Below are 144,179 nucleotides of genomic sequence, written 5' to 3' on the forward strand. Positions count from 1 at the left end.
AAATGTCATATGGCAGTTGGGCTAGTGGCCAGGTGTAAGGAGAAGACAGGAACCTCCTGAAACTTCTCTAAAGGAAGAGAAAGTTAAGAAGGACAGGTTTCTTTCAAGGAAAAGGTACTAGAGTAAGAAGGGAGGGTAACAATGCTTGATACTCAGAATATTCTACTGGCCACAGCCTCTGACTATAATGCAATTAAATTAAAAATTAACAAAATGATAATGTACATTTTATTTGTTAATGCAACCAAGCAGAAATCCTTATAGAAATTAAGAAATCCTAAACTGAATGATAATGAAAACACCAAGTATCAATACTTCTGGAATGCATCTGAAGCAGCATATACAGAAATTTTTTTAGTTTTAAATGTTTATATTAGGAAATAAGAAAGTCTGGAAATTAATAAGCTTAAGAGGTAAACAAAAAACAATTGAATAAACAAAATAAGAAAGTTAAAAAGGAAAGAGCAGAAAATAAGAAACTGGAAAGCAAAGATAAGAAGAAGGAGCTACAGAGCTGAAAGTTGGTTATTGAAAAGACTAATAAAACAAACTGCTGTTGGGGTGCCTGGGTGGCTCAGTCCTTAAGCATCTGCCTTCGGCTCAGGTCATGATCCCAGGACCCTGGGATCGAGCCCCACATCGAGCCCTGCATCAGGCTCCCTGCTCAGCAGGAAGCCTGCTTCTCCCTCTCCCACTCCCCCTGCTTGTGTTCCCTCTCTCGCCATGTCTCTCTCTGTCAAATAAATAAATAATAATAAAATCTTTATAAAAAAAACTTCTGTTGAGATTTAAAAAGAAGAGGAAGTCCGCATATAATTATATTAGGATCAGAAAAAAGGGAAATGTAATAGCGGATTCAGCAAATATTTTAATAATGCATAAACAGTAATTATACAAATAAATTTATGCCAATACATTTGAAACTTTAGATCAAAATTCAAATTTTTTGGAAAAATGTAACTTAGCAAGACTTACTCAAGAAGAAATAAAAAGCCTAAGTAGTTCTGTCACCAGTAAAGTACTTCCAAACATGAATTTGAAATATTCTCAAGAAAAAAAATTGGACCCTTAAGGTTTTAGGTGTGAGTTATATTAAACCTTTAAGGAAGAGATCATTGTAACATACAAACTCTTCCAAATAACAGAAAAAGAGGGAAAGCTCCCTGTGGTAAATCTGTCAAATGGACATTTAAAATAATTTACCCCCTAAAAAAAAAAAAAAAAAAGTGAGGCACCTGGCTGGTTGGCTCAGTGGAGCATGAAACTCTTGGTCTCAGGGTAATGAATTTGAGCCCCACATTGGGAATAGAGCCTATTTAAAAATACACACATACATAAGTACATACCTAAGTAAGCAAATTAAGCAAACAAGTAAATAAATAAAATCTTTCTCCCCTTTTTCAAGAGGAAGAAGGCATCTGGCGGCCTAGCAGAGACTATGTTTCTCCCTCTTTTGTAGTTAGATGTGGTTATTTGAATAAGTTCCCCCCAACCGAAGAGCAGGAAGTAGAAATGCAATGTCCTTCCCTTAACAGATCATGTGAGACCACTCCACTTTATTCTTACCTTTTCCTCCTGGTGGAAATATGACTGCAGCTGCAACATCACTTCAACCAAAAAATGATACAAAGTCCTAGGAAATGGCTTAGACTCAAATTGGAAGAAACCTGTATTCCTGAATGACTCTAAGGACTTAGAGCCACCTGGCAAGTTGGAGCATCCATCCTTGACTTTTACATATTAAATGGAAAACTGTATTAATATGAGAAACTTCTGTGCACTGAGTCACTTAAAAAAAAAAAAAGAAAAGACAAGCCATATAACTGAAAGAAGATACATGCTACACATGTAACCTGTAAAAGATTGTATTCAAAACATATTAAAATGTCTAACAAATCATTAAAAAAAGACAATTTTTAAAAATGTATCCTATATTTATACTGATGAGGTTTAGGACATGCTATCCCAAAATATGGCAATTTGGCATACTGAATATTTTAAGCTGAAGGAGTTTGAAAAACAGCAGAAGGAAGAAAGGCACTCTGACCTCCTCCTTCCCTTACCCTTTTTCCCGGAAACAGGTCATAAAGTTCTCATATGAGAGGTGCCCTCCCTACACCCAGAGGAAAGGAGCATACTTTTCTCCAAACGCAAAGGGACACCAAAAACAATGCTAACAAATAGGGCTTGCTAAGTGTCCCCCAGTTTATTGCGGTTACCTCATACTCCTTAACCTATCATATTCTTCCACAACATATCATATTCTTCCACAGCATATCATGTTCCTCCATTATCCAGTCTTCAGTCAAACCTAGCATGAAAGTACTCATTTATTTCTGCTCTAATTTTTATTATTTCCCCTCTTCTGCTGCCTTTGGGCTTCATTTGTTGTTCTTGTTCTAGCTTCTTTAGGTGTAAGATTAGGTTTTTTTTGTTTTTTTTTAAAGATTTTATTTATTTATTTGACAGAGAGAGAGATAGCGAGAGCAGGAGCACAAGCAGGGGGAGTGGGAGAGGGAGAAGCAGGCTTCCCGCTGAGCAGGGAGCCCGATGTGGGACTCAATCCCAGGACCCTGGGATCATGACCTGAGCCGAAGGCAGACGCTTAACGACTGAGCCACCCACGCGCCCAGATTAGGTTGTTTTTTTGAGATTGTTTTTGCCTCTTGAGGAAGTCCTGTATTGCTATATATTTCCCTCTTATGAGCACTTTTGCTGTATCCCAAAGGTTTTGGACCATTGTTTTCATTTTCATTTGTTTCCATGTATTTTTTAATTTCTTCCTTAATTTCCATGTATTTTTAAATTTCTTCCTTAATTTCCTGGTAATCCATTCATTCTTTAGTTAGGACATTCTTTAACCTCCATGTATTTGTGGTCTTTCCAAATTTTTTCTTGTGGTTGACTTCAAGTTTCATAGTGTTGTGGTCTGAAAATATGTGTGGTATGATCTCAATCTTTTTGTACTTGTAGAGGCCTGATTTGTGGCCCAGTATGTGATCTATTCTGGAGAATGTCCCATGTGCACTGGAGAATGTCCCATGTGCACTTTAATGTATTCTGTTGCTTTAGGATGAAATGTTCTGAATATATCTCTTAGTCCATCTGGTTCAGTGTGTCATTCAAACCCATTGTTTCCTTATTGATTTTCTGCTTAGATGATCTGTCCATTGCTATAAGTGGGGTGTTGAAGTCCCCTACTATTATTGTACTGTTATCAATGAGTTTCTTCATGTTTGTTATTAATTGATTTATATATTTGACTACTCCCAAGTTGGGGGCATAAATATTTACAGTTGAGGGGTGCCTGGGTGGCTCAGTTGGTTAAGCATCTGACTCTTGGTTTTAGCTCAGGTCATGGTCTCAAGGTTGTGAAATCCAGCCCTGTGTCTCGCTCCGTGCTTAGCAGGGAGTCTGCTTGAGGTTCTCTCCCTCTGCCCCTTTCTCCACTTGCATGCACTCTCTCTCTAGCATATATAAAAAATAAAAAATATATAAAATATTTTACAAAATATTTGCAGTTGTTAGATCTTCTTCTTGGATAGTCCCCTTTATTATGACATACTGCCCTTCATCTCTTGTTACAGTCTTTGGTTTAAAATCTAGTTTGTCTGAGAGTATGGCTATCACTGTGACTGATATGGCTACTGCAGCTTTCTTTTGATGTCCTTTAGCATGATAAATGGTCCTCCATTCCCTCACTTTCAGTCTGAAGGTGACTTCAGGTCTAAAGTGAGTCTCTTGTAGACAGCATATAGATGGATTTTGAATTTTTTTTATCCATTCTGATGCCCTATGTGTTTTGATTAGAGCATTTAGTCCATTTATGTTCAGAGTGATTATTGTTAGATATGAATTTAGTGCCCTTGTATTACCTGTAAAGTGGTTGCTTCTGGAGATTTTCTCTGTTCCTCTCTAGTCTTTGATGCTTTGGGTCTTTCTTTCCCACTCAGTGAGTCCCCTTTAATATTTCTTGCAGGGCTGGTCTAGTGGTCATGAACTCCTTTAGTTTTTATTTGTCTAGGAAACTCTTTTTCTCTCCTTCTATTCTGAATAACAGGCTTGCTGGATAATGTATTCTTGGCTGCACATTTTTCCCATTCAGCACTTTGAATATATCATGGCACTCTCTTCTGGCCTGCCAAATTTCTGTGGATAAGTCTGCTACCAACCTTATTTGTCTACCCTTGTAAATTTGGGATTTCTTTTCCCTTGTTGCTCTCAGGATTTTCCTTATCTCTGTATTTCATAAATTTTACTAAGATATGTCTTGGTGTTGGCCAGCTTTTGTTGTAGTTGATGGGAGTTCTCTGTGCCTCCTGGATTTGGAGTCTGTTTCCTTCCCCAGATTAAGAAACTTTTCAGCTGTAATTTGCTCAACAAAACTTCTGCCCCTTTTTCTCCCTCTTCTTCTGGGACTCCTATGATATGAATGCTATTATGCTTTATGGAGTCACTGAGTTCCCTAAGTCTACTCTCATGATCCAATATTTTTCTTTCTCTCTTCTTTTCAGCATCATTATTTTTTATAATTTTATCTTCTATATCACTTATTCATTCCTCTGTTTCTTCCATCCTTCTGGTCATTACATCCAGTTGGTTTCACATCTCAGTTATAGAATTTTTTATTTCAGCCTGACTAGTTTTTAGGTCTTTTATCTTTGTAGTAAGGGACTCCCTGGTGTCTTCTATGTTTTTCTTAAGTCCAGCTGGTATCCTAATAATTGTTGTTTTAAATTCTGGTTCAGGCATATTACTTATATCTGTTTCAATTAGATCCCTGGCCATGATCTTTTCTTGTTCCTTCTTTTGGTATGAATTCCTCCATCTTGGCATTTTTGTTTAGGTCTCTGTCTTCTTCTCTGTGTTAGGAAAGCCTATTATTTGTCCTGCTCCTGAGATTTATTAAGAAGAGGTCATATACTGTCCAGTGCCTATTGCTTCAGGAAGTGTTTCTGGTGTATGCTGTGTGCACTCTGCTCTTTCCCTCAGTAAGTCCTATGCAGAGTTTCTCCTTACCTGCAGTGGGTAGTGTTTTTTCCTCGCCCAATGTGTGGCAAGTTTTAATTAGTTTCTCTTTGGTCTGCTTGTTAAAATAAGCCTGATCCTATTTCCACTAGAGCTGAAACTTTGCAGCACTCTATGGTCAGTGGACTTGGTGTTGGGGGAGATTATGCTGGTCTTCTGGGAAGGGACCTGCTGCTGCTCTGGCTCTCAGGCACACTTGCTCTAGTAAAGAAGCCCCTGCAGAGTGCAGGGGGTGGGGCTTGTTATAAGCACCTCAAGCCTTCACTATGGACACTGCTGTTCACTGAAGTCCATCTGTACTGATAGGTGGGGAATAAAAATGGCATCAACCCACCTCTCATAGGGAATTCTCACCCACCAATGTCCAGGAAGCCCTCAGAGAGGAGCGAACAATCCCCTGTCATGTGTCCCAGGCATCCTTCAAATCCCTGCCTTCTCCCTGTCTGTGTCCAGGCCATCTGCAGTGGTGTAGTGGTGTAGTGCTCCTGTGTTTTCTCTCAGGCACACCAGCTGAGTTTCAAAACACCACATTTTAAGGACCCAGCACAGCATGAACCTGTGCTGATCCTCTTGCGGGGGGGGGCGGGGGGTGACTCACCATGCTGTGGCTGGTGCTGGTGTGTCCCAGAAGGCAGTCGCACAAGTATGCAGGGGCTTAGAGTTTAGAGTATAGTGCAGCAAAAAGCCAGTGTCCAGGTTAGCTGCCCTCAGCAGGTGTCTCTGCCCCTATGCTAATGAATGGGGCAGCACAGTGGTGCCCACCAGCTCTTTTGTCCCCTGAGAGGCTGGGCTACCTCCCAGATGCACTCCAAGAAGGGGAACTATCTCTCCCAGTGTGACCTCGGGGGATCTTCAGACCATGCTGTCCGCTTCCAGGCCTCTGCTCTCCTTCTCCATAGGAGCACCACTACGCCCACCAGCCTCCATACCTGCCACGGGGTGTGCTTCTAAAACTAATTAAAACTTGCCACACATTGGGCGAGGAAAAAACACTACCCACTGCAGGTAAGGAGAAACTCTGCATAGGACTTACTGAGGGAAAGAGCAGAGTGCACACAGCATACACCAGAAACACTTCCTGAAGCAATAGGCACTGGACAGTAAACAGACCTTTTTGTTTTCCTAGTCAATGGTTTGGGGGAAGTGTTTTTCTTGTGCAATCCCCTGTGCACTGCTCTCTTTCTCTCTCCCTTTCCTCTCCCTATGATCAGAGCTCCCTCCCCTCCAGAGCACCCATGATTCTTCTCCTCCAAATCATGTCTCTGCATCTCCCACCTTCCACAGTGTCGTCTCTTTTCTCCTTCTAGTTGTGCAGTTTGTTGTCTCAGTCCTCAGATCAATTTCTTCGGTGTTCAGAATGATTTGATATTTATCTAGCTGTGTTTGAAGGATGAGGCAACCTTAGGGTCCCCCTACTATTCTACCATCTTAACTCCTCCACCATTTTAATATCTAAACTAAGGACCAGACCATAGAATGGATGACCTTCCAAGATAGCATGAAAAGCCTGTGGACAGGCCAGTTTGCCCTTGAAGGGTGGCAGAATATAGCACCCTAAAATATGCCTTTTTGGCATATTATTATTTTGAGTATTATTATTTTGAGCTAAAGTTACTTGAAAAATAGCAAATGTAGGATAAGACTTTCTTTAAATTCCCTTTATCTATCTATAGACAAATCCTCCAAAAGGAACTCAGTTGTCACCGATATCTTCCTCTGGAGTTTCATCAACCAGAGAAAATTGGTTCTTATCACAGGAGAAACTAGATAACTATCACAAACTATTCTATCTCCTGTCTATTCTTCTAAGGACCCATTCCTCTTTCCTAAATATCACTTACTTTCCCCTCAGAAGCCTAATCCTCCCTTCTCTTCCCCTAGTAAGACTGTGTATATTAAAAAAAAAAAAAGACTGTACGTTAGCTCTTAAATCTCACTGCATTTTTGAGTATTCATTCATTTTCCTATAATTCCCCTGTGCATGTAACATTAAAAATTAATAAAGTTGTATACCTTTTCTCCTGGTAATCTGAGTGTTGTCAGTTTATTTCATAGATCCAACTATTGAACCTAGAATGATAGAGGGGATATCTTTCCTCTTCTAAACCCTCTAAAACACAATTCTTTCTCTCTCTTCCTCTCTTCCTTCTCCTTTTTCTCTCTTTCTCCTCCCTCTGTCTTCTTATCTTCCCACTACCTCGTACCCAGTACATTCTTTTTTTTTTCTTTAAGGATTTTATTTATTTATTTGACAGAGGGAGACACAGTGAGAGAGGGAACACAAGCAGGGGGAGTGGGAGAGGAAGAAGCAGGCTTCCTGCGGAGCAGGGAGCCCGATGTGGGGCTCGATCCCAGGACCCTGGGATCATGACCTGAGTAGAAGGCAGATGCTTAATGACTGAGCCACCCAGACACCCCACCCAGTACATTCTTAAACTACACCACTTTGACTTATGATTCACAGAATGCAAAAAGGGAAAATTTTGAAAGAGAAGTCTGCTGCATCCATTTCCTAAACCATTCATTGATTTAATTTTGCGCATGAAAAAATCTCAATGTTAAGTAGTCAAACCATTTCATTGATTAATCTTATGATATGTCTAAATGTTCCCAAAACAGTTTGGCTATTAGTGAATGAGCCCTTATAAAACTATTGACCGTACAGATGTGTTTCTGGTGAAATGCCAATGTAAGGCCACATGGCTAATGAAAAAAAGGATTAGATGCATTCTGGGTTAAGGTGGTACATAAAACATAGCAATCTGACTTTATTTCTCCTCTAAAACTACAATGGTGGTATTATTTAAAAAGACTTGAAAGCACAAAGATAGGGTGGACAAGAACAACAATAAACTTTTGGAAGCTGGAAAGCAAACCGATTGCAAAATAACTTAGAAGAACTGAGAAAACCGAGTTCTCTGGCAACAGTGGGAAAAAATGAAAATAGACATTACTATATTGCAGAAACACCCACAGACTCAAATCCTCTCCCCCTATTATCTCCCTAAATCCATGGTATTAGATGACTACTTCTCCATGACTCCGGTAGAGGCTGGGAATCTCTGAAGAAAATAAAACTGTGTCTCCATCCTGGGGAATAGTAGGCAAAATTGAGGTCATTGGTACCATGCAAAAATGGAGCTTTACATTATAGGAGCCAAGGGCAGGCTGCCCCAAGATGGGCCACTTTGGCATAAAGATTATTTCAAGTTAAAAGTAATCCAAACCCAGCAGATGCAGGAAAAGCTCTCTGCCTCCCTCTCAACTGCTTAAATCTACATTGGAAAGAAGAGCCTATACAAGGAAGAGAGCTATTTTTTTTTAATATTTTATTTATTTATTTGACAGAGAGACACACTGAGAGAGGGAACACAAGCAGGGGGAGTGGGAGAGGGAGAAGCAGGATTCTTGCAGAGCAGGTAGCCTGATGCGGGGCTTGATCCCAGGACCCTGGGATCATGACCTGAGCAGAAGGCAGACGCTTAACGACTGAGCCACCCAGGCACCCCAGGAAGAGAGCTATTAACAGAGACTTCCCTTTACCTAAGGAACTTATCTGCACGAACATCTCCTTTCACCTTCCTGCTAATGACCTCCCTCCCCTTTGTATCCTCTGATTCTACCCCTCTCCATAGCTTATATAAGCTTCATGTTGCCTCATTGTCTTTGGAATTTCATGTCTGTGTGGATTCCCCATATGTACACCTATTAAAGTTGATTTTCTCCTATTAATCGGTCCCATGTCAATTTGATTCTAAGTCCAACTAGGAGGATCACAGCGCAGAGGGAGGTCTTCCTCCCTGGCAACATAATCACATGCATTATGCATGCTAAGACTCTATCTTCTGCTCCATAATACTTACTAACTATTCAACCCTCAAACTATGGCAGCTGTATCTTTACCCTCTATGCAGGATATTGGCACACATTTCTCTGTGTGCAACTGAAGAGAGAAGAAATAGAGAAACTGGCATTTGGGATTACCCAATGAAAAGAATGGCCCTAGAGTAACTCAAAGTATACAAGAGCTCTCCATCGACTCAGAACTTCCAATCAACTCTTGTCTTTTGCTCTCAATCATGAGCAGAAAGCTAAAGATTTTCGGAATTCTAAAGAAAGTCTCTATCATGAAAGATAAAGACCAAGCAAACAGAAAAGCACCTGTTGAGGGAACAGAATATGTAGAAGAAAGAAAATGTTACATAATTTCTGTTCAAAGCTTCCCAGAAGAGACCACCAAAGAACTGTATTATGATTACAATAAATACCAAGCATAGTTTATTAGAAATGTGCCAGACAAGGGAGACACTGGCCAAATTAAATCAGTCAAATGGATTCTGAGAAGCTTTGGCACTTGAGTTTTATAAAGTTTTGTTGGGGAGGAGTTAGTCAAAGGATGGTTTTAGGCGGAAGTTAGCAAAGATGGGGGGGCAGGAAGGAAGGGAAGGGCTATGACAGGAAAGAATTGGTCAGAATTTGCAAGAGACTTGAATCTCTGACTGCTTCGATAGGCTAGTCAAGGCTGTTGTTGAAGAGTCTGTGGTTTTATCTTTCCTGAACACATGAGCTGTTGCTGAAATTACCTATCTTACAAATTGTGGTTTCTGTGCTTTTTTCTTTTGTTTTTCAAGTTGTGGTTTCAGTAGTTTTCCATTTCTCAGTCCTGAGAGAGGTAAGAGAAGGTATTTTATTCTTAAAACAAGAACAAGACAGTATTTTTAAAAAAGAGGAACATTCATAGAACAAAGAGAAGCTTTTGGAAGTTAAAAGTATGATCAGAAGTGAAAATAAAGAATTGAGACATAAAATTAAAGAAATCACATGGAAAGAACAGCAAAAAGACAAAGGGATATGAAATAGGAGGAAAAAGGTAAGAAAATTAAAGCAGTCTATGAATTTCAGCAGGCAAATAATGGGATTTCCAGGAAAGAAAAAAACAAAGGGGAAGAAATCAACAATGAAATAATTCAAGGAAAATTTCCAGAGCTGAAGGACACAAATTTCCAAATTGAAAGAGCCCATTTTAACAGACTAAAATTGTCCTACACCAAAGCATATAACTGTGAAACTTAAAACATTTAGGACAAAAGAAGAGATTCTCAAGCTTCCAGAAAAGGGACAGGAGGAGATAGGGGACAAAAAGGAGAAACAGGAATCAGAATCGCTTTGGGCTTCTCAGCAGCAATGTGGTATAGGGGAAGAAAAAATTTTATTTAACCCTTTTAGGGTTCCTGTCTGGGTCTGAATATTAAACTGACAAAGACAGATTAACAGTAGAAAGGCATACAAACTTTATAGAATTTTTACATGTACATAAGAGCCTTCACAAGAGGATGAAGACCAGAAGAAGTGACCAGAGAAGGAAGCTTTTATACCTTTTAGACAATGGGGCAATAGTTTTGTGAGGAATTGACAAGACAGAGGGATTTGGGTTATGGGTAGTAAATGGTAAATAGGTAACAAGGTTTGTTTATACAGGCTTCTGGGCCTTAAATTCCCTGTCTCTGAATATTAGAACACATCCCTTCCTACTGGTACAGGGAGGGTATCTTTCACATGGAAGATTTATCCCCTCCTTTGAGGGAAGAAGGGGGTACAGCAGGGAGGTCAGAGTGACCTTCCTGCTTCTGCTGTTTTCTCAAGCTCCAAATTAACATATGCAGTATGCCAAGGTACCATATGTTGAGGTTGTGTGTCTGGAGCCCCATCATTGAGATGCTAGAAGACAGTACAGCAATGCCTTAAAAATTCTGAAGGAAAACTTATTTGAAACAGAGAACTCTCTATTCAACCAAATTATGAAACAATTGCTGGTATATATAAAAATTTGCAGACTTTTAAAAAAAGGAAAAACTTGCAAAGATAATAAAAATACTCTCCATATACCCTTCCTTAAGAAACTACTGGAGGATATGTGCCACCAAAATGATAAAACTAAGAAAGAATAAGGTATGAAATATAGAAAATGGGAGAGAGGCAAAGGGAATACCTGACATGACAGTGAAAGGAAATCACAAATAAATAGCAGGCACCAAGGGTAGAAGGCAACTGGTCCAGATTGGGGGAGATGTAACTGTAGACACAGACATGCTAAGAATGTCATCCCCAAGATGCCTACTGCCATGTTTAACCTGAGGTCAGAATCTTGTCTGCACTTGGCTTGTTTGTATAGCTTAGCCCTTCTCCTTTGCTGCCTGGATCATCTGAGAATCTTCATTTTACCTCACAGAAGTGTTCTGCTTTGATCTACTCCTGAGACTTAAAATGTAGGCCACAGTTAGCTGAAAAAGAAAATACAGAACATTCCCCGCTGCTTGACCATATTCCTGCTGGATATCCATTCCTAGGCTTACACACTACAACCCTGTGTATGTTTTTCAGGACCCTGTCTTCAGATGAGATTCTTAGAAACTGTCAGAAGACACTCAGTTCTACCTTGTGAGCTTTCACTAAACAGTGGCGATATTGCATTTTTCTTATCTAGATAGTTTGTTCTTGCTGTACTCAGTGTTTCACAACGAAAAGCTACACAGTAAATTCTTTCTTAATGTATGACAAATGGTACCCCAAAATTGAATTGCATAAGATTTGGGGTCTTGTTATTGCCAGAATAATGAAATGACCAGGTGAAGCTGCAGTTAACTTGCTGAGAGTTCTGGGGAGCTGGGAACCAACTCCAATTACTTTATGGCATAATTCCCATTAAAAGTTTTTTTCCTTCTCTATTTGTTGAGAGATAAAAAAGTAAATTGTAAAAGTTATAAAGAAAGGCAGGGGCATGATTAACATGAAAATCAGGAGAGAAGGACCAGGAGAGTGTTTTCTTCAGGAGGAAATGAGGGAGATATAGGCAAATTACCTTGGTAAAATCAAGACTTTCCTCCTTAACTTGTAGTCTACTTCCTTAAAGACCAGCTAAAAGCCCCATTGATCAAGCAAAACTAAGTTTATCAGGCTTATTGCAATAAGGAAAGACAGCACATTGACAGAATCTTAATAGCATCTTGAAAGGGAAAAGTCAGGAGACAGTATTTATAAGGTGTTGGGCCAGGACAGAGTGATTTTACGGTGGATCTGACAAAGCAGAGAGTTGAAGGGGATTAGACAAAGTATGCCCTATTATAGTTTTGAATTGTTTAGAAGAACAAGATGAGGCTCTTGAGTAAGTACTGACCAGTAAGCTTGATGAATAAGCTATTTTAGTTGGTTCATAGTTTTATTTTCTATGAATAAGTATTTCTTGAAGAGAGTAGCTAAGTTATTTTTGCTTGATCCTAGTTGATAACACAAAAGCAGGAAAGAACGATTTCTTCCAGAATGATTTAACACAGAGACAGAGAAATATGTTGGTTTCAGTTATCATAACTACTAAGATCCAAATAAGATAGAAACTGGAGAGTGTTGAAATACTTTTATTGAAAGTATAAGTCCTACACTGGCATCATGGGAGGGGACTGTACCCAATCTCAAGTCTGAATCAGAGTTGGAAACATTCACAAATATTTTTCTAGATGAGTCTATGCATATATTACATTATTTTCTGTAATACCCTCAATTCCAGTTTAGGCAAACCTCTCCTTGATCTTTTTTTTTTTTTTTTTTTAAAGATTTTATTTATTTATTTGAGAGAGAGAGAATGAGAGACAGAGAGCATGAGAGGGAGGAGGGTCAGAGGGAGAAGCAGACTCCCTGCTGAGCAGGGAGCCTGATGCGGGACTCGATCTCGGGATTCCGGGATCATGACCTGAGCCGAAGGCAGTCGCTTAACCAACTGAGCCACCCAGGCGCCCCAAACCTCTCCTTGATCTTAATAGCAAACATATAATGATAAACACTTTGTCCAGGGTCGTAGAGTAAGACCCCAAGAATATAGGTGAGAAAAGAGAACACTGCATTTGCTGGCAACTAGAAGGTGAAGGGGTACAGAATAAGCCTCTTCAAAATGCACCACTTTGGCATGTAGATTACTTTGAGCTGAAATCAATCAAGGCCCAAAATACTCAGGCTTTTATCTTCCCCTTAACTGCTTAAAAGAATTTAGATAGAGAGCATGGTCCAGGAAGAGAACTATCACCAGAGGTAACTAAAGAATATGGGCTAGGTGTGGTAAACTGGGGAGAAGTTTGTCAGGGTCTGGAGATCAGATTCCTCTCTGTGTCCATTGTCTGCATGGCATGGCAAACATTTGTTTACCAAACATTTGTTTTTCCCATCTTTCTGTGAATTGTCTTCCTCCCTTTTGAAATTTCAGATCTCGACCCCCTTCTTCTTAGCTCAAGATGGCATATAAAGCTCAAATGCCTGACTGTCTGTGGATCTCACATTCTTATGGGGCCCCATAATACACAATTAAATTTGTTTCTCCTGTTAATCTGTGTTATGTTAATTTAATTAATAGACCGGCCAAAAGAATCTGGAAGGGTAGAGAAAAAAATGTATCCTCCCCTACAAAGGTCAGTCAGAAATTGAGATGGCTCACCTCCCTCCCCTTTCTGGTAGTTAGCAGAAAGTTAATGGGTTATAAAGGAACAAAAATATAATTTGTGAGGCAAGGCAAATGTTCTGTTTCTAGTTATCCAAGGTAGACGGGTAAGAGTTAAGTAGGTTCAAGTTTAGCACAGAACTTACAATTTAAGCTAGTCTGGGAGAATACATTCTTTGGTTTCCATCCTACCTAGAAAAATGTGCTTTAATCTCAGGCCTGCAATTCTGTTATATGAAAGCTGTAAGAGATTTTAACACAAGTAAAAGATTAGCAAGAATAGTAACAAAAATATATTTTGTTATTTATTCTGGGAGCCCATATTCTTGCCATTTGGTGATCTTCCACAGATAGTCAACCTTTTGAGTGTCCATTAGGACATTCTAGGACATGCAAGAGTCCTGCATTATTTATCCTGATTTGATACTAGAAAAAGATGTGGACATTAACTTCCTGAAGTTTAGCTTTTGATCTCAGGGTTAACCCTGGACTTTGAGACCAGTCTGCTCTCTTAAAATCCCAAATTGTGACCCAGAAGAATTGCAAATTGTTTAAAGGACATTTATGATGAATTTTGTCACACCAGGAATGTTAATCTAAAAATTTCAAGTGTCTACTATACTTTAAATAAATATTTTCCTAGACAGAATCCTAAAAGAGGAATTTATGAGCTAGTAAACTTGGAGTTACCCAGTCCTTTACATTGAAGATTGACCCCTTGAAGTCACTTAAAACACTAATGTTTAATTTCCTTTCTATTTTGAAATCTTCAAACCTTGACTACCTAAGAGTAGAACCCTTTTGGATAGGGCTTGATGAAAGAGTAAGTGAAACGCAAGAGTTAGATGGGATATTTACCATCTTTGACATTATCTTTAAAGGGTAGGATGGAAACAAATTTTGTAAAACATAATTTGCCCAGATTTAGCATTTGTGTTATTTCCGTATATGTTTCCTCAAGTAGATTCGATTCAAATGAAAAGGGTTTTGTGTGCTGTTTTCAAGGGGAGGGAGCATTGAGAATGACTCTTCAATGTCTAAGTTGAAAATCAAGGCAGAAAAAATAGATGACAGTTATTTGGGTGACTTTCCTTTAAAATATATGGGGTTGGCATTATTGCACAGTGTTTCTATTGAACGTGTCCTCTGGGGTTAGAGAGACTTTGGTTCAAATCCTTATTCTGCCATGCATTGCTCCCTGGTCTTGGAACAATTAACCACTCTGAGCCTTAGTTTTTGCATCTGACAAATAGGGGTAATAATGGTGTCAATTTATGCTGTCACTGAAAACATTAAATGACTTAAAGACTATAAAACAGTACCATGCTCAATAAATGTTAGTGGTAGTTTCAGTGACTCCCCAGCATATCCTAAAAATGTTAAAGGTGAAACCTTAATCTGGCTCATGCTCATCACCCCATTGTACCACACTGCATATACATTCCTCCACAAATGATAATGTTCTTTGGTCTCTACCTTGTTCATGCCTTCACCTCCTCTACTCCCAGGAGTCTTTATTTTCTCAGATTCACTATTCATTTCTTAAGGCTCAGCCCTGGCATTACTTCTCTGAAGTCTCCATTGTCTAGGTTAAGGTGCTCCTCATATGTCCTTGTCATAAGTCCTGTTCATACCTACCTATATCTTTGTATTTATAACTTGGTTTGTTTAAGTGTCATGAGCTCCCTGAGGGCAGAGATTATGTCTTATTCATATTTTGAATCCCAGAGGCCAGTGCAGTGATTTGTACATGGTAGATATTCAATGAGCATTGGATAAATGAATAATAAATAATGCTCAGACAAATTATTTTCCAGATTATAATCCTTTTGCAGGGCCAGGACCTCAAGTTTCTTTGAACATGCAGGAACAAGCAGGCTTAAGGGAACTGATTCGCACTAAACAGACTCTCGGTGTAGTGTATAAACCAGAATGCAGTTTATTGAAAAATAACTCATCAATGCATTGTCTCCCCTAGAGGTAAATCTTTAGTAATAAGCAATATAATTTCTTAGGAGACTGGTATGCTCTAGGTACTGCCCTGAGTTCACCAAGAGTGAGTCTATCTCCTGAAAATGAACCAGTGTTGGGCACCTGAGTGGCTCAGTTGGTTAAGCATCTGCCTTCGGCTCAGGTCATGATCCCAGGGTCCTGGGATCGATTCCTGCATCAGGCTCCCTACTCAGCGGGGAGTCTACTTCTCCCTCTGCCCCTCTCCCCACTTGTTCTCTCTCTCTCCCTTTCAAAAATAAATAAATTAAAAATTAAAAAAAAAAAAAGAAAGAAGATGAACCAGTGTTAAGTAGGCTATTGAAATGGCCTTGAAAAGCTGGAATGTTGGGACACCTGGGTGGCTCAGTTGTTAAGCGTCTGCCTTCGGCTCAGGTCATGATCCCAGGGTCCTGGGATTGAGCCCCGCATCGGGCTCCCTGCTTCGCAAGAAGCCTGCTTCTCCCTCTCCCACTCCCCCTGCTTGTGTTCCCTCTCTCGCTGTGTCTCTGTCAAATAAATAAATAAAATCTTTAGAAAAAGAAAAAGAAATGCTGGAAAGTCAATGTATTAATTTACAATTACATGGAAATCAGAATGCTCAATTCTATATGAGGAACACATTCTCTTCCAGCCTTCAAGCTATCCAGGAAGCCAATCACAATCAAGGGCCCAATCATTAATTTTTAAGGTAAAAATCACTGTGGCAGAGAGGGGAAATACTATAGTCAGGAACCTTATGATGTGAATGTTGTTTCTAAAGACTGACCTACCTTGAAGCCAAATCACAATTAGAATAAAAGAAGCTAGATGATCAAATATTTACTGGTATCAGGCTGAAATACAGAAGATTTGTTAAAGGGAACTGAACGCCTATAGTCTGTTATTTAAAGCCTCCTCACTGCCAGAGCACCAAAGAAAACTTGTAAATTTAGTTTTTATACCATTTACCTGGCTGAGCTACCACCTTCACACTGACTTTTCTATGGATGAGTTAATCTGGTTGGCAAATTTTTTTTTTCTTAAAGAACCGGAAAATAAATGTTTCCAGCTTTGTAAGCCATATAGTGTCTGCTGCAAGTACTCAACTATGCCACTGTAGCATAAAAGTAGCCACAGATAGTACATAAATGAATGAGCATGGCTATGTTCAAATAAAACCATTTATGGACACTAAAATGTGACTTTCATATAATTTTCATGGGTCATTAAATATTATTATTCTTTTGATGTTTTTTCAACCATTTAAAAAGCCACTCTTAGCCCACAGGTTATACAAAAATAGGTTGCAGGTAATTTGTTAACCCATTATCTGGTCAGTAAAAAAGAAGTAGGCTAGGAGGTGTGGCCTAATATTAGAAATAAGGGAGTTTCAAAAGGTAGTTCCCTAAATTATTCCTTAAATAATCCCAGGAAAGTGACAGGTTAATCCAATTATAGGGTTGGGTAATCTCATTATAGAGCCCCTATACAAATCTATGATGCCTAGTTATCCTGTTGTTTTTTAGGGCAGATTGCCAAAGCTCTCACTGATTTGGACCTCCCTCATGTTAGCCCCTCTCCCCAGGATTTCTACAGCAGCTGACTCATTCTCTAAGCTTTGACTCCAGCATCCTTCAGAATACAACACTTACCATTTTCCCTCTGCCTGGATGCTGTGCTACTCTAATGCTACTCCCCAACAAAGAGTTTCTTAAGATCAATATTTATTGGATATCTGTTGACAAACAAGTGTAAGAAAGAAAATGTTCCTGCCCTTAAAGAATTCCCAGTCTCAGTAGAAGGCAGATTTTCTTCATATAACAAGTGATTGCCAGTTAGCTTTAAAAGAGAGTAATTTGGCAGAGCCCTAATCTCTACTAGCCTCTCCAAAGAGCCACCTTAACTAAAATAGCCTTTGATAGAGTTAATCAATGTTAATGTCAATGGAAGCTAATTTAGAAGCTATCTTTATTGATATGCCCTGTCTTTTGTTTAGTTTAATTTATATTGTCATTGCATTATGTGACGCTTCAGGACATAATTCAATTAGATGATTAATAAAATATTTCACATTAATATAGACAGGTTTTAGAATATTAAACTGACAGTCATTTCATGTTTTCATACTTATATGCTTGAGTCACCATGTGTGCCTTACATGAATATGTACCTTATTGGTTCCACTGATATTCTTCTTTCATGGTGGATTACTTTGTATTTTAGCTGACTTAACTGTAAGATCCTACAGTAGAGTAACTAGGGTCATTTCAATTTTGTTTTTAGCCACTGTTATTGAATTACTATTTTAGAGTGAGATTTTAATAAATTGATTTTGAAGTTGAGGGGTGAATCAATGTGTGGGGTAGTGGGTGGGGGAGTGTGTCTCTATTGAGAACATCAGAGTGGTGCCTTTCAGCTGAGTAGTACAGCTGGGGTGTGTGTGAAGAGGATGCCTGGTGATGAGTTAAAACTTCATGCAGGATAAACACATCAGCATTCTATGATTTCAATTTTACATCTGTTTCATCTCATTCTGCATTCCAAAGTAGTATCAAATGGAAAATGACATTTGGATGTCTTCCATTTTCTTATAGAATTTAAATTTGTTCCTTAATATCAAGATTGCTCCCATTTCAGAAATCTCACTCTCACTGTTCCTTCAGTTAAAAAACAAAATTTAGGGTGCCTGGCTGGATCGGGCAGAAGAGCATATGACTCTTGATCTCAGGGTCATGAATTTGAGCTCCATATTGGGTGTAGAGATTACTTAATTGAATGAATAGATAAAACTTTAAAAAAATAAATAAAAAACAAAATTCAACTAAGTAAATTGGAAGATCCAATTGACTTTATTAAATGATTCATGAATCTGGCAGCCTCCAATCTAGCAAGTAGAAGGGAATTCCACTGAGCTAAACAAAGGAAGGTTTTTAAAAGCAGAGAGAAGGCATACAAAAAGAAGAAAGGAATTTATTAGCAAGAAATGCATTGTTTAGGCAAGGTTGCCTTCCTAAGGGGGAAATGTAGAGAATAAGATGGAGTCATTCATGTCAAGTAGTGATGTAAGCAGCCAATGGTGTTGAAGCTAAGACCAAATATCACCAAAACCAGCACAGACCAGCAGTACAAAGGACTGATAATCAGTAAGGCCACTCAAACCTGGAAAAACCAGGAGCTGATAATCACTAGAACCAGGAGGGGCCTACAAAGGCCTAACACTGATTAAACTCCTTTGAAAAGGGAGAACTACTGCATCAAAATGTCAGGCTCTCCAGACACTGACTCTTCCATCTCTGACCAAATTTGAAAAGCAACTGCCACTGAAGGTTATGCCCCGTGGATCTCTGAACATTATAGAACCCTCCACTGCTAGAACATAATAAGCAGTAAACGCCAAAAGCTGAGCTGGACTGGACAGAAGCTTCACCTCAACTGTGTACTCACACTGACTTCATTCTGTTTGGTTCCTTAACTTCTTACCCCTTGTTGTATCTTGTCTGTTGTGTGATTTTGATTGTGTTTTCCTTTGTGTGATGTGTATGAAGCCAAATTAAATGCATAGTGAAATGCCAGTGAATTTAGAATTCTGAACCTGCTTTACAATTATGTTAATCTTGCTTTATGATTGAATAAAGGTGACTTTGTGGAAAGACACAACTTGAGGGCGCCTGGGTGGCTCAGTTGGTTAAGCGACTGCCTTCGGCTCAGGTCATGATCCTGGAGTCCCGGGATCGAGTCCCACATCGGGCTCCCTGCTCGGCGGGAAGCCTGCTTCTCCCTCTCCCACTCCCACTGCTTGTGTTCCCTCTCTCGCTGTGTCTCTCTCTGTCAAATAAATAAATAAAATCTTTAAAAAAAAAAAAAAAAGACACAACTTGAGTGTGCATCATCATGGTGTAACTGAACTAACATGCGTTCACTCCTTAATGACTAACAGATAGAAACTACACCAGGTTGAGTGTTGCACAAAGTAAACTTCACTTGCAGCAAATAAGGAGATCACAGGAAATAACTTCCAAAGCTGTGACTCTACAAGCAAGGGTGGATGGTTTCCTTTTATTTAGAGTTAGGATGAATATTTAAAAAGGAGGATCCTCTCGCGAATGTAGACTTAGGGAACTCAGTGACTCCTTAAAGTGTAATAGCATTCATATCATAGGAGTCGCAGAAGAAGAGAAAGAAAAAGGAGCAGAAGGTTTATTTGAGCAAATTATAGCTGAAAACTTCCCTAATTTGGGGAAGGAAACAGATTTTGAAATCCAAGGACAGAGAACTCCCATTAAATCCAATAAAAGCAGGCCAACACCGAGACATATCATAGTCAAATTCACAAGATACAGGCAAAGAAACAATCCTGAAAGCAGCAAGGGAAAAAAATCTACAAGAGAAGCAGATCAGGTTTGTAGCAGATTTGTCCATAGAAACTTGGTAGGTCAGAAGGGAGTGCCATGATATATTCGACGTGCTGAATGGGAAAAATCTCGCAGCCGAGAATACTCTATCCAGCAAGGCTATCATTCAGAATAGGAGAGAAAAAGAGTTTCCTGGACAAACAAAAACTAAAGGAGTTCATGACCACTGAACCAGCCTGCAAGAAATATTAAAGGGGACTCTGAGTGGGGGAAAAAAAGACCAAAAGCGATAAAGACTAGAAAGGAGCAGAGAACATCACGAGAAACACAAACTTTACAGGTAACACAATGGCACTATCAATAATCACTCTGAATGTAAATGGAAAATGCTCTAATCAAAATGCATGGTGGGGGGCACCTGCGTAGCTTAGTCGGTTACGCATCTGACTTTGGGTTTTGGCTCAGGCTATGATCTTGAGTCATGAGATCGAGCCCCGCATTGGGCTCTGCACTGGATGTAGAGCCAGCTTGATATTCTTTCTCTCCTTCTCCCTCTGCCTCTATCCTCTCTTCATGCTCTCACTCTTTTTCACAGAACAAAACCAAAAAACCCACATAGGGTATCAGAATGGATTTAAAAAAAAAAAAACAAACAAGACCCTATCTATATGCTGCCTATAAGAGACTTGTTTTAGACCTAAAGACATCTGCAGATTGAAAGTGAGGGCTTGGAGAACCATGTATCATGTTAAGGAATGCCAAAAGAAAGCTGGAGTAGCCATACTTATATCAAACCAACTAGATTTTATTTTATTTTTTAATTTTTTAATTTTTTTTAAAGATTTTATTTATTTGACAGAGAGAGCACAAGCAGGGGGGAGCAGCAGGCAGGGAGATGGAGAAGCAGGCTCCCCATGGAGCAGGGGGCCTGATGGGGGGCTCGATTCCAGGACCTGGGATCATGACCTGAGCTGAAAGCAGACATTTAACCAACTGAGCCATCCAGGTGCTCCAGACAAACTAGATTTTAAACCAAAACTATAGCAAAAGATGAAGAAGGGCATTATATCATAATTAAGTGATCTAACATCAAGAAGATTTAACAATTGTAAATATTTATGCCCCCAACTTGGGAGGACCCAAACATATAATCATATATAAACATATAAATCAATTAATAACAAACATAAAGAAACTCACTGATAATAATACAATAATAGAAGGGGACTTTAACACCCCACTTACAGCAACGGACAGATCATCTAAGCAGAAAATCAATAAGAAAACAATGGTTTTGAATGACATACTGGACGGGATGGACTTAAGAGATATATTCAGAATATTTCATCCTAAAGCAACAGAATACACATTCTTTTTGAGTGCACATGGAACATTCTCCAGAATAGATCACATACTGGGTCACAAATCAGCCCTCAACAAGTACAAAAGGACTGAGATCATACCATGCATATTTTCAGACCACAACACTATGAAACTTGAAGTCAACCAGAAGAAAAAATTTGGAAAGACCACAAATGCATGGAGGTTAAAGAACATCCTACTAAAGAATGAATGGGTTACCAGAAAATTGAAGAAGGAATGAAAAAGGACATGGAAGTAAATGAAAATAAACACGATGGTCCAAAACCTTTGGATGCAGCAAAAGTGGGCATAAGAGGGAAGTACATAGCAAGGCCTACCTCAAGAAGGAAGAAAAGTCTCACATATACAACCTAACCTTACACCTGAAGGAACAGCAAATAAGGCCTAACGTCAGCAGGAGAAGGGAAATAATAAAGATTAGAGCAGAAATAAGTGATATACAAACAAAGAAACAAACAAAAACCAGTAGAACAGATCAATGAAACTAGGAGCTGGCTCTTTGAAAGAATTAACAAAATCGATAAACCTCTAGCCAGACTTAACAAAAAGAAAAAAGAAAGGACCCAAATAAACAAAATTATGAATGAAAAAGAGATCACAAGAAACACCACAGAAATACAAACAATTATAAGAGAATATTATGAAAAATTACGTGCCAACAAACTGGGCAATCTGGAAGAAATGGATAAATTCCTAGAAACATAAACTACCAAATTGAAAAGGAAGAAATAGAAAACTTGAACAAATGATAACCAGCAAAGAAATTAAATCAGTAATCAAAAATCTCCCAACAAACAAAAGTCCAGGGCCAGATGACTTCTCAGGGGAACTCTACCAGACATTTAAAAAAGAGTTAATACCTATTCTTCTCAAACTGTTCCAAAAAATAGAAATGGAAGGAAAACTTCCAAACTCATTCTATGAGGCTAGCATTACATTGATTCCAAAACCAGACAAAGACCCCACTAAAAAGAAGAATTACAGGCCAGTATCCCTGATGAACATGAATGCAAAGAAATTCTCAACAAGATACTAGCAAATCAAATCCAACAGTGTATTAAGGAATCATTTGCCACAATTAAGTGGGATTTATTCCTGGGCTGCACAGGTGGCTCAATATTCACAAATCAATCAATGTGATGATACACCACATTAATAAAAGAAAAGATAAGAACCATTTGGTCCTCTCAATAGATGCAGAAAAAGCATTTGACAAAGTACAGTGTCCATTCTTGATTAAAAAAAAAAATCCAAGAAAATAGGGATAGAGGGAGCATACCTCAACATCCTAAAGGTCATATATGAATGACCCACAGCTAAGATCATCCTCAATGGGGAAAAACTGAGAGCTTTTCCCCTAAGGTCAGGAACAAGACAGGGATGTTTACTCTCACCATTGCTATTTAACATAGTACTAGAAGTCCTAGCCTCAGCAATCAGACAACAAAAGGAAATAAAGGCCATCCAGATCAGCAAGGAAGAAATCAAACTTTTCACTATTCCCAGATGACATGATACTCTAGGTAGAAAACTTGAAAGACTCCACCAAAATATTACTAGAACTGATAAACAAATTCAGGAAAATCACAGGCTAGAAAATCAGTGTACAGAAATCTGTTGCATTTCTATACACCAATAATGAAGCAGCAGAAAGAGAAATCAAGGAATCAGTTCCATTTACAATTGCACCCAAAACCATAAGATACCTAGGAATAAACCTAACCAAAGAGGTAAAGGATCTGTACTCTGAAAACTAGAACACTTATGAAAGAAATTGAAGAGGACACAAAAAATAGGAAAACATTCCATGCTCATGGATTAGAAGAATAAATATTGTAAAATGTCTATACTACCGAAATCCATCTACACATTTATTGCAATCCCTATCAAAATACCACCAGCGTTTTTTACAGAGGTCAAAAAAAACAATCCTAAAATTTGTATAGAACCTCAAAAGACCCTGAGTAGCAAAACAATATTGAAAAAGAAAAGCAAAGCTGGAAGCATCATAATTCCAGACTTTAAGCTATATTACAAAGCTGTGGTCAGCAAGACAGTATGGTACTGGCACAAAAACAGACACATAGATCAATGGAACAAAATAGAAAATCCAGAATGGACCTACAACTCTATGGTCAGCTAATCTTTTACAAAGCAGGGACAAATATCTGATGGAAAAAAGACAGTCCCTTCAACAAATGGTGTTGGGAAAACTGGACAGCAACATGCAGAAAAATGAAACTGGATCAGTTTCTTACACCACAAACAAAAACAAATTCAAAATGGATGAAAGACCTAAATGTGAGACAGGAAACCATCAGAGTCCTAGAGGAGAACACAGGCAGCAACCCATTTGACCACAGCTGTAGCAACTTCTCACTAGACACGTCACTGGAGGCAAGGGAAACAAAAGCAAAAAGAAAACTATTGGAACTACATCAAAAGCTTCTGGGGCACCTGAGTGACTCAGTCGGCTAAGTGTCTGACTTCAGCTCAGGTCATGATCTCAAGGTCCTGGGATGGAGCCCTGCATCAGGGCTCCCAGCTTATCAGGGAGTCTGCTTGTCCCTCTGCCCTCCCCTGCTTGTGCTTTCAAGCTCTTCTGTTCTCCTGCTCTCATGCTCACATTCTCTCTCTCAAATAAATAAATCTTAAAAAAAAAAAGATAAAGCGCTTCTGCACAGTGAAGGAAACAATCAACAAAACTAAACGACAACCTTCAGAATGGAAAAGATATTTGCAAATGACATATCTGATAAAGGGTTAATATCCAAAATCTATAAAGAACTTATAAAACTCAACACCCAAAAAAGCAAATAATTCAGTTAAGAAATGGGTAGAAGGCATGAATAGACATTTTTCCAAAGAAGACATCCAGATGGCTAAGAGCCACATGAAAAGATGCTCAACATCACTCATCATCAGGGAAATACAAATCAAAACCACAATGAGATATCACTTCATACCTGTCAGAAGGGCTAAAATTAACAACTCAGGAAACAACAGGTGTTGGTGAGGATGTGGAGAAAGGGGAATGCTTTTGCACTCTTGGTGGGAATGCAAACTGGTGTAGCCACTCTGAAACAGTATGGAGGTTCCTCAAAAAGTTGCAAATAGAGCTACCCTATGACCCAGCAATTGCACTACTAGGTATTTACCCAAAGGATACAAAAATACTGAATTGAAGGGGCACCCTACAGTTTACAGCAGCATTATCAACAATAGCAAAACTATGGAAAGAGCCCAAATGCCCATTAACTGATGAATGGATAATTAAGTTGTACACACACACACACACACACACACACACACACACACACAGTGGAATATTACTCAGCCATCAAAAAGAATGAAATCTTGCCATTTGCAACAAGGGTGGAGCTAGAGTGTATTCTGCTAAGTGAAATAAGTCAGAGAAGGACAAATACCATATGGTTTTACGTATATGTGGAATTTAGGAAACAAAAGAGATGAACGTATGGGAAGGGAAAAAAAAAAGAGGGAAGCAAACCATAAGAGACTCTTTAAGGATACAGAACAAACTGGGTTGATGCAAGGAGGTGGGTGGGGGATGGGCTAGATGGGTGATGGGTATTTAGGAGGGCACTTTGTTGTGATGAGCATTGGGTGTTATATGTAAATGAGGAATCACTAAATTCTACTCCTGAAACCAGTATTACACTATATATTAACTAACTAGAATTTAAATAAAAATTTGGAGAAAAAAAAGCAGGACCCTCACTTGTTAATATGTCTTGTGTCAATTTAATTGTTAGACCAGCCACAAGAACCAAGTGGGCTGGGGGGTGGGTTGAGGAGAGGGGATATTTTCCCCCTTCCCTAAGTGTCCATCTTTTGCAAATGGTATTTCAAAATAAATCCCTTAAGCATTCAACCTATCCAGACAGACTGCCATGCTAAAGCTCCCCTAGGAAGAATTTCAGGCACCTCTGCCCTTAGCCTATCTTGGGACTCTGAGGAAGGCTTCTAGGAGAAGATAAGCTAAAATGAATTTTGGAGGATGGGTTAAAATGAATTTTTTAAGTTCCAAAAAGTTAGAAGAGTGTTCCAAAAGAGTATCAGCTACCTGAGAGGATTGCAAGTTTTGAAGAGCCTTCCTTTGTAAACGGTGCTATGGAGCTTCAAATCTTCAAAATATGAATCGAATCCTGTTTGTGATGAAAAGGTTTAAAGCTGTGTCTGGTTGTAAAGGAAAACTACAGTCTTCATATATATTACACACACTAATCTGAGTATTCAGAGCACTCTACAACACTTAAGACAGCAGACATGGGTTTTTCACACATCATGCAATTCTGGGACACAATTTAACTCAATTCTTTTTTTTTTTTAAGATTTATTTAATTATTTGAGTGAGAGATCGAGAGCACGTGTGAGCACAGGAGGGAGGGGCAGAGGGAGAGAGATAACCCCAAGCTGGCTCTGCTCCCAGCAGGAAGCCCAACCATGGGCTCAATCTCATGACCCTGAGATCATGACCTGAGCTGGGATCAAGAGTTGGAAGCTTAACTGACTGAGCCACCCAGGCTCCCCTGACTTAGTAGCATCAGGTCCCCCAGGTTAAGGGCTCAGTGCCATAAGACTGAACCCCCCCCCCCATCATTTCCACTTCATACTCTAATCTCAAGCCCAGGTTGTCACCTGTGCTTCTTACAACAGGCTATAAATTGGAGGTCCACCGCATCCTCCAATTAATCTGCTAGAACAGCTCATAGAACTCAGGAAAACAGCTAACTTATGTTGGTAAAGAAACAGTGGGCTCAAAATGGGGTCACTTGCCCCTACTACAGCAAACCAAGATTTAGCTTCCAGAAATGTGACCTTTAAAGGGTGGATCTGAAATTTCCTGATCAGCACTTGTGAGATAATCTCCATAATAAGTCTCCTGTATTCCCTTCCCCCCAAAAGGAGATGGCCTGGCCTGAAACACCTGTCTTTTCTTTTGCTAATAACTTCCTTGCCCCACTCTCCTTTTGCCTGTAAAAACCTTTTGTTTGGTACAATTCCTCAAAAAGCCTCTCTATTTGCTAGAAGGGCAGCTGTCCAATTCATGAATCGAATAAAGCCAATCAGATACTCAAATTTGCTCCGTTGAATTTTTGTTCTTTTTTTTTTTTAAAGATTTTATTTATTTATTTGAGAGAGAGAGAATGAGAGAGAGCACATGAGAGGGGGGAGGGTCAGAGGGAGAAGCAGACTCCCTGCCGAGCAGGGAGCCCGATGCGGGACTCGATCCCGAGACTCCAGGATCATGACCTGAGCCGAAGGCAGTCGCTTAACCAACTGAGCCACCCAGGCGCCCTGAATTTTTGTTCTTTAACATTTATAGATTACCAGTTTATTGCAAAGGCTTTAAAGGACATGGAGGAATAGCCAGATGCGGAGATACATAAGGCAAGGTATGTGGAAAGGTGGGAAAGTATGCAAAGCTTCTATGTCTTCTCTAGGAGTGCCCCTCTCTCAGCACCTCTACATATCCCAGCAGTTCAGGATTCATTACACAGGCATGACTGGTTAAATCATTGGCCATTGGTGATTGATTTGACCTTCAGCCCCTCTCCCCTCCCCCAAGATGGGGGTTAGTGAGGAGAGACTGAAATTTCCAGCCCTCTAATCACATGGTTTGTTCCCCTGGCAACGAGCCCCCATCCTTAGATGCATTCCAAAAGTCTCCTTATTAACATAAACTCAGATGTGGCTGAAAGGGGCTTATTACATGAATAACAAAAGACACCCATCATTGCCCTGGAGCTATTTCAGGAACTGGGAACAAAAATCAATATTGTAAACAAAAGATGCCCCTAAAACTCTTATATTGAAAATTATAAGGGTTTTGCCAGGAACAGTAGACAGAGACCACATATATATATATTTTTATAAATCACAATATCACACTGGCACAGTCAGATTTGTAGTTTAGAATCTAAACTAGATGAATCATCCTGATTATAACAAGAATAGGTTTAGTGGAGGCAGACAGTCAGGCAAGGCTGTGGTAATGAAGGCAGATACTCAGAGAGCCCTTCATAATTCACTGGTGATGATGAAACATTGTAGTTAGATGATCAGTTTTGACACTTACTCATTCTTCATAGTTAAAAATAGCTGAGTATGCAATTTTAAGTATATCCTCAATTGCCTGGCAAGATTCCAGTTTATACCTGTAGTCTTGGCTTCTGCTTTCACTCTCAGTGGTACCCTGGTTTGAATGATCATTCAGGAAGTCTTCCTATGGTTTAAGCAATGCCAGCATAGGACACCAATAATTGCTAATGATTTTGCAGTTTTATGTTTCATCCGAACTTTTCCTCTCATTGTTTGACTTACCTCTGTTATTGTTTCTTTTGTGAAATATACAGATGGATCATATCCTCAGTATATTCTTGTTCTTTTTAGGATCAATGTTGCCAAGACCCCTTCCTACATTGACCCCCTAAGTCAGTGTGGGGTTTTTGTTTTGTTTTTTAGTCAATATTTTTTGAACTTTGTTTGAAACTGTGTTAAAGTTCAGCTTTTTATCACCACACAATATAGACATAGGCATATACAATTGAAACAAAAGTTTCACAAGATAATTGAAAGGTAGTCTTGCAGTACACTCTGACATTACATATTCTACTCTTTTCTGTTGTATTCTAGCCCCTTTCATTCCACTTCGTTTTTTAATCCATGTGGTTTTATGAATTGACCAATGGGTTGTAACTTGAAAATTGAGAACCAATGCAGTAGATTATCCGATCATTGTGTCACCAGCTAGACCCCAAGACCTGAGTTTTACTGCCCACCTCATGTGAAAATGTTGGGGTTCAGGAGCAAACAGTCAAGAAAGAATTCTTGAGATGTCTTCAGTGCAAAAAGGTGGTTTTATTAAGCACTGGGACAGGACCCATGGGCAGAAAGAGCTGCACTGGGATCCTGAGCAGTGGCCCATTATATAGTTTCAAGCTGGGAGGGGTCAGAGATAGCGAAAGTCTCTAAGGAATTTGGAAGCAAGGTTTCTAGGACCTTGAGGGGCTAGCTATTGTTAGGAAAACGTCTAGTAAAACCCTAGTCATCAGACCCTTCAGATGTATATCAGTGGGCCATATGCTTAGAGGATGATTGCTAACATATATCTTGGGGGCTTAGAGATAAAGGAAGTTTCCAAAAGAATTTTTATATATTAAAGGAGACTTACAGGATCCTGGAGGTCAGGATAATGTTAAGGTGAGATTGCCTTTTACCCTTAGCAAAGGATCAACATCAAGGCAGTTGAAGGTCACTCTGCTTGTCTCAAGAACTTGTCAATGGGCTGTAAGTTGTAAGGAAATTTAACTTTTTTCTTTTGCCTTTGTTCCCCACATCACACCTACTTGTAATCACTAATCTTTGTCTCACATTTTTCCTTAAATTAAAAAAAAATTCTTTCCTCTTCCCCCTCCTTTTTTTTTTTTTTAGTAATCTCCACACCCAACATGGGCTCGAACTCACAACCCCAAGATCAAGAGCCACATGCTCTACTGATTGAGCCAGCCAGGCACCCCAGCTTATCTCTTTTTTTTTTTTTTAAGATTTTATTTATTTATTTGACAGAGAGAGACATAGCGAGAGCAGGAACACAAGCAAGGGGAGTGGGAGAGGGAGAAGCAGGCTTCCTGCCGAGCAGGGAGCCCGATGTGGGACTCGATCTCAGGACCCTGGGATCATGACCTGAGCCAAAGGCAGACACGTAATGACTGAGCCACACAGGCACCCCCCAGCTTATCTCTTAACTCAGGCAGATGGAAAGCAAATAGCAACTGCCCTGACAAAACCTCCAGTGGCTCAGACTACCCAGACCAGTTTGAGCATAACCTCTGACCTGCACCGGCATAGATGGACCATAGAGTGACCTCTAGAATGACTCACAATTACCTTTACCTCATTATAATACTAAATTTTACCCCCAAGAGGGGTACAAGTCTCATTTACATAACATACAATGTATGTCTAGGCATATTATGCCTGCCTCTACCTATGATGACAACAATCCCCCTTTTAAATTTTCATCCTCACCCTAAATAAAAGGAATCTATCCACCCTTGCTATAGAAGAGTCACAGCTTTGGAAGTGATTCCCTGTGATCTCCTTATCTGGTGCAAATAAAGTTTACTTTGTGCACCAACTCAACCTTGTGTAGTTTCTATCTGTGACTCACCAAGGAGTGAACTCAGGTTTTGGTTACAATTAGATAGGAAAGGACAGTTTTATTACCCCAAAATGTTCATCATGCCCCATTGCAGTCGGTCTGTCTTTTTTTTTTTTAAGATTTTATTTTTAAGTAATCTCTACACCCAACATGGGGCTTAAACTCACAACCCCAAGATCAAGAGTCACATGTTGCACTGACTGAGCCAGCCAGGCGTCCCTGCAGTCAATCTGTCTGACTCTGGCCTCCAGCAACTGCGGATCTGTTTTCTGTCACTATACAGCTTGCCTTTTCTGGAATTTTATATAAGTAGAATCATATAGTATAGTCTTTTGTGTCTGACTCTGTATCCAGCATAATACTTTTGAGATTCATATATGTTGTTGTACGTATTGTTCGTCATTTTTCTTGGTGAGTAGTATTGTACTGCAGTTTATTCATTTATCAGTCGGTTGTTTCCAGGTTTTGGATATTATGAATAAAACTACAACGAACAGTTGTATACAAGTCTTTGTGTTTTCACAAAGACATATATGTTGTATGTTTTCACTTCTTTTGGGTAAATATCTGAGACTTAAATTGTTGGGTCATGTGGTAAGTATATGTTCACTTAATAAAAAACTACAAATAAAAAAAAAAAGAGAGAGAGAATGACAAAGAAACTACCAAACTGAGAAAGGGGAACCCTCTTGCACTGTTGGTGGGAATGCAAACTGGTGCAGCCATTTAGGAAAACAGTGTGGAGATTCCTCAAAAAGTTAAAAATAGAACTACCCTACCCCATTACCCTAGTAATGCAATTGCATTACTAGGAATTTACCCAAAGGATACAAAAACACTAATTCAAAGGGATATATGTACCCCGATGTTTATAGCAGCATTACCTACAATAGCCTAATTAAGAAAACAACCCAATGTCCACTGACTAATGAAGATAAAGAAGAGGTGGTATATATATATAATGTAATATTACTCAACCATAAAAAAGAATGAACTCTTGCCATTTGCAACAACATGGAGGGAGTTAGAGAGTATTATACTAAGTGACTAAGTCAGTCAGAGAAAGACAAATACCATATGATTTCACTCATATGTGGAATTTAAGAAATAAAACAAACAAGCAAAGGGGAAAAAAAAGGAGGGGGGCAAACCAAGAAACAGACTCTTAACTAAAGAGAACAATTTGATGGTTACCACGGGGGAGCTGGGTGGGGGGATGGTGATGGGGATTAAGGAGGGCAATTGTGCACCAGGTGATGCATGGAAGTGTTGAATCACTATATTGTACGCCTGAAACTAATGTTACAACTGTATGTTAAGTGGAATTTAAATACAATATTAAAAAAAGAAAAGAAACTAACAAACTATTTTCAAAGTATTTGTGCCATTTTTTATTATTTTTACCAGTAAAGAATTAAAGTCCCAAATGCTCCACATTCTCACCAACACCTGGTATTCTTAGTCTTTTTAATTTGAATCACTCAAGTGGGTGTGATGTGGTATTTCATGGTTTTAATTTGCATTTCCCCAATGACTAAATGATATTATTTGCCATTCATATAGCTTCTTTGGTAAAGTGTGTTTTCACAGTTCTGTCTTGTTTTTTATCATTCTTGCCAGATTTGTGTGTTTTTTAAAAATAACTCTTGTTTTTAACTTGGATTTATTTTTGCTGTTTTTGTGATTATGGGGTTCAGGACATGCTACCCCTAAATATGACACCTTGGCATATTGAAAATTTTAAAATGAAGGGGTTTGAGTAAACAGAAGCAGGAAGGTCACTTTGACCTTTCCCCCGTCCTCTACCCCTGAAACAGGTCATAAAACCATCATATGAGAGGTGCCCTCCCTCTGCTGAAGGAAAGGAGTGTCCTTATCTCCAAGGACAAAGGAACATGGAGAAGAATCCAAACAAGCAAGCCTTGCTATGTTTCTCCCAATTTACTATCATATTTCTAAAGGACTGCACACTCTTCATCAAACCTAGCATAAAATACTCAAGTCTAACTGTTTCTTTGGGTCTTCATTTCCTTATGGAGGCTTCAGTGTCACACAAAAAGATATATTAAATAAATATGTATGCTTTTCTTCTGCTGATCTGTCTTTATTTAATTTTCAGACCCAACTGGGAACCCTAAGAGGATCAAGGAAAACTTTTCTCCCCTACATTGATTTATTATAGATGTTTATTTATTGATTTTTCTGTTTTATTTTTCAAATACAAGCTTTTTAAATTTATACATTTCTCTCTATTACTTATCTGCATCCTACTTTTGCCATCTGTAATATTTTTTAAAAGATTTTATTTATTTATTTGAGAGAGAGAGCACTAGAGAGAGAGAGCAAGCATGAGTGGGAGGCAGAGGGAGAGGGAGAAGCAGGCTCCCTGCTGAGCAAGGAGCCCAATGTGGGGCTTGATCCCAGGACCCTGGGATCATGACCTGAGCTGAAGGCTGATGCTTAACCGACTGAACCACCCAGGTGCCCCATCTGTAATATTTTTATAATCATTTGGTTCACTCTTATGCTGTTGGTGGGAATGCAAACTGGTGCAGCCACTCTGAAAATAGTATGGAGGTTCCTCAAAAAGTTACAAAGAGTACTATCCCATGACCCAGCAATTGTACTACTAGGTATTTACCCAAAGGATACAAAAATGCTGATTTGAAGGGGTACATGTACCCCGATGTTTGTATCAGCATTATTAACAATAGCCAAACTATGGAGAGAGCCCAAATGTCCTTTGACTGTTGAATGGAAAAAGAAGGTAGGCTGTGTGTGTGTGTATATATATATATATATATATATATATATACACAGTGGAATATTACTCAACCATCAAAAAGAATGAAATCTTGCCATTTGCAATGGCATGGATAGAGCTAGAGTGTATGCTGAGCAAAATAAGTCAGTCAGAGAAAGACAAATACCATAGGATTTCACTCATATGTGGAAACTAAGAAACAAAACAGATGAACACAGGGGAAGGAAAAAAAAGAGAGAGAGAGAGAGAGGGAAGCAAACCATAAGGGACTCTTAAGGATAGAGAACAAACTGTGGGTTGATGGAGGGAGGCGGGTGGGGGTGGGTTAAATGGGTGATGAGTATTAAGGAGGGCACTTGTTATGATGAGCACTGGGTGTTATATGTAAGTGATGAATCACTAAATTCTACTCCTGAAACCAATATTACACTATATATTAACTAACTAGAACTTAAATAAAAATTTGAAAAGAAAAAAATCGTTTAGCTCAACATATTATAATTTCCATTTTGAATTCTTAATTTGTGTCTTTCTTAATTTCCTAGCACGTGGAGATTTTCTAGTTACCATTTTATTGTCTACTTATAATTTAATAGCATTTTGTCAGAGAATGTCATCTATGTGATTTTAATCCTGGGAACTTTGTTGAGATTTGCTTTATGGCAAAATACATATTCAGTTCATAAATTTCATGTGTGCTGAAAGAAAATGTTTTTGTTTGTTTGTTTGTTTTTTTGTAGTTGTCAGTGCAGAGTTCCATGTTTCCATTATGTCAAATTTTGTAAGTTACATACATCAATTCTTCTAACTCGTCAAACATTTTCTGTTAGTTACTAGGGAGTTATGATAAATTCCTTCACTATAGTTATAGATTTATCTGTTTCTTCTGGTGATTCTATCAGTCTATGCTTTATGCATGTTTTTTCAGGCTTTGATGTCAGGTACCTATAAAAAAAATTCCTACCTATGTCCAAAATAGTGAAACTGCAGAACAACAATGGCAAAGAGGTTATCATTGGGAATAGGAGGGAAAAGAAATAATCCTCAAAGAAGCAAAGTTAGTCACACCTGGCTTAGGGGTATTGTAATCCACAAAACAATGAAATGTTCTCTTCAATGTGCTGAGAATAACTGACAACCTGGAATTCTAAACCCAGTGAAAGTATCTTTCAAGAATGAGGGCAAAATAAAATCATTTTCAGACAAATAAAACTGAGTCTCCAAGAGAGGGAAAGCTTAGCCAGAAGGAAAGTAATCCCAGATAAAAGGTCTAAAATATAAGAAGAAACAAAGGGCAAAACAAAGTAGTAAGTGTTTGAATAAATCTAAACACATATCAACTATAAAACAATGATGAGGTTTAATTTGTATATTGAAAAGAAAAAAAAAATCCAAAATAATATTGTATGTCAGTTTCATCTTCTGGAAGAGATAAGGATATTTATTAACTTCAGACATTGTAATTTAAATGATCACATGGCAACATATAGGGTAACCACTAACAAAAAACAAAAACAAAAACCACATCCCAAGACCAAATAAAACGCATAACTTCCAAAGTAGTAGAAAAAAAATAGTAAAATTAATCCATAAGGAGGCAAAAAAGAATAGGAAGTAAAAGATAGCATAAACTAGGATGGTAGATTTTTGTGAAACTAATTTCATAAAGTAAAGGTAGATGAACTTGATGCCTTAGTAGTTAAAAGAAGAAGATTCGATTGTAAAAATTCATTTATAGGCTGCATGCAAGACTTTAGAAAGGTTGAAAGTAAATGGTAATAGAAAAGAATAGAAGTGAATACATGGAAAAGGTATATAGGCAAAAAGAAAACCCAGCATAGCTACATCAAAATGAGAACAATAGAGTTCAATAGAAATAGCATTATTAGAAATAAACAAGGCCTCATGCCAACAGTAATCAAGATAAGGACATAAGGGGTACTTGGGTGGTTCAGTCAGTTAAGCATTCGACTCTTGATTTCAGCTCAGGTCATGATCTCAGGGTCATGGGATTGAGCCCTGTGTCAGGCTCCATGCTCAGCACGGAGTGTGCTTGGGATTCTCTCTCTCCCTCTGCCCCTCCCTGCTGCTCATCCTCTCTTTCTTTCTCTCTCTCAAATAAATAAATAAATCTTTAAAAAAAAAATAAGAATATAAGACTATTCATAGCTCACTCATCCTTGTGATTATATAATTTGACCATCAATACATGGTGGTATCTCTTATGTTTTCTATTATCACAGCAAAGATTTGTTCATAAAGCATCTTCTTTTCTCTCCTCCTTCAACTTTATTCTTCTTCCTCTCCTTTCTGTCCTCCCCATCACCACCCTTCTTCCTTCTCTCCTCCCATCCTCTTCCTCTCCCTTTCTTTTTCCCCTTTTCTCTTTCTTTCTCTGGAAGAGGGGGGGTTAAAAGTAAGACTCCTGAGTTAGGGTAAAATAAAGATTTTCAAGGTGTTAAATTTATTTCAGGGGCCCCTGGCTGGCTCAGTCAGGGGAACATCCCACTCTTGATCTCGGAGTCATGAGTTTGAGCCCCAGGTTGTGTGTAGAGATTACTTAAAAAATAAATAAATAAATTTGTTTATTTCAGTAAACCCTTACCAGCATTAATCTTTCAGGGGGGAGAAAGTATAATGTTTTATTTAGATTATCTATAAAGTTGAATTTTGTGTGTGGGGGGGCATTTGGATTTCCTCCTGTATGAATTATTGTCTCATACTCTTTGCACATTTAATAGCATTTTTGCATAGTTTATACCTGGCTCCATCAAAGGAGGGGATTACCACTCAATGTCTGTAACTTAAAAGAAATGGGATCTTATTACTTACTTAAGTAAGGGAAAATTATATGATCAGGCACAGTATCCTTAAAGACAGCAAACTCCTTGACTTATGAGGTTCTTGGGAAGCATTTGTCTAGTGGTTGTATTGATTATAGAGGCAAGAGTGGGTTTACATCAGCCTTAGAAATGTGACTTCTGCTAGTTACAGAGAAGAGAGTGGCTTATTCTGGTAAGCCTTTGTGGGGGCGCAGGGCAGACCACCCCAAAATATGCCACAATGACACAATGATTATTTTGAATTACTTGAAAAGCAGACAGTGCAAGAAGGGCATCTTGACCCTCTGTCTCCCTGAGTGCAGGAAATAATTCTCCCATGTGAAGGGCGCCCCCACCTTTACCTGGAGACTGAGAGAAGTATCGTTATCACCAGAGATGAGATTTCAGGGTTGAAGAAACCTATATAGACAAACCTTGTTACTTCTACTAATTTACTATCTCAGCCCAAATTCTCTTTAGAATTCCTTATTAATTAAAGGTCACAGTTTTCTTTGTCCTATCAATTCCTCACAGATTTCTGTTTCTGTGTCTAAAGCATATAAAAACTGCCTGTCTTGTTCATTTCTTTGGGTCTCAATTTTACCATTGGGCCTCCATGTGCACCTAATTAAGCTTTTTTTTTTCTTTTTAATTCTGTTAATCTGTCTCATGTTAATTTAATTCCTAGACCAGCCAGATGAATCTTGAAGGATAGAGAAAATTTTTCCTCCCCAACACCTTGCTGACTAGCTGGCTTTCAGGAATATTGGGCTGTCTCTGATTGGCTTTCAAAGGCATTTTCACAAAAGCAAATCAATTAACAGGGTTGCTTGTTATCATGGCTATAGAACTGTGAATCCTTCTTTGAGGAGCCTAAAAACTTTCTAATACTCGGTTTTTTATATTAAAGTTATTAAGCTTTTGTCATGTTATTTAAATTTTTGTTTTTGGTTTGTCTTTTAATTTGGAGATTCTTCAAATGTAAAAATCTATAGTTTGTCAGATTCCCTTGTCTTTATGCTGCCTATCCTTTCAGTTTAAAATCTTTCAGAGCTCCTGGCATATGATAGGAATTTTCCATTTTTTATCAATAATTTTCATTTTCAAAACAACTCTTTGTACTGATTTATAATAGCCTCATATCTGTATATTTTGCTTCCCCTAAAATTCCAAGCTCCATGAGGTCAGGGTTATATCATTTATTTTTTCTGCCACAGCACATATTACGGTATATGTGAGGTATGTGAGTTGGCAGTGTGAAGCCTGGATTGGAACAGGATTAAAGACTGTAGGCTATCTATTGGGGTAAGAGTAGTAAGAGTTGATGTAAACCAAGGACAAGTTGGATATAGGAAAAGATTCGAGAAGAGGTAAATGAGGATCCAAATTTGATAGAACTTAACTTGTTCACAAAACTAATTCTTTCAGGTAGCAAAAATTTCTATCATATTTTTTTTAATAATTCCACTCTTTTTTTTGTTTGTTATTAATTCAGTGGATTGGAAATAGTAGAGTTCTCTTGTGGGATCTTAGTAAAGTAAGATGGTTAAGCATAAAGACTTGTCTTGTAAAAAGAGTCCCTAACAACTGAACTTAATAAATCCCAGAGGATTAGAAGACTGAGGACTCAAGTGGCAGCTTTATTTAAATGGCTACTTCTAAACTTAGCGGACAAAAGTAACCATTATTAGTGTGTTTACCCTAGGGTAGTCCCCAAAGGTACCTAAATCCCCAAGCCATACTGAAGCCATCCTAAGGGTAATGAAGATCAAGTTTTCCTTTTCCCAAAAGAATCTCAAAAATTTTTGTACTTCTTGTATTAGGTTAAAAGACAGAATATTCTACATCTGGACTTCCCATTATGTGAGATAATGAATTTCCTCATGATGGTGAAAGAAAGGAGAGGAAAGGAAAAGAGAAGAAAAGAAAGGGAAGGAAGGAATGGAGGGAGGAAAGAAAGAGGCAGAGTGGAAGGAAGGAGTGAGGAAGGAAGGAAGGAAGAAAGAAAAGTAAACAAAAAAGGAGAAAGCAAGTAGCCTAGAAATGAAAAGTCATACTCAGTGACCTAACAGATGTGAAAGAGTAAAGCCTGGAGTCTAGGTTTCCTTGAAAAAAAGTGCTCTGCCAGTTATGGGCTAATTGTATAATGCTATAGTTTGGGGATGCAAAGAGATCTAGAAGCAACCTAGTTCAACTCCTTCACTTTTTAAAGAAAAAAATCAAATGTTTAAAGGTTAAATTACTTGCTAGTAAGTACTAGGATTGGAACTATAATTCAGATCTTCCGATTCATAAACTAGTGGTGTGTAGTTTATGAGATGCTTCATTACACACCCCAACCCCTGTCTCTTAGTTCAATAACTAATAGGTGAGAGAGCATACTCAGCTAAACAAAGAGTTTAGCTACCTTTTAATGACTCTGGATAAGATGATCACTCTGGATGAATTCCTGAGGATGTAATTAATATTTCCCAGGAGTACTAAAGTCAATTTTTCAATTCCTTATGCACCTCACATGATCAAGCTTTGTTAGGTTCTATGAGGAAGATAAATCATTTATGGTGGCTCTGGTAAATATATACTTTGCTTCCTACATCTGGCAAAATAATGAATGGGTATGGAAAACAAAGTTTTTAAGAAAAAATGGCTTTATCTTGGTTAAGTGTGACTTTTCCTGGTAGGACATACATACTATTCATTTGCAGTAGTCAAAGACAAAAACTACACAGGTAAGAAGAATGATTTTATTCAGATCAGAGTATCTCAGTAGGATGGTATTGCCTTAGACTTTTATGGGCAGGGATAAACAAGCTGGGGTGATTTACAGTGGAGGTTGTTTTGTAAGCAGGGGAAGTCTCAGTCAGTTATTGGAACAAATATTTTTCTCTCTAGTTGGCTAGTTTCAAGGAGACAAATAGTTCTAATCTTAGCTGAAAATCAGGAGACAAAGAATGGGAAGTTGGCGAGGTAGAAAGCAGGTTCAGGCAAAGGGGAAGAGTATATGTCTGGCCTTGTCACAGCCTTTACCCAATCAACAATTACTGAATCACTCATTCTTTCTTTCTTTTTTTTTTTTTTTAAAGGAATTTCTTTTCTCTCTTTTTTTTTAAGATTTTATTTATTTTAGAGAGAGACAGAACACAAGCGGCAGGGGGTGGGGGAGGTTGGCGGGGGTTGGGTGTGGGGAGCAGAGGAAGAGGGAGGAGGAGGAGAGAATTTCCAGCAGACTCTAAGCACAGAGCCCAACATGGGACTTAATCTCACGACCCTGAGATCATGACCTGAGCCAAAACCAAGAGTTGGACACTTAACCAACTGAGCCACCCAGGTGTCCCTGAATCACTCATTATTTCTTGATTAAACTAGAAGGTTATGTCTATATATCCACCAGAATGAGTGAGTTTAAGGTTAATAACACCACATATTGGTGAGAAAGTGAGCAATGGGAACCTTTGTGCCCTGTTGTTGGGAGTGTAAACTGGGACAACTTCTTTGAGAAACAGTTTGACATTAAACATACCCAACAACTCCAAAATTCCACTTCTATCAATCCAAAAGAATATAACTTATTAATAAAAAAGGACATCTGGAGGGCAGGCTCACATAAATATTTTGAATAGAAGAATAAACATAGGGGACATGTTCTCCTAGATATCCAAATATAAAGTTATTAAAACATCATATTGAAGCAGTTATAAACAAATTGACCACTGAAAGGGAAGAAAGTTCAGAAGCAGTTAAGGACATATGTTTATATTGTGTAACCTTAAAGACATATATTTATACTATGTAGTTATATTATACAATATATTTATATTGTATAGTTATCTGAAGTTTTATCTCAAATCAGTGGAGAAAAATGAACAATTCAGTAAGTGGTGTTTTGTCTGTTCTGATGAAAAAAAAGATTCATACATCACATCAAAAATAATAAATATTTTGAGGGGCACCTGGCTGGCTCAGTGGGAAGAGCATGTGACTCTTGATCTGCGAGTGGTGAGTTTGAGCCCCACGTTGGGTGCAGAGATTACTTAAATCAATGAAACTTAAAATAATAATAATAATAATAATAATAATAAATATTTGGGGAGGGAGAGACTTAAAAATCTAAAGATAAAGATATAAGGTTGTCAGAAAAAAATTTGTAGGAGAATACATTTATAATTTTGAAGTGACAGGGTGTGTGTGTGTGTGCACGTGCATGTGTGTACCTTAAATATACATTGTATATTTTTGTACATATATTTATTTGCATATTGTATATATATTTGTATATATATTTAAAGAAAATTTATCTCAAACGTGGAAAGAGGTAATATGATAATTAGTTGTTTTTTTAATACACACTAAGTCTGCTTGCCCTCACGTTGCCTGAAACTAGGTTCACCTCTTGTGGGTGTTGAGCCAAAAAGATACAACCACGACAAAGAATAGGAAAAGGAAGGGTTTTACTTGCAACAAGTAAAGGAGAACACCGGGGCTATTTCCCAAATGAACAAATCTAGGGAAGTTTTAAGCTGAGGATACATATATATTCATGAAAGGGCTTGTGCAATGGAGAATTTAACATGGAACTGGGGCAAAAGTCATCTTAAGGTGACAGAGTTTAGGTCTTAGTTGATCGAAATTATGAGGGCCAGTAAGGGTCAAAATCGTCAATTCTCTGGCTCCAGCAGGTCTGGTATTTGAGTGCTCAAAGGGGTTTAAATCCTGCAAAGATAACTCAAGAATGTGCATAAGGTCAATCTTTACTTTTGAACTAGCACTGGGAGTTTTACTACTGATTTATTGTCTCTGATATGATTAGGCTATCTCCTGGCCTGATAGTGGCAGTTTGTTCTTACATTCTTTTGTTCTCTTAAAATCATTAACTACTGAGGTCTATTCTTCTGCCATTTCAACATATCCCAGGAAATTCTGCAAGAAATGTGCTGTGGACAAGCAGTGCTGATCAAACAGAGATCACAAGATGGCCGGGCTCTAAAATGACTTTTCTTATGTCAAGAAAGCTATGTCTCATCTTTCTTTTTCTGGAGACGCCCCTAACTCTGCCTACACTAATGTGATACTCTTGGGAAATGACACTATATATTTGACAATAATCAATATCTGATGAAGGTGCAGAAAGACAACTACTCTATAAGATTAGAAGTTAACATGTAAACCTATAAGTTGTTAGGATACTACTTACTACCTGGTAGAGATGTTAACCCCAAATATGATAGGCCTTTATTGCTCTTTTTACAGCTAATTTTGCAGTCTTATTTGGCATTTCTTTCTCCTCTGACCATATAAATAAGACTGTTCTTCAAAAGCTTCTCAAGCCAGCTCTTTACTTAGCTGCTGGTTCCTTCACAATTCAATAACAGCTTGGTATGTGCTGGGGTGCCTGGGTGGCTCAGTTGGTTAAGCATCTGCCTTCCGCTCAGGTTCATGATCCCAGGTTCCTGGGATCCAGCCCTGTGTCGAGCTTCCTGCTCAGCAGGTAGTCTGCTTCTCCCTCTGCCCCTCTGCCCCTCTGCCTCCGTGCTTGTGCTCTCTCTCTCTCAAATAAATTAAAAAAACAACAAAAAAAAGCTTTGCATGTACGAACAGATTTATCTGAGAATTTTGCCTTTCAATATAATTGTATATTCACAGACAAGGTTCTGGAAGGAATGTACAAAAGAAAATTGGACAGTTGTTTTACTTTCTGAGGATGCAAGTAGGAAATTGAATTTTTACATTTCTTTATTATTTTTATATTTTATTACTTTTGTATTTTAAATGTCCCTTAATTTTTACATTTTTTTATTACTTTTGTATTTTAAACATTCCTTAATAACAAAAATGTTATTGTGTCGATAAAAAGGTAGTAAAAGCAAAGAAAATAGAATGTCTCCATGAACTCTGTGTTCACTAAAGAAATGATTTAGCAGGGCGCTTGGGTGGCTCAGTTGGTTGGGCGACTGCCTTCAGGTCAGGTCATGATCCTGGAGTCCTGGGATCGAGTCCCGCATCGGGCTCTCTGCTCAGCGGGGAGCCTGCTTCTCCCTCTGACCCTCCCCCCTCTCATGTACTCTCTCTCATTCTCGCTCTCTCAAATAAATAAATAAATAAATCTTAAAAAAAAAAAAGAAATGATTTAGCAAACTATGATTTTTTTTTCCCTTGGAAAAATATTCAATCATTAAAATTATGTTTGTGAAGATTCTATTTTATTTTAATGATTTTATTTTTAAAAATTTATTTTTTGTTTATTTTTTAAAGATTTTATTTATTTATTTGAGAGAGAGAGAGAGTGTGAGAGACAGCACGAGTGGGGAGGAGGGGCAGAGGGAGAGGGAGAAACAGAATCCCTGCTGCTAGCAGGGAGCCCGATGTGGGGCTCAATCCCAGGACCCCAGGATCATGAACTGAGTGGAAGGCAGATGCTTAACCGACTGAGCTACCCAGGTGACCCTAAAGATTTTATTTTTAAGTACTCTCTATACCCAATGTAGGGCTCAAAGTCACATGCTCTACCTACTAATCCAACCAGGCACCCCAAATATTACATTTTAACATGTAAAACTATTATTTAAAAAAAAAAAAACTATGAATAGAAAAGAAATCATGGGAGGGAAAAAATATATTCATGATAGTTATCTTTGGGTAATAGGCTATTAATATTTTATTTTATTTTTCAGTATTTTCCTCATTGTTTAATGAGCACATTACTTTAATAATGAGGAAAACATTGATACTAACAGAACATAGCATGTTTCAGCATGCTCTAACTCTTTTCTTTGAGGATGTGTGATGCAATAGTTTGGCCTTTGTGACTTTTACAAAAACTTAGAATTTGTGTTCCCTCCCACAACTAATAATTTTACCTCACATAATGGGTGACTTTTTTTTTTTTTTTGAAAGGAGTGCAGGTTAACACTTTAAACTGTGATTGAATTAAAGTCTTGCAAGTTTTGACTAAGAAGACAACATTTCTGTACTGTGTTGTTAATCAAAGGAACTTCTTCATATGGTTTGTTTATTCAGAAAATATTTTTTTAATAGACATGGGAAGGAAAAAAGTTCTTCCTTATTAGGTTTAATACCTGGGCGTATGCAAATTAAATAACAACAGGAGAAAAGGAACTCTTTTTTTTTTTTTTAATGTGTGTAGGAGATCACAGAAAAGAAGTGCAACTCAGAGAAGCAGAGCTTATATACTCTTTTAACAAAAGAAAGGGAGTTTGGGCTTCAAAAGACAATACACGGTGGGAAAGTGCAACTAGTGGAAGATAAGGGCTATTTTAATAAGGTTTTGTTTATGCAAACTCATCCTGGGGATGGTTCCTTGGCTTGGACAATAAAAGTCACTCTTGTCTCTCTGGTGGTGGTGGTGGTTGGGGGTGGGGGTGTGATTCTTAATGTCTTCAGCACAAAAATAATCCTTATGCTTGGGGTGCCTGGGTGGCTCAGTTGGTTAGGCATCTGCCTTTGGCTCCGGTCATGGTCCTGGGGTCCTGAGATGGAGCCCCACATGGGGCTCCCTGCTCAGCTGGGAGCCTGCTTCTCCCTCTCTCTCTGCACCCTATACTGACTTTCAGCATGAAAAAAATGACGACTGCTTCACTTAAGCCTTCTAAAACATGCTCCTATTTCTCCTGTGGCCAACTATAACTCAGAATCATGCAGAGAAGTCATGCAGGATAAGTTAGTTTGAAGTTGGGTGAGTTAGTATAGTGCAAAGTCATGGTACTCCTTGTATTGTTTGTAATCCTGCCTACTTCAGTCTGAAACTGAAAACATAGAGGAAAAAACAAACCGTACAATTCAGATATTTTAAGCCTAGCTCTTTTATTTTGAAACTTGGGGACTTCTAATAGCAAAAATTCACTTTCTATATTCTATCTGACGAATTTGTAGTTAAGAAAACAAGTATTATTTACTTCAGAACATGTAATTTCAAGTGAATCATGTATCACAGCATATAGAAATTTGTTTAGCAAAGGGCTATCAAACTCATGTGGAGAACTGGCCTCTGGAGAGTGTTGGGTCCAAGAAAATCTGAGAGGGTTGTAACAGCATGTCCAGCATGACAGTCTTCTTATTTGGTCCTCAACAAGGGATTTCTTATTTATTTATTTATTTTAAAGATTTTTATTTATTTATTAGAGTGAGAGATCACTAGCTGGGGGAGAGGCAGAGGCAGAGAGACACAGACTCCCCGCTGAGCATGGAGCCTGATGAAGGGCTCAATCCAGGACCCTGAGATCATGACCTGAGCTGAAGTCAAATGCTTAGCCAAGAGCCACACAGGCGCCCCTACAGAAGGCTTTAGATACGGATCATCTAAAGGAGTTTCAAAGAAATGAGAGTGAGGTAGGTACAATTCCCAAATAATCCCATAACAGTTAAGAGGTTTGCCTTCTTTTGAATGAGGAATAACAGCGGTGGGTTCTAGAGTGTCCCTGCAATGGATAAATAGGTACAGGGGAGAGGAGATGATTTTGATGCGGGAGATCGAGGTTTTTGTCTCACGGAGTCAAAGAATGAATCTCATGGACAAAGGAGAGTGAGTAAAGCAATAGAAGTTTATTTATTTATTTTTTTAAATATTTTTGTTTGTTTGTTTTTAAAGATTCTATTTATTTATTTGACAGAGAGAGACACAGTGAGAGACACAACAAGAGAGGGAACGCAAGCAGGGGGAGTGGGAGAGGGAGAAGCAGGCTTCTCGCCTAGCAGCAAGCCCGATGCGGGGCTCGATCCCAGGACCCTGGGATCATGACCTGAGCCGAAGGCAGACGCCCAATGACTGAGCCACCCAGGCACCCCAGCAGTAGAAGTTTATTAAACAAGGATACAGAAAAAAAGTTCTCAAGAGGAAGAGGGGTCTTAACAGGGTTGCCACTGAGGGCTTTTAGGGATGGTCTTTTGTAGAAAGCTAACCAGGGAACTTAAGTCTTTTTAACATCTCTATTGATAGCACCATTGAGTAAGAACTAGGGATAACACCTTCAAGGATTACTTCCTTTTCAGGGTCCAGTAATTCTTGTTATAACAGCTCCTTGTGACCAACCAAGACCCCACCTCTGACACCTAGGGCAGGGTGGTCTGGTTTGTTCCCTTATCTCTGGTTTCCTTTCATCTCCCACATTTTGAATTTTGGGAGCCTGATCCCATGGCCCCCTACCTATCTCTCCCTACCTAGCTCTGCCTGTCCCTTATTCAGTTTTTTAGGAAGCCAATCTAGAGGCAGAAAAATGCAGCTATTTTCAGTTAAGAATAAAGTCTGAGCAGCGTCAGGGACCATGAGGTTAAGTGCAGGTAATAAGGCTAAGTCACCAAACCGTGGCAACTGATGTCATCACACCCACGCTAGGGGAGTGACCTTTTGCAATGGAGTCAAATAAGGGGACATAATCAATGGGTCTCTGATGTCCATTATGCTGTTGTTAAGACCCCTAGAGTTTGTCCTGATTTTTTTATATACAAATAGAAAGAAAGGGTTGTGACAATTAGGGAACCCAAGGGTAGTGAGTCTACTCAGGGCAAAGACCCAGGTGTGTGTAGGAGCCAACGGCCGGCTATCCTTTGGCATGAAGATTACTTCAAGTTAAAAAGCAACCAAAACCCAATAGATTCAGGAAAAGCTCTTTACCTCCCTCTCAATTGTCTAAAAAGAATTTAGATAGGCAACCTGCTCCAGGAAGAGAGCTAATCAGCACCACATTTGGAGAGGAACTAGGTATGGTAGACAGGGCCTGTTTGAGCCAAGTCCTCTATATCTCATTATTTCTGAGTGATCCAGCAAACATTTGTTTACCATTTACTTTTTTTCATCTTCCCGTGGATTGCATGCATTTCTTCCCTCTGAAGTCCCAGACCCCAACCCCTTTTCCTTAGTTAAAAATGACATGTATACCTCATTTTTGCCTGACCATCTGTGGAATTTCCATGTCTATGTAGAGTCCCTGTACATACAAAAGTAAATTTGATTTTTTTCCCTGTTAATCTGTCTCATATCAATTTGATTCTTAGTCTGGCTAGAAGGACATTGGAAGGAATAGGAAATTCCTGATCCCTGACATGTGTCAACTAAAGATCATATAAAGGGACAACCAGTACCAAAAGTTAGGAATATGATATCTACAATATCCCAGGAGTCCAAGAACTCTTCTACATTATGCTTTGGTCATTAGCAAGGTAAAGTCATGAAGAGCTTCCACTGTGATGGGAAAGAAACCCTCCATTTTGTGCAATAATGTCATGACCAAGATATCATTTCCTGCCCTTACAGAAACAATGTTTATTGGAGAATGCCAGGTATGAGAAGTCTACAAATGAACAGTATCACTTGTGAAAGGATGGCATCTTAGCAGGAGGGGTCAGTTGAAGTTTGGCTAATTTGGGGAACAGAATGTCAAAGATGGATCCTTAAGAAAGAGAGGAAAAATTTTTGTGGATTGGTTATCATTGTTTGGTTGAGAGTGAAGCAGGCGATGAGGTTCTTCTCTTATGGAGTCGAAGAATGAATCTCGCGGACAAGGGAGAGTGAGCAAAGCAATAGAGTTTTATTAAGCAAAGATACAGAGAAAGCTCTTGGGAGTGAGAGGGGTCCTGACCAGGGGTTGCCAATGAGGGCTTTTATTGGCATTGTTTTATTTAACACTGACCAGGAAACTTGTAGCCTTGCAATTCCCATGACGTCTTTTGTTGAGCAAGGATTTATGAGAACATCTTTGATGGTTAACTTTTTCTTTGAGGACTGGTCATTTTTTGGTGTGTGGTCATTTTCTATTTTCTGTGGTCACAATGTAATTATCATCAAACATTTCAACCCTAGTGGCTAGGGCAGGGTGGTCTGATTTTTCTTCCTGATTTTTGTTTTTGTTCTGTCTCAGTGCCTACATACCTGAAATACCCTCAGAGCCTAATTGGGGCCCTTATTCTTTCCCTACCTAAAGTCCCATCCTTTCCCTATTCATTCCTCCCCTTGGAAGAGGATCCCTAACTGCCATTAGGGAGTAAGGATGATGACAGCTCTGACTTCTTCATGCTGGAAAGGGAGGGTGTGAGGGTATGGCAGTCAAAGTCTACCCAGGGGTTGGTCAGGAGGTCCATGGTGTATGGCTCTGGGGAGATGTTGAAAGGCAGGAGGCGACACAGCCATCGTAAAAAACAGAGAGAAAAACACAAACCAACGATTATTTCCACCAGCAAAATAGCATCCCTGAAATAATGACCCCATTCTCCAAGCCAGTGGAACGATCCAGAAGAGACCCTGATTTTGTCCAGTTCGGCTCGAATGTCGCTTATTAATTGTGAGACTTTATGAGAATTGTCAGCTACATTAAAACAGCACATGTGTGGAACCTCTTTACAACCTAAGTGATGAAGAAGTAGTAAGTAATCAAAGGTTGCCCGATTCTCCAGAAGTCCTGCCCTAACTTCACTCAGTTCTTGATTTAGAGCATCTAACTCTTAGGCCATGTCATTTAAGGTTCACTGAATAGGCAGTTTGTTTTATCTCATGGTATAAGACTTTTCCAAGTGCTGGGAGTCCCACCAGGGAGAGGGCCAATGCTGCTGTTTCCCTATCTGATATGAGAGCCACATTATCATTGCAATAGGGGCTAGGGTGGGGTGGGATGAAGCAACTCTTCTTGATAATGTGTCCCTGGGTGTGACATGATCAATAATCCTAGTTCGCCTATAGAACACAGCCCTGAGAATTGTTTAGGGATGATGTAATAGGCCATACAGACACAAAACAGATCCCATCCTCTAGGAAGGTATAAGTTACTAGTTGTGGGTGGGAAGTGTAAGGTAAAGTTGTATTGAGTAGTAGGCTCATTATTGGCTATGCATATGCAGTTGGCTCTGATTATGTTTTAGATATACTGGGGACCTGAATTGCAGGGAAGTATTCCAAACTGAGTGGCAAGACTCTTGTTGAGTTGTAAAACTTTGGCTTGGGTGGCCCCCACACCTACCAGGCTATTGAAAAGCAAGTTTTGGGGATGCCTGGATGGCTCAGTCGGTTGAGTGGCTGCCTTCGGTTCAGGTCATGGTCCCAGGGTCCTGGGATTGAGTCCCGCATCAGGCTCCTTGCTATGCGGGGAGCCTGCTTCTCCTTCTGCCTGCCGCTCCCCCTGCTTGTGCTTGCTCTCTTTCTCTCCCTCTCTCCCTGACAAATAAATAAATAAAATCTTAAAAAAAAAAAAAAAAGGAAAGAAAAGCAAGTTTTGTGGGGAGTTACCCTTGGCAACACAAAATTGAGATTGATTCATAATATCTAGAGCCATATGTATCCAAAAGTTGGATGGGGCCAACGGTCTTATGGGGTCTGGGTTTATAGTAACCATAATGGGAAGGGAACTTTTATAATAAGTATTGGGAGATCCTTTTTGTGTATTCTCCTGCATCTAATAATGTATTGGAGGCCAACTGCATGTGCATACCCTGTAATGAGCCTACTACTCAATGCAACTTTACTTTACATTTCCCATCCCCAACTGGTAACTTACACCTACCTAGAGGATGGGATCTGTTTTGTCAAGAAGAGTGGAAGGTGATAATAGGTAGGGGCTATGGTCATGTGCAAGAAGGTGTGATGAGGAACAGCTGTGGGGACAAGAACAGTAACGGGTGTGAAAAACTCTCAGAGCGTCAGTGTCTCTAACAACATTCAATGTCACTGGGATGTGACCACTGAGAATGAACTGACCTAACAAGACTGGGCTGAAATTCAGTCTTTAAAAACTAGTTCCCTACCGTGGTAGAATTTATCCTCCCTGACCATGAATCTGAACAGAATAGTAGTTTCAACAAAGAATGAATTGATTAACTGGGTGATGGACACTGGGGAGGGTATGTGCTCTGGTAAGCGCTGTGAATTGTGCAAGACTGTTGAATCTCAGATCTGTACCTCTGAAACAAATAATGCAATATATGTTAAGAAAGAAAAAAAGAAGAAGAAGAATGTAGCAGGAGGGGAAGAATGAAGGGGGGGAAATCGGAGGGGGAGAAGAACCATGAGAGACGATGGACTCTGAAAAACAAACTGAGGGTTCTAGAGGGGAGGGGGGTGGGGGGATGGGTTAGCCTGGTGATGGGTATTGGGGAGGGCACGTTCTGCATGGAGCACTGGGTGTTATGCACAAACAATGAATCATGGAACACTATATCTAAAACTAATGATGTAATGTATGGGGATTAACATAACAATAAAAAAATTAAAAAAAAAAAAGAATGAATTGATTAATTATTAGCATCTTACATTCAATCTCCCAAACTCAAAGCTCTTAGCATCTGAATTGCTGGGCTATTTTCCTTTTTGACTGCTGAACCCTATGGCCACCTCCTACCCTCCTTGCTTTTTGTTTTCCCAAATTGGCCTTGAATTTTGTTTTCCAGTTCGTAATTCAACTCACCTGATCCTTTTGACTGTTCAAATAAACACAACAAGGAGATCACTTTACATAAATTGAGAAGTAAATAGCCATTGTTAATGATGAGGAAAGGATAACTTTCAGGGTGTTAATGGAAATTGTTATAGCCTTAAAAGGAAATAATCTGGCAATACCTGTTATGTTAAAATTACAATTCAACCCAACAGTCTTCCTCCTGGGAATCCTTCCAATACTTATGGATTGTTCATAAGCGGCAAAAATTGGAAACAAAGTGAATTTCAATTGGATAATGATACATTTTAACTAGTTATTAAAAATGACTTATAGCAACTTCCATGACCTGGAGGCCAAATCAGAGAAGTGTGTACCATATGCTATTTAATAAAATGGTGACTAACATCTCTCTGTATGGACATATGTTTATTAATACTTGGTTGAGTGGGCATGGAGAAAAGTACTGAGTATACATGGATGAAGGGGAATTGGTGGTTCATCCCTGTACCCAAACCATGTGTATTATTATTGAATAAGTCTTGAAATCAAGTTGTGAAAGTCCTTTAAGTGTTTTTCAGGATGGTTTTTGCTGTTCTCGTTCCTTTCTATTTCCAGGCTCAAGTCTCCAATTATCCTCTTCTTGTCAAATCCCAAGGAGATTTTCCTATTTACTCTTCCTTGATATGTAACAAATGGAACATTTTTTACTCACCTAGCCCATTCTCTTTCTTCGCCTGTGTAACAACATTCTCCTGGTTTTCCTTCTTTCTTTCTGGCTATTCCTTTGTCTCTTTAAGGCTTACCCTTTTCTCTTGCCATTAAACTTTAGAGTTTTTTGAAGCTTGGTCTTCATCTCGTTTCTCATTTTTCATTTCACATAAGGTAATACTCCTTCATATCCAGAGTTTTAATAAACTTTTAAAAGATTGAAATTTACTTCTCTCTCAGTGAAATAATCTAGCTGTTCCAGGCTGGTGGAGAGTTCTTCTTTATAGATCTTTCAGTATCTATCTTCCTTCCACTTTGTTCCTTAAACATTGTCTTGGGTAGGGGTTATAACCTGGAGTCCGTTATATTACTTCTCTATTATGCCATAATAAATTACTACAAACTGAGCTGCTTAAACAACACCTACTTATTATCTCACAGAGTTCACTTCCATGCCCATTCAGGCTGTTGGCAGAATTTACTTCCTTTTCATGTTTTCCTTGTGGTCCCCTCCATTCAAGCCAGCAACAGTGAGTTGAGCTTCTCTTGTGCTTTCAATCTCAGATTTCCACCTCTGCCACATCTCCCTGGCCTCCTCCCCCATCTTCCTCTTCTGCTTTTAAGGGCTCATATGATTACATTGGGCTGAATCCACCCAGATAATCCAGACTCATTTGCTTATTTTAAGGTCAGCTGATTAGTAATCCTAGTTATCTCTGTAAAATCCCTTTTGTGTGTAAGTAACATAACCATGGAGTAACATCAGGAGGTAAAGATTACAGGGGCCAAAATTCTGACTACTACATTCATGGATAAAATTTAGTAATACCATGGATTTGGATGGTGAAGGAGTTTGGGACAGTGGGACAAACCCACGCCCCCCGCCCCCACTTTGGCATTTGGCATGTGGACTATTTTGAGCTGAAGGCAATCAAGACCTTGTGGGCTTAGGAGAAACTTTTGCCCCTCCCTTTACTATATAGAAGAATCTAAATTGGAGGGTCTTTCCAGAATAGTAAGGGTTATTAGCAAATATAAATTTTATCTGAGTGACCCATCTGTATGGCAGGGCAAACATCTAATTACCAAACATCTGCTCTTTTCTTATCACCCTGTGAATTACATTCCTTTCCTCTGAAGTCCCAGACCCCTACCCCATTCCCCTTAGTTCAGAATGACACAGAATACCTCATTTTGCCTATCTTTGGAATTTCCATGTCTATGTGGATTCCTCATACATATGCTGTTAAATTTGATTTTCTCCAGTTAATCTGTCTCATGTCAATTTGATTCTTAATCCAGTTAGAAGGACCCTTGAAGGGGACCTTGCTCCTTTGAAGGAATACTTGCTCCCTGATAATGGCAAAACAATTAACTCTATTTTCACTATTTTCATATCCTTTGTCGATCAATCAAGAAGAGGCTGTGAAGCAACCATAGTGTTTATTTGGGGTCTTAGGTGTTGCAATCTGGAAAACACAGAGTCCATCGAAATCCAAAGAATGCTTGAATTGGGAATTTGCAAATTATGAGTGGGAATTGCAGGCCTATAAAAGGCAAAAACCACAAGTTAACATAATTTGTTTTGGAAGAATTATAATTGGTGCTGGCAGAATTTCAACTATGTAATATATGATTGGCTATTTAGCCAACAAGTATTGGGTTATCTCTATTTCAGTCCAAAGTAGAAGGATGTGTCCCAGGAGGTGGTCCAGTTGCAATGGACAAAAGTCAAAAGTTCATGGTGTTCTGATAATTGAAATAGGAGATGTGCATAGGCCTTACTTCCTCAATATCCTTTTAACTCTATTTTGAGTGACTATCTTAGCAATAGTTACTTCATTTTGAATCTTCTTTCACATCTTCAATTATGAATATTGGCCAAAAAAAAAAAAAAAATCCACAGTAACATAGCAGTATTAACAGTTTTAACAGTAAATTTGTCACCATAAAAATCACAGATATTTTCATATTTTTAGAGTTAATGCAGATGATCTTGAAACATCATTTCAGTCCATCAGTTAAAAAAAATCAGGTGTTACTGGATCTGCTACTAGATCTTATTTGTTAATAAAGAAATACATATTACCATGTCACAATTAGCTTTTAAAATATTTTGAGAACTTTCATATTGAATTAATTTCCTTTGTAATCTTATGTATTTTCTTTTAAGCATTCCCAAACATTATTCTAAGTAAGAGTCTGTGGGTTCTACTAAGCTACCAAAGAGGTTTATGGCCCCAAAAAGGAAAAGAATTCCTGTCCTCAGGAATTATCTTCCTCTGTATGGTTGAAATTTGGTTATTGCCTTTTCTACATTGCAATCCAAACAAATGAGAATGATAGAGGAATTTTGGGTTAAGGCATTCCCTTAGGCAAAAGTTGCATACAACATTTCTGCTCATATGTCATTTTGAGAACTGAAATGTGGCAATACTTAGCTGCAAGAGAGGCTTGGGGAATGTAGTCTCCAGTTACGTGACCCTGTACCCAGCTAAGTATCACTAACAGGAAGGGGAAACGGAATATAGGGGACATTCAAGAAAAGAAAAAGAAAATCAATGACCTAATTTACAACTTAAATGAATAATAGTCACCTTTTGTACACCACTATAATTTCTTACTATAGACATGCTAATGATGTCATGCACTTTTCTTTTTTTTTTTTTTAAGATTTATTTATTTATTTGAGAGAGAGAGAGAGAGATTGTGTGTGTGTGTGTGCGCACGCAGGGGAAGAGGGGCAGAAGGAGAAAGAGAATTTCAAGCAGACTCCCCATTGAGCACAGAGCCTGACATGGGGCTCAATCTCATGACCCTGAGACCATGACCTGAGCCAGATGCTTAACCGACTGAGCCAACCAGGTGCCCCATGTCATGCACTTTTCTAAAACATGTTTTATAAGTTTAGGAGTTAATAAGCCTTGAGGCTAAGTATTATGCTTTTTGAAAGATTGAGATAGTATCTATAGTCAAATTAATTTTGAATTTTTGCTTTTGAATGTTGAAATTTTGCTTTTGAATGAATGAATGTTGCTTTTGAATAGGGAGAAGATGTGTAATTTATGATAGGAAAGATAGCATAGAGCAATCTAATCTTTTTGGGGAAATCTTTCCTCAGCCTGAACATCTGGATAACAAGATACTTTGGCACACTGTGTTGTAAGTACCTGAAAGAGAAGGCAATGTAGGGGTGCCTGGGTGGCTCAGTCAGTTAAGCATCTGCCTTCGGCTCAGGTCATGATCTCAGGGTCTGCTTCTCCCTCTACCCCTCCTCCCTGCTCGTGATCTCTCTCTCTCTCATGCTCGCTCTCTCAAATAAATAAATAAAATCTTAAAAAAAAAAAAAAAACTTTTAAAGAGAAGGCAGTGTAAGGTCTAGCCCTGGATTAAACATACTTTCAAGTGCTAGAGATTCTGTCTTCCCTTTGCAAGTCTCCTTGCTGGGGATCCTTCAGGGCTGCTATACTGATGAATGCCAGTTGTACTTTAGGATTTGTGGAAAGACCAAACACTTTTGGGAAGTCAGACAAGCTTTACTTATCTAAAGGAGAAAGTCAGCCTAAACACAGACAAGGATACCTGGCAGAGAGATCAGCAACTTCATCCCAAATACAGTTGTAGCTTCCTGGGCATTAAATCTTGCTGGGCATTAAGCCTTCCTTAGGTGGTATAGGAGTGGGGTCTGCGTCAGAATGTCTGGCAATAAAACTACCTCTCCCTTGGGTTGATTTCTCATAGCTGATGTGTGTGGCGTAGGTTCTGGAAAACCCCTTTTCTGAGCCAAGTGCACTTGCACTCCATGTTCCAGGAGAGGGTCTAAGTTATGTATTAGTTTATGTAATGATCTCAATAATCCTATAAAGTAAGTATAGGTATCCCCTGCTTTTCACTCTTTGAAAGGTCTCCTTATGCCACTTGGCTTTTATGAAAGACCTACATTAGTACCTGTTTTCACTAACCCAAAGAAATCTGAAGAGGATTTTTGCTTTCATGAAAAAAAAAGGTGTAAGTGAGAATAGCATTTAGCATTGATTTTACTGCATGTACCCTGAGCAGCCAGAGTGGCACCGGCAAGCTCCTTCCTTGGGAACTACACTGGGTATCTTAGCATTGAGCTGCTGTAGCTTTTAACTATGTCTCTGAGCATCTGTGCTTTATCCCAATTTATTTTGTGCATCTGTTAGCAAGATGTGTCCTAAGGAAAGCCTAAAAGGAGTTGTTTTTTGGGTCTGGGAATGCTCAAAAATGTTTCCATATAAATTAATGGTAATCGCTTCTTCACTTTACACCATTTTGGCTTAGGAAAGTTTTCACAGGAATTCTCTACGTTTGGATAGCAGGAGAAACCTGCATTCCTGTTAATTCTTTTAGAGGCAGGAAAACTGAGCAGAGACAGGTTAAGTGATTTTCCCAAAGTTGTATGTCTAGTGAATGGCAGAGCCAAGATCCAAACCTCAAGGGCAAAGGAATACCCTGCCCTCCCTACAGCAAGAACTAACCACCTCTGCCCTTTCTTATTCTTAACCACTCAGTCATATTCCCTTATTTACTTTTTCCTCTACAAGCCCTCATATAAAAAAGGTCTATTTTCTTTGAGAAGTTTCCCATGCATTAATGGATGTTCTCCCTATTCCAATGGCCTGAAAAAAAATTATCTCCTTCGCTTCACTTGTTGCGCTTTCTTTCACATGTTTTATAGAAAGTTTGCGGACCCCATTCTCTGTATCATTGATTCTGAGACCAGCAGCAACAGCCTATCCTGGGAACTTGTTAGAAATCCACCCTTTCAGCCCTACTTTAGCCCACTGAATTGGCAATTTTGCAGGTGGTGCTCTTTAATCCTTTTGTAACAAGCTCTCTGGACGATTCTGATGCAAGTGAAAGGCAGAGAATCACAGATAGAGACGGTTTCTCCATCAGACACGTGAATGTGCCTCTGCAAATCTCGCCGCCAGGGACTGGAAGGCCGGGCTGGCCACAACCTTATTTACACGGGTGGCACTAGGACCCGGGCGGCGCGGGCCTCACTCCTAACGCCCACGGCCGGGGCGGGGCCAAGCTGTGCGGGGAGCCGGGGCCTCGCTGCTCGACCCGCCCCTGGAGGCGGACCGAGCTGACTTAAACTCTGGGGCCCGGGAGGCCAGACTGTCCTCCCCGCTTGCCCGCGCTGGGCTGTGCGCCCGTCGGTAAGTGTGGCGCCGGGCGACCCTTCGCTCGCCCTCTCGGGTCCCCGGCGGGGCGCTGGGCGCCAGAAGGCCAGGCGCCCGCGGGCTGGGGCCCGGCGCGCAGCGGCGGGCGCTTTTGTTCTGAGTCGAGGACGGAGTCGCGGGGTCGCGAGCGCTCAGGCGGCTCCGGGCCTCGGCCCGGGAGCAGCTCGACCGGCCGCTCCGTTCGTGGCCCTGCGGGCCGCGCGGGGCTGGCCGTGGCCAGCCGCGGACGCCGAGCCCGAGCCGGAGGGCGGCGCCTCGCTGGGTGTTTTCTTTAAATTGCCTTACTCCTTGCGGTGGAGGTCGCGGGTGGAGAGAGCGAGTACGCATTTTGTTCAACTACAAGGCGGTTGTTTAGGCGGTGGGTGTGAGAAAAGCTTATGTTTTTAATTATTTCCTGTCGTCAGCGTGAAAAAAAAATCTTTGTTTTGCATTTACTGTTTCTCGAGCGTTCCTTTCCTCCCCACCTCCATTATGCTGACCCTCCCGAAACAGGATTGCTCGGCTTGTATCTCCAAGTGGCCCGCGAACGCCTCTGTTCCGCAGATGCTTTCTGTTCCTCAGCAGTAGTTACCTCGAGGCATTTTTAAATGCACAAATGCATATCGATTTTAGGTGTTCTCGAGGGATGCGAATGCCCTAAGCAAGTGTCCTTAGGGTCTTGAGTTCAGCAGCAACCTTAACGGGAATCGTTTCAGTGAAAACAATTTATTTGTAATACTTTAAAGAGCCTACTTTTTTTAAAATATAGAGAACAGCCGGTGATGTGATTCAACTTGGGGTGCGTTTGAATAGGCGGGTCGCAAAGCTTGTTAGGGGATTTTTCTGTTTAAGGTTGGCTGTAAACCGTATGTTTTATTCAGTGTTAACATGCACGAATAAGGTTTTAGTTACTTTTTTCCCCTCCGGTACAGTCGGATTCTCTTACTATTCCAGTCAGGAAAATTGCAAAGATAAAGTATTTTTGTCTTAGAATGGCAGGACAGTAGTGAACCTGGAGGACTGAACATGAATTCTAACTTAAACAGTGAATGGTATTTTAGGCCACACCTAGTTTCTATTTCTGTTACTTTGCACACCTAATAAGAATTTTGTAAACTTTGTATGTATTTGGTGCAACCTTAAAGGAGCACAGTTTTGCACAGCAGTGTCCTATCAAGTAAACAGATCAGCATGTGCTTTTATTGTAACTTTAAATTTCATATAAATAAAAATAAACTTTATATTATTATTAATTACAAAATGTTTCTTGCTCTTCCTAGGACCAAAGAAGTAAACACTGTGTGAAGGGGGAACACATGTTCGGAGGGGAAATGGGAACATAAACCATAATAAAAGAGTAAGATTGTACTTATAAGTAAGTATGTTACCTTCAAGTAACCTACTTTAATTTATCTGTTAGGGAATAAAATTATTAATTAAATGAATCAGCATTGGTTAAACATTAAATGGTAGGACACAATGGATTTGATGACAAAGCTTGAGGAGAAATAGTATGGTTGACAAAGCGTAGAGAATTCAGTTGTTAATCTTAGAAAGATAAGGGAGAGTAGATTATGGTGAGGTGACTGGTTCAGGTTACTCAGGCAGAGGTCTACTTAAGATTGCTCTGTTTCTTGATTTTTAAAATTTGTTTTTATTATTTCTGGCTAGGGGTTGGGGTAAGGCAGCGCAGAGCACAAGCCTAGAACCATTCTGTGAGATACGAACCTGGAAAGCTGAAGTGATCTTCCATTCTGTAAACACTTAAGTTGTGTCAGGAAATACTCTGTAGTGATTAAGACCATGGCCTTGCAGTCGATTGCTGAGCTTCAAATCTTGGCTCTACCATTTATTGACTATACAGCCTTGGGAAAATTATTTAACCTTTTGCCTCAGTTTTCTCATCTGTAAAATGGGGATGACAGAGCACCTACCTCATAGCATTGTTGGGATAAATTACATGATTTTTATTCATATAACACACTTGGAACAGCTGTCAGCTGTAAGTGGTAAGTGGTCAATAAATTTTAGCTGTTGTCCTGTTAGAGGAAAGGTATTTTATGGCCTAAGACAACATTATGTCTAATAGGAAATTCAGTTTGCTCATTTAAGCTCTAAGTTTATCAACTCCAAGTCAGTTTACCAGCTTTGTGTTGATTAAACCCTTCACTGTAGACTCTTCTGTAGGTTTAGTTTTTGTAGGGAAATACCAGACACAGCTCTAGTTTTTACCTGCAGACTTAATTTGAAATCAGGAATGCCTCCGTTAAATTCTTTATCTAGGGCAGATTTGCCCCAAAGCCTTGTTTTTCCACATTATTGTGTGATGTACAGGAATCTCTTCCTGTTTAGATTATCGATGTCTTGCACAAATAGGAGTGCAAATGTCAAGGGAATTGATCTTGCTTTTAAAAAGGTATTTATAGGAGCGCCTGGGTGGCTCAGTCAGTTAAGCATCTGACTTCCACTAAGGTCAAGGTCTCAGGGCCCTGGGATTGAGCCCCATGTCCATCTCTGCATCCAGGGCTTGCGTCCATCTCTGCTCTGTCCAGCTCTGCCCCATGCCTTCCTCTGCCCTCCCCCCTCTGATGCACGCACCCCTGCTCACTCTCTCAAATAAATAATAAATCTTAAAAAAATAAATAAAAAGGTATTTATAAAGGTGAATTTCCAGATTTTTTGTGTGTGTAACGAGGCCTTCTCCACCCTTCTGCTCCATCCCCCCTATGTAAGGCATACTCTGAAACAGATGTGGAAAACATTCAGTTTGAGATAAAGAGACAACAGTTTACCAACTCTGTCTCCAGAAATGCAAGTTAAAATTTACTTTGTAATAAGCCTTGTAAAGAAAGAAGTAATCTTGTGGACTTTGAGGAATTCTAAATGCTTTGTTGGGAGGCAGCGTTGTAGTGTGTATATTCTTGAGATCTTAAGTGTGCTTGTAAATTGAAGGGCAATGTTGGAGGCTGGCCTGTTGAGGTAAATGTCTCAAGTGAGACATTTGCTGATAGTTGTAATGACTGCAAAGATTTAATGACAATCACTAAGATTCTCTTGAGATGTATTAAATTTCAAGACTTCATTTGTAAGTAAAATCTTTATGGTTAAGGTTGCAAAGTGTTACAGGAAATATTGTCCACCTTAGGTTTAAAGAAACAAATCATAAGCAAATTATTTTTTTAAGCCCCAAAAGGTAATTTATTGGATCACATCATTTAGAAGTTCAAGTAGCTCCATCTTCGGCTGGATCTAAAATCTGAATCTAAGGAAAGAAGATTTTAAAGACTTTTGAGACACTCCATTTTGAGCTCTGCTGTTTTCAGCATTGACTTCATTCTCAGACACACCTCCCTTCATTGAGTGGCTGCAGCATCTCCAGGTATATATCCAAACAGCTTCAACTTGGACATGCCTTGTGTATGATTGCTTTACCAAAAGTCTGTAATTAATTTCATTGGCTTTCATTGGGTCATATGCCCGTCTGTGCTAATAACAGAGAAATGCTGCGTTTGGTTTTTTAAACTACAGTTCAGAGATATAATTCATATACCATATTCATTAATTCAGTTTGTCCATTTACAGAGTACAGCGATTTTCAGTATATTCACATGGTTTGCAACCATCACTGCAATCAATTTTAGAACAGTTTCTTGACCTCCCCCCCCCCCCAAAACAATCTCCATGCTCATTAATGGTGTTGACCCAGATGATGATGAGGCTGTAAAGCAACCAAAAGGGTTTCTTTGGCGTCTTCGGGACTGCAATCTGGGACACACAGAGTTGACTGAAATCCAAAGTGTGCTCCAACGAATGGGGAGTTCAGGCTTATATAGGCAGAAACCACAAGGTTACATAACTTGTTTTGGAAGAATAATGATTGATGCTAGCAGAGTTTAAACTAAACTGTAATACACGATTAACTGTCTGGCTAATAGGCATTAACATTCTCTCTATTCCAGTCCAAAGTAGAAGTATGTGTTCCAGGAGGTGGTCTAGTTGCAGTTGACAAAAGTCAAAAGTTAATGGTGTTCCAGAAATTGAAACAAGACAAGCACAGGCCCTATTTCCTCAATATCCTTCTGACTGTATTTAGAGTGACTCTTAGTAATGCTTACCCTATTTTGGAATCTTGTTTCACAGATCACTCCCCACTCACCCCCAATCCAAGCATTCCCAGGCAACTATTAATCTTGTTTCTATCTCTAGGTTTGTGTGTTCTGCACATTTCTTATAGATGAATTAATAATACGTGATCTTTTGTGACTTTTCTCTCGCCTCACGTGTTTTCTTCAAGGTTTATCCATGTTGAAGCATGTATGTACTACACTGCTTTTTATTGCCAAGTAATAGTCCATTGTATGGATATGCCATATTTTGTTTATCCTTTCATCAGCTAACAGACACTTGGCTATTGTAAATAATACTGCTGTGAGCATTCACGTACAAGTGTTTGTGTAGACATACATTTTTAATTCTCTTGGGTATATACCTAGGAGCAGAATTGCTCCATCATATGATAACTATATTTGATCTTTTGAGAAACTCCCAGAATGCTCTTCAAAGTAGTTGAACCATTTATATTCTCAACAGCAATGCCTAAGAATTCCAGTATGTCCACATCCATGGCAAACACTTGTCTTTTTGTGGTATGGCACTGTTTTTGATTGATGGTTTATGATGTTGAACATCCTTTTATGTGCATATTTGCTTTTTGTAGATCTTTGGAAAAATTGTCTATTCAGAATCTTTGTTGACTTTCAATTTGAGTTGTCCTTGTATTGAGTTGTAAGAGTTCTTTATTGAATTCTATTCCACTGATCATTTTCTGTCTTGTTCAGTACCACATGGTTTTGTTATTGTAGTTTTGTAGTAAGTTTTCAAGTTGGAAAGTGTGAGTCCTCCAAATTTACTCTTTTCAAAATGAATTTTAGGATCAGGTTCTCAGTTTCTGAAAAGACATCTGGGATTTTGGTAAGGATTGCACTGAATTTATAGATGAGTTTGGGGAGTATTGCCACCTTAACAGTATTAAATCCTTTAATTCACTGAATGTGGGATGTTTTTCCATTTTTTTAGGTCTTTAATTTCTTTTTTTTAATAAAAAAAATTTTTTTTTTTTAAGTAATCTCTACACTGAATGTGGGGCTTGAACTCACAACCCTGAGATTGAGTTGAATGCTCTTCGAACTGAGCCAGCCAGGTGCCCCAATGTTTTGATTGTTTTATCTTGTTATTTTTTTAGAATTATGACACCTTTTTTTTTTTTTTTTAAATAAACTCCACACCCAACATCGGGCTTGAATTCACCACTCCAAGATCAAGAATTTCATGTTCTACTGACCCAGCCAGCCAGGCACCCCTGGTCTTTAATTTCTTGTAGCAATGTTTTATAGAGTGTACATTTTTCAGTTTTGTTAAGTTTATTCCAAAGTGTTTGATTCTTTTTAATGATACTGTAATGGATTGTTTTCTAGAGTAAGTGTTGTTTAGAAATACATTTGGTTTTTGTATATTGAACTTGTACTAGGCAACCTAGCTAAACTAGTTTATTACTTATGTTAGTTTTTTAGTGGATTCCTTACAGTTTTCTATATACAAGATGATGTTCTCTGCAATTAGAGATAGTTTTACTTATTCATTTCTAATCGGATGTCTTTTTTTTTTTTAATTTTTTGCTTAACTGCCATTTTTTTTGCTTAACCCTCTAGTACATACTGAACAGAAGTAGCAAAAACACATCTCTGTTTTGTTCCTGATCTCTTAGAGTGTAAGCATTCAGTCTTTCAGTGTTAATTATGATGTAAGCTGTGGGTTTTTTGTAGATGCCTTTCATCAAATCAAAGAAATTCCCTTCTATTTCTAGTTTGACTGTTTTTATCATGAAAAGGTGTTTGATTTGAAGGTGCATTTCATTTCTACCCTATTAGATCCTTCTGCATCTACTGAGATGATCGTGTGGTTTTTGTCCTTTATTCTATTGATATGTTATATAACATTGATTTTTTTTTTTTTTTTAAATGTTGAACCAATTTTGCATTTCAGGGCTAAGTCCCACTTGGTTGTGGCATATAATTATTTTTATATGCTGCTGTATTTGATTTGCTAGTACTTTGTGGGGATTTTTTGCATCTGTATTCATGAGATTGGTCTGTAGTTTTATCGTGATCTCTTTTCTGGTTTTGCTATTAGGGAATATTGGCCTCATAGAATTAACTTGGGAAGTATTCCCTCCTCTTTTGTGTTTTAGAAAAGTTTGTAGAATTGGTTTTTCATATTTAAATTTTTGGTATGATTCACCAGAAAGCTATCTGGGATTAACCATTTCTTTTTGGGTAATTTTCTGGTTACTAATTCAGTCTCTTTACAGGCCTATTTAGTTTCCTGTATCTTCTTGAGTCCGTTTTGGTCAGTATGTCTTTTGGGGTCTTTTGGGGTTATGCACTCAATTCCACTGTGGGGGGGGGGACGTTCCCCCCACACCAACAACAAGCAATTCTCTGGGGATATGATGTGGGTATCCTACAATTGAGCACATTTCTGACACTATATACCTGGAAGTAGCATCAGATTCTATAGGTTGAGGGCTCAGTCCCACAAGACTGTCCTTACCCCCATTTAAGATACCAATCGCAAGCCCAGGTTATCCCTTGTGCTCCTGACCAATAGGCTACAGATTTGAGGTTTCTATGACCCTCCTTGGACTCAGATACCAGATACCAGTTGCAAGTCCAGATTGTTACCTGTACTTATGTCTAACTGGCTATAGATCAGAGGTTTCCACAAACCCTTCCATGGAGTCTATTAATTTGCTAGAGAGGCTCACAGAACTCAGAATCATTTTACTTATTAGGTTACTGGTTTAATGCAAGGGACTTTAAAGGATACGAATCAATGGTCATGGAAGAAATGCATAGGGTGAGGTATGTGGGAAGGAGAGTGGAATTTCTATGCCTCCTCTGAGCATGCCACTCTCCCCAAATCTTCATGTGTTCACAAACCTAGAAGCCCTCTGAATCCTGTCTTTTGGGTTTTTATAGAGGCTTCATTACATAGTCATGACTGATTAAAAACGTTGGCCATTGATTCAACCTCCCATCTCTCCTTCTCTCTAGAGGTGGGGAGGGGGTGGGACTGAAAGTTCCAACCCCCTAATCACATGGCTGGTTCTCTTGGCGAACCATCTTTTGGTGCAGTCTGAAAGTCACCTGATTAACATAACAAAAGGCACCTTCATCACATCACTTCAGAAAACCTAAGGGTTTTAGGAACTCTGTGCCAGAAATGGGGACAAAAATCAAATACCTATTTCTTACTATAAATTACAATATCACAGGGGGTTTGTTCTTTTCATCCAAATTATCAAATATATTGGCATACAGTTGCTCATAGCATTCTCTCTTTATTTTCTTTTTTTTTTTTAAAGATTTTATTTATTTGACAGAGCGAGAAAGCACAAGCAGGGGGAGCAGTAGAAGGAGAGGGAGAAGCAGGCTTCCCGTTGAGCAAGGAGCCCGATGCGGGGCTCGATCCCAGGACCCTGGGATCATGACCTGAGCCGAAGGCAGACGCTTAACCACCTGAGCCAACCAGGCGCCCCATTCTCTCTTTATTTTCAATGAAGGGTTGGTAGTAATGTCTCTGTTTCCTGATTTTAGTAATTTGAGACTTTTTTCTTAGTCAGGTTAGATAAAAATTTATCAGTTTTGTTGATCTTCTCAAAGACCCAAGTTTTGGTTTTGTTCATTTTCTCTATTTTTGTATTCTCGTGGCTAAAGGTTATGGCAACAAAGGACACAATATATGACCAACTGAGAGAAAAGAGAGAAGGCACAGGCAAAGTCCATGAGGTGAGGTACATGTTTCCAGTTCTCCTTCCATGAGTATTGCATGGGTGTGCCATCTCTACAGCTACAGATGGCAGGGACAGATGGTCTCCAGAAGCATTTATGTACATAAGAAATTCTTTAGGACCCCAAAGAATATTTGTTTATGTAAGTTATATCAAATCTGCTTCTGCCTTCAATTTTTTGCCTTGTGCTGTTTTAGGTGAAGTAGTTGAGGGTGTTTATTGGACGTCTCAAGTAGGTCACTGCTTCATTACAGTGCTGAAGGTTCACTGCCACAACTTCTGTTGGTTTTTACATTGTCCTTCCATGTGACAAAGTGTTGTGGCTAGGGTGGCTTAGAGCATAGTATTGATCAGTTCACAATTGGGTGATTGTCATGCCTTCTCACCTGCACAACTTGAATAGCTCCCCTATGCTAGTTGGAGAAGGAAGACAATAGACCCAGGGGATCAGAGTTGGGGGAGTAGGCAGAAACTAGTAATCTAATTTACCCCAGGCTGTTGATACCTACCACCCTCAGTCAACATACTGCTGGCCAGTGCAAGATCTTAATCGAAGGACTCTTACAAACTCTCAGCAGCTGCTGATTTTGGGAGTGAATGTCCTTGGGAGTGGTGGCCTTTAGGCCAAGGCTTGTATACCTTATCCTTTTAGTCATGATTTCCATTGGTTTCCTGATAAGGGAAAGCAGAGTTCTCTTGTATGTGTTTTCTTGACTGCAGTTACAGCTCTGGACTTAAATGGATATGTTATCCCCTGCCTGACCCTGCTAACAAGAAAGTAGATTCTGTCCTTCAGGTCTCTTCTGGTACTACAAGTCCCCTTGCATCATTAATTTCAACCTTTAGTTTTATAAAATCTGGATCTTAACTCCATGCCAACAAAATGCCTGTTAATGTTCTTGCAACCCTCTAAACTAACCTGGGACAACCAGAGTAGACAATAGAATGTGGCTTATAATGACAGAGGTAACTAACAGTGTGTAAAAGTTTTCAGATTTTTCTTCAAGGCAGTTCAGCCTACTTTTATGGCACCTGTTTAGTTCTGTTCAGAGACTTTGTCCACCTCAAGAGGCACAGAATTGGCTCACTCCTATTATAGCAATACTTACACTCCTAATACACTTTGTACTCCAACAGCATGTTGCATCTTAGGTAGCTTGTACTTGCCTGGCAAACTACTTTTGTACTTGAGGCACTTGTCAGGGATTTCTAGATATTTTAAGACCACTACCCCTCTAATGAATCCTGTTTCCTTAATGAATCCTGTTTCCTCCTTACCTGGAACACTCTAAAATGAGTTGCTAGGCAGAACTCCAAGGAAGGGTAACTGAATTTTGCATGTGTGCTCTGGGATCTTTAATTCCCACTTCAGGGTATAGTACAACTATAAAGGTAGTCCGAAATTGGTCTCTGACCTCTGCTCTAGAGACGCAAGAAAGTACCGTAAATTTTCTAGCCTGAATGAGACGCGTACCTCTCTACTTCTACTGGCCAGTTATGATGGGATATATGTGATTGCCAATACCCCATGCTGTACCTAGATTAATCAGTCAGCAAAAGTAGAGCAGTTTATTTCCCACTCCCTTGTTCTTCCAGGGAGAAAGCCACGTGGCTCTCGCTGGAGAACCTTGATGATACCTGGGACCGTACTTCGCTGGCTTGGCTCTGTGTGGGGAGCCTGGTTGTGGCTTGACCTCCACGAAAGACCTGATCATCTTGCCAGGGGTCAGGGTCAAGTCACTCTTTTCCAATGTTGCTTAAGAGAAAGTACAGTTAATTAGGGTATTTGATGGAGTGTCCTGTGCTTCTGAATAGAATTTGTAGCTGGACACATGAAAGGTGGAGGGTAGATATGTAGGAGGGCAGCTTCACCATGGTACTCTGATTACCTTTGTCTTCTCATGGGCCGAATAGGCAAAGCCTAATCTCTGTCTGACCCATACCTTGGCAGGACACCCAGCAGGTCCTCCTGGAACAAAGGTTGATAAGAACCCTTATGAGAAATGGCCACGGGGATGGTTCCCCCCCCCACCCCCGCTGCCCTCGTGTCAGGTGAGCACAGTTTACCACCTCCCTTACCCTTGAGATACAGCAGCAGGCTCTAAAATGACTACAGTTGAGTTGGCTTCTCAGTAGCCTGTGTTCTCAACCATGTTGGTATCACCCTCTTCGGGAATAGGGACACTGATGTTGGTTTTTCTGTTTGTGTAAGTAATAAATTGCACATGAAATTACAGTCTTGTCTCCTTTGTGTCTCTGACAGTGTGGAGACCTCCCAGCTGTGATAGCGGGACTTGTTAGCCCTGCTAGCTGCGGCACTACTGCGTGGCGTCATTCATTTGTTCTGTCCGGTCAGTGTGATCATGTAGTCAAAGCATTCAGCACAGTTCCTAACATGGTAAATTCTCAAATGTTAGCTGTTATTTTAGAGTTGTATTATAAATAACACAAAACTTAGAATATTCTTGAAAGCCTAATTCAAGGATTGATAGGCTAATTTCTCCCATGACTAAGGATACAAACAGAAAGAGGTAGAATAGGTTGAGTAAATCATGATACTTTTGGCATTCCTGAATAATGTTGGTAATTGTGGCTTTGTTGATGTTATAGAGGTAGCTGTAGCTTTTTTCTAATGCAAATTGGTTTTTCAGTGAAAAATACTGGCTTAATTTAACCATATCAGTGGACACTCCAAATAAACTTTGGTTTGTGGAACATGTTAGAAGTGGAACTTAAAAAGCCATAAGGGAGAGTTCCAATTTAAAATACCAGAATAGTTTTGTTTTTTTCAGGTGGGAGAAGAGTATTCTATATATTTCTTAGGAAGTTTCTATATTTTTGAAGTACTGAAAGGCTTGCAGATGAAATCATGTGATGTTTATGGTTGACACAGATCTGAAGGGAGGGGTCGGAACTTTTTCTCCATCTAGAAGTTTAAATAGGGACTTCTTTTTAACTTGGTGTTCAGCACTTACAGATAATGTTTATTCCTTACAGATAATGTTTATTCAAAGGAATAAACAATGCCTGCTGGACATTGTCTAGATCTGCCATCTTTTGTGTTGCTCTGAGACAGTCTTTTTTTATACCTTTCATCTTGGCTATTAATAACATTGTCTTTCACTTTAATAATGTTCCAGTTTCTTTGATAAATTAACACTTGATGTGGCTTAGTTTGTCCTATTCTTTCTTACTATTTCATCTGACCTGGCATGGCAAACCATATATATAACAGGTCCCTTTTCATAGAGTTCTGTTCATGGGTGTGTGTGCTTGTGTATTTGTGTTTAAGATAGATATTAATATGATTATTCCTCCAAGCTATGATTTTTAGGTTCTTTTTTGCTTTGTAAATTTCTGTAATAAGGCAAAATTACAAATAAAGGAAGCTGCTGGGTTGACAGTTTTTCATTTAAACTACATTCTTTGCATTAAATTGATATAGAATACTTGAAAAGACAATTCACAAATCTTTTCTTTATTTGAAAGAGAGAGGGAGGGAGAGAGAGCACAGAGGGAGAGGGAGGAGCAGACTCCCCGCTGAGCAGGGAGCCTGATGCGGGGCTTGATCCCAGGACCCTGGGATCATGACCTGAGCCGAAGGCAGACGCTTAACGACTGAGCCACCCGGGCGCCCCTCACAAATCTTTTCTTAACCTTGGTGAGGTCTTTATGAAATTTTTATATGAAAATCACGTGCATTGTTACATATAGTCTCCTGCAGCCATTTGATTCTTTTTTCCTGCTTCACAAATTAATTTTGCAATTCATAGCTTACTATTCACAACTTCTTATACTTTGAATTTTTAGTGACTTGCTTTCTTCCAGTTTTCTCACAGGATGTAATAGTAATAGTATCATAAAATTTAAAGCCCCAAACTGTCAAACCTACAGGTAGTTTGTCTAGGGGCGCCTGGGTGGCTCAGTCAGTTAAGTGGCTGGCTGACTCTTGATTTTGGCTCAGGTCATGATCTCAGGGCCCTAGGGTGGAGCCTGTGTCCTGCTGCATGCTCAGTAGGGAGTCTGCTTAAGGATTCTCTCTCTCCCTCCCTCTGCCCCTCCCCCTGCACGTGCACTCTCTCTCTCTCAAATACATAAATAAATCTTAAAAAAAAAAAGTTTGTTTCCAGGATATAAAAAAAATTTTTTTTTTTTAAGTTAAAACTTTTAGGACTCTTTTTATGATAAAATACAAGCAAGGAAACCTCCATGGATCCTCTCTTTAAGGTAGGGGTGTGTGAATTGACTCTGAGTTCCCTCAGTTTGGGTCATGGCATTTTATCAGTGTGAACATACAAGGGCTGCTTGCCTCCCAGTGAAGGCCACAACATCTTATCAGCATCAGCATACTGGTATTGCCTACTCTTCAGACTGCAAAACCTGCCACATGGGTGGGGTTAGTAGAGCCAGACTTTGTGCTAACTGTTTGTAGGAGTCGTCATTCAGGGCTTGCTAATTTACTTATAGCTAGTAATAGCAAGGATGTTCCCACAATTAAATATAAAAATCCAGTGTATTGGTGGCTTGATGACATCTGCTCCCATTACCGGGCTGCTTGCTGATCTTTTCACCACTTGACAAAAGTACTTGAACTGTTGTTTCCAAAGCGAAGAGAGCCTTAAACCTACAAGGCAACCAATGGACAATTATTTACTAACCCACACCTTAAGATAATCAATTTGTTTTAATCCCTACTAGAAGCAAATGTGGGTATATATAATGTGCTCTGTACTTCTCTTTCCTTGTTGATTTTTTTTTTTTTTTTGAAGATTTTATTTACTTATTTGTTTGACAGAGCGAGACACAGCGAGAGAGGGAACACAAGCAGGGGGAGAGGGAGAGGGAGAAGCAGGCTTCCTGCTGAGCAGGGAGCCTGATGCGGGGCTTGATCCCAGGACCCTGGGATCATGACCTGAGCTGAAGGCAGAGGCTTAATGACTGAGCCACCCAGGCACCCCTCCTTGTTGATTTTTCTGCCAGTTCTGTTCATTATTGAAAATGTGGAATTGAAGTTTTCAACTCTTGGTGAATTGCCTGTTTCTCCCTTGTTTGTGTTTTTACTTTTTTAATTTTAATGCTCTTTTAGGTGTTTTTACTTGTTTTATCTTTTTGTTGGATTGACCTTTTTATGGTTGTAAAATATCTCTATCTCTAGTAAGATGTGTTTGTTTTGTCTGGTAATTAGCATAGACCTTCCACGGTTCTCTTAGCTGCTGTGTTTGCCTGATATGATACCTTTTTTATTCTTTCACTTTCACTCTGTTTGTATCTTTGGATCTAAAGTGTGTCTGTTGGAGACAGCATTTAGTTAGATAGGTTGTTTTTTTTTTTGTTTTTTTTTGTTTTTAAATCTAGTCTGACATTCTCTGTCTCTTGGATTAGTTTCATCCATTCACATTTAATGTTACTAATATAGTGGGATTTACATCTGCTGTTTATACTTTTTTTTTTAGATCCTGTGTCTTTTTTCCATCCCTTAATATTTTCTTTTGCATTAAGTGAATATTTTCTAGTGTACATTTTAATTTCAATGTTTTTTTTCACTGTATATTTTGTGGAAGCACAAATTACTTTTAAAAATCATTTTTATCTATACCTTTAAAGGTGTTAAGCATTTAAAATCTGAGTTATTATGCTTGTGATTTTAAACCAAACTAAAAGACTATCACTGGTACGGAGGTAGAGAAGAGGTGAAGAATATGGGGCCCAGTGAGATTTATTTGTTGTTTTTGAATTCTGCCAACCTTAGAGAATGTGTGTACCTGTGTGGAAGACCTAATCCCATAGAGACAGGTTGATAACCAGGAATAAAGTGAAGGGGAGTAGGATTTTATTTATTTTTATTTTTTATTTTTTTAGATTTTATTTACTTATTAGCATGAGCAGGGGGAGAAGCAGACTCCCTGCTGAACAAGGAGCCCGATGTGGTGCTCGATCCCAGAACCCTGAGATCATGACCTGAGCCGAAGGCAGATGCTTAACCAACTGAGCCCCCCACATGCCCTGGGAGTAGGATTTTAAATGTAGAGATTTGGTAGGAGGAAAGTCAACTCTGTTACTGGAGATGCATGTTACATTTACAAGGGTGGGCTTTATAGATTTGATGATGGGAGGATGGCAGATGATGCTGTTTTTTTCTCTCTGAAATATAAGCAGCTGAGTTAGGGCAGGGGAGCATGTGTGTGGGTTGGAGTGGCTGGGGACCCGGTAGGAGAAAAGAGGTCTTAGAGAATAGGGGGAAATTCAGTAAAATGAAGTAGAGTTGCTGAGCAGTGTTAAGTTTGATGTTTGTGTTCATGAAATAAAATCAGTCTGCTGGCTTGTGTAATTTTTATTTTCCCCCCAGAAAACTTCAGCTACTGCTGTGCAGAGAAGGATATTCTTAAGTTCAGCCATACTTGGGGTTTGTCAGGTGAGTGCCATGGCTGTCAGAGGTGAAGGGTGATGATGGAGTGGGATGGAGATTTTGGCAAAAAGTTAATTTTTTCAAGAGAAATTAAAATGATAGACCATGCCAGTCTTGTCTCTGGTAATCTCCATTACAATATATTCTCAAAAGGTTTAATACTTGGGATTCAAAAGTAGAGACTATAGTCAGAAAAAAAGTCAGACAACTTTTGACTCCTTCCCTCTAAACAGGTAGTTCAGGGATGATTTTCCAGGCTTCAGTTTTCTTCTGTGCCAGCAAAGAAGAGAGAAGAAAAAAGTTACCCCAAATTACTCAAAGGTCATTTGTCTTCCTACCCATAGGCTCTCTATTGGTCCTCCAGGGGTGCCCTAATGTAACAGACTGGGTGGCTTAAACAACAAATTTGTTTCTCACAGTTTTAGTCTGGAAGTCCAAGGTCAAGGTGTTTGGTTTCTCCTGAAGCCTCTCAGCTTGTAGTCACCCTCCTTCTCTATGTGACCTCACATGGTCTTTCCTCTGTGTGCATATGCCTGATGTCTCTCTTATAAGGACACCAGTCCTATTGGATTAGGGCCCTATCCTTATCACCTCACTTAAATGTAATTACCTCCCCGAAGGGCCTTCACCAAATACAGTCACATTGGAGGTTAGGGCTTCATCATAGCTTCAACATAATGAATTTGGCAGTGGAACGACAGAATTCACTCCATAACAGCCTTCTACCCCAAGTACGCATAAGAACTAAGGGGAATTTATTAGGCATCATTAACTCTAGTAGAAGTGCTACTTTGTATTATGCATCTGCCTGATCAGTCCGTGGTATTATAATTTTTTTCTTTTTTAAGTAAACTCTACCCCCAACATGGAACTCCCAACTCACGACCCTAAGATCAGGAGTCTCATGCTCTACTGACTGAAGCAGCCAGGTGCCCCCAGTCAGTTGTATTATTAAGGAGCTTTCTTGGGAGAGGGCACGGGAGGAATACACAGATCTGTCTCTCTGGGATCTGTTTTCTTTCTCCCTCCCTTTCCCCCTCCCTTTCCCCCTCCCTTCCCAATTCAGTTAGCCAACATATAGTACATCATTAGTTTCAGATGTGGAGTCAGTTATTCATCAGTTGCATATAACACCCAGTGCTCATCACATCACGTGCCCTCCTTAATGGCCATCACCTAGTTACCCCATCCACCCACCCATCTCCCCTCCAGTAACCCTCAGTTTGCTTCCTAGAGTTAAGAGTCTCTCATGATTTGTCTCCCTCTCTGATTTCTTCCCATTCAGTTTTTCTGGGATCTGTTTTTAATCCAAAAGCATACGTGCCTTCTTCAGTCTTGTTTTTCTTCTTCGTGAGAACACTATGACCCATAATTTAATAGATCTCAAAGATCTGTAGATTGTTTTGGATTTTCTACATAACCTCTGTGAATAATCAGTTTTATGTTTTCCTTCCTAATTCTTATACTTTCCAGGATCTCCAGTACAGTGATGAATAGAAGGGGCAATAGTGGTGTGTTTGTTCTATTGTCAGTCTAAATGTTTAAAGCTACCATGTATCAAATTTAAGGCAATTTCTATTATTGGTTTGACACAGTTTTCTTCAGATGAACGAATGTTGAATTTTATCAAAAGTTCTTGCATGTGTTGAAATAAACTTAGGATTTTAAAAATTATTGTGTTACTACTTTAATTTTCAAATGACAGACCTTGTATTTCTGAACTAATCCCAGTTTGATCATGATAGGTTATCCTTTTCATATGTCACCCCTTTTGGTTTGCTGACATTTTGTTTAGGAGTTTTGCATTTACGTTTCTGAGAGAGATGGGCTTCTTAATTTTCCTTTTCAGCTTTTGGATGACAGCATCAGTGAATGAGCTCTGAAGTGTTCTCTCTTTTATCCATTGTTATATTGGATTATTTCTTTCATAAATGATTGTTAGAATACTCCAGCAAAGCCATGTGGGTCTGGCATTTTCTTTGTGAAAAGATACTTAATTATCCATGGCAGTTCTTTAAAGAGATAGGGTGTTCTTCCTGGTTAGGTATATTTTTCGAAGAATTTCTCTAGTCCACCTAAATTTGAAATGTGTTGGAATAAAATTCAAAATAATAATGTTATTTTAACGTCTATAGGATCTAGTGGTAACCTCTATTCCCAATATTACACTTTTTTAAAAAAAGATTGATTTTATAGAGTGAGAGAGTGCCTGCAAGCTGGGCGAGAGGGAGAGAGAGAATCCACAAGCAGACTCCCCAGCTGAGCATGGAGCCCAGCGTGGGGCTTGATACCAGGACCCTGAGATCATGACCTGAGCTGAAACCAAGAGTTGACCACTTAACCAACTGAAACACCCAAATGCCCCCCCGCCCCACTACTGCCAATATTGCACTTTGAAAATGTCATGATCAGTATTGTCAGAGGCTTATTGATTTTTATTCTTTTTAAAAAATCACCTTGTGACTTGTTGAATCTCTACATTTGTGTTCATTATTTTGCTTATTTCACTCTGTCATCACTTCTTTCCTTTGGTTAACTTATTACTCTTGTGATAAATGTGGGGATTATTTCCCAGTCTTTTATTTTATTTTATTTTATTTTATTTTTTAAAAGATTTTAAGTAATCTCTACACCCAACGTGGGGCTCAGACTCACAACCCTGAGATCAAGAGTCACATGCTCTAACAACTGAGCCAACCAGGCACCCCTCCCAGTCTTCTTTTTAAAGTACATTTATTTATGCTATGAATATGCTATGAATTATCCTCAAGTGTTAACGTGAACATGAGTATAAGAGCATGTTATGGACTGAATTGTGGTCCCTCTTTCCCTATTCATAAGTTGAAGCCTTAACCCCTAATGTAACTATTTGGAGATAAGGCCTTTAGGGAGGTAATTAAGGTTAAATGACATCATAAGGGTGGGGCTCTGGTCCAGTAGGACTGGTATCATAAGTAGAGGAAGAGGCACCAGAGAGCACTTTTTCTCTCTGTGTAAGTATAAAGTGCATTCCTTATTTCTCAGTTATTTGGCAATTTCCTACTTACTTTTTTCCCTATAATTTCTAGATTGATTCTACTGTAAATTAATCTGAATTACTGTAATACTTTGAAAATTGAGATTTGTTTATGGCTCAGCTAGATGGTCATATTGGTAAAAATTCCATGTGTGCGTGGAAGGAATGTTTATTCTGCATTTGGGGTGTACTATTATGTTTAAGTTAAGTTTGTTTAATTTTGTGTTTTTAATTTGTCTTCATTTATTATGGTTATGGATTTGACCATTTTTAGATTTATCAATATACTGTTGGTGAGTGTAAATTATTTTAACCTTTTTGGAAGGCCAATTTGTCACTGCTTATGTAAATAATTTTAATGTCCTTTGACACATTGATTTCATTTCTAGGAATTTCCAGAAACATTAGGCAACAAATATAAAAGCATAAATACAAGAATGCTTAGGGTAGGATAGTTGATAAATGCAAAAACTTAAGAAAACCAAATAGAGGACTGTTTAAAAGCCAATAGAGGACTGGTTAAATGGGGATATACCCAGAAACTTTAATGTTATACAGACAATGAAGTTAATATATTTGTAGTGAAATGATAAAGGTGTCCCAGGTATAGTAATGAAAATCAGAAAAAAAGATAAGGTTTTCTTTATGTGTTTGTTTTTTATGTATAAAATCTTCTGAAAGGAAAGGTAACAGTGGACACCCCAGGGAGTTTGATAATGGGGATAGACAATAAGGACTTCTTACCATGTGTTTGAACTTTTGAACCCATGTGAGCATGGGTTACTTAGAATAAAGAGCCTATTAAATAATAGCAGAAAGTAATTGCCACTTCATGTAACAAACAAAATACTATGTAGAATGAATTCCTGTAAAACACCCCAGGAATTTTATTAATCTTTACCATATTTATTGTTGTATTCTCCTTTGCTCTTTTCTTTGTTCCTCTTCCCCGAATTAAAGTTGAATCTTTGGTCTGAGGTGTCTGGAATTAGGATAGACATAGCATTGGTGTTAAGGTAAACTAATTTTCTTGGAAGTGTTACATAAACAAATTTTTAATAAAAGATCTTTATTTCCTTTAGATTCCTGACATTCAAAACAACTGACTTTTAATACACTGCTACTACATCAAATCAACAATGAATTGGAATGCAAAACCAGAGAATGTCACCTTACCACCACAGTATCCTAAAAAGCAGTCATCTTTTTTGGAGCAGGCTTTAATAAATACACTTAACACAACATCTCAGAGTTCTTTAAACTATCCTGGAAGTAACCAAGAAGCATGTATGTTTCTTGGTAATTCAAATCCAGTTTCACAGCCACTGCTAAACATCAGAAATTATACAACTCCTCAGCAAATCCCTATTCCTGATATGCATAATGGGACACTTGTGGCCTCACAAACTTCAGTGGAAAGAATCACATATGCAAATGTTAAAGGATCCAAACAACTAAATCACAATTTGCAAATGTCTTCAGGAGTAACACAAAACATATGGTTGAACTCACCAATGAGGAATTCTATGCTTTCTCCTACAGGGGCAACTGTGTCCCATCAAACTGGTTTTGGAACTAATACACCTAATATACATGCACTACAGAATCCGTTTGTAACATCAGATTCCTATTCTATGCAACTACAAATGATCCCTTCTAATTCTGCAAGAGTTCCTGTAACTTACCCAGGAGCCCCGAGACTTAACCCATCTTTATCAGAACGACAGGTTGATTGGGCACCACAGTATACATCCAGTGGACTGACTTACCCAGATTATAGACCACTTCCAAAGCAATACAGTTACTTACCACGAAGCTTTTTGCAAGATCCTGCTCTTCAGAAACAAAACCCTGTGCCATCTACATCATTGCATATTAAAAATAGTCACCCTCCAGATTCTCCACGGACTTTACAGTCAAAGCAGACTGCAACCATACAGTCCTATCAATATGCAGTTACTCAAACTGACAAAAGACCTCCGCCGCCTCCTTATGACTGTAGATATGCAAGCCAGCCTTTGCAGAGTACTCAGCATGTTATTAAACAGGCTGCTGTGGACGTTCCTCAAATGCACTTACCTGAAATGAGGAAAGACTTCTCTAGAAGCTTTCAACAGCATTGGCAAAACCTTAATGAAACTGTCAGCACCGTTGGCAATTCCTGTAACTTGAAGGTAAATACCAATGTCACTCAGCCTTTTAATGAACCTGTTAGATCTTCTGTGGATGGTGTTCAGACCCTTGCTCAAAGTAATCAAGAGAGAAGAATAGACTCTTGTGATCTTTCAAATCAAGTACTGGACACAAGCGCCACAAAAGAAAAGTTAGTGAGGGATATTAAAACATTAGTAGAAATAAAAAAGAAGTTTTCGGAACTTGCAAGGAAAATTAAAATTAATAAAAATCTTTTGATGGCAGCAGGTTGTATTAAAACAACTGATACCTCTTACAGTGAATTAGCTGCAAATTCTGAAATGTCTCTGAAACAAACTGCCCAAATCCAGTCTGGACCACAGGAGACCCTAGTGACTCCAGAGGATAAACCACCAACCATAATAGAATCTGGAAAAGAAACAAATAGAACACACAGTACAATAAATTCCAACATTCAGGACCCGAAGTGGGGAAATTGTAACCAAGTGAATTCTGTTTTACTAAACTCTGTCTATTCAGAAAAGTTGCCAATGCCAGACCAGTTACATGATTTGAAAGTTAGGACTTCTTTAAAGGCATCAACTGTTGACATTACCCAGGCAACATTAAGTAAGGCCCAGATTTCATCAGGAAATGTCAACGTTGAACTAAACGTGCCAACAAATTCTGAAACAACTTCTGTTCCTCAGTCTACATCCTTTGAGGAATATGTTTCAAAATATCCAAATAAAAATACGCTAATTCTCAGTTTACTTACATGTAGAGATAAACCTCAGGAGAAATTATTAAAAAATGCTAGTGAAACTATTCAGGGTTCTAAACCACATAGTTTTGAAATTAACTCAAATAACCAAATCACTGGTAACCAACCAACTTTGAAAACCATGGAAACTCCAAGTACATGTAATATAAATGCCAAGGTTTTAGACAACTCATTTTGCCTTGAGCATAAATCCTCAGCAAGTGGGGTGTCTTCTAAAAGTGACAATCACTTTCCCATGGAATTGCTAGCAACATGTCTTTCTCTCTGGAAAAAGCAGCCTTCAGAACCTACAGAGGAAAAACAGTATAATGAGTCAAAAAACAGAACAGCAGTTGGAGTTTCAAAACCTGTGGAAACCTGTGATAAGAGTCCATTTTCAGTTGTAGGAAATGCTCAGAATAAGATGATAAACACCTCACAAGAAACAACTTTGTCAATAGTAGTACAGAATTATGAATCTTCCAGTGCAACTGTTACAAAGGGAACAGAACTTCAGGTTGCTATAGTCTCACCCTTAATTCTTTCAGATGTCAAAACATTGTCTGCCAAAGGAATAACACCTGAAGCTGTATCTGAAACACTGTATCCAGTTATTAAGGAAGGCAGTGTTTGTAGCTTACAAAATCAGTTGGCAGAAGATAAAAGTGTTACTGCTGCTCTGAAAGCTAATCTTAAAGAACCGGTAGCAGGTACCACAACAGACACAAAGATGTTCTCACCAATTCAGAAGGAAGAGCAAAGTGAGTCAACTAATTCAGAAGACATACCTAATAGCAATCAAGGAAAGCCTATCAAGTCAGAACCAGATACCCACTGTTCTGTGAGTGAACAGCAAGCCTCATATAAGTCAAGAAACAGTGATCTTGTTAGTGGTGATATGTTACATATTGACAATATTTGTTCTCTTGTTGAAGGTGATACATCTTACAATTCCCAAATAGCAAAGATATTCAACTTGCCTCCTTTGAAAAGGGTTGAGCCACAGAAATCTCTACCCAATCACAAAGTGATTACTAAGGGACAACAAAAAGAGCAAACAGACAGCCTCACTGAATATAAAGACTTTGGTTTTCAAAATGATAATTTTTTACAGTGCACAGATATTTCACGTAAAATAACTGATCAGGTAGAATCTCTGCAACCTCCAGAATCATCATCTTTGAAGTATGTTAAAGCAGATAGTGGAATTCTAGAGGAGAGCAACTTGGACCATATCACTAAAAAAGAAAGCATGGCTAATGATAGGTGTTCATCACCTGCTATTGAGCAGGATAGTTGTCCTCGGGAAGTTGATTCATCCTGCAATTACACTGCCCAAGATCCTGCAAGAAGTGAGATTCTCAGTGATAAGGCATCTGTCTTATACCTACACGATCAGCTGTCAGAACTTTTAAAAGAATTTCCCTATGGTATTGAAGCTGTGAACACACATGAAGGTTCTGTGGCCCAACAGAAAACAAACCAGATCTCAAAAGATCAAACTTGTGATAAAACTGGTTGCGACTCCAAGGGCTCAACAGACCAAATACAAATTACAATATTAAACTCGGAGCAAATGAAAGAATTATTTCCTGAACATGATAATCAACTCTGTGAGGTAGACAAGTTAACAGAACATCAGAAAGAAGAACCTGTAAAAAAAGAAGGGCACAGCCAGTGTGACCCACAAGCAGACACGGATGGAAAGACTGATGATAACTTAATGGATTCAGAGAAAGACGATGTTGGTTGCTGTGCATTGGGGTGGCTGTCTATGGTTTATGAAGGGGTACCCCAGTGTCAGTGTAATTCCATCAACAACTCAACTTCAAAGGAAGAAAAAGGGGAAAATCCGTGTTCTTCGAAGATCAATAGTTGTAATCAAGGAGAAAGAACTTCTGATAGAAATGACCCTGTTGGGTGTAATAGTCCTCTAAATAACAATCTGAAGATTCCTTTGACTTTGCCAGATATGAAAAACCATTTTCCTGAAATAGAGCAAGGCAAAAATAGAAATGATATGCCCAAAACAAAACAAAGGTCACTGAGGACAGAACAAGAATTATTAGGTCCGTTTTTATCTAAAGGTGATAAAAAACTAGATTCCATGCAAAGTCACAAAAGAAAAGGAAAACTGCAGTTTCATGAGATAACTTTTCACACCAGTAATAAAATGACAAAATTTTCTCAAGAGAGCCTGCACCAGAAGTTCATGGCACAAAACTCACGTCCACTAAAAACAAAGGTGGGTTTTTTGACAAATAGAAAAGATCCACGTATGAAGAATGGTTCTTTGGTACAGTCAGTATCCCCAGAGAAAATAAAATTGAAAGCAGGTGGCTTGAGACAAAAAGTTTTGGAAAAAAGGAAGTTAGATGATGGGGGCATACTTGATTCAAAGATAAAGAGGAAGAAATACGATAAGCAAGAGCAGAATAAAAGTGTGGCAGATGGTACCTTTAAATTATGTAATTTTTTGTCAATTCCAAATGAAAGATGTAGGGTTAAAGAAAAGACAGTATCAAATGTTAAGTCCTCAGTCTCCAAGGATAGTTCATCTAAAATTAATAGAGTTCTGACACCAAAGGAGTATTTGCAAAGGCAGAAGCACAAAGAAGCAATGGGTAGCAACGCATCAAAGAAAAGCTATGTGAGGAATGTACCGTGTGATTCTCAATACATGAAGTCCAGTAAACTTTCCATGCAAGTAGGGAGTTGTGAGAAATCAGATGAGAGCCCTAACAGCAGCGTACAGACTTCTAAAGAATCCTTAAATATTTGTTCAAGCCATGGTAAAAACCTCAAGATCCACCATTCTGAGGAGTCCAAAGCATACATTTCAAGGAATGTTAAGGGAATAGTTGGTGGAAAGCAACCTGATAAAATGTGGATTGATAAAACCAAATTAGACAAAAATTTAAGCAGCATAAACAATGAAGTGGAATTCAGTCAAGTGTCTCACCAGTCAAAGGATCAAAGGAAACTGTATCTGAACAGAGTTGCATTTAAGTGCACTGAGCGTGAGAGCATTTGTCTCACAAAATTAGACAGTTCACCCAGGAAGCTTAACAAAGAAGGGAGACCGGAAAATAAACCTCAGAGCCTCTTACCTGTGAAAGATGCCACAGAAAAACCAAGCATGCTGGAATTTAAATTATGTCCAGATGGACTGATTAAGAATACAAATTATGTTGATGACTGGAAGGATCTGCAGCCTCATCCTAGGAAGGAGCAAGCTCCTGTGCAAGGTTTAGTATAATTTTTTTCATGGTGTCTGGAACATTGTCAGGCGTTGTAGGTGAACAAGTGGGTTAGCACTACTTAAGCCATCTGGGTAGCTAGCAAAGACTTAAATGCATTTGCCATTCATTGGTATTTGTTTTTCTAAGTCGATGGTTTGGGCAGTATTTGTTTTAAGTTTATCTCCCCTTTACTGTAAATTGTCCTCAATTTGTACTGATGACGAGGTATAAAAAATTGTAAGGTTTGCCAAATACAGATTTCCTTTTGCACCAAGAAGCCTATATTATGAAAAATGTTCTTTGTGCTAAGTTTGAAAAGTGTTATATGTTACTTCAAGTGTTTTGTTGATTCTCATTTGGACTTGTAATTTCAAAGCCCTGTGAATTTGAAGTTTTGGTCTAAATATGAGGAGATAATCGTTACATATTAGTGAAAACTTTTTATACATATGGAAATGGTTCGACTCATTGTCATCTTTAAAGTAGTTGGTGACTGTGTTACCACAAAAGTTAAAGCGCTACCATGTAATCTACTCTTGAAATGGGAGGACTGTGGAAGTAGTCTTGTCCAGTATTGTTACCAAAGCCAGAGCATAAACATAACTGTCAGCTGCTGAATGATAGAATTTTCAGTGTAGTTTCAGGAAGGAAGGAGAAAATAGAGGACTAATTTTTTGTGATAGTAAGGAAACATTTAGGGGTTGTGGATAATACATATAAAACATTGCGTTGAGAAATTCAGATTGGAGAACTAAAAGATTTGAATGGCAATCTTAATTTCTTCTGTGATGTTGAGATGGTATCTGTTGGGGCACAAAGTTACGATATAAATATAAGGTACCTTTTCTTGAAAGGAGATAGGGATATATAATAGAGTATAAAATTCAGTTTGTAAAGTATCGGTGGTTTCACTTGGCTATGTAAGTAGATCTTTGGAAACTGAGGCATGGGTGTAACAAGAACATTAGAAGTGGGTGGGGGCAATGGGAATGACTTTCTCTGTCTCATGTGCCCTTCAGTACCTTGGGATTGGTTGATGTTCAGCCTAAGTGGGAGAAACATAATTCCATAGTGAAGGTAAACTTTTAAAGCAACTCCTTTATCATTTATGAGATATTCAGGCACTTGAAATGGAAGAAAGCATTTTTTCAGATTTCTTTTAGACTTGCGTTATATGTGAATATATTAATACCTTTTAAAGTCTGTTTTATGCTTAGATGATTTTCCTTCATTATAGTACTAAAAGAGAGATGAATAGCCATTTCTAGAGATCTGAAAATGAATATTTAAATAGTTTCAGGAATAAAAAGTACAAAAGAAGACTGGTTAAGAGGTGTAACTGAGGAGAAAAGGATGCCAGAAGCCAGCCAAGAAATAGGTAAAACATCATCTATTTAAATTTTTATTTTATTAATTGGGCACTTGGTCATGTAGGAAGCTGGATTATAGTTATGAAACTTGTGAAATTTTATTTTTATCCATATTTTTAGTGATTCAATATTTGTGTGTATGAGTGGTAGGAAGATATTTTTTGGTATTTTCTGTCATACTTTGGAGAGGGAAACCATTCGTCTTAACAAAATATTTCTTATCATGAGTTAGGTAAGGGGTTGGCATACTTTTTTTCTATAGGACTAGATAGTAAATATTAGGTTTTGCAGATCATAAGGTCTCCTAAACACTCGTCTGTGACACTGTACTGAGAAAATGGCAGTAGAATAATAAATGAATGAGTATGGACTATGTTTCAATTAAGCTTTACCATATCGGGCTAGAGGCTGGGCTGGGGGGCCTGCAGGCCATGTCCTATTTGCCAGCCTTTGGGTTGGGTGATTTACAAGTAAATCCATTTAAGTCTCAAAACCAGGAAGACAGGGATGTCCCCATTTTATCAGTGGGAGGTTAGATCATTTGACTGAAATTCCATGACTAGTAACTGAATAGGCACTTGAACTGGGTCCCTTCTTTTCAAAGTTAATTAAGTGTGGAATTTGAATTATTTTGATAAGAGACCGAGCCTCCTAGTTAAAATTTATTTCTTTTTGCAGGGAAGGGATTTGGGCTGAGGGCCAACCAGAAAGTATCTGATCTAATTAGTGGAATGATGTACTTGATTTTTAGGGTTTTGCACTGAGAACTACAAGCTAGGGTTCAGGAGTTTTGTCTTCATTTCGGTTAATTGAATATGCAAAGACCAGGGTTTAGAATTCCTTGAAAATGGAGGGAAGCAGAATTTCACCATAAGCAACAATAAAGAATCACATTTCTTTTTTTAATTTATTTTTTATTTTTTTATTAAGTACCATACATTACATCATTAGTTTTTGATGTAGTGTTACATGATTCATTGTTTGTGTATAACACCCAGTGCTCCATGCAGAACGTGCCCTCCTTAATACCCATCACCAGGCTAACCCATCCCCCCACCCCCCTCTAAAACCCTGTTTGTTTCTCAGAGTCCATAGTCTCTCATGGTTCATCTCCCCCTCCAATGTCTCCCCCCCTTCATTCTTCCCCTCTTGCTATCTTTTTTTTTTTTTTTAAGAATCACAATTCTTAGAGGAAGTGTGACAAAGTTGAGAAGAGAGCTTAAATACATAAGCTGTATTCTACAGTGCCTGTAGAAACTGAGTCTACACATTAAAGGTGCATATAGGAAAACACTAAGTTGAATCGAAGACTCAAAGAAGGAAGAAATGCACTCTTAATCAGAAAAGGAAAACAGGTAAAAGAGGGGAAAATGAATTTTAAGAGTCCTGAGAGTAGAAAACACTTCTAAAGTTGGAACACAGGAATTTAAAAATGAGAAAGATGGAAATGGGCATGGAGATTGGGCAAGAAAGGTCCTTGGAAATAGAGACATTACCTCCTAGAGAAGGTGAGAGGCATGATTGCAATCTGAATCTGAAAATACAGATGCCTGCACAGATTGACTAGAAAAGATAGCCACAAATAGGATGAACAATAAACTGAAGTTGAATGAACATCAATGCTCAGAATCATGATGAAAAAAATACAAGTTGGGGCACAAGCTCAAGGAGATCTGAAGCAGGGTAGAGAAAAGCCAAGATACAAGTCACAACTCTGTCAGAAGTGTAAGATCAAATCACTAGGTTGTACCTGAAACTAATATAATATTGTATGTCAATTTTATTTCAATTAAAAAGTAAAGGCAAATAAAATGTACCTGTAATGCAGAAAAGCCTGATGAGATTCAGGGAAAGTATGAAAGACAGAACAAATACCAAGATGAAGAGGTGGACAATGTGAGCCAGCGTGAAGAGAGAGGAAAAAAACAAATGTCATGAACTCCCAAACAGTTGAAAAGAAACTTACTTGATAGCAAAGATTGGAGTGCAGATGGAGCGAGTTGTGAAACTCTATCAAGTCAGGATAAGGTACAGAGAAGAGGAAGTAACAGAATCCATTGGAAAATGACTTAGGGACTCATCTCAGGTATCAGTATTACTGACATCATAAAAGAAAGCTAATGAGGACGTACAAGAATTTGAATCATGTAAAGAACCAAGAGGACAGAATCCTTGCCAGAGCAGCAGAGAAAGGTAAAACAAGACTATTCTCTAGAAAGGAATGGCTAGAGCAGGAAAGGAAACCATGGGAATTCTGAATGGGGAAATGGCTACTGAGAAATAGAAGCACATCTAGAAATGCAAGAAGTAGGAAAAACTGAACCCATCAAAAAGTTAATGAGGCTAATGCAATGCTGAGATGGTCTAACAAAACAGAAAAACTACAGACATGTCTTAGAATACCTAATGTGTAGCAAGGCCAGAATATTAAAAGTCTTTTCCATTCACTGGTTGGAACTGGCTGGTGTTTATGCTTTTTATATTGCTAGTTTAGATAGCTGTTAAAAAGGTCACATTTATAATAGTGTGCAAATGATAGTAGAACAGAATAGGCCAGTGAAGATGGGATGAGATTAGAAAATAATCCCCAAAAGAGAGGCAAGATATCCTGTGTGTATAATTTACCATTCTATAGGTAAAAAGCCATAGTTTTTTGGGGTTTTTTGTTGTTTTTTGTGGGCAGCAAAGCAATGTTTATTGAGTGATAGTACAGGGCTCCAGAAGAGGGAGGGGACCTGAGAGGGTTGCCCAAAAAGCCATAGTTTATCAAACTCCTTGTTCTGATATTTTATCCCAAAGAAGAATGCAGGTTTTCCCTCTCCATTTACATTGATTGTATATTGGTCACTAATACTGAGTAATAAAGTAAATAAAATTTCTGTTTCCTTAGATAATAATGTTTTGGCTAATTCAAGACTCTCCAAGAGAAGCTTCAGTGCAGATGGATTTGAGACACTACAAAATCCAGTAAAAGATTCAAAAGCAATGTTTCAAACCTACAAAAAGATGTATATGGAAAAGAGAAGCAGAAGCCTTGGTAGCAGTCCTTTAAAATAATTTTGAGGCTAATTTTTTTGATGGTTCTGTAATTGGCACCAGAAAATTTCTGCTATTTTCTGTTCAGAATATTTTGCTGGAAATGCTCAGAATTAACCATGATAAAATCTCAAGAGAGTTTGGTTACCACTTAGGTTGTGTATATCATTGAAATTACTTAATTAAAATGGCTTGAGGACCTTACCCATGGGTACCAGACATACGAAATAGATGGTATTTGTCAGGGAAACCACAAGGTATTGAATTTTGACATTATTGAACAAAGTTTACCATTGTTTATTTTGAAATGCTAACTATCCATCCTGAGGGAGGGCTGTTCTCAGTTAAGTACTTGTTTATTTTAGCTGGGACTGTAAATATGTTTTTATTTCTAAAGCTTATTAGCAAAACTTATTTTTTAAAAATTCTCACTGTGAATGTCAAAGTATATTCTTAAGTATTTTATACCTAATTGTAAACATTGTCAGAAGTCTTGTTTTGTACTTGTTAAGCTGGACATAATTTTTGGATAATGTTTAAACATTCATTACTTTTCATACTTGAAATAAACATTTATTTTTAAAATATATATATATGAAATCATAATGGTTTATATTTGATTTTCTACCTCACAACAGGGCACATTTTAGAAGAGTTTTAAAAAGGAGCAGTTTTAGTTAAGCTGTTAGAAGTAAATATTTTCAGGTTGCATTCAGAAGAAGAGCAAACATTTTCCTAGAGTCAGGAAATCGCAAGAAAGCATGGAAGGCAAAATGTTTCTGGGTTTTACTTTATGGCTACTAGAAAAGTGTTAGTTATTTTCATAAAATCTCAATGCTATATGTACAGTTCATATTCATTTTAAAAAATACATTTCTGGGAGTAGGAAGAAATGGGAGTTTAATGAGAGTATAGTTTCAGTTTTGCTATTGTGTGGATATTCTTAATACTACTGACCTGTACACTTAAAAATCCTTAAGATAGTAACTTTTATGTGTACTCTATTACAAGTTTAAAAACTACATTCTGAAGACTTCAGACTTCAGACTTCAGAAGAGCGGGCTTCTCATAAAACACTAAGTAGCTGTGCTCATTTGACTGTTTGATGGTTTCGTGTCAATAAAAGATTCAGTTAGAAAAGCAATGGTTAGGAAAACTGCTAGCACCATAACGCCAGTCAAGGCAATGGCTTCAAACTGTGATAGTCATTATATTGATCATTGTATTCTTTACTGCTGGAAACTCTCAGAATATTTTTTTAAAAGTCTTAATGTCTTTGATAAAATAATGAGACTTGTTAATATTATTAAATCTCAACCCTTGAGTATACATCTTTTAAATATCCTAAGTGATGAATAAGTACACAAATTTTGCATTTCAGAAGAATTTGAAGCAGAGATATACAAGCAATGATGGTACAATGGCCATTGAGGAAAAATGTAATTTTTTGACTTGTAAATTGAACTGGTCCCTTGGGACATCATTTTTACTTGAAGAAATCATTGACATTTTTCTCAACTATGTCATCCTGACTTTTCAAGGAAAATAAAAATATTTGTTGTCAATGCTAAAACTTGAGCTTCCCCAAGATGTTAGGAAAACTTGTATCTGAGACCAAGTTTGATAGCATCCTACTACTAGCTCTCTGATGAGTTCATCAGGAATACTGATGAATGTAATTATTTAAAAAAGAATTTTTAAAGTAGGCTCCACACCAAACATGGGGCTGGAAGTCACAACCCTGAGATCAAGAGTCACATGCTAGTCTACCAGCAGCCAGCCAGGTGCCTCTGAATGTAATTATTTTTGATGTATGCTAAAGTATGTCAATATTTGGAAGATCTGCATAACTTAGTGAACCAATATTTTCTGATGACCAGTGCAAGTTGATAAGAGATCTACTCAGAATGCCAGGTAGACCAATGGATTTTAATAGAAGAATGCAAAAAGATACCTGCCATATCAAGCTTCCCTGTTGGAACTAACCTTTTAGGAAACAATTGTCAGCTTTTGGTGCAGTAACAAAGAAGAATATATGTGATCTCAAAGAGCTGGAGGAACACTCTTATCCATGTAAAAAGCCATCTGTGTGTGTGAGATGGGATTTTCTTGATATACTTGAACCAAGACATAGCTCAACAACAGACTGAATGCACAAGTAGATAAGAGAGTCAACTGAGTTCTATGAAGTAGGACCTTAAAGAGATTTGCAAAAAAGGAAGAAAATGCTAGACTTTTCATGGATTTTTTTTTTGATATATATTTTTCATTAAAATGCTATTTATAAACATGTAATGGAAACACTTGTAAAATGTTTGAATTTTTCCATGGAATAAATACTGATAAATATCTCAATCCCACAGTTTTTAAAATGGTTAAATGCCTCTTAGAGTGGTTATAGTGGTGTGATTCAGGAGCAAGCACAATTAGATGGATATGTTCAGTCTTGCATTGTTGCAAGTACTTTTCCTAAATAATATAAAGCATTTGGTGTTGAATGCAAGTAGTTAAATGTTGAATTGGCTGTTATCATACTTTATAAATGTTTTCATGTTAGGTGTGGCTTTTACATGTTAAGGCTAGAACCTTATAGGTACCAATGAATATTATTTTATGACCTTGAATTTCAAAGGGTTATTTTCAGGACAAGATGAGAGAAGCCTGCATAGACTACGAAAATTATTTTTAAAAAAGGGAAACCTGACTGATTCAGTCCATTAAGGGCTCACCTCTTTAATCTCAGTTCAGGTCTTTATGTCAAGGTTGTCAGTTCAGGCCCCGTGTTGGACTCCACGTTGGTCATGGAGTCTTCTTAAAAAGTAATAATAAGGGGCGCCTGGGTGGCTCAGTCATTACGTGTCTGCCTTCAGCTCAGGTCATGATCCCAGGGTCCTGGGATCGAGCCCCACATCTCCCTAAAAGACTTTTTTTTTTTTTTTACTAATATTATTTTTACTTTTTTTTTAAAGATTTTATTTATTTGACAGAGAGATAGTAAGAGCAGGGGCTCGATCCCACATCAGGGGCCTGAACTGCTCAGCAGGAAGCCTGCTTCTCCCTCTCCCACTCCCCCTGCTTGTGTTCCTGCTCTCACTATCTCTCTCTCTGTCAAATAAATAAAATCTTTTAAAAAAAAGTAAAAATAAAATTAGTAAAATGGGGAGATGAAATGAGAGATAAAAAACAATTACTATAGGGGTGCCTGGGTGGCTCAGTTGTTAAGCGTCTGCCTTCGGCTCAGGTCATGATCCCAGGGTCCTGGGATTGAGCCCCACATCAGGCTCCCTGCTCGGTGGGAAGCCTGCTTCTCCCTCTCCCACTGCCCCTGCTTGGGTTCCCTCTCTTGCTGTGTCTCTGTCAAATAAATAAAATCTTAAAAAAAAAAAAAATTACTATAGAAGTTTTCTTACTGACTTTAGAATGCCTTTTATTATCTCACCACAGCCAGGTTAATGCCTTCTCTTGCCCATTTGTATCTAGATGAAAGTGGCCAAAACCAACTACTGGTCTTACCAACTCATTTTCATTTGAGTTTCTCTTCAAGAGAAGGGTCCAGAGAAAGAAGCACAAATAATGTGTTGTTATTATAATAGAAGCATAAATAATGTTGATTTGTTGTTAACTATTTCCATGTTTAAAGGAATGCATTCAAGGTTCATTTTCTTCTAACTCTAGATATTTAAAAATAGAATTTGGAAAAGTATTTGAAACTCTTACTATATTAAGTTTAGATTGCAGAGCAGAGATTATGGAGTATGAATCAGGATTGCAGTGATCCTTTAGACGTAAATTGAGACTATCACATCAAAACAGCCATCAGGCCATCAGGACTCAAAAAGCCTCTGAAATACTGAAGAAAGCTTGAGATTGACCATCAGATTATTATGCTTCAAGATTGGGAAGGTGCCCTGAGAAGGGTGTGAATAACCTTTAAGAAAGCATTTTGAGGGAAGGTTAAGAATGATACAAGTTGGTAGCATTTTGATAGGCCTGTAATCCTAGTAAACATGCAGTAAATACAGGTAACCAGAAAATAATCAACAAGCCTCGCTGTCCAATATGGTAACTGTTAGCCTTATGTATATGTGTTGAGCACTAGAATATAAAATGTACTAGACAGTTTGGATCTATGGTCTGGAGGAAGAGCCAATAAAACTTGATGGATTGGATAAGGGAGAACAAGAGGGGGGAATCTTCTTTCTGGATTGTGCCACTGAGGGGGTAGAGAGGTGGAAGTCTTTAGGCTGACCAGGAATTGATTTCTTTAAGCATGGGCCAGTTTCCATGGAGCTTTTACCTGGAGGTCAGCCTACAAGGCAACAGTCTTGAGTAAATTAACCCACACCTTTTAGTGGTTGAGTCAACCCAGCATAGTTTCTAGAGAGGAATGGACTCGTACTCAGGACACCATTTTCCCAGACATCATTATTTTCAGAGCTGATATTTCAAGGTAAATTGTTTGTTGGGAGATTTTTTATTACTGATTCAATTTCTTTGCGGGTTATGGGTCTGTTCAGATTTTCTAGTTCTTCCTGTTTCAGTTTTGGTAGAGTATATGTTTCTAGGAATGTATCCATTTCTTTCAGTTTGCCTAATTTGTTGGCATATAATTGTTCATATTCTCTTATAATTGAATTTCTGTGGTGTGTGTTGTGATCTTTCCTCTTTCATGATTTTATTTATTTGGATCCTTTTTTTTTTTTTTTTTAAGTCTGGCCAGGGTTTTATCAATTTTGTTAATTCTTTCAAAGAGCCAGCTCCTAGTTTCATTGATCTGTTCTACTGTTTAATTTCTGTATCATTTATTTCTCTATCATCTAATCTTCTCCTGCTGGATTTAGGCTTTATTTGCTGTTCTTTTTCCAGCTTCTTTAGGTATAAGGTTAGGTTGTTTATTTGACTTTTCTTGCTTCTTGAGGAAGGCCCTGTATTGCTATATACTTCCCTCTTAGGACCGCCTTTGCTGCATCCCAAAGTTTTGGACTGTTGTGTTTTCATTTTCATTTGCTTCCATGTATATTTTATTTCTTCTTTAATTTAATTCTTTAATTCTTCTTTAATTTCCTGGTTGCCCATTTATTCTTTAGTAGCATGTTCTTTAACCTGCATGTATTTGTTGTCTTCCCAAATTTTTTCTTGTGATTCAAGTTTCATAGCACTGTGGTCTGAAACTATTCATGGTATGATCTCAGTCTTTTTGTGCTGGTTGAGGCCTGTTTTGTGACCCAGTATGTGATCTATTCTGGAAAATGTCCCATGTGTACTTGAAAAGAATGTGTATTCTGCTGCTTTAGGATGAAGTGTTCTGAATATACCTGGTAGGTCCATCTGTTCTGGTGTGTCATTCAAAGCCTTGTTGATCTTCTGCTTAGATGATCTGTCCATTGCTGTGAGTGGGTTGTTAAAGTCCCCTACTACTATTGTATTATTATCAATGAGTTTCCTTAAGTTTGTTATTAATTGATTTATATATTTGGCTGCTCCCAAGTTAGGGGCATAAATATATACAATTGTTAAATCTTCTTCTTGGGTAGACTCCTTTGTTATGATACAGGGTCTGTCTTTATCTCTTATTACAGACTTTGTTTATAATCTAGTTTGATATAAGGATGGCTACTCCAGCTTTCTTTTGATGTTTACTAGCATGATAAATTGTTCTCCACCCCCTCACTTTCAATCTGGAGGTGTTTTGGGGTCTAAAATGAGTCTCTTGTAAGCAACATATAGATGGGTCTTGTTTTTTATCCAATCTGATACCCTGTGTCTTTTGATTGGAGCATTTAGTCCATTTACTTTCAGAGTAAGTATTGAAAGATATGAATTTAGTGCCATTGTATTATCTGTAAAGTCACTGTTGCTATAGCCTGTCCCTGTTCTTTCTAGTTTTTGTTGCTTTTGGTCTCTCTCTCCCGTTCAATATGTCCCCTTTAATATTTCTTGCAGAGCTGGTTTAGTGTTCACGAACTCCTTTAGTTTTTATTTGTCTTGGAAACTGTCTCTCCTTCTATTCTGAATGACAGCCTTGCTAGATAAAGTATTCTTGGCTGCATGTTTTTCCCATTTAGCACGTTGAATATTTCTTTCCACACCTTTCTGGCTTGCCAAGTTTCAGTGGACAGCCCTGCTGCTAGCTTCATGTGTCTAGCCTAGTAGATTAAAGACCTTTTGTCTGTATCTGCTTTTAGACTTCTCTTTTAATCTTTGTATTTTGCATGTTTCACTATGATATGTCATGGTGTTGACCTATTTTTGTTGATTTTGAGGGGAGTTCTCTGTGCCTCTTGGACTTGAATGCCTGTTTCCTTCCCCAGATTAGGGAAGTTCTCAGCTGTAATTTGTTCAAATAAACCATCTGTGCCTTTTTGCGCCTCTCTTCTTCTGGGACTCCTATGATATGGAGATTATTTGATTATTTTGCTTTTTGAAATCGCTGAGTTCCCTAAGTCTACCTTTGTGATCTAATAGTTTTCTTTCTTTCTTCTTTCAGCTTCATTATTTTCCATAATTTTACCTATTATCTTCTCTGCTTCTTCAATCCTTGTGATTACATCCAATTGGTTTTGCATCTCAGTTATAGCATTTTTTATTTTAGCCTGACTAGTTTTTAGGTCCTTTATCTCTGCAGCAAGGGTTTCTCTGGTGTCTTCTATACTTTTCTCAAGCCCAGTTAGTGTTCTCATGACTACTAATTATTGTTCTAAATTCTTGTTCATATATATTGCTTATATCTGTTTTGAGCTTGTCCATGGCTGTGATTTCTTCTTGACCTTTCTTTTGGGGAGAGTTCCTCCATCTTGTCATTTTGGGTAAGTTCCTGTCTTTTGCGTGTTATGAAAACTTGTTAGGTTTCCTGCACCTGGGAGTAATGCTATGTTAAAAAGGGGTCATTCACTGTCCAGGGCCTGGCACTTCAGGAAGTGTTTCTGGTGTATGCTGTGTGCACTCTGCTGTTGTATTTTGGCTGCTCTTTCCCTCTGGTCAGGCCTCTGCAGAGTTCCTCCTTGCTTGCAGTGGGAGTATTTGGACCTTTAACTAGGTGTGCTTTGATTTGTTTGTTAAAATAAGCCTGGAAAAAAAGAAAAGGAAAGAAAAAGAAAAACCCTGATCCAAAAAAAAAAGAGAAAAGGAAAAGGAACAACAACAAAAAACCAAATAGACAATCAAAACCTAAAAGTCTGATTCCAAAGAAAAAGAAAGGAAAAAAAGAAAAAGAAAAATAGAATCTTGATCCAAAAAATAGACAAGGAAATGGAAAAAACTAAGAAACAAAAACTATAAGCCTGATTCCCAAGGAAAAGAAAGGAAGAAACAAAAAAGAAAAAAAGAAGTCTGGTCCAAATAAAAGAAAAGGAAATGGAAAAAAACAAACTAACAAACCAAAAACTATGAGCCTGATTCTAAAGGAAAAAAAGAAGAAAATATATAGCCTGGTCCTATTTCCAGCAGAACTGAAGGTGACACTTTGAAGCAGTCTATGATCAGTAGACTTGGTGCATGCAGGGTGCTGCCTATGCTGGTCTTCCAGGGGTTAGGCCCGCCATGCTGGCTCAAAGTCAGTCCTGCCCCAATAAATATGCCCTTGCCAGGCACAGGGGAACGGGGTTTGGTGTAAGTGGCTCCCGCCTTCACTGGGGGATGCTCTGTTATTCTGTGAAGTCTGACCGTGTTGGTGGCGAGGGTAAAATGGTGCCACCGCACTCTCTCCTCCCTGGACAGGGGATCTCACAGCCCCTGCTGTTCAGGAAGCCCTCACAGAAAATCCCGGGCCATCAGTGCTCCCAGCGCCACAGCTCTCCTGAGTTTTATCTTTGGCGTACAGCTGGGATTCAAACTCCACATCTTAAAGGACCTGGCACCACGCAGATCTGCTCTCTCCTCTTGGTAGAGCCTCCCCATCGTGCTGTGACTAGTGTCCTTTGTCCCAGAAAAACTGTCCACGCCTGTGTAGGGCGTGGAATCTATGTTGTAGCACCACAAAAAGCAGCGACCAGGTTACACCCTTGGCGTGCACTTCTGTCCCCTGCCAATGAAAGGCCGTTTGCTGGTGCCTGCAGGGTTTTGTCCTGGAAGAGGCAGTACACCTTCTTCCAAATGTACTCCAGGAAGGGGAACGTTCCTTCCCAGTGCGACCCAGGAGATCCCTACACCACTTTGTGCATTCTCTGACCTGTGCTCTCCTTCTCCCCAGGAGTGCGTGCCACAGCTCCACTCAGGCAAAAGTTGTGCACTTCCAAAACCTCAAAGTTTGAGCAACACACACTTTTTGCAGAACACCTGTGATCCTCACTTCCCGTTCCTCCCCAGTCCCTGGTCCAGAGAGGTTTTCTTCTTGTGTGAACCCAACATTGTACCTCTCTCAATCCCTCTCTGTTTCCCCACGGAAAGGGCTCCCTCCCCTCTATGGCACGGCAGGTTTTCTCTCCCCCAGTTCATTTCCACATACCTTACTCCTGTCATGCTGTCTCCCTCCAACTGTGGAGATCCTTCTTACAATCCTCCAATCAATTTCCTGGATGTTCCGAGTGGGCTGCACTCAATACAGCTGTGTTTGAGGAGCGAGGAAAGCCCAGGGGCCGCTACTTCTCTGCCATCTTAACTCCTGATGATTGTTTAAGTTCTTTATATATTTTGGATATTAATCTTTTATCAGATATATCATTTGCAAATACCATCTCCCATTCAATAGGTTGCCTTTTAGTTTTGTTGATGGTTTGCTTTGCTGGGCAAAAGTATTATATTTTGGTGTAGTTCCAATAGTTTATTTTTGCTTTTATTTCACTTGCCTGACAAGACATATCTAGAAAAATATTGCTAAGGCTGATGTCAAAGAAATTACTGCCTATGTTTTCTTCTAGAAGTTTTATGGTTTCAGCTCTCACTTTCAGATCTTTAATCCATTTTGAGTTTATTTTTGTGTATGGTATAAGAAAGTGGTCTGGTTTCATTCTTCTGCAGGCAGCTGTCCAGTCTTCCTAGCAGCATTTAATGAAGAGACTGTCTTTTCCCTAAGAATAACTCTTTTTTTTTTTTTTTTTTTAAGTAGACTTCATGCCCAGCATGGAACCCAATGCGGGGCTTGAAGTCATGATCCTGAGATTAAGACCCGAGCTGAGGTCAAGAGTTGGATGCCTAACCAACCAAACCACCCAGGTGCCCCCTCCCCAAGAATAACTCTTTTATATAGCCTTTGAGTTAGTATACTCCAACATCCTATAGACTGTTCTTTTATGAAAAAATTCTTGGATATGATTAAATGTGAAGCAGAGAGAGAGCACTGATTCATTCACCTGTGTAGCAGCTACAACCTGGTGTAGTCCAGACAGGGCAAAACCAGCACTAAGTAACTAGCCAAATCTGTGTAGAGATTGTCCTATTTGGTTTGATAGACCTTCAGGAACCTTGTCTGTTGGCTAGTTAAGAGAAGATCACCGGCTACTCCTACTTTGGAATAGAAGCACTTCGATAGTGGCATCGTCCAATAGTTCTGTATCTATAAGGTCTAGCACTGTAGCTGCTAGCCACCTGTGTCTATTAAGGAACTGAATTTTTAATTTTATTTAATTTTAATTAATTTAAAGTTAAATAGCTACATGTGGCTATTTGACCACAGTCCCTTCTTGGATAGTACAGTGTTAACAGAGTGGGTGGCAAATTTCCACAAGTGTATTTCTCTGTCACTGGGATCTGCATAGGCTTGTGCAGGTTATCAGTGGGACCCTGGTAGGGCCTGTCTGAGGCCTTGTCTGAGATTCCATGTGGGCTGACTCAGCACATGGCTGCTCTCTGGCCTCTGGATTATAATTCTTTCAGCCTCTAGGACATGGACATATAACAATGAATATACCTGCTTGTAGCTTAGACATCTGCCTTCGAACATTTTCCTTTCTTTTATAGAGTGAAATTTGTCATCTTGATACCCTGTAGAACATTGGTCCATTTCTGTGATGATATTATGCTAACTGGACCTGACAGAAAAGAATAAGCATTCTATAAGATTTAATAAAACATGCATGCCAGAGGATGGAAATAAATGTTATAAAAAATTCAAGGACTTCCACATTAATGAGATTTTGGGGATCTGACTATAGCCTGGCACAAGTCATACCACCCACTACAAAGAAAGAGGCACAGTGTTTGAAGAACCTCTGTGGGGTTTGTGGGCAACATACACTATATATGGATATGCTGCCCTAAGTAATTTATAATGTAATTCACATAACTCCAGATTTATAGTGGCCTCACACAAGAGAGGGCCCTATAGCATATGCAGGCTATGGTGCAAGCTGCCCTGCCCCTCAGGCCTGATGGCCCAGAGGGCCAAATGGTACAGGGAATTTCTGTGGTATATGAAGCCTCTCAAAAACCGTTTTGTTTTTGTTTTTGTTTTTTTTTAGGAGAATCCTAGCATCATGCCCTGTTTTGCTGACAAGTATTCTCCATTTGAAAAGAAGTTCCTATGTCGCTACTTAGGACATAACGACTATGCAGCCTGAACTGTCCATCATGATGGGGTGCTCTCTGATTCACAAAACTATATAACTGGGGTGGGGGCGCTGGGTGGCTCAGTTGGTTAAGCATCTGACTCTTGATTTCAACTCAGGTCATGATCCTCAGGTCCTGGGATCGAGCCCCATGTCAGGCTCTACACTCAGGGGAATCTGCTGGAGATTCTCTCTCTCTCTCTGCCCCTCCCCCCCCCTTGCACATGTGTGCTCACTCTCTCTCTCAAATAAATCTTTTTTATATATATATATATATATATAATATATATAATTGGATTGGTGCTGCAGCATTTCATTATTAAATGAAAATAGTGTATTCGTTACAATCCAAGCAGATCTTAAGGCATAATTAAAACATACAGTCAAGTCATCCCAGTGTTCTGTCATACCTGGGGCTTTCTGCTTCTCTGGCTTTCCTCTGTCCACACATTCGGCTGCATGAGGAGTGAACCAAAGGAAAGTAAGGTCCTGGTTTATGAATTGGTTTGTACAGTATGTTGACTCCAGCCAGAACTATCTGATAGTCCTATGTAGAGATGATACTAAAAGACAGTGATAAAGCCAGTCTCACTATGGTCTGCCATAGTGGAGGAACATATGTTTCATAGTTTCAGGAACAGATGAAAATAATTCTTTTAAGCTTTTGAGTTACTTATACTGAAAACCCCACAGCCTTTATAAGAGCAAATTCTTGGGTGTGATTAAATGTGAAGTTGAGACAAAGCACTAGTTCATTCACCTTCATAGCATCTACAGACTGACTAAATAGGCAAAAAAAAAAACATTAAATAACTGTCCGAACATATATACACAATTCCCTATCTGGTTTGATAAACTATTAAGCAAGAACCAAAGTAACTGAGGAGCCAGTGCATCTGGTTATCAACTTTGGACTTAGGTGGATAGACATTCTGATGTATGAGTCAATATTAATTCATGGACAGTGGCTAATGGGTTGACCTGCTGGTCAGAAACTTAGAACAAGATTGACACATTGGTGTTAAGGAAGTCTGGGGGGAAAATCATGTGGAAGACCTCTCAGAATGTGCATGGTATGACAAATCTGCAACCCATATCAGTGCCCATCAGAGGGCATCCACTGCAGAGTAGGCTCTCAATAATCAGATGGATAGTTTATCCAGTCCCTTGGGTCATTCAACCTCTTTCACCAGCCATCCTGCTGTTTGCTTAATAGGCCCATTTATAAAGTGAGATGGCAACAGGGAAGGAGGCTCTGCATGGACTTCTCACTTCTGCCTCTGCTAGGTACCCACGTGCTTTGAGTCAGAGACATGCTGAGTCCCTGACAGAGCACACCATTCTCCAAGGAACTGATGAGCTACTTGGAGGCAGATTGATGCATTGGACATTTTCCATAATGGAGGGAGGAGCAATTTGTCCTCTTGGGCATAGAAACATATTTCAGATATGGCTTACCTTTCCTGCCCCAAATGCTTCTACCAGCACTAAACAGAAGGCCTTATTCATTGCTATTCATGTTCCATACAAGTCATCTCAGACCAAGGAACATATTTACAGAGAAGGATGGAATGCAGTGGAATTATACTCACAAGATTCACCAACATTACCACAAGCCCCAAGCCAGCATCTCGCTTGACAAAATGGTAGAATGGCCTGCTAAAAACTCAGTTACTATACGAATAAAAGAAAATTACCTTACAGGATTGGGGTGCTGTTGTACAGGATGAATAACTGACTTAAATCAGCAGACAGTATATGGTGACATCTCCCTCATAGCCAAATACATGAGCCCAGGAACCAAGGGGTGGAAGTCCAGAATGGTTCTATTCAGTTTTTTCCTTGTTTTTAAAAAAATTGAGATGTAATTCACATATACATCTAAAGTGTACAATGCAGTGATTTTTTTAAAGTATATTCACAAAGTGCAACCATCACCACTATCTGATTCCAGAACACTGTCATTATCTCTAAAAGATGCTGGTACCCTTAGTGGTGTCCCTCAATTTCCCCTCCCCCCTAGCCCCAGGTAATCACTCATCTATTTTCTGCCTCTGTGGATTTGCCTGTTCTGGGTATTTCTTATGAATGAAATGATATAATATGTGGCCTTTATATATATGTGGCTCCTTTCATTTAGTAAGATGTTTTCAAAAGTTCATCCATGTTGTAGAATGTATCAATACTTCATTCCTTTTTATGGCTGAATAATATTCCATTGTATGGCCTTTTACTTTTATTTTATTATTATAATTATTATTTTTAAGTAATCTCTACACCCAAAATGGGGCTTTAACTTACAACCCTGATATCAAGAGTTGCATGCTCCACCAATGAGCCAGCCAAGCACCCCCATGGCCTTTTACCTTTATTTTATTTTTAATTTTAATTTTTTTTTCAAATTTTTGTTTAAATTCTAGCTAATTAACGTATAGTGTAATATTGTCTTCAGGAGTAGAATTTAGTGATTTATCACTTATGTATAATACCCAGTACTCATTATAACAAGTGCCCTCCTTAATACCCATCACTCATTTAGCCCACCCCCCACCTACCTCTCCTCAGCAACCCTCAGTTTGTTCTCTATTGTACAGAGTCTCTTATGGTTTGTTTCCCTCTCTCTCTTTTTTTTACCCCCTTCCCATATGTTCATCTGTTTTGTTTCTTAAATTCCACATATGAGTGAAATCATATGGTATTTGTCTTTCTCTGACTTTATTTGCTTAGCATAATACACTCTAGCTCCATCCACGTCACTGCAAATGACAAGATTTCATTCCTTTTGATGGCTGGTTAATATTCCATTGTATATATATACCATACCTTTATCCATTCATCAGTCAGTGGACATTTGGGCTCTTTCCATAGTTTGGCTCTTGTTGATAGGCCTTTTGTTTTTAAGCATAATAATCCACTTAAGGAAGATTTTCTTCCCAATCTGTAATCATTGGGTTCAGTGGGTTTGAAGGTTCCAATGTCCAGTGAAAGAATATTCCACTAGTGAACACTGACATAGTTCTAGTATTTTGGTAGCTGGTACTCCCTCCTACCATTTTGGGTTCCTCATGCCACTTAAATGCTAAGCAGTGAAAAAGGGGTCACTGGTGGGTGATTGATCCTGGTTACCAAGGGGAAATTGGGTTGCTGCTGGCTAATGAAGGAAGGCGGTCAGTCCAAGTCTGCAACCCATGGAAATGGGGATGAGGGAACAGATTTAAGAAATGCAGAGGAGGTTATATTGTCAAGACTTTGTGATTGATGAGGTGTAGGGATTGAGGACAAGGAAGGACTGCTGATTTAGTGGCTCTTTAAGTTTCTGTATCTTTTTTTTTTCTATCCATTTTTGTATTAGTTACTAGGAGAAAAGTGACAAAATAACCAACAATAATTATGAAATACTCAAATCCTCTCTGTTTTGTCACTTTTGTTTTCTTTTTTTCTTTAAAGATTTTTATTTATTTGGGAGAGAGAGAGAGAGCAGGAACTGGGTGGGGGGAGGGGCAGTGGGAGAGGGAGAAGCAGACTCTCTGCTGAGCAGGGAGCCTGATGTGGGGCTCGATCCCAAGACCCCGGAATCATGACCTGAGCTGAAAGCAGAAGCTTGACCAGCTGAGCCACCCAGGCACCCATCACTTTTGTTTTCATGTAACAGTCTGTTTTGAGACTGTTATTAGGTGCATATATGTTTGTATTGTTATGTCTTCTTGATGAATTGATTCTCTTTTTGTTGTGAACTATATCTCTATCTCTGCTAATATTCCTCATCCTTAGGTCTACTTATCTGATATACACAGCCAGTCCAGCTTTCTTATGACTAGCGTTTGCATGGTGTAACTTTTTACACTTTTTTAACTTATTTGAGTCTTCATTATTTAAAGACTTTCTAGCATATGAACAACATACAGCAGCATATATATTTAATATTACTTTTGTTCTTCATATATTGAGATAGTAATCCTTTGCCATACTTGCTGCAGTTATTTTTCTGAACTATATTTCATTGATCTCTTGTATTAGTGAATTTTTTAAAAAGTTTTATTTAAGTAATCTCTACATGCCCTATGTGGGGTTCAAATTCATGACCCCGAAATCAAGAGTCTCATGCTCTTCCTACTGAGCCAACGAGGTGCCCCTTAGTGGATTTTAAAAGGAGAATTCTTTAAAAGAAAAGTGGAAATTGAGACTACCTGCCTAATTCTTTCTTCCAGTATAATCTTGCCCAGGAATATAAAACTGTAAAGAATACGTAACTTCACTATTTACCTTAGGATATGCTTGCCAGTCAGTGTATCTGGGAAGATCATCTGTAGGAACAGCTCTCCTATTAAGATAACCCCTTGCTCACCTGGAAAAGAGCTTGCTTCTCTGACAACAGTTTGCTATCAAAAATTACTTTAAAATCCTCACTTTGCTGTCATAAACTTTTCCCAGTTCCAACCAGGTCTGCACCTGGAAGGACCTTCTTCAAACCACTAGAATCTAGACCTTCAAAGCCTTAATCCGTAACCCTTCCTTAATCCACCCACCTCCCCTCCTGAGTCACAATTGAGTCAAGGTGGCACTGCCCTCTGCTGCAGTAAATTTAATAAACCCAACTTTGAGTAGATTTCTCTGGTGGTCTGGTGGGAAGTTGACAAAATTTTGAAAACAAAATGGGCATTTTTGTACAATTTGTAGGCAAATAAAATTCTCTGTCAAACACTGAATTTTATGATCCAATCCTACTTCATTTTTTCTTACTGCTCACTTATCTAAACCAGATTAAAATGACAATACTTGTTTGGAGCCAACCAAAATAATAAAAATCTATGAACATTGTTAAGATCAGAGTTTTATTTTGCCAAATAATTATTAGTAGGCTGTCAATATAAAGCATAAATATTTGTAATCAAGATTAAGACTGTATCTTTTCTTTTTTTTTTTTTTTTAATTTATTTATTTGGCAGAGAGAGACACAGCGAGAGAGGGAACACAAGCAGGGGGAGGGGGAGAGGGAGAAGCAGGCTTCCCGCTGAGCAGGGAGCCCGATGCGGGGCTCGATCCCAGGACCCTGGGACCATGACCTGAGCTGAAGGCAGACGCTTAACGACTGAGCCACCCAGGCGCCTCCAAGACTGTATCTTTTCAATGAAGAAGCTACACAGTTACTTTTACCTCTGCTTTTGCATCTACAGTATTCCTAGTTCCTTTAGCTGAATGTGGTCATTTATGGAAAATAGACTATGGTTGGGTTTGTTACACTTTGAATCTCAGAGCAACGTCTTTAGAGTACAAATCTTGCCAGCCCTCTGTGTAAGATCTTCATTGACCTGGCATTGCTCCGAAGGTAATTTCAACGTCCTTCATACAGGGAAAAGGCACTGCATCCTCTGGCTCTTGCCTACCTGTCAATTTTCAGGTCTCACCAATTCGATCTCTCTCACTGTTTCCCAATGCCCAAGCTTCCCTCCTTTCTTTGAACCGCCCAGATGCCTCTGACATTGAAGGCCTTCACATTTGCAGTTCTGTTTCCTGGAACATTCCCCTTCTCTTCAGGGTTTCTTTCTCCTCCTCTAAGTCTAATCCTTTAGCTTTCAGCTTAGATAGCACTTCCTAGGACTCATCCCCAGGCACCCCAGTCTAGATTAAGTCTTCCTTTCATAGTTTTCTTTGCACTCTGCCTTTTCCTTCCTGGCACAAACCTCAGTTGTAAATACATAATTATTTGCATACTTTTTCCATGTTGTCTCTCCCACTGGGCTCTAAGTTCTCTGAGGCACTTTCTTTACTGCACAGCACAGTGCCTTTCTCCATAGATATTTGTAGAACAGATGAATCAATTTTTAAAACTCACTTTTCTTCATCATTGTCCTCTCAATATAAGAAAGTATGCTAAGTAAAATAACATTTTTTTTTGCTAAGTTTTAGACAAATTAGTTTCAGTTACAGCTTAGTTATGACTATATCTAGGTGGACTGACTTGAAGGAGTTCCACTTTTCTGGACCTTTCATATAAGATCAAATTCCGAAAGCCCCTTTGAGTGAGGAGATTCTTGGGTGGCTTCTTGCTTTCTTAGCTTATCACTTCTGATGAACTGCTCCCCTAACCCATGTCCTCTAGTCCCTGCATGCCTGTTCATGATAAGAGAGTCCTCGTACTTCATCAGTTAGCAACTTCATGAAACGAGGGAGGCCTATCAGTCTCAGCATGCTGGTGCCAGGACTCCCAGAAGTAGGAAAAAACCAACCAAGATTTAAGTTTCTGCAACATCTGGAAATATAAGTTCTCATTCTTCAATTCTTCAACTATTAAAAAAAAAAGTAGTTGTGGGGTTTTTTAAATCCCCTAATTCTAAAGAGATTAAGTCTATAGGAGAAAATTGGGATAATTCAAAAGAAATTTAAAATGACCCCAAATCCCACTATCTATAGGTGACAATGATTAATTCTTACGTTATTTCAAATAGCTTGTGTTTAGGGCCACTTTCAGAGCCCTAAGAGCTGTTTTGGGTTCAGAGAACAGCTATAGAAGTTTACTTCACTCCAGTCTCAATGGCTTTTTTGTAGCTCTTTGAATGTTTGAAATACTGTACCCCAGGGCCTTTGTACTCACTGTTCTTTCTGGCCGGAACAGTATCTGCTCAGATAGCTACATGGTGCACTTCCCCCGACCCCCTTTATACAGGCACTCCCAAATGTCACTGTGATAGTTAAAATTTATGTGTCAGTTGGACTCGATCATGGAATGTCCAGATATCTGGTTAAACATTGTTTTTGGTCATGTCTGTGAAGGTGTTTCCAGGAGAGATTAGCATCCGAATTGGTAAACTGAGTACAGTGGTTTGCCCTCCTCAATGTGGGTAGGTAGTATCTGATCTGTTGAGAACTGCTCCCAGGTCTCAGGCCCTCAGAGTTGGAATGGACTCTCCCGTTGGCTGCTGGCTCTCGGGCTTTTGAACTGTACCACCAGCTTTTGTGCATCTGCAGATTATAGGTGTCGGATCTTGGGAGTTCTCAACCTCCATAATCACAAGAGCTAATATCTTATAATAAATCTCTCCCTCATTCTCTCTTTTCCTATCTACCTAGCTAGCTAGCTATATTGCTTCTGTTTCTCTGGAGAACCCTAATACTATCACTTTTCAGAGACACCTTCCCAGGCCACACTATCCAAACTACACCCTCATCCTTGGGGCTGATTTATTTTTCCTCTTAGTATCTATCACAATATTTTATTATATAATATGTTTACTAGTTTATTATTTCTCTCCCTGCTAGAATTTAAATCTCTGAGAACAGGACTTTGCTTTGTTTCTTGGTCCCTATTTTTATTTATTTAACAAAATGTATATACCATTTCCTATGTGCTAGGCACTACCCGTGTTTTAAAAATAGGAACTCATTGGGCGCCTGGGTGGCTCAGATGGTTAAGCGTCTGCCTTCGGCTCAGGTCATGATCTCAGGGTCCTGGGATCGAGTCCCGCATCGGGCTCCCTGCTCCTTGGGAGCCTGCTTCTCCCTCTGCTTCTCTCTCTCTGTCTCTAATGAATAAATAAATAAAATCTTTAAAAAAAAAAAAAAATAGGAACTCATTTTGTCCTCATAATAATATTCTGGGGTAGGTACTATTTATTGTCCTCCTTTTATAGATGAAGAAACGGAAGCACAGAGTAGTGAAGTACATTGTCTAAGGTCACACAACTAGTCAGTGGCAGAACTGGGATTTGTACTCAATAAGTCTGATTCCAGAGTCTGTACTTTTGACCATGATTCTGCTGCATAGAATAGCGCCAGGCATTGTAGTAGGTGCTCAATAGATGCTATTTGGATAAAAAGTGTTTTCCTATGATCTTTCTTTGCCCAGGTTTGAGCTAGTATTTTTAAGATCTTTTTTTTCTTTTGCCAGAGAGAGAGAGAAAGAGAGCATAAGCAGGGGGAGCAGCAGGCAGAGAGAGAAGCAGGCTCCCCGCCGAGTAAGGAGCCCAATGTGGGGCTCGATCCCGGGACCCTGGATCATGACCTGAGCCGAAGACAGACGCTTAACCGACTGAGCCACCCAGGCGTCCCATCCATTTAATTTTTCTTTGGTGGAAAGCAGATACTGTATATTATTACAGAACAATGTAGTTTTTAATGGCATTCTGTTTTATTTTTTTAAAGATTTTATTTATTTATTTGACAGAGAGAGAGAGAGAGACAGCGAGAGAGGGAACACAAGCAAGGGGAGTGGGAGAGGGAGAAGCAGGCTTCCCGCTGAGCAGGGAGCCCGATGCAGGGCTTGATCCCAGGACCCTGGGACCATGACCTGAGCCGAAGGCAGACGCTTAACCAGCTGAGCCACCCAGGCATTGCTCGAGCTAGTATTTTATTTCAAGGCAAAAACTGCATCTTTGAATTCTGTATCCCAGGGCCTACATTATCTATCTCAGATAGTCACAACCTGACCATCAGACTGGTTGGAAGGTCAAGATGAAGTCACTGCTCTCTGACCCCAAATCCCTATGTATTCTTTGACTCCTACTAAAGTTTGGGATCACAGACCGTTCATTGGTGGCATCTTTCTAGTGTATAAATCAGATCAAAAGATTTGAAAAAAAAAGTTTAAATTTTTTTTCCTGAAGGTAAATAAATGTAAAAGGAAAACAAGCAGGAGTGAATGTTGGCACAAAACACAAATTGACACAAAAATTTAAGTTAAAACTGGAGCACGTAAGACAACGTTTTGCCTGGGGCGCACCCCATTAGCACTACTCCCACCAGTTAAGAGAAGCCCATTCACTCTCCTAGAAGTAAGTCCCTAAGGAGAAGCTACTTCACTGGGAATGCTGGAAGGTGGAGGACCTATAGAGGATGGGCAGAAAGGAAGCAAGAGGGCGCCTGGGTGGCTCAGTTGGTTAAGCGACTGCCTTCGGCTCAGGTCATGATCCTGGAGTCCCGGGATCGAGTCCCGCATCGGGCTCCCTGCTCGGCAGGGAGTCTGCTTCTCCTTCTGACCCTCCCCCCTCTCATGCTCTCTCTATCTCATTCTCTCTCAAATGAATAAATAAAATCTTTAAAAAAAAAAAAAAAAAAAAGAAAGGAAGCAAGAAAGAGTAAATAACCTGAGCCACAAAACCACCTGTTTGGGCTGTTACACTTCACAATGTGAGTCTTAGCTTGTTCCTGCTTCCATAGTAGTGGCAATGGAGAGGACCATGTAAACACTTGAGCAAATGGTTGCCCCGTTGTGGATGATTTCACACTTCTGGAAAGTGAAAAACACATGACTGTTTCCTTTCCCTGTCCTGCCCTATTCCCTTCTTTAATTTTCTGCCAAATCAGTGGGAATCATTTGCTAGAGAGCTGTGCTCACTTCATAGCTTGATTTTGTTTACCCTGAGGCCAAGGACAATTCCATCTATGTTTAAAGAGGCAGAAGATAGGAAAGAAAATGTAAGTGACCCCTTGTCCTTGAGCCTGGCATGAAGTCTAGGCAGTAGAGCAAAATTCAGGGTTAAGGGCCTTCAGGAGGGTGGCATTAATAATTAGTTTATTCAAATTACTAAATGCTAAAGCCAACAACATTTTAAAATTTTAGTTAGATAACTACCTGCTCTTCCCATCTTGCAAATGTTTTAGAGAGGTGTTGAAGAAGAACCCTACTGGCACAAACCAAGACTCTTCTTGATTTAATTGCATGAAGTTGAAGAAAATTGAAAGATACTTCTCACAATGTGATTTCTTGCTTTTTTCCCCCTCATATTTATACCCCTATTTTGTGAAACATTCCATTGTACAATAAGATTGTAGCAAGCTAGTATTATAATCCTAACTTCTAGATGAGGACTCTTGAGATGAAGAGGGTTTGTCCAAAAAACACATGGATGACAAATGGTGGAAGCAGAACATAAACCCAGGCATCAGGACAAACACTGCCCTACTCTGCTATGTGTTCATCAACTGGTGAATAGACAAAACAGAACAGACTGTGGTAAATTTGTACTATGGAATGTTACTCAGCAGTAAAAAGAAATGAACTGCTCATATGACCTGAAACTACCTTGAAAACATTATGCTATGGGGCGCCTGGGTGGCTCAGTTGGTTAAATGTCTGCCTTCAGCTGGGGTATTGATCCCGGGGTCTTGGGATCAAGCCCTCCTTCAGGCTCTCTGCTTGGTGGGGAGCCTGCTTCTCCCTCTCCCTCTGCCTGCCTCTCCCCCTGCTTGTGCTCGCTCTCTCTCTATCAAATAAATATATAAAATCTTAAAAAAAAAAAAAAAGAAAGAAAGAAAACATTATGCTAAATGAACAAAGACAGTCACAAGGTACGCCACAAAGTGTGGCGGGATTGGGAGGGTCACAGTAAAGACTACATGGTTTCCATTTGAAATGATGGAAATGTTCTACAATTGATTATGATATGGATGCACAACTGAATATGCTAAAACCATTGAATTGCACACTTTAAGTGGGTAAATTCAATGATGTTTAAAATGTTATTCACTATTTATTTTTCTTAATCCCCTTTATCTCTTTCGTCCTGCCCTCCACCCACCACTGCTTTGGCAACCACAAGTTTGTTCTCTGTATTTAAGAGTTTGTCTCTTTTTTTGTTTGTTCATTTGTTTCTTAAATTCCACATATGAGTGAAATCATACAGCATTTGTCTTTCTCTGACTAAATTATTTCATTTAGCATGTACCCTCTAGGTCCTTCTGTCAGGGCTGCATTTAGGCAACAGGCTTGAGCAGTGGAAACCTGAGCAAGGCAAAAGGGCCCACTGTGACCACCAAGTTGAATACAAACAGGCTCATTAAGCGACCCACCTCAAATAGCCATAGGCCCTAACTGACCAATGGGCTGCATACAACCAGGCATAGTTCCTAAGATTACCAAAAAAGGGAAAATTCCATATGTCCCCATATATCCCTACTCCGCTCTATAACTATGGCCCCTCCCCACCTCCTCATGGCAGTCTCTCCTTTGCTGTCCCGCCCACTGCTCTCTTGCAGTGTATTCAATAAACTTTTATCTCTTTTGTTCTGCCTAGGATGAATTCTTTTACCACTGGCGCTGCCAGCCCCCCACCCCATCTGAGCACCCCACATTTGGCTGGCCTGGGACTCTCCCCAGATTCTCCAGGAATTTCTTGGGACTTTCCCTTCGTGGACTGACTCTAGTACTCCTTGGGGAACTGATGACCTCTGGCCAAGGTTACTCGTCAGTGACGATCCAAACCCAGGGGGACTCCGCCAGACCACCCTTGTCTGAAAGGGTGAGGGAGTTCTCCCCTTGCCTTTCAGAGGGACCCTTCCCTCCCTCTCCTTTCTTTTTTTGGCTTTTCTGTGGCTTAACCCTAGTACTCCTCAGACAGCTGACGGTCTCTGGCCAGGGCAGCTCCCCGATGTGGTCTAAAGGTCTAAGGGAACAGGTTGGACTACCCATGCCTGTGAGGACAAAAGACCACTTTCCCTCCCTCTCTCCCTCCCTCTGCAGTTCATCCAGGGCAGATCTGCACACATTATAGACTCAGTTGGGACCCTTTCTTGACACTGGCTGACTCTCAGCCACCTCACTTTTTATGGCCCCCTTTTTCCTTTGTTCCTGTGGATCCAGCCGCCATTTTGATCTATAGGCAAAAAACACGTTCCCACATGTCTGGTGGTGAGTCCTCCCCCTCCTTTTTCCAACCCAATTTGGCCACTGGGTGTCCAGCCTTCCCTCTGCAGGGGACGCCCCAGCAGGGATTACTATTGACATTTGCCATGACCCTCTCCTTGCTGGGACACCCCAGTAGAGTCAGTTGCCCTGTATAAGGTCCAGTCCTTTTTCAGGTCAGTGGAATGCCCTGACTGAAATCACAACCATGAGTCAGAGCTCCATTCTTTTTGGTGGGATACCCCTTTGGAAATCAGCAGCCAGTCTCTCCTCTATGTGACAAACCCCCTGTATTCCTTTGAACTCACCCTTGGGCTGTTTTCTTAAAAACTGCAACAAATTTGACCCCCAAGGCCTGAGATGTCTCATCTTTTTATGTAATGTTTCCTGGCCTCAGTACAAACTCCCAGATCAAGAGGTATGGCCCCTTCATGGAACCTTTCTTATAATATTACTTTCCAGCTTGACCTCTTTTGTTGGAACTCCTCCAGATGGTCAGAGTTCCCATATATGCAGGCCTTTATGGCATTGTCCCCCCAATTCCCAATCTCCACAAAAACTGTAGAATGTGTCTTGCTCGGTTTCCTTGCCCATCTGACTCTGCGGCCATACTAGATGACCTCTCTTTTATATCACCCCATTATCTTTCCCCTTCCCCTGAAGGCCCAGGGACTCCCCTGGACTTAAACTGCCTACATGAGATTTCCCCACAGGTAGCCCAGGTAAAAATTGACAATAGGGAACAAACTGATTGACTTTTAGTAGACACAGATGCAACAGTTGATATTAAAGCTAACTTAAGTTTGTTGGTTTAACTAAATAGATAGGTCTTTAGAGTTACCAACATTAAATATAAAACCTTTATTCTACCAAGGTTTATTAAAGGTCAAATAAGCTCAGGTTATCTCTGTTGTAATTTGTCAGCAAAAAGATGGCTTAAAATGATGGTTAATTTTGTCTGTCTCATAAATTCTCACAGGTAATTGTTAAGATAGCTCTCAAAATCTTTGGTAACCTGAAACTTTGAAGTTTTGCAAAGGTAAATGATAAATTGGGTTGAATTCATTGGATATATTAAGTCTTTTCCAAATAAGATAAAATACCAAAACATTAATTACTAAACATAAGGTTTATCTGCCTTTGACTTTGTATTTTAGAGAAACTAAAGATACTTGGGTCTGTTGGGAAACATGCTTTGTGCCTTATTGAAAGATTATACTATGAAAAATGCATGTTCCTAAAAATTATGAAATGTATTAAAAAATTTACCAGTCTATAGAATCCTAGTGTAATAGTTCACAATTGGTTACTACTTAGTTTTTCACTGGAAACTAAGGTTTCTAAGAGTTAAAATTCTGCTAAATGTGATTAAGACTGATGGAAATGATAAGGAAAGCAGCTCTGTATGTAGGAAAGTAGGAGATGTGTAAGAAAGATATAAGAAATGAGAGTACATTTTTGTTGAAGGAAAAGAAGGTAATTTTTTCCTAAAATGAGACTAGTTATTTAGAGAAGAAAAAGAAAAAAGGCTTAGGACAAAATCTAAAGGCAAAAGAAAGTTGCAGAAGGCTTGTGAAGGGAAATCTTTAGAAGAGAATTTTATATGTCGTCAGGACAGACTAAGATTAAAATTAATGGATTTTAAAAGTACATTGGTATAAGATTGAAACTCTGCTTTACTCTCTGTCAAAAAGACAAAGTTTTCTTGGATTGTTGGTCTGCTCACAATAAGAAAATGTAAACAAAGGGTTTTTTTTCTTTATCTGCCCAGAAAAACCAAAGCTTCTTTGTTTTGTCCTTATCGGGTCTTTGATTACTTAAGAAATTAGAACTTCTCAGTATTAAAGGAGCTAAGTTTTGGTGACAACTGTGTAGCTTGATGTATAGATGAGACCTTTTCCTGTCGAACCCCTTATTGCCACCTTGGTTAAGTGTAAATAATCCTATTTAGGCATGTGCTTTAAAATTTTCTAAGGTTTTTAACAAAATTCCCTGAGATTTGAATTGTAAATGAAGTCTTTTGGTGGGGGGAGGGGGACCAATTAGCCTGGTTTATTTTGTATGTTATGATCTGGTATAAGGTTATCACTTGATATTCTGATATTCCCGTGTGTCACAGAAAAAAAAATGGATTTCCTTGTCAGCTACACTATAATGAACTCTCATATCAGATCTTTAACCATGTCCATTTCTGAATTTTTTCTGTCATTTATAGTTATTCTGATGCTCTTGCAAAATGAGTTTTGTCTTCAAGGAGATTCATGAAAAGGACTTGTTTTTTTTTTTTTTTTGAAAAATAGCGGTATTTGATGTCTTTACGATTATAAATAATTGAACTAGGTAAGGATTTCCAGAATTGACAAAAAAGCTGCATCCAAACAACTAGAATTGGTAATATGGGACTGAACGAATTGAGAAAGATGATTATAATTCTTGTGACTCTTGTTTGAAACATTGCTGGTTCTCTACTGCTTGCTCTTCCAGATTGAGAGTTTTCTCTTAAAATATCTATGACTTACAGAAATGTGATGAAGTATTCCTTTGTGAACAAATTGAAACATTTAACTTTTCCCCCACCCAAACCTTCTGAATCAGAAACTCTGAGTATTCTTTCTTCCATGACAAGTGTAATTATTTGCAAAAGTTCAATGAGAATCTGTTCTCCTTATAACAGGATACCATTGGAAACATTGGTTATATTACCAAGGCCTTGACTGAAATGTCATATTTGAGAGAGACATGCCTAGATTCAGATATTACCAGATAGCTGTAAGGAATTAAGGTTGACTTTATGGAGCTCCTTGGAAATGTTGGCCTGATACCTTGCTTACAGAGCTCCCAGCAGCGTCACCAGATGAGTAAAGAATGTCACTTCCTGGCAGGTGCAGGAATCTCAGGATATTTTGTGGACCTCAAGAAGAGGAATTCACCCAAATCTCCAGGTGTCACAGGCATGTCTGATGGCAAATATTTGGCTTGCTTCTGGCCTTGAGATCCTATGAAAAGTTCAGTCTAGAGATTCCTTTTGAAAATTCCAGCAAAGCAAGTTTTAAAGAGTCTATATGGTTAATCACTATTCTTGCTGAGCTTATGTAAATAATTAGGCCAAGTTTGTTAAAAATGGAATTGTTTTTCAAATAAATTAGTCTTGATTTGGCTATCTTTGGAAAAGAGGGTGATTTTAGAGAGAAAAATTATGTTTTGATAACACACCTTTGTGGATGTTAAATTCTAGTTCTGATTGTCTTTGCATATTTGTTGTTTGCCTAAGCTGGACAACTTGAGGTAGCCTTCAAAGAATTTGCCACAATAGCTTATATATAGACAGTCTTTGTGCTTGTTATTCTGTGGGGATAATAACGGGACCCATGGGCATATGATTATTTGAACAAAAGCTAGAAAACGGGTTGGACTCCCCAACAATTGTATAACTCAGCTATCACCTTGACCAATCCTGTGTGGCTGGGATGACAAAATCACTCCTTAAAAGCTGGAGCGTGACCCACCCCATGGGGTTAAGTATGAGCTTGTGATGGAAATAGTGGATGGCCCCACTTTCCTTATGATTACATAGAGCATACACTTGGGGATGCCCATATTCCCAGGCAAGTCTTCTCCCACTTGCCAGTGATTCCTCATAATTAGGATATTTGTTAAAGCTAGGACATCAAAGAAGGCTTCTTGATGGTTTTGTCCCTTAGCCATATTTGTTCTAGGAGCTGCCTCTATTGATGTAAAATTGCAAATAGAGGCTTTAGCCAAGCATAGTAGTGGCCACCTTTAACCAAACCCAGCATGTAGTTACCCACAAATTCAAAAGGTTGCCCTCTAAAACTGAATGGCCCTTGATATCCTGACTGCAGCTCAAGAAGGAACCTATGCTTTATTAAGTGCTATATATATATACTCTAGATTACCACAAAAATGTGACAGGATTACTGAAAGACACGAATACTCAAATTGGTGCTTTAAACAATCTCTCTCTCCTTTAATTGGTTAAACTCTTGGACTGAAGAAAGATTTTGGTCAACTATCGAAGGTCTTATATTCAGGCTTCTCTTTCTCATAATAGTAGTAATCTTATTTTGTTGTCTTTTCTGATGTCTCTCTGCCTGGTGCTGAGACTCTTTGACTGCCATATCTTCAAGCTGACAGATGATCCTTTCTATTCAGGAAGATTCATACACGCTGTCTACCTTGGATTGGGCTGTCTCTGCCTTTTGTAATTCCTGCATATAAACTCTCAACTGACCAATGTTGACCCATAGGTAGGGACATCTCTATGCCCCTTGTTCAGCAGCAAGAAGTTACTGAAGATGAGACCTCTTCCCAAATGCCAAAGATTTGTCATTGTTGATCTGTTGGGGAAATGTGAGGGCTGCTTTTAGGCACCAGGCTTGAGCAATGGAAACCTGAGCAAGGCAAAAAGGCCCACCGCTACCACCAAGCTGAATACAAACAGGCCCATCAGGTGATCTACCTCAAAATAGCCATAGGCCCTAACTGACCAATAGGCTACTTACAACCAGGCATATTTCCTAAGATTACCAAAAAAGGGAAAATTCCATATGTCCTCATACTTCTTACTCTTTGCATATTTGCTCTATACCTGTGGACCCTCCCCACCTCCTCGTAGCAGATAGCCCCTCCTTTGCTGTCCTACCCACTGCCCTCTTACAGTGTGTTCAATAAACTTTTATCTCTTATTCCTTGGGTGAATTTTTTCACTGCCCACTGGCCCCCACCAGATTGGAGTGCCCCACACTATCCATGTTGTTGTAAATGGCAAGATCTTAATCATATATATATATATCACATCTTTACCCATTAATCTATTGATGGACACTGATGCTTCCATATTTTGGTTATTGTAAATAAAGCTGCAATTACCAAAGGGGTTCATATATATTTTTTTTTAATTAGTATTTTTGTTTTCTTTGGGTAAATACCTAGTAGTGGAATTACTGGATCAAATGGTTTCTTTTCTTTTCTTTTCTTTTTTAAGATTTTATTTATTTATTTGACAGAGAGACACAGCCAGAGAGGGAACACAAGCAGGGGGAGTGGAGAGGGAGAAGCAGGCTTCCCGCGGAGCAGGGAGCCAGCCTGACATGGGGCTCGATCCCAGGACCCTGGGATCATGACCTGAGCTGAAGGCAGACGCTTAACGACTGAGCCACCCAGGCGCCCCAAGGATCAAATGGTTTCCTTTTGTAAGTTTGTGAGGAACCTCCATACTGCTTTCCATAGTGTCCGCACCAATTCACTTTCCCACTAACAGTGTACAAGGGTTCCTTTTTCTCTACCTCCTCACCAACACTTGTTTCTTGTGTTTTTGATTTTAGCCAGTCTGACAGGTGTGACGTGGTATCTCCTGGTAGTTTTGATTTGTATTTCCTGATGATGATTGATGTTAAACATCTTTTCATGTGTCTGTTGGCCATCTCTATGACTTCTTTGGAGAAATATCTATTCAGGTCCTCTGCCCATTTTTTAATCAGATTGTTTGGGGTTTTTTTGATGTTGAGTTGTGTAAGTTCTTTACATATTTTGGGTATTAATCCCTTATTGGATATATCATTTGCAAATATCTTCTCCTATTCAATAGATTGCCTGTTTGTTTTGTTTGTGGTTTCCTTTGCTCTGCAAAAGCTTTTTTATTTTGGTGCAGTCCCAGTAGTTTATTTTTGCTTTTATTGCCCTTGCCTTAGGAGACATATCTGGAAAAATGTTTCTATGGACAATGTTAAAGAAATTACTGCCTATATTTTCTTCTAAGAGTTTTATGATTATAGCTCTCACATGTAGCCCCTTAATCCATTTTGAGTTTGTGTGTGTGTGTGTGTGTGTGTGTGTGTGTGTTGTAAGAAAGTGGTCCAGTTTCATTCTTTTGCATGTAGCCATCCAGTTTTCCCAACACCATTTGTTGAAGAGACTGTCTTATTCCCATTGCAAATTCTTGCCTCTTTTGTCACAGATTGACGATATTAAGTGTGGGTTTATTTGTGAACTCTCTATTCCATTGACATATGTATCTATTTTCATGCCAGTACCATATTGCCTTGATTACTACAGCTTTGTAGTATATCTTGAAATCTGGGAATGTGATACCTCCAGATTTGTTCTTCTTTCTCAAGATAACTTTGGCTATTCGGGGTCTTTTGTGGTTCCATACACATTTTAGCATTATTTGTTCTAGTTTTGCGAAAAATGCTATTGATACTCTGATAGGGATTGCATTAAATCTGTAGATTGCTTTGAGTAGTATGAACATTTTAACAATATTGGTTCTCCCAATCCATGAGCATGATATATCTTTCCATTTCTTTTTTTGTGTCATCTTCAATTTCTTTCATCAGTGTTTTATAGTTTTTGGAGTACAGGTCTTTCACTTCCTTGATTAAGTTTATTCCTAGAGAGTTTATTCTTTTTGATGCAGTTGTAAGTGGGATTGTTTTCTTAATTTCTCTTTCTGCTACTTCAGTATTAAAGTATAGAAATGCAACAGATTTCTGCATATCAATTTTGTATCCTGAGGTTTTACTGAACTCATTTATCAGCTCTAATAGTTTTATGTTGGAGTCTTTAGGGTTTTCGGTATATAGTATCTTGTCATCTGCAAATAGAATCATAGTTATTTTAAATTCCAGTCTGATAGGGGCGCCTGGGTGGCTCAGTCGTTAAGCGTCTGCCTTCGGCTCAGGTCATGATCCCAGGGTCCTGGGATGGAGCCCCACATTGGGCTCCCTGCTCAGCAGGAAGCCTGCTTCTCCCTCTCCCACTCCCCCTGCTTGTGTTCCCCCTCTCTCTGTGTCTCTCTCCGTCAAATAAATAAATCTTTAAAAAAAAAAAAAAATTCCAGTCTGATAATTTCAACATACCTGCCATGTCTGATTCTGATGCTTGCTCTGTCTCTTCAAATTGTGTTTTTTGCCTTTTAGTATGCCTTATAATTCTTTCTTGATAGCTGGGCAGGATATACCAGATAAAAAGAACTGCTGTAAATAGACCATTAGTAATGTAGTGAAAAAGTGTGGCAATAAGGGAAGTCCTATGATTAGGTCTCAATCTTACTAAGCTTATTTCTCTGGACTTTGAAATTCACAAGTATTTTTGGTTTTTCTCCCTGCTTTAGTGGCACAGGATGGCTAGAGTGGGCTGGAGTTGGAGTATTTTCCTTCTTCCAGTTCAGTTAGGCTCTGGTTAACTAGTTACCCCTGTGGAGAGGCCTTGTTAAGAACAGAGTGCTCTTGGGGCGCCTGGGTGGCTCAGTTGGTTGAGCGTCTGCCTTCGGCTCAGGTCATGATCCCAGGGTCCTGGGATCGAGCCCCACATTGGGCTCCTTGCTCAGCAGAGAGTCTGCTTCTCCCTCTCCCTCTGCTGCTCCCCCTGCTTGCTCTGTCTCTCTCTCTCCCTCTTTTTCTCTCTGTCAAACAAACAAACAAATAAATAAATAAAAATCTTAAAAAAAAAAAAAGAACAGAGTGCTCTGGTATATTTCAAATTGGTTTCTTTTCAAATCCCTCTGCCAGAAGCACAAAACAATTTTTTTCTGATATTTACTGTGAAAACCTATTAGAGCTCCTGGAGGTATAACTCACAAAAGTGTCATGTCCTTTGTATGTCTGAGTTCTCCTGGAGTTTCTAATTCTCATATTTGTCCACACTGAGCCTCTAGCAATTTGTCTACTACAGCTCAGATTTCCTATCCTGGCAGTTTCCAGTGGTGGTTTCCACTTGTCAATCTCTGCTCTGGTAAACCCACTCCCTGTATTCACTTGTATGATTCTCCAATCTTGGAACAGTGGTTTGCTGTCCAAGAAGAGTTGGATCCAAGAAGAGTTATTGATTTTTCAGTCTGTTAAGCTTTTTACTTGTAGGGACAGAGTGGAGATTTCTAGGCTCCTTACATGTAGAACCAGAAACAGGAGGTCTTCATTGTTTTTTTCAAGATTTTCTTAAAATTTATTTATTTGACAGAGAGAGAGAGAGAGAGACAGCTAGAGAGGGAACACAAGCAGGGGAGGAGGGAGAAGCAGGGAGAGGGAGAAGCAGGCTTCCCTCGGAGCAGGGAGCCCGATGCGGGGCTCGATCCCAGGACCCTGGGATCATGCCCTGAGCCAAAGGCAGACGCTTAACTGAGCCACCCAAGCGCCCTTCATTATTTTTTAACTTAAAGAGTTTCCAAGAGTTTGATTAAGCTTAGTCAAAGAGGACAAAGGTCTTTTTATCAGTGACCATTGATATAAAGGGTTAGGGGTGCCTGGGTGGCTCAGTCGGTTAAGCATCTGCTTTTGGCTCAGGTCATGATCCCAGGGTCCTGGGATCAAGCATTGGGCTCCCTGCTCAGGGGAAAGTCTGCTTATCCCTCTCCCACTGCCCCTCCCCCCACCCAGTTCCTGGTCTCTCTCTCTCTCTCTCTCAAATAAATAAAATCTTAAACAAATGGTTACACAAATTGTTACACAATTTAATTTAATATACTTTTCTTTTTAAGATTTTATTTTTAAGCAATCTCTACACCCAACGTGGGGCTCGAAACTGCAACCCTGAGATCAAGAGTCACATGCTCTACCAACTGAGCCAGCCAGGTGCCCCTTAATATATTATTTAACTTTCTTGCTTTTAAATTGGAAATAAGCAGTCTGCAATTCTACTCAAAAAATAAGTCAAAGAAAAGTATACTCCAAAGGAAAAGCAGTAAGAGTGGAAGAAAAGAAGCACTGAAGAAGGACAATGACAGACCAAGAAAGAATGAGAAATGAAGAACCAAATAGAGAAGAACCAACCAGACAGAGATAAAGGCAAATCCCACATACACAAACCTAAACACAAGCTGTGGAGACAGAAAGAGCCTATATACAAAGAAAACTGTAAGTGTGGATTGTAGCATCATCTACCTAAGTCCTGTTTACCTTTCAATAGCTGATGTTCTGGCTTTGTTATAAGAATATACATATTTAACTTATCCTTTATTCAACTAAATAGTTATTAGACATCTTCTATGTACCTATCACTGTATTAGGAACACTGTATTAGGGTACAATAGCAAATAAAACAATGATCCCAATCTTAGAGAAGTTAAAATTTGGCAGGAGACATAGGCAGTGTTTTGTTTTAATTTAAATCACATCGTTCTCACCCCCCCACACACACAAGGTGGCAATGTCAGGTGATGGGTATGTTAATTAGCTTGATTGTTATAATTATTTAATAATGCATATGTATCAAAGCATGATATTATACACTTTAAGTATATACAATTTTTATTTATCAATTATACCTCAATAAAGCTGGAAAAAATAAAAAATAAATCACATTATAGTTTAAAAATACTTTTTATGGGAAAATACGAAATGCTCTATGAATTCCATTTTCGATTTTAAACTCTTCTTCTGGGGGCACCTGGCTGGCTCAGTTGGAAGAGCATGCAACTTTTGATTTTGGGGTTGTGAGTTTGAGCCCCATGTTGGGTATAAAGATTAGTTAAAAAAATAAACTCTTCTGAAGCCTCTTATTTTTTTCTTAATGTATTTAATACTAAGGTCTTAATGCAGTTTTCCAGACAGTTAAATACAAAAACCCCTTTCATGGGGAAAAATGGTTTATTTGCTCAACATAATGAAGTTTGCTTATAGGTAAAAGCAGTATAAGAAAGTAGACAACATTTTTGAGAAATTGTCCATGAATAGTATCTTTTTCTTCCTAATTTGAAAAAAATACAGAAAGTACAAAAAATAATATAACAAACACCTGTTGGGGAAATATAATTAAAAACAAAATCTCCCAACCCAATAAACCTCTCCACGGAGGTAGAAGAGAAAGAGAACACTTTTATTATTTGCATAAGCATTAAACTAGAATGTGATGTTCATCACAGGCAATCTGCTAACAGATTACAGAGAAATAAATCTCACTGTTTTATATAGCCAGGTACGTACAACCTATTGCATATATATCTTCAAGATAAACAATAATTCTAGTCCTCAAGGAGGAGGACTTGAGAACATCATTTGTCATACACAGTTCATCCTAAATTTGCTTGGAAATCGGAGTAGCCATGAGTGTTAGTTGGCTTTATAGTGAAGGAAAAACCAACTTCTTACATCTTTATGAGAGCAGGTTATTTTGCAATTTGGAGCAAGGTACCCACCAAAATTAGGCAACCCCTCTCCCACAGGACCTGGGAAATAGGGGTGCTCTCTTGACATTTACATTTCAAGGAGATGTCCTCCAGCTCCTTGAGAAAAATATTCCTGGGTTATAAATCTGGGGGGAAGAAAAAAAGCCTTTAAAAAGATTTACATACATCTCGAACATACAAGTTTTCTAAAGAAAATGCTGTAAGGGAGGAGAGAATCTCTTCCTTCATTTTTTTTTTTTAAGATTTTATTTATTTGACAGAGAGAGACACAGCGAGAGAGGGAACATAAGCAGGGGGAGTGGGAGAGGGAGAAGCAGGCTTCCCTCGGAGCAGGGAGCCCGACGCGGGGCTTGATCCCAGGACCCTGGGATCATGACCTGAGCCGAAGGCAGATGCTTAACCAACTGAGCCACCCAGGTGCCCTCTTCCTTCAAATTTTTAACAAGGAGAATTAAGCCTCTTATTTTTAATTTTTATTTGCCCTTATACACCCAAATACTGCCACATACAATTAAGAAGTATTAACGTTTAGTTATGTTTGCTTCAACATTTTTTAATAAAAGGAAAAATATGGAAGTTAAAATTCCTTTTGTACCTTCCCCACCCTCAGTCTCTCTTGAAGCTGCCCCTATTCTATATTTGGCGTGCTTCCTTCCAATTGTGGTAGTGATGTGTTTTGTTTACTCTTACAATTTATTCTCTGCTCTATCTGTTCAAGTTTTTTTTAGATTCTCCATATAAGTGAGATCATAGAGTGTTTTTCCCTCTGTGTCTAGCCTCTTTCACTTAGCATACTATCTCTAGGTTCCTTGTATTGTTACAGATGGCAGTATTTCCTCATTATTAAGGCTGAATAATCCACTGTACATACACACCACACTTTCTTTATTCATTCATCCATTGACAGATACTTAGGTTTTTTACATGTCTTGGCTATTGTGAATAATGCTGCAATGAATATGGGTGCACAGGTATCTCTTTAAGGTACTGATTTTATTTCCTTTGGATACCTATCCGGAAGATGGATTGCTGGATCATATGGTAATTCTATTTTTAGTCTTATGAGGGGCAGGGAGGTAGGGGAAATGGAGAGATGTTGATCAAAGGGTACAAGTTGCAGTATGTAGAATGAATAAGTCTAAAGATCTAGTGCAATGACTATAGTTAATACTTACTGAATACTAGAAAGCTGTTAAGAGAGTACATTTCAGGTGCTCTCATCACACACAAAAATGAAAACTACGAGAATATGATATTTTAATTAGCTTGACTGTAATGATGCTTTTATTTTGTATATGTATGTCAAATCATCTTGTATACCTTAAATATATACAATGTTTATTTAAAAAAGAAAAAGAAAAAAAAGTATCTCTTTTGTAGTGAAAAATATGGAATATAAATAGTATCACTTCCCTATTGCCCAGCCTGGATTCAAAAGAAGAGTAGATGAAGTGCCTGACAAAAAGGAACTCTCCCTGGGTTTAATATGACTGTGCTTTGCATATATGCTGTGCCGCATTTTTTGTTCTGAGCTGATAAAGAAGCTTGACTCTCCTTCAGTGGTCCAAACAAAGAAATGTGGTCAACTGACTGATCAAGGTGCCTCTGAGTGCTAAGTCACATGAGAATTGGTTATGCTCTGAAGACTGGGCCTGGGTCAGGTCTGTGCTGATTGCTAGCATATCTCCTCTGCCCCCTTCCCCCAAGCCTCTGTGCTTCAGAAGCTGGAAAGTCCCTATCCTTGGGTGCAGGGTGCGTGTACAGCAGTAATAAATAGCAATAGGAAGAATATGAGCAACAGGTGCTGGAGACTTGTCAATTAGCAACAGGGTGTTACTTCCATATAAGGATATCATGACATGGCTCCCCAGGTTAGAAAGATGCCAAAGGCCAAAGCCAAAAAGACTGAGTGCCTCAACATCTACCTATGGTGTAATCGTGTTCAGTGGAATGTGTACTCTCTGCTACCTGATTTGTGTATCTTTTAATGCAACAATTTTTGCAGTGTAGTCCAGAGACCCTGGAGATGCCCAAAATCCTTTCAGGGATTCTACAAGGTCAAAACTTTTCAAAATAATACGAAGCCATCATTTGGTTTGTTTTCACTTTCATTCTCTCATAAATGTAAAATGGAGTTTTCCAGAGACTACATGGCATGTGCTGTCTTAACAGACTGAATCTATAGCAGATATGAGAATCCAGCTGTCTTCTAGTTGGCTAGATATCAAAGGGATTTGCAAAAATGTAAAACAATGCCTCTCTTCTTGGAGAAAATTGCTTTGGGGTTTTTTAAATGTGTTATCCATGATTATTACTGCTATTTTAAAAATGGATTAATAATTTTTAAGTGCTTAGTTTTATCTTGTAATGCAGTAAATATTGATAAACTACAGTTGATCCTTGAGCAACATGGGTTTGAACTGCCTGGGTACGTTTGTATGCTGACTTTTTATAGTGTAGTACTGTAAATGTATTCTTTTCTTGTGATTTTCTTTTCTCTAGCTTACTTTATTATAAGAATACAGTATGTAATACGTAGAACATACAAAATATATGTTAATAAACTGTAAATGTCAACAGTAGGCTTTTAGTAGTTGAGTTTTTGGCGAGCCAAAAGTTATATGCATGCCATTTGCAACAATGTGGATGGAGCTAGAGTGTATTATGCTAAGTGAAATAAGTCAGAGAAAGACAAATACCATATGATTTCACTCATATGTGGAATTTAAGAAACAAAACAGATGAACATGTGGGAAGGGAAAAAAAGAGAGAGAGAGGGAAGCAAACCATAAGAGACTCTTAATGACAGAGAACACACTGAGGATTGATGGAGGGAGGGAGGTGGGAGATGGGCGAAATGGGTGATGGGTATTAAAGAGGGCACCTGTTATGATGAGCACCGGGCGTTACATGTAAGTGATGAATCACTAAGTTCTACTCCTGAAACCAATATTACACTATACGTTAACTCACTCGAATCTAAATAAAAATTTGAAAAAAGAAAAAAAGAAAAGTTATATGCAGGTTCTTGACTGCGGCGGGGGTTGGTGTCCCCAACCCCACCACTGTGAGCAACTGTAGCTTAATCCTGCTGGGAAACTCCGGGGGTCAGTGTAGAAAGCATGCCTCCCATCATCCCACCAGAGAGGTGAAGGAACTGGGGTATTTATATACCAGCTGCCTTCAGTCATTGGTTATGGACTGCTGGGGGAGTGTTTAGATTCAGGCCGCTGGAGAAAACCCTCGGAGTTGGAAGTCAGCCGAGCATACTGCAGCATCAGGGGCATGGATGGGGCACTGACAAGGGCAGCCACAAACCCAATGCAAAGCTTTTCAGCATGAACACCTTATTACTTCGTGTGTTTTGGAAGATTCCGGTAATCAGTGTTGATTCATATTATTGGAGAAGGTATGAGTGGAAGAGGAAGACTTGAGGTACTCCAGATGGCAGCTTAAACTTGATTGTGTGGTATAAAACAAGGACCACCTGGATGAGAACAAGCAAAGGCTATTTATTCAGAGCTTGCTCTCGAAAGGGAGCCCTTGTCGTTTACATTTTAATGGGGACTTAAGGCCGGCAGAAGAGCGGGAAAGCTTGATAGTGGAAAAATGGAAGTCTTCAAGTAAGCTCCACTGAAGGTTGTTGGCATGGGGAAGCTGGTAGGCTAACTGGAAATGGAACATCCCATGTGTTTTTTAGGGGAGCATATTAGGCTATCTCTGCTTGGTCCCTAGTTGGGAGCCAGGGCTGACATTAGAGAAGCTGGCAAAGCCTGGACGTTGGGGCATATGGTTGGTCTTTTGATTTATCTTTATTTCCACTGACCAAATTATTTTTACTTTTACCCCATGCTCCCATCTTATATTTTCTTTGTGCCAGCCATAGTAAACTTCTCACTTTCCCCAAATAAACACACCAGCCTTTGGCACATAGGAGCTTCCTACCTTTGCTCATATTATATGTCTCCTTGTTAAAAGGGGGAGGAGGGACAGTAAAGTATCCTCCGGACTGAGAATGCATTTCGAGACGGAAAAATGAAGCAAGCCACTCCATATCGTTTAGAGTTTTATTCAGGGTGTCTTACTGACAGGAGTCGGGGAGTGGGGGGTTAGGGCCTGGGTGGGCAACAATCCAGGCACTACACAGCTATTCTCTGCCAAGTCTGGACCTTAATTCACAGCTTTTATAGAGCAAGGCGATCGTTGTGGTGCGGTCAAAGGGTAGTTATCTAAAGTGGCGCCATCTGGGTGCCAGTCCTCTCTGCTAGTTATCTAAAGTGGTGTCTTCTGTGCACCGCTTTAGGGAGCATCAGAACAAGCCTTCCTGCATTCCAGTCAGGGCACACGTTAACCTCCACGGGACTTGGAACACGTAGCCCCAAGGGAGGTCTTTGTGCGGGCATGAACGAGATGGAGGACCAAAGATGGAATCAGTGTTGTCAGCACTTCTGTACTCCTCTGTCTAGAAAATCCTTTCACTGCTTCTCCAGTTAATGGAACAGATCCTACTCATCCTACTCCTAATCCCAGCTCAAATATCACCTCATCTGTGAAGCATTTCCTAACCCTGTCAGGGAGAATCATTTGAGCCCCACTTCTGATGTTTTTATTACACTTGACTCACGTTGTTAGCATAGCCTTTCAAACTGTGTTGTAGCCATGGATTTTCAGGCGGTATCTATATCCCCTGAGAAAGCGGGGCCTCCTTTAGGGTAGAGTGCATCGGTTTCTCTCTTTATGTGGCTTTTCACACCCAGAAAATGTTCATTAAATGTTTGTGAAATGAAGTTGAGTTAAATTCCTACTCCAAACCTCATTCTGGCTATGTTCCTTAAAACCGAGGTAAAGGGTTAATTAATTTACTAGCTAAACAGTTACTTTGAGCCTTAAAATATGTGTTTTATTTAGTTTTTAATCTAATTTGAAAACATATTCAAACTCAACACATCTGTTCTTTCCTTCTCACTCTTTCAAGGTCCTTTATCATAGAAAAAGAATTCATTTGGTTGGTGTATGTTTTCTCCCATTCTGCTGCTTTTTAATTTGTTGATTTTGTCCTTTGCTGGGCAAAACCTTTTGATGTAGTTTGATGTAGTCTCACTAGTTTATTTTTACTTTTGTTGCCTGTGCTTTTGGTGTCAATCCAAAAAATCATTGCTAAGACCAGTGTCAAGGAGTTCTTCCTCTACATTTTCTTCAAGGAGCTTTATAGTTTTGGGTCTTATGTTTAAGTCTTTAACATATTTTGAGTTGATTTTCATGTATGGTAGATGTGGATATTCAGTTTTCTCAACATCATTTATCAAAGAGGCTATCCTTTCCCCATTAGGTATTTTTGGTGCCTTTGTTGAAAATAGTTCACCGTGTATTTGTGAATGGGTTTATTTCTGGGCTCTCTATTCTGTTCCATTATTCCATATGTCTGTTTTTATGCCAGTACCATGCTGTTTTTGATTATTACAGCTTTGTAATATAAAGTCAGGAAATGTAATGTCACAGAAGACTTTGTTGTTCTGTTTCCAGGGCTCACCAGACATTCTCTACCCAATACCTCTCTCTTCAAGGACCGCGGGCAGAGGCAGAGTGCTTCCCGTTAAATGAAGGGTGCTCCCACCCAGGTGGCTAGGGGCAATGAACTCAGGTCCAGTGATGGTGGGAGAAGGATTGGATGCACCTGCTGCTGACCACTTGCCCATCTCCCGGTTGTGCCAGGGCCCATGCTCCCATCGAAGGCGTGCACGGAGCCTCCAGGCCACTTAATTATAGGTAAGTTGTATATGAAATAAGTGGAGAAAATAGACTGAGCAGTCCTGCCACACTGTGGGCAGAGAATAGTCTGGTTACACTTGCCTTAGTGGTTTTATTATATATTATATAAATAGATATGGGCAAGTATATATGTACTATATGTACATATATAGTGTGAATCTGCCACTATTTAGATACGGTATGTTAATTTCCCCCCATTATCTCTTTCAGCTAGAATAAGCTTTTAAAAGTTCTTATAGAGGGACGCTTGGGTGGCTCAGTCAGTTAAGCATCTGCCTTCGGCTTAGGTCATGATCCCGGGGTCTCTGGGATCGAGTCCCGCATTGGGCTCCTTGCTCGGGGGGTGGTGGGGGGGATGGGGGGGAGCCTGCTTCTCCCTCTGCCTGCCACTCCCCCTGCTTGTGCTCTCTCTTGTGTGCTTGCTCTCTGACGATAAATAAAATCTTTAAAAGAAAAAAAAATTCTTATAGAATGAAAAATTAAATCCGAATTTTGGTTTCTCGATAAAGTTAATGATGAATGTGTAAATTGCACAGGGTATTTAACAACATTTATAGCCAGTGGAGGCTATAGTAATATCACTGACTAAGTGGAAAGTGGAAGATCCAAATTTGCTGAAGAAAAAAATTAGCATATACTTCAAATATTAGTTAGGACTTTTTTAGAGAAAACTGCCTAGAGGCACCTGGGTGGCTCAGTTGGTTAAGCATCTGCCTTTGGCTCAGATCATGATCCCAGGGTCCTGGGATTGAGCCCTGCATCGGGCTCCCTGTTCAGCAGGGGAGCCTACTTCTCCCTCTCCCTCTGCCCCCCTGCTCATGCTCGCTCTCTCTAGCTCTCAGATAAATAAATAAAATCTTAAAAAAAAAAAGGCTGTGCGTGAAGATGACTATGCAACGCATGCAGAGGCAGAGGCTGTGAAGCATGACTTCTCACTTAGAGCAAATGATAGCTTTCTAGAGTACTTTTGCACACTTTCAAGCCTAAGTTTTCTTTTTATTTTTTTAATTAACATATAATGTATTATTTGCTTCAGCGGTACAGGTCTATGATTCATCAGTCTTACACAACATCCAGCGCTCACCACAACACATACCCTCCCCAGTGTTATCACCCAGCCACCCCATCCCTCACCCCCCAACCCCCTCCCCCCCAGCAACCCTCAGTTAGTTTCCTGAGATTAAGAGTCTCTTATGGTTTGTCTCCCTCTCTGGTTTCATCTTATTTCATTTTTTTCTCTCTTCCCCTACGATCCTCTGCCATGTTTCTTAAATTCCTCTTATCGGTGAGATTATATGATACTTGTCTTTCTCTGATTGACTTATTTCGCTTAGCATAATACCCTCTAGTTCCATCCAAGCCGTTGCAAATGGTAAGATTTCAATTTTTTTATGGCTGCATAATATTCCGTTGTATATATATGTACCACATGTTCTTTATCCATTCATCTGTTGATGGACATCTGGGCTCTTTCCATAGCTTGGCTATTGTAGACTCAAGTCTAAGTTTTCTTGTGCACATGTGAAAAGTAAAGTATCTGTTAATGTATTGGCTTTCTTAACTTTGCACCCAGCTCAATAATGTTTGTTTTATATTGGTGTCATCAAATAAGTTAATTACAATAATAGTTTGATTTTTTTCATCCAATTCAAGTTAAGTTTTTAGAAGCTCATTTTGCAAAGAATCTAACTTCATTGTGAATACTATTGTAGTTTCAGTTAAAAAGTTCATCACTGACATAAAATGATTTGGTTTTCACTGATAACAGAAATGTAAATTTTGGGGCACCTGGCTGGTTCAGTCAGAGGAGCATGTGACTCTTGATCTCGGGGTCATGGGTTCGAGGACCAAGCTGGATGTAGGGATTACTTAAATAAATAAGTAAATTTAAAAAAAAAGAAATGTAAATTTTAAAGGAGTACCGCTTTATGAAATTAAGAAACCCATGGATCCAGAAATATCCTTGGAATTGAGATGCATACATAATTCATAATTGTTTTAAAAAGTGAAATAATTGGGGGCACCTGGGTGGCTCAGTCTGTTGGGCATCTGCCTGCGGCTTGGGTCATGATCTCGGGCTCCTGGGATCGAGCCCCATGTGGGGCTCCCTGCTCAGCAGGGAGTCTGCTTCTCCCTCTCCCTCTCCCTCTTTCAGATAAATAAATAAAATCTTTAAACATAAATAAATAAAATAAAAATAAAAAGTGCAATAATTGGGACACCTGGGTGGCTTAGTCAGTTAAGTATCTGCCTTCAGCTCGGGTCATGATGCCAGGGTCCTGGGATCGAGCCCTGCATCGGGCTCCTTGCTCAGCAGGGAGCCTGCTTCTCCCTCTCCCTCTGCCTGCTGCTCCCCCCTGCTTGTGCTCTTTCTCTCTGTGTCAAATAAATAAATAAAATCTTTTAAAAATTTTTTAAATAAATATATAAATAATAAAAAATAAGTGCTATAATCTACCAATGTAAATAAAAACTATAATTATAAAAATTTATAATTTTTTATATGTACAGATTAAAGTACCAAATTTTGGTGAAGCTAATTTGAATTTAAATAAGAACTATTATTAATTAAATTTTTAAAATATCTGAGCCTTGGGGCACCTGAGTAACTCAGTCAGTTAAGCGTCCGACTCTTGATTTCGGCTCAGGTCATGATATTGGGGTCGTGAGATCCAGTCCTCCATTGGGCTTCAGCAGGGAGTCTGCTTCTCTCCTTCTCCCTCTACCCCTCCCCCCACTTGCACTCCCTCTATAAAATAAGTTAATAAATCTTTATAAAATATCTGAGCCTCAGAAGAACTACTTTCTAAGTAAACCTGTGTCCTGGGCACCTGGGTGGCTCAGTTGGTTGAGCGTCTGCCTTCGGCTCGGGTCATGGTCCCAGGGTCCTGGGATCGAGTGCCACATTGGGCTCTCTGCTCAGCGGGGAGTCTGCTTCTCCTTCTGCCCTTCCCCCATCTTGTGCTCTCTCTCTGTCTGTCTGTCTCTCTCTCTCTCACTCTGTCTCTCAAAAAAAAAAAAAAAAGTCTTAAGTAAACCTGTGTCCTATAATGGCATTGAACCTTTTGATTAGGGAGTCCTGTTTGAGTGCATTGTGTATAAAATGAAATAGAAACCTTTAATCAAAGAATTTAAGACATGGAGTGCCCCCCAGAATTCAGCTACCAAAGGTTTTAGCAACTTGTAATTATTGAATACAAAATTTGTAAGCGCTTGCTCCCTCTCTCTCAAAAAAAAAAAGAAAAAGAAAAACATCTATTTAAGTCCTCCGCTCATTTTTAAATTGGATTGTTTGTTTCTTTGGTGTTGAATTGTATGAGCTCTTTATACATATTGGATATTAACCCTTTATCCGGTATGTCATTTATAAATATCTTCCTTCATTCAGTAGATTGCCTGTTTGTTTTGTTGGTGGTTCCTTCACTGTGTAAAAGCTTTTTATTTTGGTGTAGTTCCAATTGTGTATTTTTGCTTTTCTTGCCCCTGCCTGAGGAGACAGATCCAAAAACATGTTGCTAATAAGACTGATGTCTAAGAGATTTCTTTTTCTTTTAAGAGTTTTATGGTTTCTACCTATGTTTTCTTTTAAGAAACTACCTATGTTTTCTTTCAGAGTTTTATGGTTTCAGATCTTACATTTAGGTCTTTAATCCATTTTGAGTTTATTTTGATATGTGGTGTGAGAAAGTAGTTGAGTTTTATTCTTTTGCAGTAGCTGTCCAGTTTTCCCTGTATCATTTATTACTGTCTTTTCACCATAGTATATTCTTGCTTCCTTTTTGATAGAATAAGTGACCATATAAGCATGAGTTTATTTCTCTCTTCTGTTCAATTGATCTATATACCTATTTCTGTGCCAGTACTATACTGTTTTAATTACTGTAGCTTTGTAGTATAGTTTGAAATCTGGAGTGCAGTACCTCCAGCTTTATTCTTCTTTCTCAACATTGCTTCGACTATTTAGGGTCTTTTGTGGTTCCATCAGATTCTAGTGTTATTTGTTTTAGTTTTGTGAAAAAATGCTCTTTGTATTTTGATAGGGATTGCATTAAATCTGTAGATTGCTTTGGGTAGTATGGACATTTTAACATTAATTCTTCTAATCCATGAGCATGAAATATCTTTCCATTTATTTGTGTCTTCAATTTCTTTCATCATTGTTTTATAGTTTTCAGAATACAGGTCTTTCACCTCCTTCTTTAAGTTTATTCCTAGGTATGTTATTCCTTTGGATGCAATTGTAAATGAGGTTGTTTTCTTAATTTCTCTTTCTGCTTGTTCATTATTAGTGTATAGATACACAACAGATTTCTATAATTTACAAAATTTCTAATTTTGTATCCTACAACTTACTGAATTTATTTATTCTAGTAGTTTTTTGGTGGAGTCTTTAGGGTTTTCTATGCATAATATCATGTCATCTGCAAATAGTGACAGTCTTACTTCTCTCTTACCAATATTGGATGTCTTTTATTTATTTTTAAAGATTTTATTTATTTGACAGAGAGAGACACAGCAAGAGAGGGAACACAAGCAGGGGGAGTGGGAGAGGGAGAAGCAGGCTTCCCGCTGAGCAGGGAGCCGGATGCGGGGCTCGATCCCAGGACCCTGGGACCATGACCTGAGCTGAAGGCAGACACTTAACGACTGAGCCACCCAGGCGCCCCTTCTTTTTCTTTTCTGATTGCTGTAGCTCATACATCTAGTATTATGTTGAATAAAAGTGAGAATCCTTGATTTGTTCCTGATCTTACAGAAGGCTTTCAGCTTTTCAGTTGAGTATGATGTTAGCTGTGGATTTGTCATATGTGGCCTTTGTTATGTTGATGTATGTTCCCTCCATACCCACTTTGTTGGGAGTTTTTATCATGAATGGATGTTGAATTTGTCAAATACTTTTATTCCACCTGTTAAGAGAATCATATGATTTTTATCTTTTATTCTGTTAATGTGAAGTATCACTGATTGATTTGCAGATATTGAACTATCCTTGCTCCTCTGGAATAAACTTACTTGATCATAGTGAATGATCCTTTTAAAATATTATGGAATTCAGCTTGCTAGTATTTTGTTCAGGCTTTTTGCATCTATGTTCCTCAGGAATATTGGCCTATAATTTTCTTTTTCGTAGTGTCTTTGGTTTTGGTATCAAGTAATCAATTACCTCATAGAACAAATTTGGAAGCCTTCCTTCCTCTTCAATTTTGGATAGTTTGAGAAGGATAGGTATCCTTCTTTAAATGTTTTGTAGGATTCACCTGTGAAGCCATCTGGTCCTGGATTTTTGTTTTTTGGGAGTTTTATGATTACTGAATAAATTTCATTACCAGTAATCTGTCCAGCTTTTCTATTTCTTCCTGAATTGGTCTTGGAAGATTGTACGTTTCTAGGAATTTATTAATTTCTTCTAGGTTTTCCAATTTGTGGACATAATATTTTTCATGATAATCTCTTATAATCCTTTGTATTTCTGTGGTGTTGGTTGTAACTTCTCCTTTTTCATTTCTGATTTTATTTACTTGAGTCCTCTTTTTCTTTCTTGATAAGTCTAGCTAAAGGCTTATCAATTTTACTAATCTTTTCAGAGAACAAGCTCCTAGTTGTATTGATCTTTTCAATTGCTTTTTCACTCTCTATTTCACTTATTTCCACTGTGATCTTTATTATTTCCTTCCTTCTACTAATTTTGAGCTTTACTTGTTCTTTTTCTAGTTCCTTTAGGTATAAGGTTAGATTTTTTATTTGAGATTTTTTCTTGTTTTTTTGAGGTAGGCCTGTATTACTACAAATTTCCTTTTTAGAACTACTTTTGCTGTGTCCCAAAGATTTGGGGACATTGTGTTTCCATTTTCATTTGTCTCAAGGTATTTTTTTATTTCATCTTTGATTTCTTCATTGACCCATTGGTTGTTTAGTAGCATGATGTTTAGCCTCTACATGTTTTTGTTTTTTCCTTGTTATTGATTTCTAGTTTCATATTATTGTGGTCAGAAAAGATGCTTGATATGATTTCATTCTTCTTAAATTTATTGAGACATGTTTTATGGCCTGATCTATTCTGAAGAATGTTCCATGTGCATTTGAAAAGAGTGTGTATTCCACTTTTTAGATGGATTATTCTGCATGAATCAGACCATCTGGTCTAACATGTCATTCAAAGCCAGTGTTTCCTATTGATTTTCTGTCTGTATGATCTATCCATTGATGTAAGTGGGGTGTTAAAGTTCTCTATTTTTATTGTACTATTGTCAGTTTCTCCCTTTATGTCTAGTCACATTTGCTATATATATTTAGGTGCTCCTTTGTTGGGGGTATAAATATTTACAATCGTTATATTCTCTAGTTGGATTGATCCTTTTATCGTTGTGTAATATCCTTTTTTGTCTCTTATTATAGTCTTTGTCTTAAAGTATTTTCTCTGATATAAGTGTTATTACTCCACCTTTATTTTTGTTTCCATTTACATGGAATGCCTTTTTCTATCTCTTCACTTGCAGTCTGTATGTGTCTTTAGGTCTGAAGTCGGTGTCTTGTAGGCAGCATTTAAATGTGTCTTGTTTTATTATCCATTCAGTTATCCTACATCTTTTGAATTAAGCCTTGAGTCCATTTACATTTAAAGGAATTAATACCTGCTCTTCTTCTTTGATAGGTATGTACTTATTGCCATTTTGTTCATTATTTTTGGTTGTTTTCGTAGTTCTCTCTTGTTGTTTTCTCTCACTCTCTTCCCTTGTGATTTGATGACTTTCTTTAGTGTTATGTTTACGTTCCTCTCTCTTTATTTTTTATGTATCTATTATAGTTTTTTTGGTTTTTGGTTATGATGAGGTTCATATGTAACACCCTATGCCTATAGCAGTCTATTTTAAGTTGATGGTTGCTTAAGTTTGAACATATTCTAAAAGCACTACGTTTTTATTCTCTCCCCCCCCCATCCTGCCCCACAATTTATGTATTTGACATCATATTGTAAGCATGTGAGGTAATGGAAGTGTTAAATAACCTGATTGTGGTAATCATTTCACAAAGCATGTGTATGTCAAATCAGCACATTGTACATTTTAAATATAAATTTTATTTATCAATTATACCTCAATAAAGGTGAAAAAAGAAATTAAAGTATGTGAATATGTACCTAAAATAATTATTTTTCTATATTATTTTTTAATATTTGTATAATCAACATAAAGGTTTTAAATTTCACTTTAATATATGCACATATATCTTGTTTTTATTTTTCTTAGAATATTATTTTTAATATGGTTTTGCAGTTAAATCATCTTATAGATCCAGCAAAATAATGAAACCAATTTGTTGATCAATGAACAAATATATCAAAAATTCTAGAATTACGATTACTTTTGGCACCTCCTTTTGATCCAAAATTTTACCATTTGGAAGATAATCATATGGTAATCCTCCCTACTCACAGATTTGTGCTCTGGGATTTTGCCTAACTGGCTCTTCACTCTATCTGGCTAAGGATAAAGCACCAGAAATAGCACAAACAAATACATCACAAGTTATTAAAAGAAGATGTCTTACAAGGGAGGTGCAGGGAGGATGAGAACAGAGGGAAGAAGAGCAGGAGCAGAAACTTATTGCAGTATAAACTTAAAGAATTTCAAGAGACCCTATTCCCCAGGTCATTCTTAAGCCACAATAGTGTGCCAGGCTAAATCAGAGTATATTCCACTTCTGAGTGAATCTGAATGTTCTGTCTTTCCTCAATTTTATTAAAAATCATTTTTCATTTTTGAAACTATCTTGTGACTTTTACAAACTAATTGTCATTTAAAAATATGAGCATAAACAGTGTGCTATCAAGTAGGTATCCTGCAGGATAGTCTAGGGGTACACCATGGGGGCTGATTAATTAGAAAGACTATAGTATAGAAGTAGCCATCACAAAGCTTGAGTTATCTTTTTTTTTTTTTTAAGATTTATTTATCTATTTTAGAGAAAGAAGAGAGCAGGGGAGGGGCAGAAAGAGAGGGGGAGAGAATCTTTAAGCAGAATCTGCACTGAGCATGGATCCTAACTCAGGGCTCAATCCCAAGACCCTGAGATCACGACCTGAGCCGAAACTAAGAGTCCAATGTTCAACCCACTGTGCCACCCACGCACCCCAGCTTGAGTTATCTTTACTTCTGAAACGCCAGAAGCTTTACAAATTATCAAAATGAATATTAGAAATGGGTGTTTATGGATGAAATTAGCAATATTCAAGAAGTGTGGATTGGCTGAAAGATTTTAGAAATGCTTCCATTCTTGCACGAACAGGGTCAAAGAATTCAGAGTTCTGGAAGCCTATAGCCTGAAGGATGGCATCCAGATCTTTTTTTTTTTAATTTTTTTTTTTAACATTTTATTTATTTGCGAGAGAGAGAATGAGAGACAGAGAGCATGAGAGGGAGGAGGGTCCGAGGGAGAAGCAGACTCCTTGCTGAGCAGGGAGCCCGATGCGGGACTCAATCCCTGGACTCCAGGATCATGACCTGAGCCGAAGGCAGTCGCTTAACCAACTGAGCCACCCAGGCGCCCGTCATCCAGATCTTGACCCCTAAACGACTTGAATCCTGTCACGGGCTTGCAGGATTTGGAGTCAGTCTCTAGGGCTGACTCATCCTGATGAACTGAGTGAGCATGTTAGGCTAGGTGTGTTCCAAGAGCCTAAAGGGACAGATAGCAGGTCTTTGTTGAACCTACAGAGCAGGGCTTCTGTATTGTTTTGTATCTGTTAGCAAATGAAGGTCTGTGTGCTACAGACCTGCTTTCGTTGTAACCTGGTAGGGAGTGTGCAGGTGAATGGCTAACTCTTACCCACCTCTAACTTTGAGAGATGGCTACTTCTGCCAAAAACAACTGCATACTTGGGCACGACCTGTCCCTCAGTCTGGTCCTGAGGTAGTTTTTTTGAATGATGGTGAGGTTGGTGGGGTCCGGAGCTGACGGCCAAGAAAGAATTCTTGAGACATCTGTGGTGCAAAAAGGTAGTTTTACTAAAGCCTGGGGGCAGGAACCCTGGGCAAAAAGAGCAGCTGCTGAGGCTCAGCCTCCTGGGCTCCCTGCTGCCCGGATCGCAAGGGGCACCTGATTGTCTTCCTTGGCGCTGGGGGAAGTAAAGATAAGGGAAGTTCCAAAAGGACTTTCATATGCTAAAGACGACTCCCCGGAGGCCTTGCTATTGTTAAACCCAGGTTGTTTTTCCCTCTAGCGAGGCATTAACATTAAAACAATTGGGAGCTTCCTGGAGGAAGGTTATACTCTGCCTGCCTTAAGTGTTTGTCAATGGGATGTGGGTTAGAAGGACATTTAATTTGATCTACATTTCCTTTTGCCTTTGTTTCCCACTTCAGTCCCATTTCATTTTTCCTGGTCTCCAGGATCTAGACCAGGGGTTCTCAGAGCGCAGTCTCCAAGGTAGCAGCGCCAGCATCATCTAGGAACTTGCTGGAAATGCAAACTCTCCAGACCCTCCTTGAAACTGCCAAATCAGAAGCCCTACCATTGTTTTAACAAGTTTTTCACGTGATCCTTATGTATGAATGTTTGAGAAGCACTGGACCAGATCACATTTGCCATCGATCTTTTCTTGATTGCCCTCTTTTGCTACTTCATTTACTCGGTCAATTGTGCCTTATCTGAAACTCTTTACATTGTTTATTTCTTAGTATTGTGTTCTGTAAAAGACTCTCCATAAATCAAGACCCAGGTGTAACTTTTATTTTTTTATAAAGATTTTATTTATTTATTTGACAGAGAGAGACACAGCGAGAGAGGGAACACAAGCAGGGGGAGTGGGAGAGGGAGAAGCAGGCTCTCCCCTGAGCAGGGAGCCCGATGCGGGGCTTGATCTCAGGACCCTGGGATCACAACCTGAGCCGAAGGTAGAGGGTTAACTGACTGAGCCACCCAGGAGCCCTGAGGTGTAACTTTTAATCAGAATTCCTCACTAATCAAGTGTCTAGAAAAACTCTTTGTATTAAGTTGATTTTATAAACAACATGGTTTCAGAAATTCATATTCCTCTGTGATGAAGCAGCAACAGCGCAATGATTATCAAACTCTGTTCTTTGGAACCCTAGGCATTTCTTTGAGTGCCTTACTGGGACACCTGGAAAGTTGGGAAAGGAGGAATAAAGCTTTCTATCTTTGCCTTTGAAAATAGCCAACATTTGGGGGCACCTGGGTGGCTTATTTGGTTAAGCAGCTGACTCTTGATTTTGGCTCAGGTCAGGATCTCAGGGCCATGGGATCGAACCTCAGGGTCGTGTCAGGCTCCACACACACTCAGCGGGGAGTCTGCTTGAGCTTCTCTCCCTCTCCCTTTGCCCCTCCCCCCACTCACTCAAGCACACACGCACATGCTCTCTTTCTCTCAAAGAAATGAATAAAATCTTAAAAAAAAAAAAGATTTGGGGCACCTGGGTGACTCAGTTAAGTATCCGAGTCTTGGTTTTGTCTCAAGTCATGATCTCATGGGTCAAGAGATCGAGCCCTGCCTCAGGCTGTATGCTCAGCGGGGAGTCTGCATGAGAGTCTCTCCCTCTGCCCCTCCCCCAACTTGCATGTGCATGTGTATGTGCGCGCTCTCTCTTAAATAAATAAATAAATCTTTAAAATAAAAAAAGCCGACATTTACTTTTTTTAAAAAGCCATCATTTGTTAAGCACTATGAGCCAAGCTTAGTTCTGAGTGCTTCACATGCCAAGGGATTCATGTAGGAGTGTTCTATTCATCCTTTTTATCAGAGAAGTTGTGCCTTCATCTGTTTTATTTACCAGGCTCCTCCTTTGAGGAGAAAGGATTGAAGCTAAAGAGAAAGCAACCTGCACCCTTTACTCACTAAGCTCCCAGTATCCAAGCCTTTCTCCAGTCCTGGAGTACACAGGTTCTTTCCTATCCTGAGATTTTGCATGCTTTTCCCTTTTCCTGAAGCTTCTCCTTCAACCAACCATAGCAGACTTTCTCATTTAGTTTTCTCCTTGAATGTCATCTCTTCTAAGAGACCTTTCTTAACCACCTGACTGTTTTAGACAGTCCTTTTTATGCTCTCTAAAAGTAGCTTGTTGTTTTTTTTATATAGCATTTTTTGGAATTTGTTAAGACCTATTTTCCTTGTTCAGTTTTGTGGTTTGTTTCTAATGTAATGTAAGTTTGGCAAGGGCTGGGACCTTATCTTTTTCCTTTTGTCTTCCCAGAACCGAGTAGTGTCTGGCACAAAGCTAGTGCTTAATAAATATTTGGTGACCAATGACTGAAGTGTAACGACACACTGTGAGTTCTCATTGAGGCTCTTTCATTAAATGAAAAAATTTCATCCTTAAATGAAGGTTGGATGGGATGCTCTGTGAGATGATTTTTGCTTCAGCATCATCTGGCTCAAAATTAACTTTTAATTTTAAAACCTGTTTATGCTTCTGGTGGGCAGGTGCTTTGTAATTTACCTTAATTGCTCTTTGTGTATGGGAAAAACTTATATTAATATCTCAAGTGAACACCTTTTAGATGGGTTAAAATAAATACAAAATGGAGACCAGACATGAAAATCCCCTGAACAGACAGAACAAGTTAAACCACATAAGCAAAACCTAATATAACTTATTTTGCAACATAAGCAGAACAGTTTGGATTGTTTCTTGTAAATGCCTCTGAAAATCATAAATAAAACCTAAATTATTTTCCAAAAATGGCATAAGAAGATGACTTTTAACCAATTCCCTGTCTTTTGGAAAACCCCAATGCTGTGACCAATCATAAAGATGAAATAGCTTCCGTGTTTTTACTATATTAGCTGCCTCTAGGCTTCAAGTCACTGTTGGTTTGAAGACTCCCAGTTTGCAAACTGTTCTTCAATGCACAGTAAACTCTTACGAAATACAATTTGTTGACCTGATTTTATTTCTAACAGTTTCTGGATTTTGACAGGAGCCACCTGCCAGCTTTACTTTGGATTGGCCATAAATATTGGAATCTGAATTCTGCACAGTCATGCTGCACAAAACATTCATTGTAAAGAGAAATTTAGAAAAACTTTGATTTGGGCTAAAAAAAAAGGGAGGAGTGTTGGAAATGATGTGTATAGCTTATTTAAAATGAATTCAGATTTACTTATTGTCTTATAAAATTATGTATTTATTAATCCAGTCAAAAATGGGCAGAGGATCTGAATAGATATTATTCTAGAGAAGACATAGAAATGGCCAACAGGTACACGAAAAGGTCCTCAACATCACTAATCATCAGGGAAATGCGAATCAAAAGCACAATGATATCACCTCATGCTTGTTATGATGGCTATTGAAAAGAAGACAAGAGATGACAAGTGTTGGCAAGGATGTGAAGAAAAGGGAACACTTGTGCCCTGTTAATGGGAATGTAAAATTGGTGGACACACTATGGGAAACAGTATAAAGGTTCTTCAAAAAATTAGAAATAGAACTACCATATAATCCAACAATCCCATTTCTGAGCATATATTCAAAGGAAATGAAAACAGAATACCAAAGAGATATCTGCACTCCCATGTTCATTACAGCACTGTTCACAATAGCCAAAATATGAAACAACCTAAATGTGCACCAATAGACGAACGGATAAAGAAGACGGTATATACATACAATGGAATATTATTCAGCCATGAGAAAGAAGGCAATCCTGACATTTGTGACAACATGGATGGAGCTTGAGGGCATTATGCTAAGTGAAATAAACCAGATAGAGAAAGACAAATACTGCATGGTATCACTTATATATGGAATCTTTTTTTTTTAAGTGGTCTCCATGTCCAGCGTGGAGCCCAATACAGGGCTTGAACTTATGACCCTGAGATCAAGACCTGAGCTGAGATCGAGAGTTGGATACTTAACCAACTGAGCCACCCAGGTGCCCCACTTATATATGGAATCTTAAAAAAAAAAGTCAAACTCAGAAGAAGAGTAGAAAAGTGGTTGCCACTGGCTGGGGAGTGGGAGAAATAAAGGTTGGTAAAAGGTACAAACTTTCAGCTATAAGATGAATAAGGTCTGAGGATCTAATGTAAAATATTATGACTATGGTCGATAACACTGTATTATATAATTGTAATTTGCCAAGGGAGTAGAACTTAAATGTTCTCACTAAGAATGTATGTATGAGGATGGGTGTGTTAATTAACTAGGTGGTGGGAATCCTTTCACAATTAAAAAATAATAATAGTGCAATGAATTAAAATTGTATCTACTGAACAATGAAAAATGGCAAAAACATTCCCAGACTTTCACTAGGACTTTCATCTTGTAGAATTGGAATTCAGGGTTAAGAAAATTCTTTTTTTTAATTCTGCCTTATTGAGGCATAACTAGAAATTTTTATTCGAAAAATTTTAAGTTTCAAACCACTTGTAGTTTTGTTTTGCTTTCTCTTTGGGTCTTTTAATAAGCTGTAGATAAAATTTCCATCAGTCATGGGGCACCTGGGTGGCTCAGTCGGTTAAGTGTGTGATTCTTGGATTTGGTTCAGGTCGTGATCTCATGGTTCCTGGGGTCAAGCCCCTGCATAGGGTTGCATTCTTAGCAAGGAGTCTGCTTGAAGAGTCTCGCCCTCTGCCCCTAACCCCTGCTCGTGCATGTTCTCTTTCTCTCAAATAAATAAATAAATCTTTAAACAAAAAATTTCCATCAGTCATCAGGAAGCTACAGATACAGAAACTCACTATTCAGAAGACTCCTGGTAGTTACCATCCTCCAGCCCCACTTAAATAACTGCTGTATGATTAGTGGCATCAAACTCAAATTAGTGGATTCGGGGTCCCCCTGCAAGACACTTTGACTCCAGGTAAATTGAAGAAGAATGGAAAAGAATGTCAGCTACATTCACCACTGTTTGCTGTGTTCCAGACCATCCAGTATGCAGACTCTTAAGTAAAGTGTAATGAAAACATATCCACACCTGAGTACGGTGCACACACCTCTCTGTCAGCAGGCATGGAGTTAGCAGGGAGAACCCAGGTTGGGAAATTTGAAGACCAAGGTTCTTGCTCTAAATCTATCACTAAGTTCAAGTAAATGTGTGTGTGACTTCAAGTAAATCATTTCATGTCAATGGCATTAACTTTTTCTCATTTGTAAAAATGATGGAGCTTGATTTAAGATGTTCTCTATCATCCCTTGAGATTACTTTTGTTTGTCCTTATCTATCTATTGACATGATTTAAAAAAAAAAAAATTATCTGCCCAGTTTGCTCCTTACTGGCCTACCAGAAGCGAGTGAAAGAGGCTGCTTGCCAAGAGGTTAGAGAAACCAGAGGATGGTGGTAATGCAATGAGTTTTGGGTTTCAAATGCCAAACTTGGGACAGCTGAAAATTCCTCGAGTGATTTGGACTACCAGTAATATCCGTTGGCAGGTGAATTGGAAGAATGGGACCAGATCTCAAATCCTAGCCTATCGATGTCTAAGACATTTAGTATTAATTGACCCCTTTTCCCTTTCTTTCAAGTACTACTGGGGACTTCCTAGAACAGTTCTCAAAGGAATGCACCTTACATTATGACCTAGGACACATATACATACCTACCTATATACATACCTACCTGACTGAACTAATACTTAGCCTCACATCACCTAATGCATTGTTTATTTTCTATTCTATTGTGTACGTTTTTGTTTTTTAATTCTTGGCATCCAACAGCAATTTAAAAGCATTGTCTTGGGGTAGAGGGAATATGGCTAGCAGCTGATTCCTCCTTGGATCTCCTCCACCAGTTTAACTTGTAGATTTTAGAACAGATGTTTGTTATTCACTCCCAAGCTTTCTAGGCAATGTGCCAGTGGGACTGTCCTGCTGTTGATCTTTGAGTTGATGGCCCATCTGTCTTGGATCTTGATGAGAGTGGAGCTAGAAGTGGGGGATGCTGGGAGAAAGCTCATTAAACATGGCCTTGTTCTAGGATTTAGAATGTGGTGGGTCTGCACTGAATCACTCTGTCAGACAGGTGGTTCTTTAAAAGAAATTTGGCTCTATGATTCAAAAATGTCTAAAAAAAAAAAATTTAGAAATGTAGTCATCTTCTTTTGTCCATCAGTAATCTGTTACTGAAAACCAGTTATTCTGCATGCAAATGCTAATCTGCTATTTCTCGTTTAAGTAGGAAAACTTACATTATGTCAACCCTAAGCCCTCAACCAATTTCTTAAACAGGCAACTACAGTGTGGTAATATGCCTATATATAATGTTTAAAAATCCAAACTATTTTGTTAGGTGTGAAATGCTTAAAATATTGTTTCTCTGTCACCAAATAATTAATATAATCAGTAACACACAGCAGATTTTGTACAGTCAAAGGCTGCTGACCAAGATGGTTTCATGTTCTCTTGAGCTTGACTTCAGTTGAAAAGGCTTCTTCCTGACTCTAGGCCCCTGAGCTCCCTTTACTTAGAATATTTACTTTAGAAAACTTAAAATTCTTTCTTTACCCTTTTGAGATGTAAATCTATTTAAAAGCCTCTTGTCAGTTTTACAACCCAGGGAAGTCTCAAGAACCTGGGGACCATCTCTTTGAAATTTATTCAGCAAAGGAGCTAGCATCCCTCTCGGTCAGCATCCACAGGAGGGAAGGAGCCAACTCCAAGTTTCCTTGCTCCAAGTTACAAAACTATTTCATGTTGTAAAGATAAGAGAAATTTATTTTTTCTTTGGATAAAGTCAGTTAGCAAATACAGATGGCCTGTGACGTCCCGCTGACATCCTCCACCAGCTCACCCCAGCCTTTGAAAAGCCCTGGTTCCTCTGCTGCTGTGGAGTTGAGTTCAGACTTTGTGCTGGCCTCTCTCCTATTGCAGTAGCCTCAGATAAAGTCTCCTCCACCAGTTTAACTTGGTCCAATGCAGTTTTTGCTGTAACACCCCCAATGGACCCATACTGTATCCGTTTTCTGGACAATCGATTCCACAATTTTCAAAAATTTGAACGAAGACTCTATTTACTTCCTAGGGCTGCTATAACAAAGCGTCATAAATTGGAAGGCTTAGAAAACCCCAGAAGTTTATCCTTTCACAAATCTGGAGGCCAGAAGACCCAAATCAAAGGGGTTAACAGAGCCATACTCTTTCCAAAGGCTCTAAGAAAGAATCTATTCCATGCTTTTCTCTTAGCTTCTGGAGTTGCCAATAATCTTGGTGTTCCTTGACTTGCTGAGGCATCATTCCAGTTACTGCTTACATTGTCACATGACATTATCCCTGTGCATGTCATCTCTGTGTCTTTTCTTATAAAGATACCAGTCATATTGGATCAAGGGCCCATACTACTTGAGTATGACCTCATCTTAATGGACATTTTAATTACATCTGCAAAGACCCTATTTCCAAATAAGGTCATATTCACAAGTACAAGGGATTAGGACTTCAATATATTTGGGGGGGGCGGCACAGAATGCAACCCACAACTAACTCTGAAGAAACATCAATAGTATTTAGAATGAAAGACTTCTTTCTATTTCATTTTGTTAAAAATATTGTATTATGGGGGTGCCTGGGTGGCTCAGTTGGTTAAGCGACTGCCTCAGCTCAGGTCATGATCCTGGAGTCCCGGGATTGAGTTCTGCATCAGGCTCCCTGCTTAGCAGGGAGTCTGCTTCTCCCTCTGACTCTCACCCCTCTCATTCTCTCTGTCATTCTCTCTCTCTCAAAAATAAAATTTAAAAAAATATATTGTATTATGTTTAAGAGGTAATTGAAGGTTTTCTATATAAATATTGGCTGGAAATATTATATTGAGAGATACATATGTTCTATGAAGCTTGGGTATTGACATAGGCAGGCCAGGTCTGAGAACCCAGAGGGGGCTCCTGCAGAACCAGCCAAGGGGTCCTTGGCTTTGTGTGGGATAGAAATCAAATGCAAGCCAAGAGGAAGTGAGAACAGAGTTTATTAAATAGTGTAAGTGATAGAGTATAGCAGATGGAGGGTCTGAGAGACAGACAAGTGAGTCTTCCTGTCGCTTGGGATGAGGGGTTTATATTGGAAAGGGGAGTTCCTTCAGGAATCTAGGATGGGGTGTAGCCAAAGGTGAGTGTCGGGTCAGCATTAGGTGTTATTCCCCAAATCACCAAAGGTAGGGGATATTGACGCCAGTGTCCACCAAGGTTTGTTCTAAGTGAATGTCCTAAAACACATTTGGGATCCAGTTCTTTTTAGATGTCATCAGGTGTTTGGGGGCCTAGGACGAAACTCAGAAAGTGATTAACTTTTTTCTTCCCCCTTGGAGTGGGAACATAGCTTCTTTGGTTTACTCAGATACAAAGTATAGAACATGAGTAAATGGGACTTAGAGAAACAGCAGAAATAGAGCCTTTCTAAAATGGAGTCCCTTCAGTTTCCTTATCTTAGTATTAAAAATGAAGAGGCATTTATCTCCTTTGGGAGAAGATTTATCTAGGAGACATTGTGCAGAGTAAAGAGTAATCTGTCTGCCAGATGGCAGGCTTAGGTTTGGTAAGGGTGAAGCTTTTTTAAGGAGGAATCGGTGGATGTGTCAAAGTCAAAACCAGACAAGTAAGAAGATTGCTTTTCTTTGGGCTATTGTGTTAAGGAAAACAACCTAGATCCAAAGATCAGGGTACATCTGCAGGGAGGTTTTGCCTTAGATTTACATAGGGAGGGGTAAACAGACTATGGGTGGGATGATTTAGAGTTTGGTTGTTTTGTAAGTCAGGTAACTGAACAGGAAATATTTTTCTCTATGGTTAGCCAGCTTCAGGGGAACAAATAGTTTTAATCTTAGCTTATCAATTATATCAAAGAATGGGAAGTTGGAGGATCTATGTCTGCTCTTTTTTTTTTTTTTTTTAAAGATTTTATTTATTTATTTGACAGAGAGAGACACAGCGAGAGAGGGAACACAAGCAGGAGGAGTGGGAGAGGGAGAAGCAGGCTTCCCACGGAGCAGGGAGCCCGACGAGGGGCTCGATCCCAGGACCCTGGGATCACGACCTGAGCCGAAGGCAGACGCTTAACGACTGAGCCACCCAGGCGCCCCTCTATGTCTGCTCTTGTCATCAGGTTCTGAAAAGGGGGGAAAAAGGTCTGCATTTGGCCTGGTCACAGGCAAACAGAGGAATCATCTGTGAGAATTCTGGGAGTCATAGAAAGAGTGGACGGTGAGGTTTATATAAGTGAAATGGGGAAGGGCGACTCTTTGAGTAAGCCCTTTCCTAGAACACAAAGGAATTGGGGGAGACTTGGGGAAAACAAAAGGGTCAGGGAGGTGTTCTTTACCATACTGCTTTCCAGAAGCACAGGACTCAGGTAAACTACAACGTTGTCAACAGTCACAAGGAAGGGCCTGTGTCAGGCTGAGTGCCTGTTGTCACTGCTTGCCCTTAACCATTTACACTTCATCTTTTAGAAAAGGTTTATCCCTGCAAAACGGATCCCACAGTCATGGGACACTGCTGCCACCAAGTGGGGGTACCCACTTAGCTACTGCCAAACCTCAGGCTTGAAAAGTAATGACCTCTTTTTCTCAGACTCCAGTGGGCTCTGTACCCCAGGGGAATGCAGGAAAAACCACTGAGATGCAGGAAGAAAGAAAGAAAAAAAAAAGAATTTCTGCTTCATTTTATTTTTATGAAAAAAGCAAGAATTCAAACTCAGTACTGATATTTAACATACCAGTCTACACTGGGTTTCTCACCCTGAATTTATGTCACATGTTACCTTTTCAGGGGAGAATAGAAGCTTCACATAGTGGTAACTTGCTTCTCTGAACCCCTTCAGAGTGTAGTAACTTATTGCAGATTGTGAGTGTCTGATTAAGTGCAGATAATATCAGGTTCAATTAAACTTGTCCTTACACATGGACAAGTGGCTTTAAAAGACTCCTACCGAGAAGCGGCTGGTTTGAAAAATAACTAATATGCACTGCATGTACCAGCAAACAGGAATCCACAGAAGCCCTGATAAATATTCCTACGGTAGTAGATCTTCATCAGCTACTTGGCAAGGAAAAAACAACAAGAATCTAGCACATTTACAAGAAATGGGTCAAAAATTCAAAATTATCAACTCTGTTTGAAATATGGATTTACTTTAACTATTGTTAATATGAACCTCACCCTAATTGCAGTGTATGGAGAGGTTTCATGAGATACCTGTTTTGGCTCTTACAGCCACCTGTCCACCAAGATTTGAAATAAACTTAAGTTTAGAACCAGGTATTTACATCTCTATTTTACGGTGTTAACCCACCTCTTCAAAATTTGAGGAAATGCAGTGTGCACAACCACTAGCACTTTCCCTGTAATAGTGGAAAAAACCTGTGACTGTTTGCAGCCTTATGATATATGTTAAAGTATAATTTTCAAAAAGGTAAAATTATGATTCTCTGGCAAATATAAAATGGACACATTTCAAAGATTTTACTTAACTCATCCAGTAATGAAGGAACCAGTCGAGATGTTAGAGCCAATTCAAAGAGCATCTGAGAAGCAAGGATGCTTACAGGATAAGATGTAGGAGATATAAAATGCCCAGTTGGCCATAAATCTTTGGAATTATCTGTTCCACTGACAAAGTTATTTGCATCTCTTCCAAACAAAAATTTTCAAGTTAACAGCTCCTAAAGAACAGATATTTAATTGAGTCAATTTGAAGAGCAAATTGGCTTTACTCAGCCATACATAGATAGGCAGGTAGAGAGATGCTCTGAGAAATTATGCAAAATGGAAAGTTTTTGTAGGCAGGAGGGTGGGGCAAGGAAGCTATTAGCAAAGGAAAAGAAGGGATTGTTTCAGGTGGTCTTATCATGAAGATGACCTCATTAGTGCTGATCAGAAATTTCCAGACTGATTGGTTTAAAATTCCACTTCTGGGGGGCACCTAGGTGGCTCAGTCGTTAAGCGTCTGCCTTTGGCTCAGTCCATGATCCCAGGGTTCTGGGATCGAGCCCCGCATTGGGCTCCCTGCTCAGCAGGAAGTATGCTTTTCCCTCTACCACTCCCCCTGCTTGTGTTCCCTCTCTCACTGTGTCTCTCTCTGTCAAATAAATAAAATCTTTAAAAAGATAAAAAATTAAAAAAAAAAAATTCCATTTTTGGGATAGGCTCAAACTGCAATTAGGTTGCTGGTTAGGTGGTATAGGTTTGGTGGGCCTTAACACAAGTGGCTCCACTTTGGTCATGTTTCTTTTTTTCACAAAGTAATGTCCTAATTCTGGGACCTTTAATCGATAGTAAATGATGGGATAAACTTTACATTGCTATGATCCTCTGGCCAAACTTAGCCCATGTATTTTATAAATAAAGTTTTACTGGAACTCAGCCAAGGTCATTCCTTATTGTCTATGACTGCTTTTATGTTACAGTGGAAGACCTGAGTACTCAAGCAAGAGTGCTAAAGCCCAGGAAGCCGAACATATTTACTACCTAGACCTTTACAGCTAAAAGTTTGTTGGCAACCTGTCCTTGTCAGTCCTTGGGTGGGCTTTGCTCTCACATGATACAGAAAGGATGTGCAACTCACCTTTTTTGCCTTATTTGCAAGCTTTGAATAATTTTCTTGACAGCTACTTGAGAACCCTCAATACATAGTTTATCTGTTTCCATCATCTTCAGATAGGTCTTTTGGTTCAAAGTCCCTATGTTTTATTTTATTTTTCCCTTCAAAATGTTCTAGATATTTATTTTCACTTATGTTGCTTTATTAATTACAAGTAATTCAGAGGGCATTTATTTTTATCCTTCTAAATGAACTGCAACATTTCTTAAAGTATAAAATTTTGCATTTTAATTTTATTATTTTTTAAGATTTTATTTATTTATTTGACAGAGAGAGAGCACAAACAGGGGAGTGGTAGGCAGAGGGAAAGGGAGAGGCAGGCTCCCTGTAGAGCAGGGGGAGCCCAATGTGGAACTCGATCCCAGGACCCTGGGATCATGACCTGAGCTGAAGGCAGTTGCTTAACCAACTGAGCCACCCAGGCACCTGAATTTTGCATTTTTACTGTGCAGTTTAATTGACCACATCATGACATATATTGTTGTAGTTGTTAATTTCATTTTCTTGGAGTATAATGAGACTACCCATCTGCACACCCATGTCTTCATTTCAGTAACATTTTCTTTCATATTTGATACTATCTTTAATACTTCACTTGGTATGCTTTCTTAAATTTACCCTAATCATCCCTAAGTATTCCATGGTCTACTTTTCATTTCTCTCATTTTTCCTTCAGTTACCTTATACATCTCTTTTGTAATCAATGTACTTTTCACAAGCCTCTTCCCCAGGTTATTGCTTTTTACAGTGTCACTTTTATTTGGGTAATCAAAATGTGTTCAGCAATAGCATTAACTTTTATCTTAATTTATATACTTAGCTCCACCAGCTCTTTTGTTTTCTTTTTGTCTCATGTTGTTTTCTTTACTCATTCTTAAGCAAATATTTGTGTCCATGTAGTCTTTAATGTTTTTTTTCTTTAATGTTTTATATCACCAGTATATTGTGAAAGGGTGTAACTCAGAAACAGCCAGATGGAAGAGATGCACAGGGCAAGGTATATGGGAAAGTGTGCAGAGCTGCCATGTTCTCTGAGCGTACCACTCTCCCTGAATCTCCACATATTCACCAGCCTGGAAACTCCAAATTCCCTAAGTTTTAATCTAACTGATGTTTATCGAACACATATTATGTGTCAGACACTGCAATGAATAGAACCTAGCCCTGTCACTTTCACAGTTTAGTGAGGAAGTCAAATGTGTAACAGTAAAGAGGTTTTCTCTAAAAGGTGAAGTCTGAGTCAAGTCTGAGAAAGATGTCCTAGATATGTGATGCCTGAAGGCAGGGGGAAAAAAAAGAAATGAGATACAGTTAATGGTTGCTAGAGGACTTTGGGATGTCATTTATTTTAGAAAGCTACTTCATTGGGCCTTTTGAGTATGGGAAAGTAAAATTAAAGTCCTATTTGGGGGAGCTAAGATAGCAGCATAGTAGGAGGACCCGAGGCTCTCCTCATCCCTCAAACAAATCATTCTGAATACCCAAGAAATTGACCTGAGGACTGACAGGACAAACTGCACAACTAGAGGGAGAGAAGAGACCACATGGAGGAAGGTAGGAAGTGTGGAGATGTAGTTTGTAGAAGAAACAGATTGCGGGTGCTACTGAGGGAACGAACCCTGGTCACAGTGAAAGATGAGATAGAGTGGAGCACATAGGGATACACACAAGGAGAACACTTCCCCAAAGCCATTAGGCTAGGAAAATGAGACGGGCTGATTTTTGTGACTTCTTGCAACCGTCTTAAAGGTTTGCAGGCTTGGCTGGGGTAGAGCTCTGAGAGTGTGGCCCTACTCCTGGTTACAAGGCAGGCAAGCAACCCCAGGGCAGAGGGCACAATCTGAGGATCACCTAACATGCACGGGCAGAGACTGTTCACTCTTCTTGGAGTGCATATGTGAGAGGTGGCATTCACAGAGTCGCCTCTCTGGGGACAAATGCTGGAGTCCAGCTCCAGCCGGGGTGGGTCTCTCATAGGAAAGGATGGCATCGGTGAATGAGGAGACACAGACACAGGATCAGGTTGCAAGCATCTCCTCCGGACAGCCTCGGAGGAACTTTATTTATATGTTAGGATATTTTTGTTTTTCCAAATCTTAGATCATTTTCTGGATTACAGCCATAGCCTTCTTTCATTTTTCCTTTGTAATGATTAACATGACCTTTATTGATTTCTGCTTATTGGCTTTCGCTAAAACTAAAAAACAATATGCAAAGAGAAAGGTGCTAGACAGAGCGTGACCGTCTTGTTATTTTGTTCTATAGAAACTAATTCTTCGTGGAATTAGTTTCATTATGATTGCTTAGATAGGCGTAACTAAGATGAGTAGTCACTTTATCATGAAACCCCAGAAATATTCCCACAATTATAAAGATTGCCATAAACAAAATGAAAGAGAATAGCAGGAGCCAGCTGTGGAGTCTCCTGTTTTCAGGATCGTCCCCCATACTTGCACTTTGTCAAGCAGCATGAGTAGCTTGGCTCGCGCCAGACAAAAGAGCCAGCAGGCACCATTTCCCTTCCTCAGCCTTCAGCATAGGCACCTGCTGAGGGCAGGTAACCCAGACACTGGCTGTCTAGCCTGCTTTGCTCCAAATCCCATACCTCTGTGCTCTGGTGTGACTGCCCTTCTCAGTCAGACCTACATTAGTCCCAACACAGTGAGACCCTCCCCCAGAAGACTAATGCAGGCCCCCACCATAGCACATCTCTAAAGTTTGCAATTATAAAAGTCAGCAGGCTTCGCTCTGATAGAGCCCAAAGTACACTGTGCTGCTTCAGGCAGGCAAGCAACCTGGGGACAGTGTGAAAACACAGATCTGAAAAACACCTGGGAAGCACAAGGGGAAATTATTCACTCTTCTGGGAGGGCTTCCCTGAGAGCAGTAAGCACAGACTTCCCTCTGCAGGGACAAAGGATCTGGCTGGTGCCATTTCCCTCCACTGCCCCTCAGCATAAATAAACTTCAGTAAACAGCACAGAGCCAACACTGGCTGCCTAACCTGCTTATACCAAGTCCTGCCCTCTCAGGAACAGGAAATATAACGGGATTTTCTAACACAGAAAAGACATGGACCTAGACAAAATGCCAAGACAGAGGAATTTATCCCAAAAGAAAGAACAAGAAAAGGTCACAGCCAGAGATCTACTCGAAACAGATATAAATAATATGCCTGATGGAGAATTTATTTATTTTTATTTTTATTTTTATTTTTTTCAAGATTTTATTTATTTGACAGAGCGAGCACAAGCAGAGGGAGAGAGAGAGAGAAGCAGGCTCCCCACTGAGCAAGGAGCCCGATGTGGGACTCGATCCCAGGACCCTGGGATCATGACCCGGGCCGAAGGCAGCCGCTTAACCGACTGAGCCACCCAGGCGTCCCCTGATGGAGAATTTAAAGCACAGTCACATGGGGCGCCTGGGTGGCTCAGTTGGTTAAGCGACTGCCTTCGGCTCAGGTCATGATCCTGGAGTCCCGGGATCGAGTCCCACATCGGGCTCCTTGCTCGGCAGGGAGTCTGCTTCTCCCTCTGACCCTCCTCC

General features: G+C 39.1%; 1 protein-coding gene across 18 annotated transcripts; it reads left to right on the forward strand.

Moving 5' to 3' along the window:
- Positions 1-54,135: 54,135 nt before the first annotated feature.
- RESF1 (retroelement silencing factor 1) lies at positions 54,136-97,265 on the forward strand. Of its 18 annotated transcripts, XR_013449136.1 has the most exons (10): positions 54,136-54,260; positions 55,544-55,638; positions 57,448-57,642; positions 62,039-62,110; positions 64,376-64,510; positions 68,459-68,524; positions 72,617-77,678; positions 78,967-79,050; positions 80,218-80,397; positions 81,933-81,994. XR_013449136.1 is itself a non-coding variant. In XM_036086971.2 (9 exons), exons 7-9 carry the CDS (start codon positions 72,674-72,676, stop codon positions 92,481-92,483), a joined length of 5,100 nt encoding a protein of 1,699 aa, XP_035942864.1. In that variant the 5' UTR covers positions 54,136-54,260; positions 55,544-55,638; positions 57,448-57,642; positions 62,039-62,110; positions 64,376-64,510; positions 68,459-68,524; positions 72,617-72,673; the 3' UTR covers positions 92,484-97,265. The 18 variants fall into 18 exon arrangements, 17 of the variants coding, with proteins under 17 accessions (XP_035942864.1, XP_035942848.1, XP_035942854.1 ...); XM_036086971.2 differs by lacking the exons at positions 80,218-80,397; positions 81,933-81,994 and adding an exon at positions 92,473-97,265; XM_036086955.2 differs by lacking the exon at positions 80,218-80,397 and having other exon boundaries at positions 81,933-82,667.
- The last annotated feature ends 46,914 nt before the right edge of the window (positions 97,266-144,179 follow it).

This window comes from Halichoerus grypus, chromosome 6 (genome assembly GCF_964656455.1).
Source record: "Halichoerus grypus chromosome 6, mHalGry1.hap1.1, whole genome shotgun sequence".
Lineage (NCBI taxonomy): Eukaryota > Metazoa > Chordata > Mammalia > Carnivora > Phocidae > Halichoerus > Halichoerus grypus.

Excerpts from the sequence above, each read along its gene's own strand:
- RESF1 (XM_036086955.2), top strand. The coding sequence starts at position 72,674 with ATGAATTGGAATGCAAAACCAGAGAATGTCACCTTACCACCACAGTAT. Across the intron at positions 77,679-78,966 it reads GGAGCAAGCTCCTGTGCAAG|TTTCAGGAATAAAAAGTACA; the intron begins GTTTAGTATAAT and ends ATATTTAAATAG. Across the intron at positions 79,051-81,932 it reads AGAAGCCAGCCAAGAAATAG|ATAATAATGTTTTGGCTAAT; the intron begins GTAAAACATCAT and ends CTGTTTCCTTAG.